Below are 107,160 nucleotides of genomic sequence, written 5' to 3'. Positions count from 1 at the left end.
GGGGGCGCTGGGCCCGGGGCCGGGAGGGCTCCCGTGGTGCGGGGCGAGGAGGGGGCCGCCGGTCCCCGCGGTGCCAGGAGGGTCTGGGGCCTCTGAGCGGCGGGGAGGGAAACGGCCGGCACCCCGGGGCCCTGAGGAGGGGGGTTCCCCCCCCCCCCCGGGCTCGACCCTTGGCTCCGTTGCAGAGGGCGGCGCGGCGCCGGCGGCAGCGCGGCCCGTGGTGGTTCTGCTGGGCTGGGCCGGCTGTCGGGACCGGCACCTGGCCAAGTACAGCGCGATCTACAGCCACACGGTGAGCGGCGCCCGGCCTGCCCGGGCCCTGCCGGAGCCGGAGCCGGAGCCCGCGCGCGGGGCAGGCCGCGCGGGCCGAGCCCTCGGTGCCAGCCGGGGCTCCTGGCGCCGGGAGCTCGCGGTATCTCAGCCCGCGCTGAGCTCCTCTCCGCTCGTGCAGCGCAGCTGGGAGACCAGAATAGCTCAGAGTGCCCCGGTGTGAATCGCTGGAGTATTTTAAGACTTTTAAAACCGAGATTCTTAATGTGATCCTCAAACTATAGGTTCCTTTTGTCCCCCAAACCCATGGATTTACTGCTTGCTAATGTGCCCCAGACCTGGCAAGGCCACTTTGGAGACTGAGAGCGCTCGTCAGCACCTGTCATTCCCTTGGCTTTTCCTTTGTGCTGAGCTAGTTCATCTGTATGTCGTATTCCAATTCTTTCATCCTTTTTGAGGAGCAGGTGTCCGGTGATACTGATGTCTGCCCATCAGCAGCCCTCGGTGTTTGGAATAAAGAGCTCGTCCAGCTGCTCGTCCCTTAAGCTGCAGCCTGTTCCTTTTTAATCCTGGAATTTACTGGAATGTCCTCTGCTTGTGGTGCTGGGACACATCTAAACACTGATTGTTTTATTTTTGTGGAAGTACCAGAATTTTGTTTTTATGAAGTCCATTTCAGCCTTGTAAATTAACAAGTGTGTTGTTAATATTTAATCGAGCTCATTGGCTTGTTCTAGTGAAAAATTAATTGTTAAGTGATTATTATGGTTAAGAGATGCTGCTGATCAGATGAGCTTATTACATGCCAACTCCCGTGGAATACTTTTCTATCAGGATAATGGGAATGGAAAAGGAGAGAAGAGGGTCTCTTAGGTCCTCCTGATGAGGAAGTGGCTGTGGCTTTGGCAAGACGACGTACAGACCTTTGATTTGAGAACTGAAACTTGACCTCGCTGTTCAGGCGACTCGGGGAGGGAGGGTGGCTGTGGTGCCTTTGCCTTGCAGTGGTCAGCGCATAGAGACGGGGGCTCAGGGGTTATGAAGCTCAGGTAGAAACTTCTTTGAGATCGTTTCCCAATTTGTGAGAGCCCAAGTGTAATGGCAAGTTGCATTGGCCTTCTTGTGCTTGGAACCAGCTCTTTTCACTTGCACAACTCGAGTTTCGGAGAGGATTGCAGAATCACAGCGGTGCTTATCGGGGTGAGTCCTAGAGACACCTGCACATGGGCAGTGCCAAAGGACTGCAGGCAGTTGCTTTTATTTGTTTCACTTTTGGAAATAGTTGTTTTGCCCATTGCTGGAGATTTGTAAGTTAGTTTGTCTACCTATTTATTTATTGTTCTTGGTTGAAGATTAACACTCGTAGCAGCGTCGGTGGCAGTGTCCTTAGGGCCTGTGCTAATTAGCACAAGACTTGGACGGATCTTAAGTGCCAGCAAATCCAGGTGCTCTGCTATTGCAAAACCTTTCACAGTGCAGAGTGCTCCAGTGATTGCTGCAGTCCCGTCCCTATTGTGCCTTGCTGTTGAAGAGCTTCTTGCGGGGCCTCTGTTGGAAACCTGACCCAAAACTTTGTATTCTCTATCCTAATGTTTGTCTACTCTGTGTAGCTCACATCACAGCCCAAAGCGGGGGTCTCTAGCTGTGTTTTGTGTGCTTGTTTTCTGTTTTAGGGGTGCGCCACCATCCGCTACACAGCTCCATGGAGGATGGTGTTCTTCTCAGAGTCTTTTGGCATCAAATCCCTCCAGACTCCAGCTAAGAGACTCCTGGAGCTTCTCTTCGACTACAGCATGGAAAACAGACCCATTCTGTTCCACGTTTTCAGCAACGGTGGGGTTATGCTCTACCGCTATATCCTCGAGGCTCTCCACACGCAGCAGCCCTTCAAGAGCCTCCGAGTAGTGGGCACCATTTTTGACAGTGCCCCTGGCAGGAGAAACCTGAGGGGAGGCCTCCGTGCCTTGGAGACGGTCTTGATGTCCACTAACGTGCTGCTCAAGTACTTGCTGCTGTTCAGCTTCGCCGCCACGGCTGTCGTGCTGCGGATCGTGCTGTACCCGCTGACCCGCCTCGTCCACGAGACCCACTACGATGCCCTGCTGCGGGCGCCCTCGCGCTGGCCCGAGCTGTACCTGTACTCCCACGCTGACGCCATCATCCAGGCCAGCGATGTGGAGCAAATGTCGGAGGCCCGGCAGCGGCTCGGGCTCTCCGTAAAAGCCGTGGACTTTTCCGACTCCGCTCACGTGAGCCACTTGCGGGCCTATCCCGCCGCCTACACCAACCTCTGTAGGACGTTCCTGTCGGACTGTGTCCAGGGCTCGCCTCGCTAGCCCCGTGACAGCCGCCTCGGGGTGTCTCTGCTCAGCTCGGCGTGTGTGGGAGGTGTCACCCCCTTGCCTCTGTGTTCCTCAAGTGAGCAAAGCAGAGATTTTTCCCTCATCTTAGCACTTTTTTTTTTTTTTTTTACCACCAGATAAGTGTCTGCAAGCCTCCAGGCTGGCCACAGGAGGCCAGCAGCATAGCACAAATAGGTCTGGGTGATTTTAAGTCCCGAAGGTGAAATCCTCGCTTTACCTGTTTTACTGAAGTGTCTTAGACCAGAATTTCACCTGGAGTGTTGTCTGTTTCTTCCTGTGCTGTGTTCTCTGCTTTCCATGCTATGTTCTTGTTCCTGATGTGTAATGTGCATGATCTCTTGCTTGTGCCGGTCCTAACATTACAGTTCAATGTATTTGTTTTTTCGCTCTGCTTTTTCTTTCGTCTCGTAGTGAGCAAACAGAAGCAGCTCTGCAGGACTTCCCTCTTCTCTCAGCACATTGCAGCTCTGGTGCAGTTGGTGCTGGAGAGCAAGAGGCCACTGTAAGATCTGGGAAAGGTTTGTGCATGGAAATATGACCCAGCTGCCACCCGGTCTCATTAAAGGGCGTAGATGCATTGATAGCACAGCCAAAGCACTGATTCCCTTGCCCTGTGGCGGGGCTCAGATGTTTGTGATAACTTTTGTGTTCTTCAATTAAAACATCAGGTTCATCTCATTGGTTTTCTGCCTTTTTGTCTTTTCCGGGTTCTCCCGAGTGGTTTTACGTTCCTGGAGAAATGCTCATTTATTACTGCATGTCATGGAGCAGCCTGGATTGTACATCTGGAAATGCAGGGAAACTGGCATAGCCGTAACCCAAAAGACCTCCGAAATAGAATGGTGGAATTGGAGAGAAAAATGGAACTGTCTCTCAGAGCTATGATTTATACTATGTGTTTCTTAAATCGCTTCCACTGAGCTAGCCCACAAACGACCATGAAATTCAATGTTTTTCCCCATAGTGTTCTCCTCAGAGGATCCATCTTTGCTGTCTGTGCAGTGTGTTCTCATAATGCAAAGAAATGATTTCATTCTACACAGTGAAACGATAGCTTGTTGCGCTGCCTTTCAGCTTTGTTTGCTCTCGGGCCTTGTGATTTGTTCTGGGGAGGGATGGGGATGAAGTGAGAGGCAGAGCCTGCTACTCCTGTGTTTCCTCTGTGCCTCAGCACCACAAGCTCACTGCAACTGTGTGCATTTTTAGTCAGCTTTAGGTGCTTATTCTCAGATTGACAACAACAGCCCTGGGAGAGACACCTCTGAAAAACAGGAGACTGCCCTTGCAAGGTGGGAGCATGAAAATGTCCCAAAAAGTTTGTTTGGGGCTCCCAAAGTTTATGGGTGTTCTCTGCCGGTGCTCGACTCGCCGCTGCCTTGCTGTGCTGCCATGCACCGCTACCGGGCACTCGCTCTTCTGAAGGGAAGCACGGAGACACCTCCTTGGGAACCACTAGCATTAGTTCCAAGCTTAAAACATGAACCTTAACCCCTCACACAAGACACTACACAGGGTGAGTTGTGGCCCGTGGCTGTTTTTAGCATCTGTTTTTAGCACATTAACATGGCAACACTTACTTAAAACTCAGAATAACCCCACGTTAGGTTCTTTTAAAGGGTTGGCCTGTATGGGATAGGTGAGGATTGGCTGAAAAGGGGCTGACTGCTTGGCTTGTTTTTTGATTATTTAAGTCTCTAAATGAAACTGTCTCTAAGCAGGGGGCCCTTGCTGCCTGGGGCAAGGCTTGTGTAGGCTTAATCCTTGAATTTCGACTTCCACCTTGAAGATCAGCTGTGCGAGCTGCCCTGTGGTAGGAGATCCTTCAATATACATTTTTCTTAAAAAAAAAAAAATCTGTTTCTAAAACTTAGATCTATGAAATCCAGTGGCGATCCCTTATCCCAGAAAGTCCATCAGAGATTTATTATTATTATTTATTATTATTATTATTACCTAAATCTGGCAGGTGCTGTCGGTGCCGTAACTGCTAAGCTGTAGTCAGTGCTCCTGCCTTCCTGCAGAGCTCTGCTCTACCTGTCTGGAGCATCCAGCCGTTAGTGGGGCTGGCAATTCTTAGGGAGCAGAGGTGATAAAGGTCATTGAACTTGCACTTGCTGGTTCCTACGGGTTTGCTGTTCACAGAACACCTAAACACTTCATAATAAGCGCCTCTGGATTAATACGGCTGTGCAGGGCTGGGAATGTGCCTTTGCTGTTCATTGCCCTGGGTGTCGAGCCTCTCCCTGTGCCGACTTGGGCACTGCGGAGCGGATGGGAGCTAAACCCTCTGTCCCCGTGGCACAGGAAGGTCGGATCCCTCCGGGAAGAGCCAGGCAGGCATTCCAGCACCTTCAGCCTCCCCTTTCGTGTCTGATCCCGGGGCGGCAGCACCGGCCCTGGTTTCCAGGACCCATCACGTGTTTCCAGGCCCCACGAGCAAGGAAGGCTGCCCTTCCCTGCCCATCCAGTGCCCCGCCACCCGGGATTTGCTCACGGGCATTCCCACCCTTCCGAAAGCTGCTCCAGGTTCAGGATTCATTCATGTATCCACCTTTCTCAAAGAGCAGCGGAGGCGTCTCCAGCAGGCTGGTGATTTACAGAGGAAGTCGCCAGCACCGATCTCCGCGGTGGGTTTAGTTCTCCATATCCCAGCAAGTTTTAATCATGATCATGAGCGTTGTGTTAAATGTATTGTTGATATATTGTCTTTTCTTCCCTGTACAGCATGTATGTTCGCCCCTCTTTCCTGCCCTCTGTATTTCTGTTGCGTGTTATTTGAAACAGAAAGTTAATAACTTGGAGCCGGAGGGCGCGCAGCCAGGAACTGGTCCAAGCTCTACTGGATTTTTTAAAAAAGCAACCTCTAATCCTTGCTAAACTGTCACAGTTTGGTGCAGCCAGCGTTCCTGGAGAGCTTCAGCCTCGAGGGGCAAAGCCAGACACGGGGATATCTCGGTAAATCCCAGTAATCTCTGCGGCTACAGGAGGGCTCCTGCCCAGCGGCGCTTGGGGAGGCAGCGCGGCTGCCGACGTGCTTGGGGAGCAGGGGGCAGCGTGTGGCCGCCCCCGCTGTCCTGGGAGCCCCGCGATCGTTTCCCGTGGTCAGATGCTCGCATCGGGCCGGGTTGTGCAGGTGACATCCCTGTTGCAGCGGAGCCGATGCCCGGCGTTCCCGGCAAGGCAGCTTCCTGGTGAGGCTGGTTTTGCAAGAGCATCCATGGGCCTCTCCTTGGGGACGAGGACCTGGGATGAGCGTTCCAGGTGCCAGAGCTGCCATGCGCTCAGGCCACGTGCAGTCCTTCCTGCACAGGCCCTAGCAGGGCTGAGAGGTGCTGGTGGAAGGAACAAGGGCGCCTGATGCAAGGCCAGGGTGGCTGGGGAGGGCACTGAGCCTCTGATGAAGGGACAGGGTGACGGTTTGGGGAGCTGGGAGGCTGCAGAGGTGCCCTGGGGGCTCCAGCCCAGCCTGGAGCCGGGTTTTGGAGCAGGGGAAGGCCTGGGCAGAGGGAGGAATTCAAACCAGGCTGCAGGATAGGGACTGGTCTGTGCATGTACCTAATAAAGGCTTTGAAAGATCTTGTTGCCGATTGCACGTGCAGACAGGAGCTTGTGAAGAGGGTGCCCCTTTCTGTGTGCGCGGCGGCCCACGTGCAGAGCTGCAGCCGCCTGCGCGACACGGAAAAGGAGTCGTGGACAAAATATCCCCAAACCAGGAAGGGAAAGAAGCTCTTCCTCGAGCAGGAGGCAGCGGGGAGCCCGTGCAGGGTGTGCAGCGGTGCCGGCGGGACGCGGGATGCTCCGGACGCGGGATGCACGGCACGGCGGGATGCAGCGCGGAGGCCGGGAAGCAGACGCTGTTCCACGAGGTGGCAGCAGGTCCCCTCTTTCCTCGTGTCCCCGTCCACAGTTTTAGCCAGTTTTCCTGCAGGCTCCATCTGGGAAGAGGAGCCCCTCTCGTGCCGAGGCTGCGGGTGCTGCCGCTCAGCCCTGCGCCCGCTGCGCGGCCCTGGGCGCCTCGTGTCCTTGCAGGGGCCGCGGAGCCCTCGTCCCGCTGCGGGTGCCGGGGACCGCGCTGCAGGGCGCCAGGGAGCTGCTCCGCCTGGGGACACCGACCCGGCACACGGGGAGAGCGCAAGGGGTGTGTGGGAAGCAGCTTGGAAAGGGCGGCATTGAAATAACCTGTCGGCTGGGAAGTGCTTGGGCCTCAACCCGCGTCCCAGGCCTGGCCTGGGGCCGGGCGGAGGCGGCAGGACCCCCGTGTCCCCAGGGACATGGTTCAGCGCCAGCTTTGCAAGGAGCCCGGCTGTGCTCCGTGCCCGGCTGCGTCCCCGGGGCCCTGGGGCAGAGCGTGGGCAGCCCCTGCCCTCCGGGGTGATTAATGAGCTGACAATAGGGTATTGATAAGGAATTAACCTTGAGCCCGGCTTGCTTCAGTGTCAATAGAGCAGGAGCCAAGTACACACGTGTGACTGGGAGGCCTTGTCGGGCCTCGGCGCGCATCGACGGGCGGCCGCGCCGCGCTGTGCTCTGCATGCCGAGCGGGACGCGGCCGGGGGGGTCCCGGCGCTCCCCACGGCTGCCAGCCCCTCACCCGGGGCAGCCCCGGTGCCGTGGGGCTGGCCCTGACCCACAGCAAGGGGTCTGAGAGGGGCTTCGTGGTGCCACGGGGCAAGAGCCGCTCCGGTGCCACCCGGTACTGGTGTAGCGGGGAACCGGGATGGACCCCATCCTGGCCAGGCCTCCAGTTTGCTTAATTAAGTGTTTTGCCTAATGGGATTGCCTCATTTCCATAACAAACTGGCTGGCTGTCATTAGGTGGGCTCCCTCATTCATTACTGTTAATTAGATATGGATCCCCCAGAAGGCGGCGCGGGGTGATGAACGAGGCCCCTGACACACGCTATTACACATTAGCATTTTCTCAATACATTCGATATATCACGGCCCTCCGCTTCCTAAAGATATTCTAAATAAAATATTAGTGGCCTGCTGCAAGGGAGCCTCTCCGGCCCCTCATCCCGGCCTCAGGCCCGGGCCCCTTCCCAGGCCGGCTGGCCTGAAGGCACCGGGTCCTGGAGCCTGGTGATGGGGTGAGAGGCTCCGAGGAGCCCACGGGAGGCGGGTTTGTGCAAAAAAAGGAAAAAAAAAAACAAAAACAAAAGAAGACAAGAGAAGAGAAGGAAGAAGGACAAGAAAACAAAAGAAAGAAGAGGAGAAGCAGCAAGTTATTTTGCTCCTCTGGCTGCTGCAAAAGTTGTACCTGGACAGAGAAGAATCCCACGAAGCGGCCAAGCTGCTGCTGTCCCGCACGGAGCCCGGTCACCCCGGCTGCCCCAGGCCAGGACCCCGTTGCCCGTCCCCAGGGGCACCCGTCCCGCGGGGCAGCGCTGGGTGCAGGGCAGCTCCCCACGGGCCCCGTGCCGCGTGTCTGTAACCCGAACGCGGCGCCGGTGCCGCCTGCCCCCAGCGCCGCTCCCCGTGGCGGGTAACCCAACCCGGCGTCGGCGGCCCCTAATGCAGCCGTATGGATCTGTTGGGGCTGCCGGCCGCCCGCCCCGCGCCGCCGCGCGGCCCTGACGCGGCTGCGACTTCATTAGCGGGGCCTGGGCCCCCGCGGCGCCCTGACCCGCTGCCCCCCGGACAGGCACCCTCTGTCCCTGGGGCCCCCTGCCCCACCGGCCCAGCCCCCGGCCCCTCTGCCCTCTCCTCTTCCCCTTCCTCCCTTTTCTTTTCCCCTTCCTCTTGCCCTTCTTCCTTTTCCCATCCCCTTTCCCCTTCTCTTTCCCCTTCCTCTTTCCTTTTCTTTTCTCCTTCCTCTTGCCCTTCTTCCTTTTCCCATCCCCTTTCCCCTTCTCTTTCCCCTTCCTCTTTCCTTTTCTTTTCTCCTTCCTCTTGCCCTTCTTCCTTTTCCCATCCCCTTTCCCCTTCTCTTTCCCCTTCCTCTTTCCTTTTCTTTTCTCCTTCCTCTTGCCCTTCTTCCTTTTCCCATCCCCTTTCCCCTTCTCTTTCCCCTTCCTCTTTCCTTTTCTTTTCTCCTTCCTCTTGCCCTTCTTCCTTTTCCCATCCCCTTTCCCCTTCTCTTTCCCCTTCCTCTTTCCTTTTCTTTTCTCCTTTCCTCTTACTTTTCCCCTTCCCCTCCTTCCCTTTTCCTTTTCCCTTCCCTTCCCCTTCCCTTTCCCCTTTTCTCTTGTTCCCTTCCCCCCCCCCCTTTTTTTTCCTCTTCCCCTTTTCCCTCCCATTCCCCCTCTCCCACCCCAGTAGTTTCCAACGCAGGGGGGCAGCTCCCGGAGCGGTGCTGGGGGCTGAGGGCAGTGCCTGCCCCACGGCCGCAGCCTGAGCTCTGCGGTGGCCCCAGGGTCCCCTCACATTGTCCCCAGTGTCCCCCAGCCCTGTCCCAGGCCCTGCTTCCCATCCCGCCGCCGGGAGCCATCCCGGCTCCGGAGCCGCTCGGCACCCTGCGCACGCACAAGGAGACACGGAGACGGCGGGAGGGCCCGACAAGATTTATACTTGTTTAATTAATGTCAAATGTAGTTTACAAACGGGAGTGACAAGTACCTCTTTGTATAATATACACTGACACACAATCATTGACACACCGGAATATCGCTTTGTGCAACGGGGGCTCTTTGGGCAAAGGTAGGTAACTCCGATTCCTTTTTTTTTTTTTTCCTTTTTTCCCCAATGTTTTCACCTTGTTACAGCAGAGGGGCCGGGGCCGGTGCCTGCTCCTGGTGCAGCTCTCGCCCTCCAGAACAGGGGCCGGCTTTACACTTCAAACGGGAACAGAAAACCCAGCAGTGACTGTTACAAATGGTTTTACACGTACGTACACAGGGCACACGGCTGCCCACATGCGCCAGGAATCCCGGCTCCAGGGGCCTGTTCCCAAAGCAGGGCCGGGCGGGGGACCTGCCCTCTCCCCCTTCCCGGCTGCCGCTGGGAAGTGCCCCGGGAGCTCCGCGGTCCTGCCCGGGTTGCCCTCGGCTCCACGGTGCCTCCCCACAAGCTGAGACCCCTCAGAACTCCAGGCCCTGCTTCTCGCGCCTGCCTCTCCCCGTTGGATCCAGGGATGAACCAGCCGGGAGAACAGGGCGGGTGCAGCCCTTGTCCTGCTCACGGGCTCGCCGGGATGAGCCGGACCCTCCTGCCAGGGCTCGGCAGCCTCTGGTGCCCGGGGAGCTCCCGTGGCTGCAGCCACCTCCTGCTCCGAGGCCCGGGACACAGCTCCGCACTGCACACTGCTGCAAGATCGTGACAAAACGGCTCCCGCCTCGGGGTGCATTTTCCTTTCAGGGTGCGGTTGGGATCCCTCTGAAATCGCTCAGGACACTGAGGAAAGGGGCTGCTCTCCGGGGCAAGCAGCAGGCACGCGGCAGGGCTGGCCTGGGGACACGCTGCCCCCTGAGCTGCCACCTCCTCAAACATCCCACGGGAGCCGGTGGCTCTGCTCCCATCCCACCCGGGACCTGCCCTGCGCTGGCTGCTCTGTGCCTGAGCAAACCCGGCAAACACACACACCGCCCTCCCCAAGCGTCCAGCAGCTTCCCCGCGCCTGCCGTGCCGCGCTCCCAGCGGGAATGTGCTCCCAGCGACCCTGCCGGAGCAAGGGGAGATGCAGTTCCCCATTCCCGACTTCCTGCGGCGGCCCGGCCCCCAACCTGCACACGGGCTGCGCGTTCACCTCGGGAAGCCGCCGACGTCTCTGTGTCTTAGGTCCTGGAACTAAAAGAAAAAGAAACAAAGAGGCCAGATGGCAGCTTTGGTTAAGGCTGAGGATACGGGGGACACGGAGCGGCGCTGCTGGGGACCAAGGGAGGACACGGGGCCCTGCAGCTGCGCCGGGAAGGCTCCGGCCGGGGCGGGATGTGGGGGGCAGCAGAGGGGCCGGCTCTGTGCCTGGGTGCCAACCTGCTCTTCTGCTCCGAGGCAGGAGCCGGGAGAGCGGAGCTGCAGGAAGGCGGGAAGGGCTCCGGCCTCGTGCGGCTCCGGAGCATCTCCGGCCGCTGCCCGCGGGAAGGGGCACGGAGCCGCCACAGGAGCAGCGGGCGCCTCCACCGGGATCGCAGCGGGTTCCAGTCGCCCCTGGGAGCAGGGAGTCCCCGCCGGGGCCGGGCAGCGCTGGCCAGGCCGCCGCCTTCCTCCTCCTCCCCGTTTGCCCCTTCCCACCTGGAAAAGGCAAAGGCGGCTGAGCCAGAGCTCCCCTGGCCCCGGCGCGGAGCTAAAAGCCGTGTCTTCCCGGGGATAACGATTCTATTATAAATAGCCCCATTAGCTACAACTAATGACAAAAATCCACCTCCTCTACTCCCCATAAGTTCTGTAAGTTATGGGCAATGCTACAGCCATTACTAAAAGCTGTTAACTTCATATCTGAATGAGGAAATATACACCACAGAACATTAAACCATTTATATTATATATATGTATATATATACTTTTTTAAACTAATGACTTTAATGCCAAAACTTTGCCGAACCAAGAAAAATATGGGTTTAATGTTCTCTGCTCATTTTTTTTTCTTCTTTAAAAAAAATACAACCCAAAAAAAAAGAAAGGGAAACTTATTAGTATGTAATGTTTGAGTCTATCCCATTTATACACAACATTGTAAACATATATAATCTATATTACATGTGCTTCATTTCTGCCTGGGTGTGGGTTTTTTTTTTTCTTTAAACCTTTTTTTTTATCACTAGAACACCACAAAACAAAACCAAACCAAAATAAAACAAACAAACAAACAAAAAAAACCAACAGAAAACTGAACAAAGAACACAAGTTACAGGTTATTTAACATCTTTTCTGTCAAGGGTCCCTTCCCCAGCCTCCTGGGGTCAGAGTGGTCAACAACAGAGTCCACGGGGGTGCTCGCGAGCCATCCGCGATGCAAAGCCAGCGCCAGGGAAGGGGGCGATGGGGAACACTGGTTTAAAAAAGGGGGCTTCACAACGAAGGGTTGGGTTTTTTTGCCCGCTGCAGATGCTCACGGAGGTCTCAACACGCAGGACCTGGGAGCCGGGGCTCCCTGCTGCTCCTGTATCCTCAAGTCCACATCTGGAGTCTCTGGGTCTTTTTTTTTTTTTTTTTTCTCCACTTTTTAAATTTTAAAACGTCTCTTTTTGCTGCTGCTGCTCTCTTCCCCCTGGTGTGACGAGCGGAGCCGAGTCCCGCCCTCCCGCTGGGTCCTTTCATAAGTAGATGCGCCGAAGGTCTCCGGGGGACGTGATGGTGTTGCACTGGGGACAGAGCTTCTTGGCACCCTGCGGAGGAGAGCAACAGCGTGAGAACAAGGAACGGGGACGGGGACGACCGCCCTGCACCCACCCTTGGCCTGGGAGCCCCCCGAGGGCAGCACAGGAGCCAGGTAACCCCGTCCCCTCCACGCAGGGCCCAGCGCGGGAGGGCTCCACACATCTGTGCCTCTCCTTCCTCAACAGGTACAGCTTGGTGGGCAGGGGCAGCAAAGTGTTCCTGGAGCTTCCACCTCTCTGCACAGCACACTGGAGAGAGGTATCTTCTGCAGCACCGGTCTGCTAACACATGAGATGCCTCAGCCTGCCCTCAGTCTAGCAGGAAGCATGACAGAAAGTCTGCTGATGCTCAAAACCATGTCCTTCTCTCCCCCAGGGCTGCTCTGCAGTGCTGAAAGGCCACCTTCCTGTAGCTCTGCTGGAGTTAGCAGAGATGGCTGGCAGGAGATGGCTGGGGAGCAGCAGCACCGAACCTCTCCCTTAGCTCACTGTGCCAAAAGCAGAGCTCAGCTGCTGCCTCTGCACTCGCCTGCACCGCGAAGCCCGTTCCGGGATCTGGAGATGGCCTGGAACAGCTGTAAGCAAACGTGTGTGCTCCCCTTTCCCAGGGCAGCCTCATGAACGTGGGGCAGAGAGCTCAGCAGGGGAACCTGGCACACAGGGGCTTTCTGCAGGGCCACCCTGATCCCAGGCAGCACGACTGCCCGCGGAGCACCGAGGCCCAGGGCTCCGAGTGTCCCCAGGGCTCCGGGTGTCCCCAGGGCTCCGGGTGTCCCCAGGGCTCCGGGTGTCCCCAGCGCTCACGTTTGCTTCAAGCAACGACTTTGGATCCTCGGGGAAGCCTTTGCTCTTTTAAAAAATAAAACTGCCACCCTAGGCAAATATCAGCATGTGTGTCAAACTCGGAACTAACCCCTGATTTTTTCTCTTTAGATTGGAATTGCTCAGGAGCTAGTTCCTTGCATGCAACCTTTCTGCGAGGTGCACAACATTTACTGGCATTCCAGCTCTCCTCTCTCGTGGGGAGGCACATAAGCATGTACACACACACGTGCTGGCACAGGTACAATGAAAAAGCCCTTGCTCCCCCACTGCTCACCTGCCAGCTGGGGTTACTAAACTTTTCCCTTGAAATAAAAATGCTGGGGAATAATAAGTCCCACCTGTCGGCCATTTCTTTCTTTTTCTCTTTCTTTTTTTCCAGGTCCTTCTGCTCCTTTCATCATGGCTTCATGGAAAAGCCTTGATGTGTTATAGCTGTGTGTGCTAGAGTAAAGGCCACCTCAGCTTTTCCATTATAAACCCCAGTTTTGAGGGGTTTATAAAACTCTGCTGCAAGAAGCTAGCTCGGGGGCTGTTAGAAAGCACAGAAAACGGACTGGAACCAGGATAAGTTTATTTTTTTTCTCCTCTTTTCTTAATTAAAATTTGGCAAGTGATTGATCCACAATACAGGCTAATCACTTGGGGTAGCAGTTTGAAAAATACATTAATGAGGGCTGAGATGTTGAGGAGTCGTTAGGGCTCACATGGTGCCAGGAAGGGTTAGAGTATTCTGTCTTAAATCTGCCTCTTAAAAGAAAAATTGTGTGATGTCTGCCATAAATTGGTTAAAGGAAGAAAACTCTAAAGGAAGGGTTTGGGCACTTCTTGCTGTCCCGTGGGCCTCCCAATGGGCAATTTCCAAGTGGAATACAGTACCAGGCAAAGAGAAAAGAAGCACACAGAGCAACTTCACCTACAAAGTACCACTGCCACGCGGAGCTCAACGCTTGCCTGTTTTCCAGGAAGGAAAACCAAGGCAAAGGGGTGACAGGAAGGTCCAAACCAACAGCCGGTTTCTGCCACACGAGGCTGGGGACTCCAAGATCCGGTTCTCAGACACGACGACAGCCCCATTCCTGCACACAAAGTGCCAGGAAACGGTAATTCCCAGCGCAGCAGCTGTTCATCACTGCCAGCAATTACCTCGAGCTTCAGCTAACAGGGTTAAGGCATCCGGGAGAGCATCCTTTTTCACGGAGCCTCCTTGCTGCATCCTCGCTGGCTGCTGGAGGCCTGAACTGCAGCGTGTTGAGAGACCCCTGGACAAGCTGGCAGCAGATGGGAACACTGTGATGGACCGAGCACAGAGGTCTCCATGTGGCTGTGGACTCAGGAAGACCTCATATGGAATAATAAGATATCTCGGCCTAGAAAAAGCTACAGGGCTCTGAATGCAGCAGCATAATCTACCAAAGGTATAAATGTGTCAACTGCAGAGAAGATGTACATATGGATGGATCCCCTGAAAGCATCTTCCGTGATGCCTTTTAAAAGTTGTTTTCTGCTGGGCTTGCAGTTGCCATTTTCAAATAAGCCCAAGACAAGCACAAGGCTCAGGTCAGCAAACGCAGGCAGGAAATGCAGGACGTGGCCCAGGGGGAACTCAGCAACCTGCACCCCTCCACGGCTCCATCCGCTGGCCAGCAACAGCGCGACTTCACTTCTAATTCCACCTCCTTAGCAAGGGAGGGCCCCAGGATTTGGGAGATGACGGAATCACCGCCCAGAGGGACTTCAAGAAGCCACCAAACCCACCCCTGTGGCAAGGCCACCTCAACCTGAACTACTCCCGGCAGACACACATCCATCCTGTCCTCACAAACCTCCGGAGACGGATGCTCCACGATTCCCCTGGCAAAGCACTGCAGCAGATCCCTGATATTTACTGTTGGAGCATTCTTCCCGGAAAGAGGGAAACAGCAGTCCCATCCACAGGGAACTGCACGGGCTCTCTCAGCTAACAGCGAGGGACAGAAACAAACCTCTTCCAGAGGGTGATTCATCCCCCACGTCCCAGCGACCGCAGTCCAACAAGCAGCTCGGCTCAGACGCCGCCCCGAGGACAGGCTCAGCTCAGGAAAACGAGCCCTCCCGCCTAAGTGTCCCTTGCTGCAGGGCTGTTTCCCTCTCCCGTCTTTGAAGAACCTTAATGTGTTTTCAGAGGCTTCCAAAAGGAATTCCAGGAAGGCCCTCCAGGCTTGTGTCCTAGTTGGTGTTTAACTTGAAGCTACAGCGAGCTCTGCCTCCGCTTGGCATGGTGCGGATGAATGAAACGAGTCAGTGTGGAGCGCCAGAGACAACCAGCACACGGGAGCCAACGCATCCGTCTGGTTGGAAACAGCAGTGCAAAAACAGCAGTCAAACCTAGCTGGAAATGGCCAATCCCATTTGCTAGGGACCCAGGCAAGAAGTGGGGTTTAGCCACGCTTCTTGCACGCCGCTGCAAGGGGAAGGAGACAAAACCACCTATTTGCAGCGTCCCGATGCTGGATTAAGGGCTGCTTCCTCCTTTCCTCCAAGGCCACCCTGAAGATGACCGCCTAACGGAGCAGCTTTGCTGGTGCTGAAGTGCTGGCTACCCCAACCGGCAGCACAACCTCTGTTCTCTTAACCCATCCCTAGGGGCTCCCTTTGCTGCGCAGACCCGCTCCCTGCTGCGACCCGGCTTTGCCTTCACGTTAATCCCACACAGCGAGAGGAGCGGGATGAAGTTTGCTCTGGTGGACGTTCCACCCCCACTACCAGCAGTCAGTTAGACGCATTGAGCTCTAGTGTAACAGCACCCAAGACTGAGACCAGCAGCCACTGGTAGGATCTACAAACATTTCCATTTCTCCTTTAAAAAGAGACCTGAGAGCCAAAAGTCAGAAAACTGTGTTTTCAGAGAGCCTAAACACTACAAAAGTCTTGTCAACGGCCTAACACCAGAGGACATTAGTGATACTCTGCTCCCTTCTAGCTCCTAGAAAACATTTCAACTTTAAGCCTCTTAAACACCATTGCACCTCCTCTGCTCTGCAGACAGACAAGGGCACTGAATTCCACCTCGTCCTCAAGGCCCCGTGTGGGTTTAGAAGTGTTCGTCCAGCTCCAGGGCCCTGCTAAGGTGCAGACCCCCCTCTCTCACACACATTCCCACTCCAATATCACGTCTCGCTGCGCACGCACGACACGGGCGCATGGGAGAATCCCGACTTTTCCCAGCACGTCCAAAAGCATCCGGAAGCCCAACAAAAGCCGCCCGCCCCAGCTCCCATTAACTCCAACAAATTGTTTATTGCACAACAGAAGAAACACGTCGCCCTCTCCCCCGACCAAGTCTTTCCATGTGTGCCGCATGCGCGGGCTCCCGCCTCTCGCCCCCGCCGGGGAGCCGGCTTTATATCCCGGGCAAGGTAACAGCGGCGATTATTGCCCACACTATCCCACAGCTCCTCGCTTGTTAAAGGCAAACAAGAGTCCCTTTTGTGCCCGAAATAAAAGGAGATACCTTAATTAGAACAATGCAGGTTGGTGAGCATTAAACACTGAGCCCAGCTGCTGTATGCCATTAAATTCATAAAAAAAAAAAAAAAAAAAAGGAGGGGGGGAAGGAGGGCAGTCTTAACGAGATTACACACATTGACTTTGATCAAGACACAAAAGCACCAAGGCGTTCCAGGGTTTTTATTGCTGTCTTCGGGCTACATTTTAATGGTTACATTAGAAACATGCGAACACAGGCTGGGAGATTTTTTTTTTTTTTTTTTTTTTTTGAGCCGGGAATGAGAGCGCAAGCAGGCCTTGTGAAAAGGCCTGGCTTAATAAATTGGGGGCTGCAGGGAGAGGCTAGGACTGGGGAACAGATGAGGAGCCACTTATTAATTGCTTCCCCTATGCAAGTGCCAAGTCCTACCGCGATGCCTGCTGGACCATTCCCATCCCGCCCGCCTGGTGGGCAGAAGAGCCCCGTGCGGAGAGCGCGGAGCCAACTCCGACCCCATGTCCCTCGGGGGGATCTGGAGAGGAGGCAGCTTCCCTGCTGCAAGGGCACATGCTAAACCCCGGTGCCTGCAGTGAGGCTTTCAGGCGCTCCTAAGTCGCTGCGAGGAGCTCAGCTGTTGCTGCTGAGCCTAAGAGCAGTTTGCAATAGGCGTGACAAACTTAACAGGTCACTTAGCTGGGACAAGGAGGGGACGAAGACTCCAGAATAAAGAAAAAGAAGAAAGTCAGTGCTTCACCCTGCTCGTGGTGCCACGGAAGAGTAAGACTTCCCTCCACCTAGCAGAGATGGCAGAGCGCACGTAGCCACATATGTGTCTTTTATAACATGCTGCTAAAATGTTTACAAAAGCTTGTATAACCTAAATAGTGACGGGGTGTAGCTGAAGGGCTATAAAATGTAGCCCAGGGGATAGCCAAGTTATTGAGTTGCTATTAGTACTCAAGCCCACAGGCACTTCATCGTCCTGGTAACTTTTTTTGGACAAGACTTTTAAAAGGCAGGATTTAAAGGAGCACGAACAGCTTAATCGTAATTCCAAGCGCACAACGTGTTCTATAAAGTGGATTTTGTAATGCCTTACAGGAATAGTTTTTTTAGGAGTGGCATTCTCTTACATTTTTTGCAACTCAACACTGTATCATCTTGCGAAGAGGAGAACTAGAAAGCACAGCTGGGTATTTTCCACTGCCCAACTTGACTGAAATGAAAGTTTGATTTAAAAGCCCACAGTTTTAACAAAGGAGAGGAAAACACTTTGCTTAATAACATCTTAAATTTTAACCTGATGTCCTCTACTACATGTACAAATTCCTCTTGCATTGGGTCATCAATTCAATATTCAAGGTAACCCCCAATTTTCTGAACAGCATGGAATACACTCGAAAGCTGCACAACGCTATTTCAAATAACCTCAAAAATATAGATCGAGATGCATAAAATCTCTCTTCTATATTATTTATCCTGAACATGATTCCGTTTGCTTTGGGTGAATATTAGCTTTCAGACCAGGAGATCTCAGTGATTTGGCCTCCATGCCCACAGCCTTACCTCTGCATGGATGCACCACAGGAAATTACAGCAACGCGGGGCTGTCCCAGCACCGAGCTCCGGCGGGAGCCGTGGCCGTCGCCACCGCGCTGCAACGCGCAGCACTGCCCTTCGCTTACAACAACACGACCACAATGCTGGGAGCCAACGCCAGAGCGGGGTGCTGCTTAAAATAAAGCAAAATCATCCCTCCCCATGCTGGTTTCAAATAAAGTACCCAGGAGAGAGGGAAAAATCTATGAGTGAACAAGAAAGGAGCCAAGTGCCTCACCAGAGTCCGCAGCCAGCATTCTTCACAGTGCACGTGCCAGCACTGAATGGAAGTCAGGGGCATTGTGTACGAATCCTGAGGAGAAGAAGCAAAGAGGTTATTCCCACATAAAGGATCCAGTGTTTTTTCACTCTCAATCCCATCACAAGACCCTTCTGTGTCCGTATGGTGTAACACACTAACTGCAGATAAGCTAACTGCACAGCAAGGGAGCCCAGGTCTGATCTCGATCTAGCACATAAGGTGTGAAGCAAAGGAGAAACAAAGCAGAATTAAAGTCATCTTCCATCAGCGACTTCCATTGACTTTGCATCTGCAAACTCTGCAGAGATAGCAGTGTTCATGTAGCTGAGGCAAGAAGTCTCCTGCAGTCCATTTTCCCGACTTCCAAGAACTCCTGCTGGAAGCTCATAATCCACTGAAGTGGTGACCTGGCTGAGCTCAGTTATCTCAAGAGCATCTAAAGCTGCTGTGGTCACCTGCCATTATTCCCATCAGAAAGGTCACCAGATTATACAAAATCAAACCAAACCAAAACAAATAAACAAAAACAAACCCAACCAGAATAAAATAAACAAATAAATAATAATAAAACCCAGCAAAAGTATAAGATTTACCCTTATCACAGCTATCTGCTCTGCAGGAACAGCTTAACTACATCCCAAGAACACTGCCATTATTTTATCAGGCAAACATTCTTCTGAGTAATTCCTATTATTGCTAATAAATCTATGAAAACCAGCAGCAGGCTGTGGTGGTGACCAGGGATGGGGGCTGCATCCCCACACCTCCAGCCACAAACCGAGGCGGGGCACCATTCGTCAAGCTGAAGTTGCACAGAGAACCCTTTGGAAAGCAGAATTTCCTCCCACTCTCAGGAGCTCACAAACCTTACAGGAGGTGAGAAGCTCTGCAAGCTCTGACCATCAGAGGGAGCTCCTGTCCTTCTTTGGGGAGGTCACATCACCACCGCACAGAGCAAGCAAGATGCCAGCAACTTTTAAATACTCGGCGAACATTCCTGTTCTTGAAGCACCCAGGGCACTTCAGAGGTTCTGCTCTCTTATGTGCAGGCAACTTCACACACGCAGGAGAACCCAGCCAATGCCTGGGCGTTTTTCACAGTTAGACTGAAAGGAGAGCACTGACTAGTGAGGTCAGGGCTTTCCTGCCTCTGATAGAGATGAGCAGCAACAAACACAAGTGGAACTACCTAACATATACAGAAATATCAACAGCTCAAAACATCCAGCACCTTCCTTCAAAGACAAAGAGAGTGGCCCTTCTTGACATACAGTTCTCCTACCCTACCCCAAAATAACAACAAAAAAGGCTTCTCTGCGCCAGCAAATATAAGGCAAAGGTACCAAGACATTTCTGATTCATGACCACAACTGGAGTGCTACTCACCATGCAAATGAGACATTTATAGCGGTCCCCACGGGAAAGCTGCCTTTCTAACTCACGGACACGAGCCTTTAACGCTTCAAATGTTGTCACTGCAGAGTCTTCTGTAATTCTACAAAAGATGATGGAGAGTCAGCATCACTGGGCATACAAGAATGTTAAGAGTTCAGGCAAAAAAAAAAGGTCTTAAGAGTAGGTATTACGGCACAGGCAACAGGAGCAAACTACAACATTTAACTTACGCTGAAGAGGAGTTCCTGAAAAGAGCAGTGTTAATTCTGTGAGCCCTGCTACTGAACACTTTTGGAGTTGTCACTATCATACAGAGCAAGTATTTGCAACACATGGTAACTGAAAAAAAATTTTTTTTTTTTTTTTTGTTTTCTGCCTCTTTTTCTGTCTCTCCCAGGGATTCTTTGGAAACAAATGCTTTACACAAAATTCGGTGTGCTGCTCTAGGGCTGGCGAGCTACCTTCTTGTAGGCAGCAGCAGTTGCTCTTGCCCTTAAGGAACCGATGTCTTTCCTGGCCATGAACCATGTAGGACACAAAAGCAGCTCATTACACAGAATCAACACAATGCAGTGCTTCTACACTGAGTGAGACCTAGCTTATTGCCTCTAATACTGAAAAGGAGGTAAAACCAAAAGCAATGGGCACTACCAATCGGGTCGCTATAAAAGCAGCTTTACAATCTCTGCTTTCCCATTTCCTAGGGTCATTTTTGATGGGCAGCATTATCTCTTTTGTCATCCAGGCACTGTGCTGAGGGCAGGTGAGTATATTTTCATGGTTCTGCAAAGCTAATGAAAAGAGCAGCTTGCCAACTTAAAAGCAAGGGCAGACAGCAATGCTGAGATGAGGCACGGGGAGCATTATGGACAAAGATGTGGCACTTCAGCGTGCTCCAAAATCAGACTTCTGCACTGTGCTGAGATAGGCAGGGACCCTAAACATTCCCAGAAGGGGGTTACAGAACATCATATGGATTTAATGCTTTCACTCTTGCGGACAAGAAACTAGAAGGCAATCTTCATTTACTTCAGTGAATTTTTGTGTATCACTTCATTTACTTCAGTGAATTTTCAATTATTTCAGTGAATACTTTTCAGGCCCATCCATGTACACCCCCCTTTAGAAGAACCTGAGCATTACCTGACCACCAGAAACTCCATTAATTGTGACACAAATCACAGTAGTACCAACAGGCTTCACCATTTAAGAGGATGAACCATCAACAGGTGGAACCACCACAACGGATAAAACGAGCTGCAACCCCAGCACTTCCCCAACACACACACACACTTGCTCCTTTATTCACCAGTCACTGTCACCAGCACCAGGCAGGGACCTGGAGCATCTCCAACATGGTGATTCTGCTGCCTGACCCCAGTGTGAAATGCAATCCTGAGCATCTCTTCTTTGCCACACAGATGAGGCTCGGCACACAGGATCAAACTCTAGTCTATGAGTAAAGCAAATAGTTATAAACTCTATTGGAAATGGAGCTAGCTGTGAAGAAATCTTGAGAGAACTTTCTGATTGTGACATTATAGAAGAAACTGGAGATGCAGGAGGCACGTTGGTTCAAGTAGCAGTGGCATAAAGCTCCTACAGCTTTGTACAGATCAGACACTGACTGCAAGACTGCCCAGGGACTGCTCCCTACAAGACCTGACAGGGGGTTTTCAGGAGAGATCTTCCTCAGAAAGAGATTCATTGAAAATGACAGTTCCTGGGAAACAGAGCCCATTTAAGGACTGCAGAAGAGGCAAAGAAATTCATGTGTCCCATGATAGCCTGGTAGGAAGGAACTCCCTGGGGAGCAGGGCACTGTGGATGCAAGCCTTGCTGTGAATAAACACTCTTTGGAGAAAGATTAAAGAGTTCAACAGGAGACAGAGCTCCCCACTGTGAAACACCTGCTTGCTCCTACTCGTTGGTATAAATTATTGTCACTCATGCCGTAGTTTTGCTTTCAGCTGCAGGGAATGGTTTGATAGTATTTTTCTGAAAAAAAAAATCTAGGAAGGTCTTGTCTGAGGGAGAAACATGTTTTTTTATTTATTACTTGAAGACAACTATGGGACAAGAAAATAATTTCCCTTTCAGCCTGGCCCATCAGCAAGCTCAGGCTGGACAGAAGCTGCAGCTGAATTCAATTTTCTGGAATTCCCTTCTCCCTCCTGCATGCGGAGGGCCCTGGAGCTTTACAGGGAATGAGCACAGCTCTCACCCAAAGTGGGCAGCAAGCAGAACACCAACCCTTGCTGAACAATCCTCCTGCTATCCATGTGGTATCCTTCCTCCTCTGAAGGACAGCTGACTCGGTGAGGAAAGGAAAAAGTGGGATCCTTGAGCAGATCCAAGCAAAGGCCACTTCATCCCAGTCCTAGCCCAATACAGTCGAAGCTTGAAGAAGAAAAATTTGCCATGCACCAAGTAGAGGAGATAGAAAATGGCTTGTTTATAGAAGTCTAACTGGCTGACCCGCACCGGCCAATTTCGGAAAGTCTCTGAGATAATCGCACCTGTCCAGTAATAAACGAATGAATCAGAAAAGGAGGCTGAATAGAGGTATAAGCAATAATGCTCAGAGGCCGCCTGATACAATGGCCAATCAATAGGAGGGCTGTAGATCAGGGTGCTAGTTAGCTGGAAAATTACCGCACCACTGCGTGCGTCACGCTGTAGGGATCCTGGACAATCAATGTGGGAGGTATTGATTTAGTTATTATCACTTCATACGCTCCAGACATTGTTAAATATACATTTATTAACAAGACTGGGGTGCCTTGGTAAGAGGGAGCTTTAGCCACTGCAATATCTCCCAGCACTGATCAAAGCTCAGCCCGGCCGGACTCTCAACCCCATGTTCCTCTCTGCCAAGGGCGCTCTTGGGACAAATCCTGACGCACAGCAGAGTGCATGAGATGCAGCTCCTGTCTCACAAGAGGGCCTGTTTTTGGCCACAAGTGAGTTTTTTTTGCACTTGAGATTTCAGGAAAGCCTCCTGGAGCAGCAGAAACCAGGGACGTGAAGGCCAAGGGTCAACCCAAAGTGAGCGATAATTACAGGGTTGCTTCCGAAAAGCCGGAGGAAATGAGGTCAAGGGAAATACGGAGAACATTAGTAAATAAAGGAAACTGGAACGACCTCCTGGGATAGAATAAAGACAAGAGTCACTTCCCATGTGTCTGGCTGCTGTGGTGGCCAGCACACTTGGGACACATGCCATTCCACTTAGTGACATTTTACCGTCAACCTGCTGTTTGTATCCTAAAGATAAGCATCACTTAGGAGCAACTCTTCCTGCAGCCCCGATCTTGGGAGCTCCGCTAGGCTTCCCTGTTGACTGCACAGCTCTCATGTCTTATTGGGAGAGGGACAGTTCAGTGTGGGTTATGCTGGATTTTTACATGGTAATGCCAGGGTGGAGTGAGGGTCAGACTCGATGGAAGGAGTACGATGCTCCCCCAGCTCCCCTGCCAAGGGAGGGAGGGGAATTACAGAAAAGAGGGAATCAGACTGCACACCCTACTCCCTGCTTTTCCTTGACCTGATGCTGGATGTGGAAAGACTACTTTGCATCTCAGTGCTCTAATGTGACACGTATGGGTAACATCATTTATCAGCCTCAGCAGAAATCTGCTGACCACAAGTGCTGCAAAGGGCTAAGCCTTGAGCTCCAGGTACTAGGACTTCTCCTACCACCTAAGTACGAGCGGCTTTCTCACACAAGGCTTGTCTTCTCTGGCAAAGACTTCTCAAGAGGAACACGTCATTGCTTAACTAACCTGGCAGGGGAGCTGCATCTGCACCACAGGTTGGGGAGCATGAGCAGGAGCCTTTATAGAGGAGCAGAGATATGAAAGAAGGGCCCTTCACAGAGGAAGTTTGATCTGTTTTTCTCTCCAGACTTTGTGGTCAACTCTTCAGCAACTTGGTGATCACACTTGAGGATGCCGCATACCAGGCAGCAAATTATGAGATCGGGAAAACAGCACTTGATAGTTTCCAGTCTCCGTGACCAAAGCATTCTTCTGCTGTTCATAGTAGGGTTTTGGCCAGCACTAAAAATAAGAGGAAAACTTTCTTCCTTTATCTCTCCCCTGTTGAATAAATCCATGTTTTGTTCAGATAAAGGGCCAGGAAAAGGGCATAAATACGCTATGCAAGAGAAAGAGGCTGTATCTGTACCTCAGCGCTATTACTTAGCTATCACTTCCTGGGAAATCTCCCCCAGGAATTGGCTGCCCCCCTTCACAAAAAAACTTTAACCCAAACGCTGGCTATTTGTCAAACATTAGCATGCATGTGATCTTTGTTTCTCCAAATTAAATCGAGCAATTCCTACCCGCTCTCCCAGTGGGCAATCACAAGCAATTCCGTTAATTAAATTATCTCTGATTCTGCAGCTCTGGAATCTCTCAATTGACTAAGTCTGTGCTTTATCATCAACAAAATACTGGACCAAAAAGGAAACAAAAAAATGCTGATGCCAAAGTGACTGGTTTCAGTTAACCCTTCCCAGCTGGATAACAAGAGGCTGCTCGAGACACTATTGGACTGGAATGGGCCCAAGAGGCTGATATCAGAGACACCAGTAACAGTTGTCCACCCAGGATTCACTTCATTATACAGGGAAAAAAAAAAAGAATAAAAAAGAAAAACACAAACACTGCATTCAACATCCTGCCTACTTGAAAAGCTTTAAAACATTCAAATTATTCGCTACTGAAGAGGCAGAAAAACATCTCAAAAATCATTAAGTTTCTGTGAATACCCCCCTCCGTCCTCCAGATCTCATTTGGAGTTCCCAGATGTTGGGACCTCTCCATACAACCTGCCCATTTGGTTTATTTCAACTGGGTATAAACTTCCCTTCTTCATAAATGGCCACACTTTCCATAGCATTCCATAGCTTTTTACAATTCCACTGTTTGTATGTACCTTGTAAAACACGCTTAGCGCTGATTAAATACACCACCAATAAAATTTCATGGGCTACTTCTGACACTTGATATTCTGACCTTCCTCTCTCTTCCTCATACATTTATTTGTTTCCATATGCCTGTAAACACAGAATGGCAGAGGGGAAAATTTACTGTACTCGCCGCCAAACCTGAGGGCGCTGTCTTTACTTTTAAACAAAGACTTTATCTTCGTTGTCCAAGGCAGAGACCGTGAGCCCTCCACAACATACAAGGCACTTGCCTGCACTGAGGGCAGGGGTCAGGTCGCCAGCAGCTTACATATCATAAATATTAGAAACAGACTGGTCGATGCTTTGATGGCAGACTCAGGCTAAAATAGGGTTCCAGGAGCAAAGAAATTGCTCTCGGCTATATCCAATGACAGCCAGAAATGACAATTATCAAAACCACTGCTACACTGCAGACAAGACATTCTACCATCTAGAACTCATTTTCTGGAGCACAAATCTCGAAAATTCAATAAAATGATGCAAAAAAGCCTACCCACAATGGCAATACATAATCATTTATTTATAATCTTCTCTCATAGCCAGCTTATGTTTGAAGAAAAGGCAACTTCTTCAGAGCAGAGACTATATTCTATTAACATGCTATATGTAGGATCATTCAGCACAGCATGATGAGGCAGCCTGACCTCACTTACGTGTTTTCCTCAACACATCTTCCTCACTGAGTTTCACACAGGCTAAAACTGCAAGTTTTCTGCAATGAGAATTGTTTTTGTTTTTGATCTGGGGAAAGAATTTCAATCTCCTACCCGCCATCAACTCAGCAAGTGTTCACGGCAGCACGTGCTACTGCTGATATTACAGGGAGTTCCCTTTGGCAGAGGCGAGGGAAGATTACTGAGGTTCCTGGGAGAGACACAGGGATACAAAGGCCTTCTGCACTTACCAGTGTGCAACACAAAGCTGGAAAAAAAAGAGTTGGCTACTAACAAGCAAAACACCCACTCTGACAAGTAAGATTTTTTAAAAGGGAAGTCACAGGTGGCTTTTAAAGAAAGAGGAATAGCTCAAATATTTTCAGTATTTTAAGACTCTGAAAGAAGCCTGTGGCAGGCACTGGTGGCAGAGTGACTGTGAACCAGTGCAGAAGGTGCAGGCTACTGCCTTGGCGTGAAGCATTGATGTTTTATTTCACTAGATGAGCTGGCTAAGGCAGAAAAGGCCAGATCCTCAGCAGCAGAAAGATACCCTGCAAAGCTGCAGTGAGTGGAGCCACGCTGAATTACACCAGCTGAAGCCTGCACCTTTAGTCTATGAGAATGCTCGTGCTAAAAGCAAATCTTTTGGCAGGTTTTCAACAGCTTAGGAGCTGGCTTCCCCTTTATTTAGCTAAAAATCTCATTTATTGGGTCTATTTGTTTTTAGACTAACCTCCTTTAAAAAGGCTGACTTATAATCCTGTAAAACACTGTCACAGGCATTGAGGAAATTGGCAAGGATACTAATTTATTGTCCTCTAGGAAGAAAAAAAACCACTCTTTCTTGATTAATGTATGTTTTTGTATTGTAAGATATTAAAGAATGTTGCTTCACCTGTAATTATAGAGAATAGTTTATTTTGGCCAAGTGCCCTGGCTTCTAGTTGCCAAGTTATGAATAATGCAATGTTCCACATTCTAATTTCCGTGTTCCAAGTTGTGAATTTGGAGCGGGGTGCATGCAAGGGCACACACAGGCGAGGCCGAGGCTCTCCGCGGCACGAGCGCCTCTATTTTATACTTGCTTGCACAACTTGTTAACGCTGGCGCCTGCCTGCCAAATTCACAGTTTGCTTCTGACTAATTTCATCTTGATGCAAACCAAAAACGTCGTCTCTTTTCTCCCCGCAGAAGAATTACTTTGCTTACAGTTGCATGCACCGTCGCAATACCTCTCAGGCTGCACGAAGGCGTTGTAAGTCGCATTTAGTTGGGACTTGGGTAAAGATTCCCTAAAGAATTGAATGGCAGAAGAATTCATTACGCTTTCCTATCTCCTCCGCCTCTACAACACAGAACCCAACAACGTCTGCACAGAGGAGGAAGTAAATTCAGACCCTGTCTCTCTCAGTCTCTTTTTTGGCCCGTGTTTCATGGGGACACATGTGCCCAGCCCCAATCAAAACAGAGACAGATGGCACTGCTGATCATTCGGAATGGAAGGAGCCTCAGAGTCAGCGTGTTTGGATGCATTTGTAGGGCTACGCAGCATCCACCGGCCATTGGGACTGATTTAAAAAGGAGGCTAGTGAAAGGCTGACCTTGCGCCAAAATTTAAATGTGCCATTTGAGCAATTATGGTTCTACATGAAAGCTGGGAGAAAGAATGCATGGTCATTCTGATTTCGATTTAGAGACTTTGTCCTCTGCTCCAAAGAGAAAATAAATGCAATCCTATTGCTTTACTGAAGCAGCTTTGGTGATAAAGGAAACCATGCTTTAGAGGCTGTTCTGCTGCAGCAAGGCTTTGTGGAAGCTGCATTTGTTGAGTAAAAAAATAATAATTCTCCTACACAAAGCTCCTTAATATAAATAACTGTACGTCTAATGTGTCAATATATCAGTTCACCTTTCAAATGCATCCTGCATCCCGGTGACCAGAAGTGCATTCCTAACAGATGTGTGAACCTGCATCACGTTTTCTATCTTAATAAAGGTCAGGGCCACAAAAGGCAGCAGGTGGCAATGGAAAAACCTAGCCCCTCTCCTCAGCAAGGTGCACAGGTTAGAGGTTCCAGCCTCCTCAGACTTGCTTTGATTCACCAGTAAACATGTTTGGATTACGACCAAGCTCCGCTATGGTGAGGCAAGTATTTTTACCCATTGGAAGACTTGCGGTAGCTGTAACCTATGAAGTTATTGCAGCCTGGAGGTAGCTTGGGGTTTTTGGAGGCTTTGGCTGGACAACCAGGGCATAAAACTATAAAAAAGAATTACTGCAAACTCCTAGGACTGAAAGGACCTCAAAGTTGCCTAAGTTTGTGCCCAGCCTCTGTGCACAACGACATGCCTTCTACTCCCATGGCCTGAATCCAAACGGCTGAAATAAACAGGAAATATCTATGCTACTACAGCAGCTCTTAGATTCCTTTGCAGCCCTTTAAGGGCTTTACCGTATAGGTGATACGCTTTCCAGAACTCCCATTCATGACCACTGATTGGAGGTACACCAGGGCAGCACGATAACATCCTCAAGACAATTTCCTACAGCTCCTGCAGTCCGGCCTAGAACTTTTACACTGTTACTGTTTCCTTTAATGGGAAGCGAAAGATTCAGAATTAGCATCATTTAAGGTAATCGTGCCTTCAAAAAGAAACATGAGACCATTTAAAGCATCTGCAGCGCATTAATATTGTATAACCGACTGTGGTCCCAGAGCTGGAAAAGGAAACCAGCAATGAAAAGGAAGGCGAGGTCATGAGCTGGCTATCTGAGCCAAAAGCAAGAATGCTTATGGAATTTTTGAGCAAAAAAAGAGCAGTTTTGGGGGACACAAATAGAGTCAAAGAAGAAGAAAAGTGGAGAAGTGAATGGAGAAATAGAAGTAGCAGATGCAGCGCACAGAGTGGTGGGGAGTGAGTAAGGCTAGGACAAGCATTGGTGCTCGGGCGAGGGACAAAAAGTATTTAACGTATTAGACAATGTTTATTACATTACTTGCTATTATACTGCTCTGCAAAGGCACTTTTGGGTTCTGTGTTGTGGAGGAGGAAGAGCATGAAAGCAAATTTTTCTGTCACGAAATTTTGGAGGAATCTTTACCCAAGTCCCAGTTAAATGCAGCTCAGAACGTCTTCGTGCAGCTATAAGCTCCCCTCAGCGGTACTGTGACCATGCATGCAAGTGCAAGAAATAATTACAGCTATTACAGCTTCTACAGCTATCCCAGACACAGTTTAGTTAAGAAGTAACACAACCCTTCTTTTTTTTTTTTTTTTTTTTTTAGTAATTACTTCATATTTGTATTTATTAACTACAGTCTAAGAAATGCATAAACTACCCAGGGCCATAATTAGGATCCTCCTGTTGTCGCACAGCAGCTGGCACTGCACAAACACTTGCTGAATGCTGCTGTAATAGCCAGTAAATGCCAAGGAGAGCAGCAGCTCTGCCCGAGCAGCCCGAGGCAGATGCACGAGCTAACTGGCAACAGCAGGGCCACGACACGACCCGGCGCAGGAGCTTCTGCTCTTCAAAGGAGCATCCCCGTCCAAATTGGTACACAGGCTGCGTTAAAAATAATGGTTGTTTTTCTCCTGAGAGCATCTGGGCACTATACAAACACTTACTGAAAAAAAAAAGAAAAATACCCCCACACAAAAAAAGCAGTTCCTGTCCCTTAGTTTTTACAAAGTAGGTAAGGTATGTAAAGAAATAATTCAGTCGCATCCTCAAAGTATTTTCGGAAAGAACACAGTAAGGCCGAGAACGCTCCATTGGAGACACTGTTAAACAGAAAGGGCTAATTTTAGGGACAAGTCCTCTCTCTGACAAGCTGCTCGGACATCTGAGGGCAAAATCCGTCTGCTAGAAGGCAGCTGTTTGTGTTTTATAAGCTAAAGTTTCTCTTACCTATGGAATAACTCCAATATTTCACAAGGAATCATCATCCATCTAACTGAAGTACCCTCTAACGGACCATCAGCCTCATATCCCCTTTGAAATAGCACAGCTGAGCACTTGCTGGGCCACGATTTATTTTTTACCTTCTAAGACATCTTGCTAACTCTATAGCTCAATAGTGACAGTCGAATTTCACACTGCGATAGCCCCCCATCGATTTTTCACTCCCAGGAAGCAACTCCACAAATTAAAGTTAACAGCATTTCTGAAACTTAAAGGAAAAAAAAAAAAAAAAAGGAAAAAAAAAGAGAAGGGAAAAAAAAAGGAAAAAAAAAAGGGAAAAAAGGTGGGGGGAAAGACATGAAGGGCAAGGCTGCTTAAACTGCACTTCTACCACAGGAAGGAAACTGCTTTTCAGGTTTTGGTGAGTGGTGGGACAGGGAAGCTAGTGCCTCCAAGCCAGCAGCTGCTCCCTGCTCCTTGCAGATACTTCAGCTCGGAGGTATCACAGGTACAGTGGGATGCAGGGCCCCTGCTACAGGAGGATGCTGAATAAGGAGATAACCCCTCCGATTTAGACCACAACTCTGCATGCAGCTGTGTGAGGCCAAAGTACCCCAGACGTGAGCCCCTCTGGTCAGGCTGCCCCACTGGGCTTTATTAGCCTGTGATAAACCATGACACTGCTTGGCACAGTGATAAATATCTTTGAGACTACTACTACCGGGACGTGCACTTTCTACCAAGCAGTTAAGAGTGAGCAGGATTAGAAAACGCAGCCCAGCACTTTGCTCTCCACTAATGTAATCTGAACACCCAACCTACATAATGAACTAATGTGCATGTCTCATTTCTTAAGCTTCCAACATTTTTTCACGCAACCTTCCAACATAAAAACATCATATACATTATATTATATATTATAGTATAGTATAGTAGTAGTATACATTAGTATACATTATATTATATGCCCATATTGCATACTACTGAGCTACTGAAAGAAAGAACTAAAACTTCAAAAAAATCTAGAGAGAAGCCCCTAGACACAAGCAGGAGCCAGCCCAGGGACATGGCATTTTCTCAGCTTGGCCCCAACAATCCCACTCCCCAATTCAGCCTCCTGGGTCCTGTCTCTGGTTTCCACGGGCAGAGCCGGGGCTGCACACTGCACCTGTAGATGCTCCCCAGAAGCACCACACTCTGGCTTTGCAGAGTGCAAAGAGTTCATTTATGCCTCGGGTTGTTTTTATCAGTTTTATCTTTGCTCTACCATCTTGTCTACCCCCAAAGGCTATTAATGGTACAACATGGAGAAAGGCCAAGGAGTGCTTATCCTCTGGTGTGAATTCACAGCAGCTTCTCTCCGTTTCCCTCCGACATCCCGACTTAAGCTCTCCCCCTCGCTCCTAGGCTCGCGCTAATCCTCTCGCTTCACACCCATTCTGCTCCAATCTTGACGTGTCTGCCTGGGCGCAGGGACCTGGGTGTGAGACGCTGCCACCTCCTCTACTGCTCCTGCACGCCAGGCTCTGCACAAGGGGAGCACCAGAAGCTTTGTCTAAATTTTAAGTGATGCTCCTTTGCTTAACCCCTATGGAACAGGTGCTTTGTTTTGGAAACAGGTGAGGTTGGGGGTAAGGTGGTGAAAGAAGGCACAAGGAAAATAAAACAAATGCAATCGCTTTTTGTCTCAAAAATCATCCTTTTAACTCAACAAGCATCTCATCTGATGAAACACAATGAGCATGAAGTATTATATAAAGATGATTATACGGGGATTTAATGCTCGGCAGGCTAATACCGCAAGGGTAACCGCAGTGGTAACGCACTCACTTAACCAGCCTTGTGCCCGTGTCTGCAGCTACGCGGGCAGCGCCACTGGGGCCAGGCGGAATCAGAAACAAGATCTGTTTTAAGGGGGGAAAAAAAAAAAAAAAACCACAGCCCCCTTCCCACCAAGGATGGCAGCTCCAGTCCCACCTCCTTCCAGTCCTGCTCCATCCCTGATTAATGATGTTGTCTGCCTGATTTATGACCCACCCCAACAGATTAGAGTTTCCCTCCTCAACCTCCCCTCCCTCCAGCCCAGCTCGGAAGGCACAGCCACACTCCGCTGGAAATATTAGAGAATTATTAAATAAACATTCATACGTCATGTCTCTTCCCATACTGAGCTCATCGCAGTCACCACTCGGCGGCCGGGCCCTGTTTGCTTTCAGGCTGACACGGAGCAGCTGGAGTGATTCATGGAGAGGCTGGCTACAATGTTTCGTGTCATATATCATGCTAGCAGCGCTCCCTGCCCCGGCGGAGATAAACTGATCAACCACAACGGGCTGGAATGAATTTATGACAACACAAAATTGAGGAAAACAAATGGGAGGTGACCCAGTGGGCCACTAACCCAGACTCTCTCGCTGGCCTGCAATCTCGTTTGGTGGCAGGAAGCAAAATTGAACATTGGCACTCTGAATTAAGATGCTGGCTTTTAACCCCGGCGAGCCTGGGCTTCCAAATGGCACCGGTGTGTGGGAGGCAGGGAGGTGTCCGCGGGAAGGCGCGCGGGTGGCTCCGGCTGCTCTCCGTGCGGAGCGGCGCTCGCTCCGCGGCTCCTGCAGGAGCTGGGAGCAGGTGTGAGTGTATAGAGAGTGGCCCRACTCCCCGAGGATGCTGCAAGGCTGCTCCAGAGCCCATCCGGGAAGCCGGAGCTCTGCCCGTCTGCAGAAGAGCTCGGCCACCACCACCCAGGAGACACCCTCTCTCTCCCGGGAAAGAGAGCCGGGACCAAACCCAATCCCTCATTGCCTGCGGCTGCTACCTGGACATCACTCATAACACAGATGACCTGCGATATCACGGACCTGCTGTGGCACGAAGAGCAAGGGAACTGGCACAGACATCCCCCAAATCCTGTCCAGTCATTCCGCACAGAGGAGCCTCTTCCAGGAAAAGCCGAGCCCGGACTCCGTTAACTTGCAAGCAAAGAACTTGGGCTGCATGCCAAAACAAGAACCCTTTGACATACTATATTAAAATAATAATAATAATAAATAAAAATTGTTAAACACACCCATCTCCTTGCCTAGACTTATTTTTGGAAGAGAGGAGGGGGGAAGGAATGTCATTCTTCTGGAAGCAGGATCGATACACGGAATCRCTGCTAACTCTATTACCCCTTGTTCTAAATGGAGAGCACGGCTGACACAGGTGGTAAGCCATGTGCTTCTGAGCACTTTTAAAAATGCTAATCAGATGCAACACAGGGTTTAACATGCCAATCAATAACGTTCAGATTTAAAAGCAAAAATTAAAGCTACAAACAATAAAGTGATGCTGCCAAAAACTTCCTGCAAGCATCACCCCAAACAAGAAAAATGAAACCAATTTAGCTCCAGATTAAGAAACAGGAACTGGAGATGAATCAATTTAGCCTGTTGGGCTGGGTCACCATATATCATGGCTCAGCAGTGGAGAGGGAAGCAGCCAGACAGTATGAAACCCTTCTCCCCCCACCCCTTTTCTGTAAGATCCTAGCTCTGATCCCTGTTATCAATTAATTTAACAGAACCTGTCTACACAGACAAGCACACAGAGCATTCAGACTCCTTCAGTGGCAGGACAGAAACTATTTATCACACACKTATCTCAAAGGAAAGATGGGGGGGAGACAAGGCAGCTTGGAATCCTCCACCTGAAACACCATCTCGCCTTCTGAAYGTCAGGGAAATCAAGACCCTTAAATAAAAAGCTCTCCCTGCTACTTTCAAAATCAACACTCCTGGAAAGACTCAGCAAGACGCTAAGGCTTTCCCTGTAATTTCTATTGGGTTTTGCTGACCTCTGGCACCTTTTGCAGAACTGAAGCTTTAGCAGGATGAGGTTATTGCGGAGCAAGGAGCGCGCATGCCGGCACCTGCGCCCGCGTTCCCTCCGCTTCGCAGTGGAGTTAGCAYGAGCCTTGTTTGGAAAGCATTCTGGGATCCTTCAAAAGGTGCTAGCTAAAGCCTCTTTGATCAGATTATTAAAGCTACGTCAATTTTACCACTTGAGCTCAAGTGTTCTGGAAAATGTCAAATCCTTTCAGCTCCCGTAGTTTAAAGATTTTCAATAGGAGTGGATCTGGGAGGGTGGAAGGCTGCTGGGCTGACAGGCAGGAGGCTCGAAGGGAAGCCAGGCAGTGCCTGAGAGAGGCTGGCAGATCAGGGCAGAAGGGATAAAACGTGTGCCCTTGAGTCCCTCTGCCACCAAGACAACGTGCTGGCTCACCCTAAGGACAACCCTTCTGCGCTGAGCTGCCAGCTCCCAAACTCACTCGTCTTTGGCCAGGCTCTGCCCACTGAGAAGCAGCAAACAGCAGGAAACCTGTGTCTGGGATATGTCAAGGAAGGCTCGGCAGAAAGAAAGTGCCAGGACCACGAGGCAGCACTAATGGTTCCCACGTGGCAGGGAGTTTCCTCTGTTACCATCTGAAAATAAACATAGCTTTGCGAGGCTTCCCAGGCTGTTGGATACCCCAAAACGCTCAAGGGATGCAATACCCGGAGTCAGGATGAGAACAAACTATATTACAACTGGTTTACACAAAGTTAGTCATTAATTTCTACACCAGATTTTCCCCATTCCCAGTTGACAGTGGGCTCACCCCCAAAATATAAACACTATCTCTACTTAAATCCCATGCTGTTTCTTTGCTTGTATCTCATTTGAACTGTTTTGCTTCTTGCTTATTGCATAGGCAACATTTATTTCAGGCAATAATCATCTCTCTCTCTCTCTCTCAAAAAAAAATGTGGTCTACAGTAAGCCTAAGAGTCTGTAGTTTTCAGTTTGGATTGGCAGAAGGGCCTAGCAGCTTATGGGAGAAGGCTGTTATATAGTACAGAAAACAACAGTTGTTTCTATCCTACACTGGCTTGCAGGATATCCAGCTAGCAAAAAGGGAAAGGTAAAGATATAACCAGGAGCATTTGTGCTATCCTATCATCAAACATCAGGACTCAAATTCCTAAATCATTCACTGAACAGCTGCAGCTACAACACAGTCAGTACTGTAGGAGACATTTCTGTTAGTAACCATACAAAGAGGTCATTTGGACTCAAAAGAAAGACAAATTCCCTCAGTGAGCCCCCTGGCAAGTTACGGGACTGCCAGAATCCCCCCTGGTTGCAGAAATGAAGGCTGGAACATGCAGCCTTCATGGAACATACAAGGGAAAAACAGAATAGAGGTAATGTGGGAAACTGCTCTCCAGAGCCAAGGCACACTGATGAAGTCACTTCTCCAGTAAAAAGACAATCTCATGGATACATTTACAGCTTATGTTCTGCAGGAAGAATGAAGAATTGCAAGCACAGCTCTACAAGTCATTTTTTTTTCTCCTCAGGATAACCTCAGAACAGCACTGCTTCTTGGAGCTCCAGATAGGCCACTAAGATCCCTAAAATAAGAAAAGCTATCCAATTCACACTCACTTTTCAATGTCACTGTTCTTACAGGTCTTCTGCATGGTCTCCTGTTTACTGCTCTCACCATTACTCGTTGAGGGCATTTCTGTTGAGGGGAGAACAATAAAATCAGTAAAAGAACATTGAGCATTTAGATTATATAGTCTGAGCAAGTTACAGGTCTGTAAGCAGAGAACTCTGGTGAGTCAGGGTCCTTTATGTCAGAAAGAATGAGAAGAGACTGACAGAATGTGTCCCTGCTTGGCAGAAACCCTTCTCTCTGGACAGGACACTTCTATGACTCAGGGCTGAAGATGCAATCCCCAACATCTCCTTACTTCAGACTGACTGAAGATCGTAGATTTGCCAGTTAAGCTAGGATTTAACTCAGAAAGGTTTGATGCAGCTGCCATGACAGGATGTATTTCTGGAAAGGTGAACCTGGAGCAAATCCATCAGCCAACAGCCTGCTCTTGGCTGTCCTCTTTTTCTGAGATCCCTCAGACACAGGCAGGGAGAAACATGCATGCAGTACCGATAGGAACAGTCTGCTCAGAGCTTTTGTCTCCATCAGCATTCCCATAACTCTCCCCAGTGCTGGAGGGGATGCGAGCCTGCAGGAAAGGTGACAGGAAGAAATGAGCCAGATGAACTGGCCTGCAGGTCAGCCCCTGGGCTATAGGTTCAGCGCTGCCGCTTTAGGTAACAGACACAAAGCGAAGGCAGGCTTACAGGAGGTGCCATGAGGGCTGCTGCTTCATCACCTCTGTGACTGTAGCTACTGAGGCAGAACACACCTACGAGCGAGGGATTCTACATCACAGGCAATAAACGTGATCGCCTGCCCCATAGAAAAAAACGGCTGTGATAGACATCTTATGCTCTTCATTTAATGATCATGCCCCTGGCAAAACTGCTCCTACCCCGTGTCCCTCCCCCGCTTCTCACTGGCAAGCAGTTATGTTTCATAGGTACTTCCAAGGCTGGAAATCAAATGCCGAAAGCATTACAGTAACAGAACAGGGAGCAGAATCATTGGGACAAGGCTCTTCAGGTCGCTGAGCTTCACTTCCCTTCCTAGGGGAGCTGGAAGTGCACTGCCCAGCTCTGGAAATAGATTTGGCATCTACAGCTGGCAAGTGCCAKTTTTTATTATTCTCATATTTCCACAGCGTTGCTGCTTACACTTCCAGTGCTACTGGCATTAAATAAAACAAAGCAGCACTTACATCAGTTTAAAAAATACCAGTGATTTCTATGCGCTTTCAAATAAGGTAAGTGAAGGTGTAAATTCACACCTACTCACTAGCTCTGTCATCTCCACTATGGATCTCTAGTGGGATTGATCCCAGAGTTCTGTCCTAAACGTGCAGGCTTTAGAGCTATAGGCTTCTCAACATACAGATGGTAGTAAGGACAAGACCTATATATCAGATTGTGGCAAGCCTCTACAACTTCCTGTTAAAGAAGGGATGATTTTAAGAAAATGCCTGGAAAAAAAAACAACTGGTGCCTACGTATTTCCAACTCCCAGCAGCTGARTAGTTCCACTGAGCTCTGTGGAACAGCAGTTTGTCTTACAGTGACAAGGCAGCAGGTCAATGCAATCCCTACCTCTTATTGTTGCACCWGGTACTGCTCAGAGGCATTTTCAGTGTGTCTGGCTACAGCTCAGAGAGCTCCTCTCCAGAGATGAGCTGCACTGYTACCCTAATTCCCAGCTGGAGCACAAACAGGCTGGGCCAAGTAGTCATCAGCACTTTTTGAATGAAGATTATTACACAGGTAATGCTATTCACAAAACATATGTAAGTTCTTGGGCCAAATACTGGACTGCAAGCCAGGTGACCAGAGGGTTCATCTTGACACTAGCTTTGTATGCATCTTAAATCCTATCTCACTGTGTCTATCTAATAAGAGAGGATTAGGTATTTGCATCAAGGTGTGCAGAATTCTGTYGGATTTCTGGGATGTCTCCCAGATTCTACTGCATTCGGTTGGCTGCACTGTAAAGGTTCTGTAAAAGGATATTGGGATGTACAAGTCTGTAAATATACATTTGCGGGTGCTGCGCAAGCACATTTGCAACTACCATTTTCAACCACTGTATGGGCAGTCAGAAGATACGGAATGTCTCCCTGCCATCCTGTGGCACAGGATGAATAATTCACACGTGTAACACTCACCGTCACTGGCCCATTTCGAAAACTCCGGCGTTATTCGAGTACTAGGTGTGCCACCACTAAAAGAGAAAAGAGCAGAATGCTAAAAGTTTGATATGGAAAACTTTGCTGCTTGAACGAAGTCTACACACCACATCTTTCTCAATACCTCTGTCCCTCAGTCAAGGTACCAAATGTGAGCAACTGGTTGACTGCAGAAGGTGTTTCTGTGCTGTGTCCACCAATGTACTTGCAACCTACTATTCTAGCTGTGACCCCTGCTAAATTCTGAGGGATGTCATGCTGCATGAAGGCTTGGGATTCAAATGGTGCCTGTCTGTGACTTACGGCTCATTTGAAAGCCCGATTTCAAAAATGAAAACCTTACTGGTGAACAGAATGTCTTGTTTCACAGAATGTCTTGTTTTCTTTTACTGCTTCCCATTGAAGAACAGCACTGAAGTGCAGAGAACTTAAGGTCCTGTCCATTCACTTACAAGTCTGTWATGGAGCTGGGAAAATAAACTTCTGAACAAACTGGGTACTTGTGAATATGAAACACTTTAGCTCTGAGATCTAAGAGTTACACTCACATGATAATCCAGGCTCRTGCTTCAGGCTGTCAGCTAAACCTACTGTTTTTTTAATAGAAGCTTGACAGAATTTCAAATACTTTACAAACAACAACACAACTCCTGTTTTAGAGACGGGCAAATGAGTTCAAGCTACATGCAAGGATTTTGTCCAGACAGCAAAACATTTTAGTGTGAGTTATATAAAAGSACCAGGTCTCCCAGCCTCCAGTCCTCAGTCATCTCACTAGTGTCCATTGCCACTAACAAGGGATGACTGGACATCCTCCTGCTATAGTCCTGTTTTCCTGAATGTGAAGCAGCTTCAGCATTTTTGAGACCCTGCCTGTGGACTAGCAATATTAGCAAAGTATCTAATGGATCTGTGGTTCGGATCCAGTGCGGCAAATCTCATATTTCTGTGGAGTGGCACTTAACTTTGAGCTAGTGTTTGTGACAGGCTAAGTAGTAAGAAAACTTTATTTCACTGCTCTATCAATCACTTCAACCTTGACCTCACAGGATCACTCAATCCAAGAGACAGGGAGGTAATTTGAATCCTGTTTTATGCAGGGCAGAGGGTTCGGAACGCAATCCTACCTCTCTGTAAAGACTCCCTTTATTTGCCTGAAATGCCTCGCCAACTGCCCTGAGCATGACTGCCTGCATTCTGCATTTAGGTATGTGGGCAGCACACACATCTTGCCCAGCTCCAGCTCTGCCTGTGCCCTGGAGCTGAGTACACAGGGATTCATTTGTCCCTCAGAACGTAATGGGATGTGGTCAAGTCACACCAAGGAGCCAGACTCTTAAAAGACTGAACAAGATTCAGATGGCATCACGTTATATGTGCTTTTATTAAGAGGCCACACTTCATCTGGGGACAGTTTCTCCTTGGCCAGAATACAGCTTCTGTCCAGCACTGCTCTGGGAGAAGAGTGCTGGCTGGCCACCAGAGTGGTCACGGTGATGGAGAACGTGCAGGGACACTTTTACAAAGAGGCTGCACAAGCAGAAATTCAGTCCTGTTACACACTGCTTCTTGGTAAGTCTTCCTTGTTGTCACTCTTGTAGTTAAAAATGAGCAGACATTTTTCACAAATTCAGATCCTCCAAGTATAATGAAAGCAAATCAGAAAGGCAGAGCACTTACTTTAAAACAGCACCGCGGAGCGCCTCCCTCTCTTTGGCTTCACCTGGCTCTTCCCCAGTGCAAGGGATAACGTCTGCCTCAGTGTACCTGAGACAAGGGTTAAGGAACACACAGCCTTGCAGCAGACGGTGGGCAGGCACTCTGCTTCTCATGTGCRTGGGACCCGAGCTGGCATACAGAGCAAATTCATTCCAACAGGGAACACCACAAAAGAAGAGAGGCTGGTATGCAGAGGGACACATCTCTAAATACTGAACAAAATTTTGTTCTAGATTAAAGGATATAGACAGGCATAGCTCTTAGAAGCAGAGAGAATTCTGCAGCCTCTGCAAGGGGTACTCACACAAGCCCGCTATTTCTGAGCTACACACACCTTTTACCAGAGAATGATTGGGTCTTCGCCCTGAAAACAGGGTACAAATTTCAATAAAATTCCATTCAAGAGCTATACATTCTTCCACATCACAGCTAAGGAATCTATGTCTGCCTAATACCATTATAGGATTCCTTCCTTGTTGGCTGCACAGCTGCTATGGGGCAGAGAAAGTTTGTCACAGCTCTCCTAGAGCTCTGTCCAAATGGTCTGGCACTTGGATGAGGAATTCCAGTAAAGTGCCTTTTATGATGGTTCTGCCCATGCTCTGACCAATGAAAGGAACAAAAATGCAGGCTCACAGTAACAGTGACGGATGAACAGTGCTTGAAACTCTGCAAAAAAAGCTCTGAAAATAAAAGAGTCAGAAAACAGCATGGCTTGCAGAATAGAGACTAAATTCTTACCAGTGAAGCAGAAAATAATAAAAAAAAWAAAACTATGTGAAGGAAATAAGGGATGGAGACATCACTGGTAATGAGGATAGCTTATGAATTACTCAGTAGAGAAACACTGTAACTTCATCTCATGCAGCAACTCCCACACCTTTCGCCACCTGAGTCTGAAGATGCATTGTGTGAGCAGGAGGATCTCAAAGGGAGCAGCCGAGAACCCCTCCTAGTTCCTATAACAGGGTGACGGTGGAAGGTGCTGCCRTTTGCAGCAGGGCTGGGTACAGAGCAGCCAACATTACCCCGTGCTGTACCAGGGCTAGCTGAAGCACGAGATGCTCCTCTAAGTTCCCTCTCAGCAAGAGCCTTTCAAAAACGATACTGTGGTTTCCCATATTCCAGTGTGTCGTCCCCATCCACATCCAGGTCAGCGTCACTGTCTGGATTCTCCTTGCCGCTGCACATGATAAACCCAGAACCTGGAAGAGATTAAAACATGTAGAGAAGTTATTAAATCGGAGTCTCTACGGGAAGGAGATCTTCTGAGGACAACGKGCAGCACAGGTCTGCAGGCTGCCCTTTACTCGTAACAGACTAATGAAAGATATTGCTCCAAAGATGGCAAAAGGATCGGTTTCTAAAGACCGGACAGCAAATGCTCACAGAAATGCTCCACCTTCCTAGATTTTGTGTTCTCAAATGCCCCATAACACTGAAAAYGAAACCTTCTTGTCCTCTTCCTGTCCATACAAATTATAGGAAAGCAGAAGCATCTCAGAGACAGAAAACAGTAAAGTAAAACAGAGAAGACAATTATGATTTTTCATAGAAATGAGTAACACAAACCCCCCCAACTACTGGCACTAAGAAAAGGTCACAGGAATATGCTGAATTAGTCCTATAAGCAGAGTGCAAGTGCAAACTGAATACAATTAATGATGATCCTTTTAAAATGCTTAAGAATGTTGGTTCTCAGAAATCATCAGTATCCACAGTTAAGTGCCACAAACATTTCTCATTGGAGCAAACTGCAGTGCAAGTCTGCAAGAGTCCTGTTAGAGTGTCTTATCACTTGTAAGCCAGATACAAACCCAGTTCTAACTCCAGCAGGAAGCAGGAGCACACAGTTCCACTCAGGACTAACTGATGTGACAGTCAACACTTTCTAGCAATACATGCATTTATTTTGGTTCTCAAGCATTTTGTTAACTGTTTCATTGCTAATTATAACCAGGTCTACTTTACCCCAGTCTGYGTACAAATAGCTAGCAAGATGAACCTCCACTTGTCACATACTGCCTAATGTTTATTAAGAGAAAAGAAACTAAGTAAACATACGTTTATTCTTTATGTGACTTGGCATGGGACACACTTTCTTGGTGAGGTTAGAAACGAATCTAGATCTCCAGGGTCTCAGGATGATGCAAGGTCCCCACTTGCATTCAGTTTTGCAGCACATTAAGCTGCCTGGGGATACCCTCTGTGTGCATATCAACTTGCTCACTCTGGGGGCCTCCACTAGGCCTCTTTGCTCAGCACCCCATTGCCCAGGGGATGCGGATTACCTGCCTCTCACCAGAGATCATCTGTTGGAACATAAAAGACCCAGTCCATCCAGACAGCTGGTGACCTAAGTGTGTGCCAGGCAGACCCATGAGCAGACCCTACCTGCAACCACACAGAGTAAGGTAGAGATAGGCTCAGCTTTGCACAAATGCCTCAGAGGTGGTAGATTTCTGCACTGTGAACCCAGTCCTAAATGCAGGATACAGGCTAACATAATGCAAGGACACCGGATAAGAGGTATATCCAAAAACAGAGGATATTCCCTGGCTTTAGGCTTATTCTGCTCAGCCTACTGGCCTCTCACCAACATGTCCATGGGCTTGTGCTGTGAAAAGCAGACTTGTGCTTTTCCAGCACAAAAGTGAGCTGTATTTCTAGCAGTCTGCATCTGTGCTGAGAGCAGGGCAGGCTGAAGGTCTCTTCTCCAAGGACAATAGAGGGAAACAGCTCTTTACTGCCACTCTCTAGGAACRGAGGCGCTCCCTGATTCATTAAGTCCCCAATAAAATTTGTTTATATGGATCTGATATTTCTCTTCTCTGAATACAAAGAAGATCCTTAACGAGCRATAACCGCAGCATGACAATGATTTTAAGGCTAACCTTTCCCTAGAAGCATAAACTACCTTTTACTTCGATGTAACTGCCAGCCTTAATTCCTACTGGAGCTAACAAAACTAGCACTGACAATGCAGCATCTACCTTCCGCTTCAGGTAGAACAGGAGTCATACTCATAGGTCAACTCAGCAGTATCTTCAGGGCAACCTTCCTCTATCAGACCCCATATAAAGTGTTTCATGTACTGGCTGCATGCTGCCAGCCAACATATGTCACGAGCTGCCTTCTCTTGCTGCAATGCCTTATCTAGTAAATCTTGAACCCTTCAGTTCATCACAATGTTTGGGAGAAGATTTAGAGTACTAAGAGAGACCTGTCAGAGAAGCTGGGTAGTCTTTCAAAGCTGCTTGAGAAGTCACAGTGGGCAATGGAGCAGTAATTTACAGGCATGGCGTTTAACCTGCAGTAACACCATCCTCTGAACCTGGCATTACTTTAGCCCATCACTTCTCAAAGGCCATAAACTTTGGACACCCGGGTCTTCATTTTTCTTTTGAAGATGTGGGAAACACAAATCATGCAAAGCTGGAGCTGTGCCTTGGCCGGTCCCATAGGTGATCTGAATGTGAGCCAGATAATGAATACTTGGAACAAGCGCCTGCAGGGAGCAAGGGGTCAAAAGAGTGAATGTAAATGGGATCACTCCCTGCGTCCCTCTGTCTGCAAGGATGCCAAGCACACAGAAAACATGCACCTTTCCATCAATTTTGTTTYTAAGACACTCAAGCCAACTAGTGGTTTATGGTCAGAGCTTAAGAACAGAAAATCTGCTTACTACGATACAATTCACAAATATCAAGGCACTTTGRCTTCAGAATCCTCACGTCCTTGCTCTCAAGATCGTTGTACTTAAGAAAATCCCCTTTAAATCTATAACGATAATACTACTGCAGCCCTTTTGCAGAACTTAACTCAGCAGTAGGAATGACTGCACTCCAAAAACAGCATCATCTCTAATACAGAGGAACAGTTTGGACAGTCAGTATATGTTATCATGTCAGATAYACACTAGAATGACCTGATACAGTAGCTTTCCAAACAGAGAGGAGGGAATATGGAATTTATCACAGAATCACAGAATCTTTAAGGTTGGAATAGGCTGAGATATGCTGCAGGAGAAGGGCAAATTCCTAATCAAACAGGTGGACCCCTAGAGCACAAATATGTCCCCAATGTGAATCAAAGATTCATAAATCGCCGTAGTTGCTGGCTTAAAGAGAACATGGAARAATAGGACACCAAGCTCAGACAAGAGCCAGTCTGTAGAATGAGGCCTGTCTGCCACGGCCACCTCTAACACTGCTTCATCTGGAGCAGGGATGGGGTTTAAGGCCAGTTCTGATGGGCTGGGGTTTGGTGCCACAGTTTCAACCTGACTCTCCTTGCCCTGGTGCTGCTTCCCTGCACAAAGCCAGTGAAAACACCCATGCAGCTGTTCAAATATTTGACATCTGAACTGCTTGACATTATTCATTCATCTCAGGCTCATTCAAACCAGATTTCTGGACAAGTGCTCTTATAAATGGATTAAGAGGGCCACTAAATGCAAGGAAGGCCTGACAGGATCACACCTGCTTCTCACTAACTTAGCCCAAGTGCAAAGAGGGCTCCGAACTTCCACCTCCTGCCTATGGCATATGCTGCCATCCAGAAGCAAAGTGTAAAATGCAGCATAGAAGGTGCTGTATGGATAAAAGGTGTCTCACAGTGGCACCACTGTTTCAGAACTGTTAGAGGAGAATGGGAGTCTCCAGAAGATGCTGCTACGACTCCCAAGTGATCTGCAATTCAGTCGAGTGCTCTGGGAGCAGCAGACAGGTTTCTCTGGCAGGTTCAGCACTCTGAAGGCCACGCAGTAATTCACTGTCAGCAGCGGTGCTGCCCAGAGCAGACCACTAAAACCAATGCCGCTCTCCAGAGGTCAACACTCGGGTCTAGAACTTTATCCCAACGCGTTAATAAAGTCAGACCCAACAACTGAATGTTAAGTTGAAAGTTCGACCTGGGAATTCACCAGAGACATGATCCTGAAGCTGTGATTCACAGATGCAGCGGCAAATCTTACAAGGAGAGTCACCTAAGGCCTAAAGAGCATAATTCCACATCTGTATTTGAAAATGCCACTTTCAGATTAAACTTTGAGAAAATGCACACTCTCCCATACCTCTCTCTTTGCTTGCTGAAGCATTTTTCATTTCGTTCCTATTGTGCATTTGGTTGGAGGCAACTGCAACCGTCACATGTTGCCAGTCCCAATAAAATTAGCCCTCCCAACACTAAAGCAGCACAATTCTCTGACAGTCTTAATCCCAGCTGCCTCCTTCAGGTCTGGGCAAACAGGAGTGAGCAGGCAGGTCAGGCGCAGGGGCCATTAAGCAGAGAAAAAACAAAGTTACAGCTCTGTCTCCAATCCCCATTGCTCTTGCAGCCAGGTGCTCTGACAAGCAATTCCAGCACTGGTATTGAGTGGCACCTCTATAAACCCTGTGACAGTTTGGGAGACAAACTCCCCCATCAATCAGAATGTACCTATCAAGATCACTTACCTAGAGCGCCCGCGACCCTCCAGTGCTGTGTACACAGCTCTGCTGGGGCTGGCCTCGGAGCAGGCTGCCTGGGCACCAATTCAAGTTAGTTCCTGGATATTTTGGTACTCTACACAAGCAACAGTTCTGAAATATGGATGCAGGGGTTTGAAAAAGGAAAAGGGCAAAAAAATGCCTCTCAGCTACCACCAGGCTGCACTGACAGGTTACAAGAATCAGCTGAGCTTGAAGGAGACTGGATAACACTTCCCATTTTCTTCCATGTAGAGATTAATAATGGCTGGAGATAAATCTCATCAGAAATCCTTTTCTTCCCCTTTGTGCAAGTTCTCACAGCACTTTGCTTTCTCCTAAGCTGTCCCCTATGYCTAAGCACCCTCTCTGACCTCTGTACTGCTTCTCAAATCTCACTTCCTTGTGCAATCCCCCAGATGACAGGTCATCTCCACATATCTTAAGTGAATGGCAGCTCAAGCAAAGATCTGGAGTCATTAACATGATATATAAGCAGATTCACAGAACAGATAAAAGGGCCTCACATTCAAGTCCCTCCCTTTCTCCATCACGCTCGGTGGCAGATGGTCAAAGCGACAACATGTGCAGCTTCAGGTGTTGGCAGCGCTGTTAGCTCTTGCACAGACAGGAGCTCACGTGGAGATCATAGAATGCTTMAGGTTGGAAGGGCCCTCCGGAGGTCATCTAGTCCAATCCCCCTGGCTCTAAACTGGGGTTATTTCATCAGCTGCTAAAGGATCCCAAACTACGTACCAAGAGGACATGATGGCACAGGCGCTGCTTTACTTTAAAAGGAGATTTGGGAAGAAGACAAAGCCATTAGGGATCCTTGAAAATAAGAGGCAAGCTGAGAACGAGGCCATCCCAAATGATGGTCTTCCTCCAGATTCTGACCATCTCTGAAGCCATATTCCTGGAGAATCAAACTGTTCCCCCTTCTTCTCTAACACATATACTGATATAGAAGAATTCTTACAGTGACTTTCACAGCCTCTTACAGGAAAAATTTACAATCAGCCCCTATTAAAAGCTGCTTGAGGGACAAGGGTTTTGTTTCTCTGGAGCTGGATCTATTTCAAGTGAAACAGTGATTTACCTGGAAAACTGACACCCAACTGTGTCATTACACAGAACACCTGAAACAGCAGATGCATCAATCTGACGTCGTCTATTAGCTCCCACAGAGGCACAAAGAAGCTGCCAGCAACCCGCCTGCTCACCAACATCTTGGATGCTTGCAGGGATCTTCGCTAACAGAGCGGAGGAACAGCTGCCTTTAAAGAAAAGGCCGTATAATTTTATGACCATTACCATCATTTTGCAGCCACATGCTGAACAAAGGGCAGGCAAGCTCCGTGGACTAGGACAAAAGCGAGCAGCAAGGCTCAGGGAAGAGGCTTCCCCACCCCTCAAGGCAGCAAGCAACTGGCTAGGAGTATTCCTGGGGTATCTCTCACAACACACAACGTGCGGATCATGGCTGGAGAGAGGAAAATGCCCTTGGACCCAAAGGGTTGATCCAGTTTGGCCATTCAGACACAGTTGCCTCCTCGAGCTTCACAGGCACGAGGCGCAGGAAGGCGAGAGCAGCCTCACATCTGCCTCAAAGGCTGCAGTACAAACGTGGCAGCCCAGCCACGGCCTTTGCGGCTACGGCTCCTTTTCCACACTCGGAGGAGGGTGGATCTGAAAGCTTTTGTTCCCCTGGGGAGAGGGTGGCAACAAACAAAAAAGGAAGAGGGAGAATTAAAGTAATCTTGAATCGCTAAGCAGATTCACATCGCCGGATCAATAAGCGCCACTGACAGGGATCACAGGAATGTCGCAACTTTGCCAATAATAAAGCAGCACAGCAGAGCTCGGAGGACGACTTTTCTAAGGCGGCCAAGCATGAAGCAGCGGGGCTGGAGAAGAGCTGAAAGCGACACTCGGGCTTACAGCGGGCCGCTGCCCGCGCCGGCCTCGGAGCCGCTGGGCTCTAAATAATCATGAGCGCAGAGACTGTGTCTGTGGGGGAAAGAGGCGGCCATGGAAAAGAAACCCAAAGCCTAAATTTCACAGGCCAAACCCATAAGCTCTTCCCAAACTAATTCTTTGCTAGGCTGGAAAGAAGAAAGAAAAATCAGTGTTAATTTAATCAATTGATCAGCCTATCGATTGCAAAACTGGAGCTGCTAGTTAGCCATGTGCTGCAATGCCCTCGACTCGGAGCCCACAAGACACACCATTGATTTCYGCACTTGCAGCTCCAAAACAAGAAATAGAGCCGCGCTTGCAGCAGGGAAGCAACTTTGGAGCCCAGGGAAAGGATGCGAGCGAGCACGGGCGCAAACCGGGAAGCGGAGGCAGCCGCATCCAGCGCGTTTCAAACTGAAATTAGTTACAGATGCAGTCACGGTGCCTTGTGTAAACTCTATCGATCGGGGAGCTGACAGTCTTCGGAGCCTCCATCCGAGGCCAATCAATCCGGCTGCGGTGTCACCTGCCACTTTGCTGAACAGTTGACAATGCAATTATCCAGTGTGGAGGCAGGGAGTTGGCGTGTGTCAAACGCAGTTAGCCCCGTGCTGGGCACTACTCGATAACGCGTTCCAGCGCCGAGCGCAGGAGGCGACACGTGGAGACAGGAGCTGTTTAAAGCCATCGAGCCCCGCGCTGCCTTTTCCTTTAGAAAGGATCTCGCTGTCCCTGACTTAACAACTGTATTCTAAAATGCTATTAAAATCACGTCAATCAAGCGCCTGGTGCTTGAGGCTGAAGGTTGACCTGAGTCGCCAAGAGCTGCGTTGCAGTTCGAGCAAAACTGCAGATGCTTGGAGAAAAAAAGAAAAAAAAAAAAAAAGAAATAATGTCAAATGACTGTCTTGAAGCCCGGGACTTGCAAAACCAAAGGGGAAAGAGCACTAGAAAAATGGATTGGAGAGAGCAACTCGGCACGTGCAGCAGATGGGACTGGAAGATCTCATCCTGCACGTCTGAGATCTCGGAAAACTGAAGTTTAAAAGGATGCTGTCAACTTCAAATCCAGTCAATTTCAAAAAAAAAACTGAGCAGTTTTGGGTGCTCTATCTGCTCCCTTACTCCCCCTGCAAATTTTCATGGGTTTACAACTGCATTTTATGTTTTTAATTAATTTTTTTCTTTGTTGCTGGAYGTCAGACCCTTCTAACTCCCCAAGAACTATACACAATACTGTCAAATTGAGAGAATCCCCCTTCTTCCTATACAAAATGTTTTCCTGGTTAGAGTGACTGTCTGTTACATAAACCAAGATGCAGGTCACTACGCTCCTTTCAGCTAAATCTTTCTGGTACTTGGAGTATAAAAATCTATGCGTTTAGATTTTTAAATGTGTTAAATCAGAATGCCTCCAAAATAATATATTAACATTCTTGATTTTTAATGTCCATAAGTACTGAGTTATTGAGGGATTCCATTTTTTTTAAGTTAGTGCTTTAAATTTGATGGAGTCCCAATAATTATTCTCTGTGTTACGAAAAGAAAACACTACTGTTGCTTGAAGTGTTAAGTAAATATTAAACGARTGTTTTGGGACTTGGAGGTCCTCTAAAGAAGGGACAAGCCATAAAATAAACATCTGAAAAATACACTTATACAATTTAATCCAATTATTTATTTTATATTTAAATATATAAACTTCTATAATTTAGATTTAAAATGCTGTAATTTATTGTTACTGCAATTTACACATTTTATGCCAGTGAAAACTTCCATGTCCTGTACAGTCTCCTAGAAGTCACACCTGCAGCTCAGTGGAAATGCTTCTGCCAAATTTCAGTGGATCACTTTATCTCCACTTTCCAGTGGAAACTAAAATGCTACTTTAACCTTCTGCCACAAGAATACGTCAAGTCTCACTGTCTTCAGAAGCTTTCCTGCTCCCCCAGTTATACTCATCTGGAAGAGGACAGTCGACTACAACGTGGGCTTCTAGAACAAGAAYTTTAGGCTCTACCCCAGCTTTCCTACCAACTTTACAACGCTGGAAAGTTGCTTTTGTGTGCTTCGCTTTCCCCACGTATGGACCAAACAAGCCTTTCGTGAGGTTTTGCTATACAGTTTAATGTTTATAAAAGACACCAAGAGGTATAACTGAAAATCTTCTATTTGAGCTTCCGGTTGGCTTCTGTAAGCGTGCCAAGGTAACCACCAGAGTAGGTGCCAATCCCAAATGAAAAGTCACTGTGCTGCTGAGGCAGGAAACTGAAAAGCACTTACTGGGTTTTAGAGGATAGGATCTCATACTTGCGAGCACGCTTCCACTATGAAGGGTATTTAGAAGGAGAACAGAGGAAGACTCTATAGCTTGGCSAAGTGGACCTAGGCTGGAAAAAGGCTGGTCTAGAACATTTCCTGCTCAAACTGAACCACATCTTGCTTCTGCAGAGACAGAAAGCTGGCAGCGAGACTGCAGCCATCTGCTAGAAACTTCCAGACATTTTAATAAAGTCCCCCTTTCCAGACAGCTGCCCTAATTGCACATGACATGAGATCCAATGCGAATGRGCAACTTGGGATGCCTCAGTTTGTTACAGCTTATAAGGCTTTACMAAGCTCCTCTTCGTACACGGCTAACTGGTGCTGTTCCCTTCCTGTGCTAAGGGCACGGATGCATACGAGCCCTCTGCTATCTTAGGAGGGGAGCAGCCTGGAAAATAGAGAGAAACTTGAGGTTAAGTAATCCCCATGTGTTGCTTCTCCAAGAGTCTCACAATCCATCTCAGCCAGACCCCTGTCATCGCGATCTTTCCTAGAAAGCCTCCGCGCCTGGCAGTGCCCTGCTTGGCATGTTAACGCGCTCAAAGCCTTCCCCTCGTSTAGGCTGGTCTCAAGGCAGCTGACTTGTTGAAGGAAAAGCAGCCCACGGGAGCAGCAGCGGAGCTTGCTCCTGTGCCCAGAGGAAGGCTTTTTGGTGGGGGAGATGGGGAAGGGGATGGCCATGGAGGTGGAGAACTTAGCAACAACCCTGCAGTGCTTTCAGAGCTGAAGGGGCAGCAATCCCTGCTCCGTCAGGCTGTGCGGCTCGCCGCCTAAATGGTACTTGCTGCTGGCTCGCTTCCCGCCGCTCCGTGTCTCCCCCTTTGAAGCAGACTGGACAGCTTCCTCAAGCTGGCGTTATCACTCCCTCTAACCACTCTTGGCAGGCAATCTAATTCCCCCTGAAAAGGTCACCGCCATTTTAACTGCCTTTCAATCACATTAAGCACGCGGCCGCTCGTGCTCCGAGCGCTGCGCCCGCGGCTTCTCCTGACTGAGGTGCGATCGATAAACTGACATCCCGGCCCCCCGTGTCCCCCATCCGCTCCCCTCCTTCCCCGCTGCCGGCCAGGCAGTTTTCCCACAAGGAACAGCAAGGGACTCGCCAGCAGAAACCCCTCCTCACAGGCGAGGCGGCAGAAGGGAGCGGCTAACCTGACATTTACTCATCGGCTTCGTCCCATCTGCGAGGACAGGGAAGGGTGCAAGGATCCCCCCACCTTCTCCCTGCCTAGACCCGCCGAGGCAGCGACTTCAGAGCAGAGTTTGCTTAGGCGGCGGCCCAGACGCCTTTGAAGCTGTGTTCCAAAGAACAAGCCTCCCTCAAGCTTCCTTCAATGCAATCATCACCGTTATCTCTCCCCCTGCCTTTTTTTTTTTTTTTTGCAGTTCCCAGTTACGTGTTCCACCCATCGATCCCTGTGTAAGACACTGTTTTAAGTCTTCTTGCCTTTTGACTGTGCTAAGCYGTTTAAGAGATGACAGCAGCTTCTATCAGCGCGAAGCTGATGCGATTCTTTTCAGATAAAGCACTTTTTTTTTCCACTCCCCCCCTCCCTTTCCCTTCTTTCAAGTAAGAGACATACACACAAAAAGAGACACTGAACCTTTCAAAGGAGGAAGAAAAAGAAAAAAAACCYTTTTGAACTTCCCTCAGGAATTCTTTAAAGGGATAACCTTACAGTGTAAACACTGAGGGTAATGTGCATCCATTCTGGGGAGAAACACAAGAATCGCTACAAATATGTTGAGTGTTAAAAAAACAGAAAGGAGACACTTGATGCTTTCCCTTGCAAAGCCTTGTAGGCTTCCTAAACAGAGACTGGCGTGAGGCTCATTAGACAAAGATTGCATGAAAAATTCCCCTGCAACAAAGAGCATCAGAGAGGGAAGAAGCCTTTCACTAGAACCGTACCTCACTGCCTTGAGACATGGGGAGAGATGGTTATTGAATGCTCAGGTAATTCGAGAGAAATTCTAGTCTTGTCACACAGTTCTGAGACAGGGAAACAATTTAGACTTCTGCGTGGTTTTCCACTTAGAAGCAAGAGCATGATTAAAACAAGACWGGGCAGGTTTCATGCTGGTGGCCTTCTGCTTGCATCCCAAACAAAAATGGAATAAAAGAAAACAAAACTCTTACAAAGGAGGGGAAATTCCTACTTTTAGCAAAATCTGCTCTGAAATTAAATAGCTCCAAATTCACTATAATTGTCGATATCTTCACTGCCCAGTTTGGGACAATCGAGTTAAGCAATAGAAAAGGACAATCTATGAAATCAGAAGGACAGCTAAAAGTACCAAATAATTTCTGAACGACAGCCTACACCAAACCCAACAGCCTAAGAGCTAACATACTGATATCAGCACTACCTAGTCATGTCATACACCTTCCTACCTCCATCTCCTGTTCCTTCTACCTGGTGTCTCAAGTGCACCAAGCCACAGCAGGGTGGGCTTTGATCTGCTGCTGGGGGATCTGCAGCTGCAAGGCCAGGGCAAATTCTAGCTTCTAAAACAGCCACTCAGGTCAGAGGGGTGAGTATTTGCTAGGATAGTTTTGAAAGCATGAAAGCTTCATCCTAGGAACCACATAAGTAACACTTTTATGTTAAGTATTAGACCTCCTCTAGGGAAAAAATATTATTCATTTCCCTGACCTTCCTTCCCCCGCCCCAAAAATAATACAATAAACAAAAAAGCCCACAATCTCCCAATACTCCATTACACCTGAGAATCTAACATGATCTTTCATGTATTAGTGAAGAGCTTTCATCACCCCGAGAGTGACATGAAATGTATCCATTAGCCAAAAATGATTATTAAAAAAGCCAGAATCTGTGTTCAGTTTGAGTTGCTTCCAAAATGCTGCCCAATAGTCTAAACTGATTCATGCCATAAATGCTGCCTAGTATCCTGCTCCCCTCAAAACGTCCTTATAGCAACACTCCATTAAAACAGAAATTGAGGAGACACATGAACATCTACTCTCCCCTCCAGGTTTAAGTATTTCCCCCCATGTCATCTCTTCAAACACTGACGACATCCATGAAACCTGGCAAGTACTGTCTGGCATTAAAAGAGACTTTTGATTTCCACATTGCTACTACTACTCAGCAAAGGGATGAGAGCCTCAGATGAGAAGAGTTAAYGAGGGTCTTGCCAACTTCAGATACAGCAGTTTTAAGTGTTAGAGGGTATCTCCAAAATGCTGTGCTTCAGCATTTGTGCAAATTAAATGTGTAAATTCAAATGTGTAAATTAGAAGCAGTTTGTGTAATTCAGCAATGTGTAAATTAAAAACTCTGCCCCCCAAACAAGGAAAGAGCAGAGAAAAGAAAAAGACTGTCATCTTCAGGTTATCTGAGAGTGCACAGAACAGGTCTGACTGAGGATATCCGAGTGCTAGCAGCTAGGGAAAAGATGAAAACTGCCAAAGGGGGCATAAAAAGGTATAACTTGCTTAAAAAGAAACATAACCAGCTAGTGTAGCTCATGCCAGCTTTGCTCTGGTTCTCCAAATTTCACAAAAGCKTCTGGCACAGAGTAGCCAGGCATGCTGCAGATAGCATCTCCTTATCTCACAACATTGGGCAAAAACTTGGTGATAAAAACTTATTCTTCTTAGGAAAGTGCTGGGAATTTGAGGGCTGCTGAGTCTCCTTGTCAGCACAGGCATGTTCCAGAGAAGGAAGCAAAAACACAGGCACTAGAGACATCCCAGCCACGCTGGTGGAGCCATGCTTTGAGCAGGGGCCTCTGCCACCCAAAGTGAGGGAATGGATGACGCTCAACACGAACATCACCAGGAGGCTCTTGTGCATTCCAGCTGATCTACAAGTAGCTCCCCTCTTGCACCAAGGAAGGAGGAGSCTAATCCAAAAGACCTTGTCACCACAGATAATTACCAAGAGGTTCTCAACATACCTGGCTGCACTCTTCTCCAAGTCCTCTTGGAGAGATTCTCTTCTAGCTGCCTATGTAACCACTCCTGAAGGTAGCATAGGGGTCTTAAACGAAGACCCTGTAGCTTCCTGAACATAGCAAGGCTTTTTGAGGCATTAAACACAGAAGTAAGTGTCAATGCATGTGATGCAGCCCTCTAGCAGAAAAGGTTATAGCATCGATGTTGCCATAATCTGACTAACCTCTGAGGGAGGAGAGCAGCCCACTTACTTAGTGCAAACTTCAACAAATTTGAAAATTCCAATTAAACACAGAAAAAAAAGCATCAAGAAGCAAGCACCATATATTTACACAGCCTCATCACATCAATTACACACACTTTGCCAGCCTTTGAAAGTCCCATTTGAAAGACACTGCCCAAGTGACTGGTGTTGAATGAAAGAGTCAAATCATAATCCAGAGAGTAAATTTTTTAAAAAGGAAATATTAATCAAGGGAGGACAGCMCAATGCTGAGAGCAGAGGGGGTTGGAGACCATGCTCAAAGACCATGCCTCAAAAACTCAGGTATTTTGGGGGGGGCAAAGGAAGAAACTGCATGTGCACATGAAGGGACAGGAATGGACTGAGTAGTTTTTGTTTATCAGGATGAAGAGGAGGATCTAATAGTAGTATTGACCATGATAGAGGTACATAGGCATCCAATGCTTATGACAATAATTACACAGCTAAACAAAAAGTTTAAAGCACTGCACAGTCCAACCATAACCACATATAGACATGATTCTATGTGAGCACAGAAACAGTGAGGAAAATAAAGGCTAAAGATACAGGAAGCGAACATCACGAGCTAGCCTTAAAACACACAGAGAAGCTGCTCCACCTCTGTGATCCTGATCATCTGCTCTGCTACTCCCTGGCTACAATTTAATTTTAGAGGAAGGTAAGGGGAGATGGGCAGTGCTAGGCTGTCACTGAGCACACAATGGCTTGCAAGTCCAACTCCCTGACTTAGTAGCCTTTCCCCTCGAGATATTTTAAATTAAAATCCAAGCTGATATAGGAAGAGATCGCATCCCATCCTCTTTATTGAACGGAGGGAGCCAGCATTCCTGCTCTCATTAGGCATGTGCTACGTGGATTGCTTGCGAGAGACTCTCAGTGCCAGAGGTCCCTGCCAAAGCAGTTTAGTAAATCCTCCTCTTCGAGGCCAAAGGGCTGAGTGTAAGAAAGGGGCCAGGTTTCTAGCTAAAATTACATTCACCGATAAAGCTCACGAGAGGTCAAATTTTGCCATAACTCACTCTCTCTTCAGTAACCGATTTCCCCGTCACTGGGGAAGGAGCAAAAGAAGGAGGAAAAATAAAATGTGTTTGTCTGGGAGCCCTAAGGGCTTGCAGCGCTGGAGGTGCAGAGCAGGTTCCTGGATTCTCATTTATCAACCTTAAAAGGGATGGAGTGATAAATGCACAACTGGCCCTTTAATATTTTATGCAGGTGCTAAAGCGACTTAGCTGTCACCTTCAATACATCACCAGGGGCTGATACACCAGCTTTCGTCACTCCAGGCTGGGAATTTTTACAATTTCATTTCTATTTCCCTCTTCTCAAATATTTCCACGTATTTCTTACTATGTGTAACACATAACAAGCTATTTCCCCAAATGATCTCCCCATTCTATCCATTCCTACTCATTCCCCTTTTAGTCACATTTCTCGAGCAAGAAATAAAGCCTTGCTTTTGTTCMAAATTTGTGCAGATCTTCACGCTCATTGTTCTGGAGAGGCAGAAAACCAGAATCACTTTAAAATCCCACCCATCATGAAAGGGAAAACCCCAGGYGCTGAGGCAGCCCAAGCCTGTCCCTCCCTCTAAGGACACACAATTATCAAATTTCACAGAAGAACTTCTCACAACGGATCAGAGGGGTCCCCAAAACACTGGCGCACCTCGAAATCCTCCCTCCAGGAGAGTAGTGGCCCGTATCCTCTTCTGCCCACACCACTCGTACTCTTCAAAGCGGTTGCCATTCTCATTCTCGATGTCCACAGAGTCATCCTCAGTCATGCACGAGCCTTCTCTCTGCACAGGGTAGAGCAGGGGCAGAGCATTGAGATGCAGGAATCAGTGCTTTGGGGTTAACAACCGATGGAGAAAGAAAGTTGGATTGTTCCTAGGGCAGCTAAGTGTAGATTGGACTAGAGTGTCTCCTTCCCGCCCCCAACCCGTGTGATTTGAACACTTAAATTTCTCTCTCTCTCTCTATATATATATATTTTTTTTAAGTTCTGCTTCCTACAACAATTCTGGTGTGCATTTAAGCACACATTTCCCCTATTTCGCATGCACAATTCTCCTGTCTATCATGGAAACAACAAATTCCTTTAATCCACAGCATGGAGAAACTCCCACCTACAGAAATTAAGGAAGTATCTCCCTTACACCAAGACACCTTTACACCATGCATCTCTTGAGTAAAAAGTTTATTCTTGTTTCCTATCTTCACTGCGGACTTTTCATGAAGAACAAGCACAGAAAGCCCAATGCCACAGCGCTCCCTCCTAGGGCTTGTTCTTCCTTTCATGCTGTCTGCAGGAAGACGGCTGAGGGACTGGCCCTGCTCAGCAACGAGACCTCTCTCGCACACCTTCTGGGGCGAGGTGGTCATGCAACATTTACAAATGCCAAGCTGCTACCAGGGGGAGAAAAAATAAAACCACCAACTAAAGATAATCTCTTCCTTTGAAGACATCAAATTTAAGAAGAACTCTTTTTTTTGCTGCACTATATAGGAAGCATAAAGTCCTGCAAAGGGCTTTGCAAACCTCTATACAACCTTCAGAGACAACAATTTGAACTTCTTCAACAGAAAGAGCGCATGAAAAGGAGAAGTTACCAGAACAACACAGGAGAAAATCCCGAATAATCCATCTTTCAAGACAAAGGAAAGTGGCTACAGATCTCGGGCAGACAGTTAGCATTGCCTTCAAGCTCAGCAATGTTAGTTTTTGCCCCAGGTTAGGTGGGCTGCAGACCAAGCTGGGAGTAGGGGGAAGGGAATGGCAGCTGGCGATCCTGCTGCGCCTCTACCTTTGCAAGGCATTGTTCCACATGCCTACTCATCTCCTCCTCGGATCCTGACAGAGGCCGGCTGCAGAGGGGACATACCTGCCCTTCGTCTTGCTTCCGCCGTTTCATTTTCCCAATCCGAGCTGCGTGGAGAAACCAGGGAAAGAAAACAAAAAAGGAAAAACATGTCAAGTTTGGAGATCAACTCTTCTCTATGTACTCAGCTCTGCCTGCTCTGAACAGTAAGGCCTTGGCAGAAACGCAGGATTTTGGACCAGAAGATCCCACAGCCATTCCCCATTCYGACATTCTAAGAGACACAGAGAATTCCACTTTGTACTTTCTACATCAAGCTGGGGTTTAGTTCATTCTGATTTCAGAAAGGCGCCTACTCTTGGTTTGAGAGCTGGGAGATGGACTAGCTGCTGCACAACTCCAGGCACGTTATTCAAATGGTTAAACACTTTGTTGTGAAAGTCTGCATTTTTTTTCCCAAATCTGAGTGATCAAGCCACTGAACCCTGCTCTGGATTTGCCTTCTAACTCTCAAACCCACCCCTTAACACAACTATTCCCTATAGAGGAATTTCTCCAGGCCTTAGAAAGCTGAAATACCGCCTGCAAAGCCTTGGTCACATTTCATAACCGCTGCTTCCAGAATCCCACCACCTCTTGCACACCTTGAACAATACGTTCCCAAAATGTCACCAACAAGTCAGGGTAGCATCTTAGTAAGGGTACCATTTCGGCAGAGGAAGGATCCTTACTGAGGAAAACGCAGTACCTACATTCTGACATTTTTATCTCATAATTTTCCAGCCATATAGAAGAGAACTGGGGGCTACCCTGCCTTCAAGAATGTATATTCTGGGAAACAGACATGTTGGGAATCACGATGATTAGAAAAAGTAGCCTGTTGCTTAATCTAATCTCTGCTTAATTTGAGTCATGGTCTAATGTGATCAAAACATCTGGAACCAAATCATTTGCATTAAAAAGAACTTCTGTCCTTTATTATTATGGCTTTAGGCAGGTATTACCGAATAACTCAATCACTGGCTGGAGGAAAGTTGTTGTTTAATTAATAAGGAAGGTCAAAATTCTGAATGAGAGACAAGGAAAAGCCCAAGGAAAGCCCATGTGATAATGAGAGATGACACCACCGAAAAGCGGCATTAGCAGGAGATCGTTATTGACGTTGTGAGCACTGCAGCATGCTCTGAAAGCCTTCACGCTCGAAGACGGCGAGATCAACAGCTCCCTGCAGCCAGCAAGTCAGGGAAAGGTGCCGGAGCAGCAGGAAAAGCAGACCCAGGTACAGGAAGGTGTCTGTCAGGGCCTGCTGAAGCACATCCACATCACCCAGCGAGCTGCAAAGCTTTAGCTGAACACACCAACAGAAACATCAATCCTTTCCAGGGCTTCCTCTTGAGGAGAAACTTGAAACTTCCCAGGTTGGGTACAACGTGCCACAGAGGAAACCCAGCAGTGCTCACCAATCCCTACACCCTGGGGCACAGGATTAAAGTGGCTTCAAATTGACTCCTGGGCATTGCTTTTCCTTGGCAAAGGACAGGTGGACAAACTCCCTTCAAAACATAAGCCTTCATCCTTGGCATGATAGAAAGGATTCTGCAAACACGACATTCTTAAAAAAAAAAAAAAAAAAAAAAAAAAAAAAAAAGAGCAAAAAAAACCCCAAAAAAGACAAAAGCATTTTTCAAGGCCTGGTAACTGAGAGCCCTTCCTCACCGGGTACATTCTGCTCTCAGCCATTCTCTAAACCTCACCTGCTCCTGCCAGCTCTGCAGTCCTCTCGTGTTGGGTTCAGCAAACCAACAACCCCACAGGGCACCTGTTTTTTCTACATATTTCAGGTACTACAGTGTTTCTAGGAAGAAATTGTCTAGTTTCCCTCTCGTCTGCTTAAGACTAATATTTTACTTGTACTGTCAGCTTCTACTTCAGAAGGTAAACTGCTCGACTTCCACTCAAAATAGAAGCAAACATTAATTGTGAAGGGTTATTGCCGATTTCTGTGTGGCCAAATGAATTATGCTACATTTTTAAATAGAACAATGYCCCCCACAAGGTGTCTGCCAAGCTTTCTCTCTCCTTCCCACCCTCCATGAAGCTCCAAAGCCTACCCCTGCTCAAGGATCATGCAGCCCTGTTACCAAATGCAGTTAGCAGAATTGAACCGTGCTCCCTCGTTTGTACCTCAGCACATGAGGGACTTTGGAGGCTCTGGTTTAGCAAATACTCATATCCTCTAGCTCGACTCTTTCAGATAAGTTCAGCAAGCTGCTTCCTTGCCTCAGTAACTCTGCAGAGCTAGCACAAAARAAAAAAAGGAGATGAAGCTGGCATCTGACATCAAGATTCTCCAGTAAACACCTCTCTGAGCAGAAAAAAATGCAGAAAGATAGAATAAAAGCTTTCTCCATCCTCATTACAACTCCCTCTTTCCCTCCTCTCATCTGCTTTTGAACAGGGAAATGGAAGGAAGGACCCATTGAAGTATTCAGGTAGGATGCCATGTGGCCAAACAACCCAGGTAAACAAGTTTATTGCGCAAATCTGTTAATATCATTAATTTTTTACTGCCATTCTTATCCAATCTATGCACTATAACAGCAAYTGAAAGAAGACAACTAGTTTTAGGCCTTGTCTGGATGAATTCTTGGGACTGCTCTTGCAGAACAAATACCTGATCTGCTGTTGAAACGTTACCGCAGGGCTGGTGACAGAACCCAGGTCTCTTCCAGCTCCGTGCAAGATCCCAGCAGACAGCACCTATCTTGGTTCACTCAGCTCCTTGGAGGAGCAGCCCTGTAAATCCGAGTGCCACAAGTGAAAAAGCCACGGGAGGAAAGAGGTGTTGGAAACAAATCCCCCTGCCATTTTCATTCGCGGGTCATTAGGAGCAGCAGCCTCGTGCCCACGGAGGCCCCGGGTGCCCCTGGTGACAGCAGGGAACGAGACGGGAGGCGGCAGCCCAGAAAGCACATCCCGAGCAGCCCTTTCCATCCCGGCTATCACTTCCAATCAGCGCGGAAGGGACAGAGCGGCCCCAAAGGCAGGGGGTGATTGTGGTGCTGTCCCGAAGGGGAACGGCTCCAAAGAACACGCGCGCGAGACCCCTGGATTCTTAATTAGTGTTGATAGATGCGATCATTTCTAATTAGCTCACTAATCCCTCTCCCCGGCACTCCTGTCGCAGGAGCATGGGAGAGGAAAAAAAGCCATTCCCTCCTGTAAATCAGGGAGATAAAAACACGGGCAGCAGGGGACTGGATGCGAGAAGAGGACCTCGCTCAAGGAGACCCTGCACAAAAGTGCCCCTTTTGATCTCTGACTGTACAAAGGCTCTCTAGTTATTATCCCAGCCTTTTGCTAGGACATGAGGAGTTCACTAATTCTTATGAGCATTAATAATTATTGTTAGGTCATCGAGAGCTTTTCAGCACCTTTGAGGCCTCACTTTTAACAGAAATACTTTACCAAAAGCCTGGCTGCAAATGTGACCCCCAAACATGGAGCTCTTGTCCCTCAAGTGGGACACAGGGACCTGCCYTCACGCAGCTACTCCAGCAACAGGACTAGCGGATTCCTCAAGCAGGTGCTTGRGACATGGTCCCTTTTTCCGCAGCTAATGGGCTCCTAGCAGCACCTGGAAGCGCCCAGGAAGAAGCTGGCCTCTAACCCATGAAGCAGCCCAGAGTTCAAGTGGTCACAGCCCCRTAATGAGACCTGAGAAAGAATCAGGATGAGGAACCCTCTGGCAGGACTGGGATCTAAATTCAGGTCTCTGATCTGCTCCCAGAAACACTGCTGGTTAGGGAAGCTGCTCTTCCATTTCCTAAGGAAAAATAAACATATAAATAAAGGAGCCAAGGGKTTTTTTTCTGCTGGACTTTCAAAGTCTCTAGTGCCTTTCTCCTTTCATCTGGGTCCCCTTCCCCAGACGTTGCTGCCTTACAGGCAGAAGAAACAGAATCTTTTCTCCACAGCGGGCCTCCCCATCTAGGCTGAACTTTATTAATGCCTAATGATCCTGTTACTCTCAAGCCCAGCAACTTCATGATAAAAACACTGATGGTTTTCAATTTCCACTGATTTTAAGTAAGTAAAACTTCACCTTCAGGACAAGGCACTAATCACCTCAGAAGGACTTTTACACAGCACCCAGCAGTAGCTACTGTGCAACCCTCCGTAAGAGCATCAAAGGAGATGATTAAGTTCCTAGCAATATCTCTTATGATTCCCTCCACCAGTTTGAGTGGTCCCCTGAGTCCCATGCAGACATCATTAGAAGCTCCTGCAATGACAGGCCAATCAAATTAAATGGAAACATTTTTGTCTCCTTTCCAGTGAAAATAATCCGGTTTTATTCCTCCTCCCTGTCTCTGCTACAAAAGCAAACGAACGGCAAGCTGGTGCTGATCTGAGTCCAAGAACAATCCCTGCAGTGACCACCTCCATGGAGATGTGTGCCCTGAGAGGCGGTTTTAGGGTCAGCAACAACACTAGAACCTGTTTCTCAGGCACGTGCAAAAGCAGGATCTATCTGCAAAGATCTATTTTGTAGCTCTACCGAGAATGCAAACTTTACAAACGCCCCTAAATTCAAGCATGTAAATACACACTTGCTCCCTACAAATCTCCCAGAAGAGGAGGGCCCAGAAGGGAGTTTTGAGGACTGGTTAGTCAGGCCTATCAAAAGCTTCTGTGGCCKATCAACTTACCCAGGAGCATTTGATTTGAGGGAACACAGGCAGCAATAGCAGAAAACAAAAAGCTATCTCAGGAAAAGCTAAAGCAAGAAAACAGATGGTCAAGAATGAAGCCGTTTCAAACTTTATGTACAATTTGCCATTCATCTGCCTAAGAGAGACCATTTAGGGCCAAATTCACACAAGGGCCTCACTGGGCTTTCAAATTTGCATGGCCAAGCRTCCACACGGATGATTTCAGCAGCCTTCAATCTGACCCCACTCTCTGATGTTGGCATATCCTTAGCCAACTGAATACATTTTCCTATAGGCTAATGCACAAATCTGTGCTTTTAATTTTGAGTGACTACCTAGGCAGATCTGCCCTGCTAAACTCCATAAGCATAAATTTACAAGGTGGATTAAAGCTTCTTTGAGTATGGCAACACTGAAAGTGAAGCAAATGGGAGAAACGCCTCTTTTTCGCCTGGGTTTATTGGGAATCTGCACCTCAAACTCTGGGGTTCATCAGGACACAACCTCTGCAGAGCAGGTTTAGCCCAGCTGAAGGGTGACGATTAACTCACCAAGACTGACAGGGACGTTCAGATACAAACACAGAACCAAGAGACTTACAGGCAGAACGCTAATCTGCTGCTCCACAGCTTGCACACATACTCAGCTTCCTTACGGTTCAATTTAAGCAAAAGAGCTGGATTTAAGGAATTAAAATACTGGATTGCTAGGTACTTATGAATCATACGACTATCAGGACCTAATCGTACTGCAGTCAGGCCAACAGCAGCTCAAAGAAGCCTTTCTTCACAGCACAAGGAAACTTATCTAGGGATTCTGGTAGCATTTGGGCATCAAACACTGAGCAGATGAGACTTCAGCAAAGAATGATTTGGAGAACGGCAAATGCTGTGGGTCCCTTTTTATGGGGGAGAGCTTCTAGAAGGGGTCCTGAAACTCAGCTGGGAAAAAGCTTTACAGAGATACCAAGATAAACCATCTGCAACACTGAAAAGCACCTTGGAAATAACACAAACGAATGAAATGTTACGTAAGAAGTGCAGGATGTCTTTCAAAACCAAAAAACTAGGGTTCCTTAGTGCATCGATAAGACAATGCAAAATGAGAAGGCAGATATCTTTGGACAAGCCCTACACAATTTCTGTCAGTGTAAACTAACAAGGGTGAGGAAACCATTCTCATGGAGCAAGCTCTAAAATCGTGAGATTGATTAGAAGCTCATTAAGACACAAGATATAAACAAATAAGCGTTTTCTTCCAATGCACTCAAGTGTTCTCCATCTGGAGCAATCCTGCTTAAATAGCTGTTCAACAATAATGCAAAAATGCTTATGAATACTGCAAAGTTACTTTAGTGTGAACAATTGGGGAAGGAAACAAGAAAGCAGGCAGAGCTCAGTGCTCACAAATACCAAGGCACACGCACAGAAAGAAGCTGTGAATTTTATCCAGCTGCCTGGCTGGATACTAATCTAACAGCATAGAGGGAAACCAGGCATCACTGTGGGTTATGTTCTGGGAACAGCAATAGTCAGTCACAGAAAGCCAAGGTCGAAAGAAACCGGTTCTGATCTAGATTGACGTCTGTAACCCTAAGCACTTCAGCTAGTTCTATATCCAATGCCCTAACTTTTGGGCCTACTATTGTTAGGGGGCATAAAAGAGTGCACAAGAAATATCACGCTACAATATTGTTATAAAAACCAACCTAATGCCCCCACCGAAGAGATGGCTGGCACTTTTGCTCACCCTACCACAAAGGTACTGAAAAAAAAGTTACAAAAACAAACGTGAAAATGCTGTACAGAACTGCCAGGTTCACAAAAATATCCAATGACAGGGCCCAAGCTCCGAGCCTGCAGTTTGCACACACCCTGGTGCAAMCCTCCTTGGGTCCAGGTGAGACACAGGGGCAGTGCAGAGCCGGGTCAGCAGGGGATGCTGCCATCAAGAGCTGCATCTACCCTCAAAGACTCCACAACACCAGGAACCTCATGGGCCGGGCTGGTTTTGTTGACAAAGAGCAGTTGTGCACTGAGAAAAGGTGGAAGGTGTAAGCTCAACCCGAGCTACACACCAGTGATGAGGAAACACTTCATCACTGACACCATAGAGCACTGAGATGAGCACTCTTCCTTGTATAACTAAACCCTCAGGAATTTAAGCATTTTTGCCCTCAAAATCTATAYATAAAAATCTCCAGGGTAGTTCTGAGTTCAGTTATATATTACTCGGCAAAGACATTGGGCCAGTAACTCAGAAATATTTCTGTTTGCTTAAGACCATGTTAACCATGCAATACTGCCAACAAACTGTTTCAGCATCAGTACGACTCAAACCCGTTTGCTGTTTCGTTCAAAACATCGTTATCTTTCTCTAAACAAACTGCATCTGCAGAACGCCACTGATATTATCACAAACTACCTAGGCAGGAAGTTCAAAACTGACAAACCTCCTGATACCCTGAACAAATGAATATTGACTGAATGGTATTACAACAACTACAAGCAACATAAAATGAGATAAACTATTACTGTTTAAATGATAAGCTCTGGTTTCTTCACACTTTGAGAAAACAGCCTCAATTTCTTTTAAGTAAACAAAAGGGAAATATTTTAAGCTTTTTTTTTTTTTTGAGGTASGTGCATTTACAAACACAAAGATGGGAATTCCTCACATTGAAATAAAGGGAATTGAGGTTTGATTTTTTTTTTTAAGTGTCAGAACACTTCTTAGTGGATTTATTTGTTCCAAACACCTAGAAAGAAGAGAATGGGAGCAACGCGGCTGCACCTGTGGGCTGGGGCAGGGAAACCCAGCCTGACGTCAGACACGGGTGTGCTCAGACTGCTGGCTTATAAAGTTCACTACAAGACCTGGCTTCTGCCCTGCAATCCTTGGGAACAGGGCAGCAGGGCCTGGAGCGCAACCGAGAGGCCTCGGGGCCCTTCCGAGGGTCCCAGCCGGGGAAACCGCTTCCTGTGGGAAGCGCAAAGCAACTCGCGGGATTTTATCTCAACGTGACGTGACCAAAACAACCGCTCGTGACGTGACCAAAACAACCGCTCGTGACGCGACCAAAACAACCGCTCGCGCCGCGGCGGCGGCGGCAGCAGCAGTGCAGGGGGGTCGCGGTGGTGGCTGCTGCCGCCCGCCGCGGGGCCCGGCGGCCGCTCGGTGCCGCCCCGCGGGGCCGGGCCGGTGCCGGTGCCGGTGCCGCACTCACCATTCAGCCGGGTCTGCCTGTTCGCTCGCACCCGCAGGAAGGTCTGCAGAGGGGAGACAAGAGCGGACAAGTGTCAGGGCCCCCGGGAGGCCGCCCCCTCCGGACGGCCCCAAACCGCCCCCCCCCCCCCGGTAAACAAGGCCCGGCCCGGTCCGCCCCGCTCATCACCGGCCCCGGGCCTGCCCCGCACCCACCTCTTCCCGGCCCCCGCCGCCGGGCCCCCTCCTGCCGCTCTGCATCTCGGCGGGCGGCTCGCGGGGCGGCGGCCCCGGCGCGGCCCCCCCCGCGCGGCCGGCGATGCGGGCGGATGCGGCGCGGCCCGGCAGGCGCCGCCGATCAGCCCCCAGCGGCCGCCGCCATGTTGCCCCGGTCATGTGACCCGCCGCCGCGCGGGTGAAAGTTCACCAGGAAACCGACGGGGAGAGGCGCACGGGAGGAAGTTCCCATGGCAACCGACAGGCGGCAGCAGGGCCCGGGAGCGCCGGCCAATCAGCGCCCAGGGGCTTTAGCACCCAAGGGCACTCGGCCAATCAGCGCCCGCGGGCACTAGAGCGCGAGGCACTTAGCCAGTCAGGGCACTAGGGCAAGTGCACCCCAAGATTCTCCTGCCAATGAGGGACCCAAAGGCACTGGCCAATCAGGGCCCAGAGGTGCTTGCGTCACCAAGACTGCTTGACCAATCCAGGCCCAGGGGCTGAGTGCACCCCAAGATTTCCAGCCCAATGGGGGATCAGGGTGTGTKGGCCCAAGGGCTCCTGGCCAATCAGGGAAGGCCACCAGCACCACAGGGCCAAAACAATGTGATTTTGCCTAAAAAAGATGCACATTTTTTAAAGCCCTGTTGCCTGTGCACGGCTGCGGCCTGCTTGAGGCACCAGGAACCTTCCCGTTTGCTCTAGGGCTCTTGTTCTTTCTGCGTTTCATCAAAACCAGTCAAAAATGGGCAATCAAAAACGGCCAGTGAATTTCTTCCCCATGTCTRCCTGCAGATGTGGGGGGCTCTGAGGAACGAGCCGGGGTAGGACCAGCTGCCAGACTAACAAAACCCTCTTCTTCGCCCAGGCTGTCCTTGTTGGAATCAAATGTACCGCTTGGGTCTCCAGACAACCCGCCTCCCACAGAGAGAATATTTGGTCTGTGAGAAGATGTGGGGACATCAGCAAGTCCAGGGGCTGGCTGGTAGCCTTGTGCACTGTGCACTGACTTGCACAGCACATCCCAGCTCTCACCACATGTCAAAATGCGAACGTATTTTCATGCATGTACTTTCTTAAAAGCTGATGAATTATGATCATTTTTACTAATTAAGCTGTGTCTCAGGATGTTTGCTTGCCCTTGTGGCGGGAATGGAGGGAGCTTAGGCTTTCCTGGACAAGGTTTTAGGCTTTCGCTTATGCTTACTCCACACCTATTCAGCCACAAATGCTCTGTAGGCTCAGCTTGGTCTCCATCCTAGCAGAGGAGCCCGAAATGTCATCATTGGGGTAYATGAATGACAACTTGCTGTTGCTTTTCAACTGGTGAATATAGCTAGAAAAGGCACTAGCAGGGCTTTATTTTCACTTGGAGAGCAGGAAAAGCCACTGTACGTAGGAGGAGCACCCTCATTTAGCCCATACCATGATGTCCTGCACTGTTGGAGCTTCCATTGAGYGTTGGTGTCCACACGTTGAATTCCTCAACCTAGGCATGGGACAGGCAGGGCAGAGCCGGCTCCCCACGTCTTGGAGCTGCCCCATTGCCAATGCTGTGGCTCTCTCTCAACCCAGGTGCAAGCGATGGGCAATCCAGCAGTCCCTCAGCTCCCATTTGCAAATCTCCTCTCTTTTCATGTATATTCACCGCATGGGGACTAAGAAAACCAAGCCATAGGAACTGCAACAACCTACGCACCGATGACTCACATTCCACCATTTTACTAATGCGGTGTGTATTTGTTATTGGATCACAAAGAACATAAGGAGCATTCACAGTTTCAGCAGCTCTCTGCAGATGAAAAGCTAAATTTTGCAGCCCTTGAAGTCCCAGTGAGAGTCTTCCGCTCTGCTTCCCGAGCATTTTGCTTGCTAAGCCAGGAGGACTAAATTCTCATTCATCCTGTGGCTTTATGCAGGCTGCACCGAGGCTTTACACAGCCCTGGCACCCACCCTAAGGTCCCTTTACATTGCCAGAGCAGCATAAAGCAGCATAAGGGTAAATGAAAATCAGGCCCCAGAGGTCTTTTCTCCCTGCAGTGCAGACTTACAACTCCCATTACACATTTGCATTAAGGGCTACAACCCTCCATAAAATACACCCACAAACTTAAAAGACATTACAGTCTAGCTAGACTCAGCACATAGAGGGAGCTTCTGCTGCGAATATTTGTCCTCAAGTATGACATAATAAAAATTTATAGGACCGGAGGACTGCAAGGGACCACCAATTTCACAAAGACTGAAGTCAGGAGACACAAGAAGGGAGGAGGGGTGTTCTCAAATGAATGGGGTCACCCCAAAAATCTCTTCCACATCCTTTTGGGAAGAATATTATTTGTTTATCAGCCTTCATACAGAGGCAAAAAAGAGACTAGAATTACCTGAATCACACATTCCTGTGTCTTCTGCATGGTTTGCTGCTGTTTCTTTGCACTAGGTTTCACCATTGCATTTACATAGAAGGGTAAAGTGTGTGTGATGTGCCACCAAATTGTAAATGAAGGCTCTTAGCCTCACTCTATGCTGGACTACGTAGCAGACAGGAGGATCTGGCCCATATTTGGTAGAATAACCAATAAAGAGGACGGGGGGGTGGAACAATGGGCAACAAATGTACAAACTTGCTACTAATAGGAACCATCTTTAAGAACATTTACTTTAATTGCGGTTGMTTGGCTGAACCCCTAGTGCTGGTCATCGGCCTCTGCAGATCCAAACACAGCCTTGGGGCACATGTGACAGTGCCCAATGTGGGAAAGCCTGAGCTGTCTACTTCGCCTTAGGCATAGGATATCATGTCAAAGCAGAGGAGGACTTAGGGTGATGGGCATATGTCGAACCACTGCCTGTCCAACCCATCCATACRGCGGGTGGAAGCATGCGTGGGTCCCTGCTAAAGACTTCACCTATTCCATCTGCTGCCTTCTGAAGTTTACTTGAAAAAAGTCATTGGGCACAGACCTGAGGGCAAACAGTTTGGAGGTGTGATGAGCTGGAGTTGAGCCGGTCTGCCCCCCAAAACGCAGACAGACATCCTAGCAGATCTGTACTCCTAGGGCTAGAGCTGTGGCGAACATAATGCAACAGAAGCCACCACAAAGATTTAAAGTAGTTTTGTGGGGAGGAAAATCTGCAAACRAGAGCATGGCTCCCAGCCATATAAGCCCACCAAGGGCTGATGTCCTGCTGTGTAGGCAGACGAATGGGGCACCGCTGTGGAGCAGAGAGCCGGGGCGCTGGCTCATGGCGAGCTGCACGCGCTGCTTCCCCGTAAAGCCCGACCGCTGTCTGCTCGCTTACCTGGTATCTGTCCGAGTGATGGATGTCATCTGAAGAGTGGGGCGATGCTGTCGGAGAATCTCCTTCCCGCTTGATTGAGGCTGACAACAAAATTGACTGCAAGAGAAAGGAGAAATTCATGCTGTGAGCGCTGCCAAGCTCTCTGCCCGGCGAGGGCGCGCGTGCCGCACTCGGAGCGCCGCACGCATCCGGGCGGCCTCGGCGCTTCCCGCAGGACCGTATCCCATCTCCTGCCCCACGGCAGAGCGGGAGGCCGGGAGACACCTCCTTTTCCTGCCTCGGGCACTCCATAGCACGTTTTGTCCTGCAAGCAGGGCTTTAACCGTGCTCGGGAGAGCACCCCGTGGGCCTGGCTTCCCCGCGAGCCGCAGCAACCGGATCCCACGTGGGCAGTGCCAGAGCATCCGCGGGCACACGCTGTCCTGCGGATACCACCCGGACCTGTGAGATCCCCTGACATAAACACCACGCCATAAACACACACTGGCGATACAGGAACGCGGGCGAGCGCTCGTGTCGAAGTCCCACTGAATCTCTCGAGGGCTTCGGGAGCTGCACTGGAGCTCTCAGCACCTCTGCAGCAAAACGGCCCCTTCGCTCCATAATGACACTGTTTATTTTAATAAGTAGCAGCGAAAAAAAGGGCCTTTTAAAAGATTGAAAAGATCAGTGATGTTTGAGAAGGAAGAAATCTCTGATAAACTCCAAGTCAATAGTGGGTAAGTCTAAATTCTACACACAATGAACTCCAGTGGGAAAATTACTCCAAGAGTTTGACAATATTAAAAAAAATGTCTACTGGGTTGTAAGTGATATTTATTATTAGAAGAACTTCAGAGAAAAATCCATTTAAAAATGCTAATTTAAAATAAAGATTAGCTGAAGTGGATGAAATTTAGTAAGACACTATACTGTAAAAAATATACACTGTAAATGCAACTCTCCAGATGTTTGTTTCGAGGAATCAGCTGGCAAGATTCAACAATAAATGACTGCTCAGAGCTGTGTCTGTTTGCAAAGGGAAGTGCAGATATCATCTGAATTGGACAGGTCAAGTGTGGTGACAACGTTATTAAAAAACAGAATACCTTGGAGAAAGGCAAGCATTCCAGAAACATTTGCCTCTGGGCTGAAATGAAACATGAAAAAAAAGGTGCATTTTTGGGAAAGATATGAGCAAGTGAAAAAATGACTCAGCATACACGTATGTTTGGACAGCAGGGAGCCCCGGGGCTGGTGGTACCCCAGGGGACTGTGCTCAGCACCCAGAGGCATTTAGTTTCTTTATTTCCTACAAGGAGAAGGAGGGAAAAGCAGTTTTGGGGAAAAAAAAAAAGCAGGATTGCAAATGTCCTGTGCAACAAAGCCTGACAGAACTCAAGTCCCGACTGCAGCGCTGCCGATGGCCTTTCCCTCCTGGAACGAGCTGAGCATCCCGGAGCTGGGAGGGTTAAATGCATTTGCTCTTCCAATGAATTCTAGAGAAGGGGAAAAAAAACCCATCTGCCCATTCTTTGGCGACAGACAGACAAACCCTCCCTGCCTCCAGCTCCCCCCTCAGCTTCTGGTAGCTCTAATCCAATATTATTATGTGAAAAATGGTCGGGCTAGCTATGGAGACAGTAAATTAAACGTTATGTATTAGTTTTTAGCGTGTGGTCCCGGGAAGAACGCCGGCCCCATTTATTCCACAAACCTCCTGAGCACCATGGCGATGACCTCTGGAAAAACGCAGGGCTAAACTAATCCCAAAGATGTCAATCTCGAGGCCTCTTCTACATACACTCGCAGTTTAGATTAATAAACTGTCTATTTTTAAATTGTGTGCAAGCACTTCAATTCTAAATACCTCGCCGGCATGTTAAGCACAGCGTTAGAGATGCCAAGTCACACTTCCCCTGCGCTCTCCGGCAACTTGACTTCATTTGTTTTCCYCGTTTCCCCGGGATGTGGCTCACTTGGCCCTCCAGCCCGGGCACGCAGGACCTGCGTGGTGGGGGAGGACTTGCATTTTKGTGTTAATTTGGGCCTAATTTGGGCCTCTTTCTTTTCCCCCTGCTGCAAACCATGGTGTTGGGACTGCCTCCCCACGGCTAAGTGGTTGGGGTGCCCTCAGCACAGACACATCCCTTGACACGTTCCCCATCTCCTTGAGCTGCCAGCTCGCTCATCCCTGCTGAGGGAACATCTAAGCCCATCTCTGCTTCAGGAAGCATCTTGAGTGGGGCTAAATCCAGGGAAACAACCTCCTTCCCAGGCCAGGACCCCCCCCACAGCAAGCCGCGGCTCCAGGACAGCAGTTGGGGCCTCGTGCGAGTGGCCCTGCAGCCTCATATTTCTCCCTCCCCTTTAAATCATCCCTCCACTGGGAAAGGCACTCTCTGCGGAGGTTATAAACCCTGAGAGGATCAGCCTGAGCATTACACCTGGGGCAAGCTAAATAAAAAAAGGTCACCGGCGCTTTTTAAACATGGACAAAAAAGCAGTAAAATGTGTTTGGGAAAAAAAAAATCCGGCATTAAATCATGACTTTTTGCCTGGCTTGCCTCATTAAAAGTGGCCTTTCGGAAGGTAAAATTATCATTGTAAGTGATAAGATCTTTAAGAAAATAATTCACGGCTTCTTCACCCTTTAATATGATAGCCGCCACCGGCTAATTTTTTTCTTAATGGCAACGAGGCCATCAATCTTGCCCGGGCTGTGTGAGCCTGCGCTGCCAGCAGCACCCGTGCATGCACATGCCACCGTGTCCCCAGCCAGGCCAAGGTTTCCTTCATTCCCAAGGGACAGGACCTGCCCGCACACGCGGTCCCCAGCCCTGTCTGATACCTCTGACATTCCCCTTCYTCTCAAGGCCGGTGGTTTGAGGGTATTAAAGCGCTGGACTCTGGCTTTCTGCTAGCCCTGGAAAAACACAGCGAGTCTATTTTTCTTAAACAATCCATCACAGCTGCTGTCAGCAGAACAAATACCCTAACCCCGCTTTTTATGTATCTGTATGGCCTCTTTTTTTTTTTTTTTTATATACATATATATTTTTGGCACAAAGTGTTCCCTGCTTGATGCATTCAGCTTTAACTCTGCCGTCTAAATAGGTACTTATCACTTAACATGGAGGTGATGGCTTGACATGTTTTCTGTCTCCTGCCCTCCCCTCCACGGTAGGGAAGCCGTCAAAGTGTTGCTAATAGCTGTTATCACTTGGGAACTGTAACCCGAAAGCCATGAGTGATACCAGACCTTGCTCTGATTTCCCCCCCTTACTCTGCTAACCRTTCTTCTTTTCACGTTACCGTTTGAGGATCCCTGACACAAAGATGCTGGTGGCAGAGCTGAGTTTCGCAGACACTTTCAGAAGGTCCAAATTTGCTCCAAATGAGAGGCAAAATCCCCCGGTGGCTTTTAGCTGGCGGAGGTGGGCTGGAGCTGAGGGTGCAACGCTTGAATGCTAGAAGGGTGTTAACAGTGCATGGAAATACCGGCATCAGCAGCCTGCTGGCCTCCCCTGAAGGCTTCCAGGGCTTGCAGCTGTGCTAAGCTTACACAAACGTGAGCTACTGGTCTATTTTTGTTCATGCTTTGCCACACTTGGGACTGCGATGGAGCTCAGGGCCCTCCTGGAGAAGGCACCAGCTATGCAGAGGGGAAAGGAGCCCTTCTGGGAGAAAGGGCAGAGGATGAAGAGGGAGAGACCTGGGCAAGGTGTCCTGGTCCGTCTGTGGTGGAGCTGGGGCAGAAATGCAGACCCTCGTTCTGGAGCGTGGCACTGAACTGCCCCTGTCTCTGCTCTGGTGCCCTCATCCCCAGCCTAAAGAGAGGGCACAGCTGCTTGGCCCAAGGGCAGCGCAGGGCTCTGCTTGTTCACAGTTTGTTTTATGGAAAAAAAAAAAACTGGCAGAGATTTTTTTGGAGTAGCCCCMGTTTCCTTACCCTGCACAGACAGGGCACATGGATGGCTGACCCTCATCCCAGGCACTCCCCTCCTCTGTAAACCTGTGCACCGCTCTCATGTCCCCTGTTTAGCTGCAGCTTTGCCACAAGGTTTAGCTTTAGCTTTTTAGGTCTTTCCTCATAAATCTCAGTTGCAGAAGGAGGGGGAGGAAGGAACAGGCACAGATATCTGCAGTGCCTTTCCCATAGTCGCCCAGTAAATCCATGACATAAGAGAAGGAGTTAAAACCCCAGGGCCCTGACACCAGTCCCTGGCTCCTACCACCAGACACGATGTGGAGAAGTTAAATGACCGTGCTAGAAATTTCATCTCGAGCAASGAAGCTGGGAAAGGCTTAATACAGACATTCTGTCAAGGTTTAAGGCTCCAAATCTCACTTGCTTCAAAGCTCTTTCTCCTTGGAGGGCTTTAGTGGTCAGATTTCCCTCCAGGTGCTGTAATTCTCTCTCAAACGGTTCTACGAAGCCGTAAAACCAGGGGAGCAGGTGGGGGAATCCGAGGGCTCCGGCAGCGCGGCTCGCTTCCCGGCTCAGCCGGAGGTCTCCGTGCCACCCGCTTGTCCCTGGCACCRCTCGCGCCCGAGCACGTTTGCAGCGAGAGCAAAAGCAAGAGCAAAGCAAGAGGCCGTGCACAGCGGGCTGGTCAGCGGCGAAGGCAGCTTGCAGCCGTGTTAGGAGGCATCCGTGGCGGATGGATGCTGGGCTTGCAGCAGGCGCTGGGATGCTCTGGGAGCCCAGGTGCCCGCTGTGGTGGTCAGTCCCTGACGCTTCGCAGGGGCTATGAGGAAGTTCAGGGGACGCTGTTAGGGATGGGACGCTGTTAGGGATGTTTCTTCGTGACCTCAGTGGGTGACAAGGGGTTGAGGTCTCTCCTCTCTGGGAATAGGCCACATTGCACCCATGTGATTCTCTGTGGAGGATTCCCCATGGAGCCTCCTACAGGATGCTGGACAGGCTGTGGCTAAGCAGTGCTTTTAGGTGGYTACAAGGACTCGGGAATACTGATTCGAGGTTACAGCTGGATGCTCAAATAAGAGTAGGAACAGCCCAATTAGCATCTCTCATATTCTTAACCAACCCTGGTCAGATCTGGGGTGCAACAACATGCTTTCCTCTCCCAAACACCTCCACCAGCGAGGAAAGGCAAGGAGGGAACGTGAGACCTGGGAATTACACTGAGAACTGAGCTCTGCTGACGGCCACATACAGGCTTCGGGGCAGCCAAGAGCCTGCTCAGACACCAGCGTGGTGTCGCCTGCTTTCCTAGCTAGGAGGCACGAGGCTTGGATAGAAATCACATCCCAAGTTTGTCAGCTGCCTGTCCAAGCTGATAGCCCAGCCTGGCACCCGATGATGGGCAGGATTTGGTCTCTGGCAGAAAGCACATGGGGACGCAGAGCAACGCGGTGCCCTTGGGGCTGCCCTCGCCGAGCGGCGCAGAGGGAGCGCGGGCACCAAAAACGTGTTGGCCAGAACTCACAGCCTCGCCGCGCTGCCACGGCCGGCTCCCGTAACAGAAGAACCTGGTACAATAATCCTGCATTCCTCACCTCCTCTGTCGAGTGATTGGATTTTCTTTGACATATTGCCATGAAAATTGACCCGCTGCCGTGAGTGACAGCTCTTCGGGGGGCAGGCAAGCAGCGAGCGAGGAACCTCTGCCTCCGGGCTTATCTGCTGCCAGGAGAGGCTTTTGCAGGGGTAGCAGCAGGGAAGAGGTGGGAGCAGAGCCCAGGAGAAGGGTGGGTGGGAGTCAAACACCACCCCAAGCTGTGTCGGCCCCTGCTCCCCAGGAAGAGCCAGCGCAGGAGGAGTGAGACTTGAGCCTAAAGTCATCCTAAAGCCACTGGGGCAGAGTGGTGATGGTGGAGGCACCAGAGCCAGCCTGCGCCCGTGCCAGCTCCCCSATCCCTGCGCTGGGACCCCTGTTTTGCCCTCAGGGTGTCCGKCGGGATGTTAGAGAGGGACTTGGTACCGCGACAGGCTGCTCCCAGCCCGCGCTGCAAACGCTCGGCGGGCACAAAGGAAAAGAAGGGCCTCGTCTCCCCGCCGCCCTCCTCCTAAATCCCGCCTAATTACAAAGAAGCCCTTAATACCAAGCGAACACGAAGGTGGAAGTGTTGTGCCACACAGGACTTGTCTCCCAGCAAAAGCCACCTAAAAATAATGAATCCTCCTGGGCTGAGAGGCTTTCAAGCTCTCTGAGACGGGAATGAAAGATTTCCTGATTTCACCCTCTCCCTCCCTACTCTCATGGCTTCTTGAAGTTAATGTTCTTAGGCCTAGACGTGACGGGCAAAGGGAAAAGATCCATGTGTTGACAGGGGACGATTGATCTCTTTTACATAGAACGACTCTCCAGTCCCAGTTTAATCCCCTCGCTCAAGGCAAATGGGATTCTTTGTCAATGGAAACTTCAAAAGCCCAGCCCTGCCGAGAGATGGACCTTCTTCTTTATCTGGTGTCTGTCAGTCACTTGGTGTATTTCCCTCCAAACAGCTAATCTGTCTTCCTAACCTCCCTTCTCCCTCTCAGGCGGTGTGTTTGGGACCGTTGAGTTATCTACGCTCAGACCTGACAACAAGTGAAAGGGAAGCATACAAAATCTGGGTGCTTTTATTCTGCAGGTGCCCTTTCCAGCTCCTTCAAGATATCTAAAGAGAGCTTCATGGGCCGTGGCTTTTCAGTGATAGTTGGGGACTGTTTCTGCACGGCTTGTTTTTYACGACAGAAGAGCAGTGCCCAATTTACCTCGGAGATACCAGGACCRCAGCCCATTGCTCCCAACATGCAAGCCAGGAGCCTGGGGCTGCCAGCTTGGGGCCACCAGCAGCTCCCTTCTGTCCCAGCAAAGCCAGGTCTCTGCTCGCTGATCAGCGTCCCTGGGCTGTGTCATGMGGGAGAGGGACAGTCACACAGGAGAGCGCTGTGCCAAAGCTGTGAAGCATGAGCTGGCATCACCGTGAAATTCACTTTTCTCTTTGGTGGTGGCTTGGGAAATTGTTGGATTTTCTCAGTAGGCAGCTGGGACCCCAAGACTGCACTGCGAGTGCCCTGCTCCTCACCTAAGGGGCCAGACAAGATGTTTGGTGGTTGCGGGAGTCACCGAACCCCAGYGGGCAAACCTAGAGCTGAAAATTCAACCTCTTTTTAACACCACATTCCACATTCGCCCAAAACTTTCAGAAGAAAAAAAAAGGCAACCAAGACCTGCAGTTTATACTCTTAAAACTAGCAGAAAGACGGTTCCCATGAGAGCTTCCCTGTCCCTCCAGGGCTGTGCGAGCTCCGGGGTGCCAGTGCTCTCCCTGGACAGGGGACCYGCTGGCTCAGACAGTGCTGCTCTCCAAAGCAGCGGGTAGGAGAGCCTGGCCCCCCGGCCTGTGCCCAGCACCGCTTGGCACTCGCTGTCTCAAGCGGTCCAGTACCACCTCTCTGCTCCTTCCCTGCCATGCCCAGCGAACAGCAATGCTAATTAGCAAACGAGGCTCTTTGCAACGACCCTGTGATGTGTTATATATGCTGTACACGGCCAAYAGGACTTGGAGACACAAGGTAGGAGGTGGCTGTTGGAAGCAGGACATGATCAAGACAGGGTCTTTTTGCTATCTGGGCGCACACAGAGGGTGCTTAGCCCTGCCACAGGTCTGCACCCCTTTYCCAGAGCTGCCATACGGCTTTGGCCCTGGAAACTGCTGCACATGATGCGGATGTTACAGTCTGAGCTCTGTGTGTGTGTGTGCGCGCAATCAACACTCATCAGCTGTCATTAAACACAATCTGGAGTCGTGGAGACTTACGGATCCTGCAGCCCATGATCCCTCCACCATGTGGGGAAGGGCAGACCCCGCTGCAGCCCTATGGGGAACAGGGGCAGCTTTCCCTATGCTGGGCAGACCCCAAAGCGTGGCGGCGAGGGCAAGRGGGTGCAAGTGCATCCCCTGGGAAAGGTGTGCGAGCTGTGCTCACTTACCTTGGGGGTACCCGCTGCCATGGCATCCTTCAGGATGGAGTTCTTGCTGCCAAGAGAGAAGAGAAGAGGGTCAGGGGCGTAAAAGCTGTGCTGGGCAGGGAGCAGGGAGAAGTGATGGAGGTTGAAGAGCAGCRAGGACAGCTCCTCTTGCCCTGCTCAGTGGGCACACGAGGATGGCAGGGCAGCCTAGACTGGAATAAGAATGTCCTAAAAGTGCAACCACCCCAACCCAGGCACTGCAATTGGCACCAGCCATATCCCAGCACTTCTCCCCAGGGAAAGCAAGGAAGAAAGGCAAGGAGAGGGAACGGTGACTGCTGAGCCCTAGGACCAGGCACCACAAAAAAAGGGAAGAAAAAAAAAAAAAGAAAAAAAAAAGGGGAGAAGGACGAGGAGGAAAAATTATCCCCTGTAAGGAGCATGGGAAGGAGGATCCCTCCTGCTCCCGGCGCGCTGTGGAGGCTCTGCCGGCGTTGGAGTGATTTGTTAACCCAGCTTGCTCCCCGCTTAGCGGGAAGGAGGTCCCCGCCGCGCTCCTCCTCGCCTGCCCCCGCCAGCGGGACACGCCGCAGATTTAATAACACCTTCCCCCTCCAGACAGGTTAAACTTGAAACAATTACACATCAAAGCCGACATGGAGGGGAGGCCTGCACTGTAATTTTTTGGTTATTAAAGTAATCTCTCTCATGTAAATTCTCCCGCTAACATGCTGCAAACAGCATTAGGAAATAAATTATTTCCCCCTGATTYGATTTGCCGATGCAAAGCACCTGCAGCGGGTTAAAAAAAAAGGAAAAAAGGGGAAAAAAATAAAAAAAGGAAGGTTGAAATATGCTGGCAAGGCCGGTGCTGGCGCTTGCTTGGGCGCGCGCGGCCGCTGGCGCCCGCTCCCCAGCGCCCCGGGGACGTGATGGATGGGTGGGCGGAGGGGGAGGTGGGCGGTGGAATTGTGTTTAATAACAAAATTTGTATGCAAGCCTGCATCCCAGGCTAAGGATGAGTGATCGGCAGCCAGAAAGTATTAAAAAGCCTCGCTAAACAGATGCTGACAATAGAACAAGACATATCAAATCAGATCTACTTCAGAAACATTAATACAGAGGCGCCCCCCCCGCCCCGCGCGCGCACGCGGCTCCGCGCACACAGGCTCCTTTCTTCTCAATCACAGCAATATGGGAGACATCAATAAATTTTTATGAGACTTTTAGAAGATCAACACGGTACTAGATGTGACAAAAAAGCAATGTGCCTGTCATGTTCGCTTTGTCGGGGACACTTTAGCCCCAGATGCCGAGCCGCGGTGGCAGCGGGGAGAAATTGAATTTGGCTGGCTTTAATCTGCCTTGATTTGGCAGATGGCTGGGTGTTATGAAATGAGAAGGGATGGAGGAAGGTGTTTTCTCCAGGGGATACAGCCCCCCTCTGCACTCGCTCCCACTGCCCTTGTCCCCCCTGCCCCCAAATGGGGGGACACAAGTGGGATCTGTCACTGGGTCACCCCAAACTGGCYGCCGAGGCTTGCTCGGAGCTGTGATGCTCAGCCAAGTGGCTGCAGGTCCTGGCATCTCGGATCCACATGTGGGTGCCAATGCTCTCCTTGCCCAGCGGCTCCCGCTCAGCCACTGCAGGGACACACTGGCCGCTGCCTCGGTCCCCAGCCGGGGACYGTAGTCCATCCAGGGGGCACCAGGGTCCCCAGCCGCAATCCCCAGCCCTCTCTGGACTTTGAGTCATCCAAACTGTGAAGCATCTTTATTTCACTTAGAATTCAGGTTTAAAAAAGAAATAAAAATCCACAAACAAACAAAAAAACTCCACACAACTCATTTCCTCCCTCTTCTCCTTAAAAATGTTTAATATTCTTCCTCTTTCCCGTGAAAAGGAATAATCTCATTAACTCCTCCCAGAAACCATCCTGGTGCCAGGAAACGGGTGTTTTCACTAGGGGAGTTTCTCCCACCAGCCAAAAGGCAAAAATCCTGGGCCAGTGGGAGCGCGGGACATTGACGGGCAGCAATTTAAGTGATTTGGGAGCATCCCGGGCACCCAGGCCACACATCACTGGGTCACCTGGGTGCTCGCCCTCGAGCACAGTCCTCTGCCCATCTCGCTGCCTTTCTCGGACCTTCCTCCCAAGCATCTGGCCCAGAACGCTGCAAAGAGCGGGTCCTGGGCTGCAGAGCCCCTGGACTAATCCAGCCTGGCCGCTTTTCCCCCGGGGCACCAAATAACCCCCCAACTAGAGAGGCTGCAGCCCCTGCTGCTCTCAGCTCCACTCCCGGGCACCGGCCTCCCACCCCAAAGCCCACGGGCGAGGAGAAACSCTCCATTCCATAAACACCGCAGACAAATTAAAAATGGTAAAAGGGAAATMAAGACCTTTAAAGTTCAAACACTTTTCGGTGCCTTTTAAAGTTTCTCGCTCTAGGCCCTCACAGCGAGCACAATCTTTGGAGACCTTGGAATTCTCTTTAATCACCGAGCCAGGCTGCAGTGGTCTGAAATGATTACACATTTACATAGTAATAACCCCAACCCTCCCCACATTATTTCATGGCTAGCATATTTCCACTCAGCGAGTGATCCATGTGTTTTAAATTATAACCTGTACATAGGAAATTAGTTACTAAGTACGATATTCACAGGCTCGTCTGACACTTCTAATTAAGGTGATTTACACAGAATTATCCTTCGAAATAAAAAAATGGTGTTTTGCTAGCTAATAAAATATAATTACTACCCGCTTTTATAAGTTACAGTTAGTTTTAATCTATTTGGGGAATTGTTTATCTAGTTCATTACAGCAAAACAACTTCTTGCCCTTTTAGGCAACATGCCCCCGAACTACCAAATGAGCAGGGAAACGTCCTGGAAAGGCTCAGGGGGCTGGGGAGCCTCCTTCTCTTCCCGAATGGATTTGCATTTCCAAGAGAGGAGCAGAAGCTTCCTGGTTAATCTGTTTCCTCAGGGCTGTGGCCGCAGCGGTGGCAGTGGGGACACGTCCCCATGCGTGTGCATGCTCACACGTGTGYGGGTGTCAGTGGGGGACATGGGATGCACGGCCTGGTCCCCAGGGGCCCTCGCAGCTCCCCCGTGAGCCATCGTTCCTGCTCACAGGGCCATTCACCCCCAGCAAGGCCCTCCCATGCATTACAGCATAGCCAGACATGCGCACGGACATGCGGATGCCAGGCAGGGACCTGCTTGGGAGCATCCCCTGGGGCAAGGAGGAATCCTCCAGGATCCCCACGGGATCCCCCAGCAGCTGTGCAGACCCAACACGTCATTTGTTATGTCCAAGGAGGCAAAGGGCACCTCACCACACCACCTATGTGCTCCTTCCCCGCTGCGTTGGGGTTTCTCCATCCTGCCAGGGATGCTGCTACACACTGTGACCTTTAGATTTTTATTTATTTTTTTTATGGCCTTTGCTTTTCAGGGTGTTTTTATCATTAAAAAAAAAAATATGTTGGAGTAGCCCTCTTGTCCTCCAAGAAAACAACCTGCTGGAGTAGCAGCTCTGTCCTTGGACACTTGTCACTGGACGTAGCACCTTGCTATGATCAGGATACTGGGGTGTGATAACCCTAAAGGAAGGGACTTCACTTCTAGGGTTTTATTGGTTGTACCCTCAAAATGGAAAAAAAAAAAAGCAAAATTGGGGTCTCAAGAAGTGCTAGAAACTACTCCCAGGCAGGGTGGCAGCAAACAAGACCCCAGCAACACCTGCAAGAGCCTCCCAGGCACTGCCTGGGAAGAAGGCACAGAAAACTCTGCTGCAATTGCAACTACTGCCTGTTTGCTAACATAAAGTAACAGAGCAAGACACATTCACGTGGGTAAACGAAGGCCCAGTGAAGTGCAAGAACCTACCTGAAGCCTCAGAGAAGCAGCAGCATGGCCAGAAGTTGCCCCCAGAGCCCACAGCTGCTGGTCCTCCCCAAACACATGCAGACAAGCACTCCAAAGACCCTCACCCAAGCCAGGTTGGGGCTTATGAAGAGGAYCTGCCACACATGGGCCAAGCTCCGGAGCTGGGCAAGCCCCTAGCACCCCTCCCTACATGTAATTAATATCTGCTGTAAGAGAAGTGCATTGGGCCGGGGTGGTTACACTTGTTTGTGCTCATCCCTTAACAACACTGCAGCGAGATGAGGTTTAAAGAGGTGCTAAAGAGGTGCTAAGCTGTGGGTGCTGCTGACACCACTGCTGGAGCTTTGCAGCTCCTTCCTAGAGCAAGCCTTGCCCGTTTTTCCAACTGAAATTTTCCACATCCAGTGGAAACGCTTTGTTTGGAGCTGCAGGACATGTGGGGCATCTGTGGGGCAGAGCCAGCAGCGGGACAGAGCGGGCACCCTGCAGAGCAGAGTGGAAGGAAGCGCCAGGAGTAAATAAGCAGTATGCAGGGTGGAGAGGGAACCGGATAATCAGTGGAAGCATCACTTGAAACCTAAATAAGGAAAATAGAGTTTGATTTAAAAAAAAAAAAAAAAAACCTTATACAAGGCCAAACCCTCACCTAGCYGTGGGTGACTGCTCCCAGGAGGTGCCGAACAGGATCTAGGCTGTCAGGGGAAACATACTGTGATTTTTGTGATTTTTAACCTCTTCTCGTGACACCCGCCCCCCACGCCAGTTAAGAGACCTCCTGCAGCACACAGGGAAGGGGACCTGTGGCAGTGGGAATGGCCTGGCGCCAGGCCTATATCTGCCCCCACATCCCGGGGAGACCCGGGCTGAGCAGGAGGTTGGACCCTTGTCTCCGTGCGGACCCTGTGCCGGRGCAGCCACGGGCTGGGGCAGGGTCTGCCCGAGGACATGATGGTCCCTGTGTGGGCGCAAAGCAGGAGGCTTGGTGGGAGGGACATCTCCTTTCTTTCCCACTGTTTGCAAAGGAAGAGGCTTCAAAATAAATAAAAAAAAAAGTGGGAGGGAAAGTCATGCATTAGGTTGGTCTGGGGGCGTCGTTGCTACTGCGGCTGTAAAGACCCTTTAAGCACTCGCAGCCCCCGTGGCAGTTCAGAAGAAGCTCCACGGATGGCACGTGTCACTCAAGGGAAATGACTGCCTGGGATGTATTTCTCATCCCCATTTTTTTTTTTCCKTTCATCCCTTCCAAACGCCCCACGCGGCAGCTCCAAACCCCTGCCCCGGCGAGAGGGCAGGGTGCTGGGGTGTGGGGCAGGCACGCTGGGGTGCACTCACGGCATGCACATGGCAGAGGCCACAYGCTGCCCGCACACCTCCCTGCCCGCTGCGCTGCCTAAACCCGGCCCTGGAGCAAGGAGAGCAGCAGACAGGGCTGGGGCTGCTGCCACTGCCCCGCTCCGTGTCCGYGGGGCAGCCCGAGGCAGCTCCCTTCCCCTTCTCTCCGCGATTAATCTGCCATGGCAAGGGGCAGCGACACAAATCGGAGGGGGAGGAACGAGGATAAATCCCCGGTCTCAGCAGCACCACGTTTGCTAGGTAACAAACACACTCCTCTCCCCACAAATTACCTGCTTTCCCCCACTGCGCCCCACTGGTGACAGGGGCCCGCGCGGCCCTGGCCAGCCGGGGAAGCCGCGGCCTCCGCACGTGCCCGTGCGTGGTGGGGACACGTGGCACGTCCCGGGCGGCCGCTGGCACAGCAAAGCCCTGTCCAAAGCGGGGCGGAGGGAAAGGGACGAGCAGAGCRCGCCGCATTTCAGCAAACGATGCCCCTGTGCCCCGTCCACGGGTCACCAAGAAGCGGGTGCTTCCAGGTGGGTTTCTCCAGCTCTAGGTTCAATTTACACCCGCTGGGTGTCAGGCCGAGCCCGGAGGTGCCCCCGTGTCCCGGCACCCAGGACGGGACCTGGCAGCTCCCGGCACAGAGGCACCACCACGTGCGGGATGGATGGGTGCGGATGGACATGGGATGGCAGGAGGACACAGACACACGTGTCACGAGCTGCTCGGGCCAGCGGCGGCTCTGCCAGCGCCCTGGGAGCTGCAAAAACCTGTCACTGGGAGCGAAGGATGCRCACGGAGAGGGTGCCCGGTCCCGCTGGCGCAAAGTACTGTCAGGCACTTAATAGTCCCTGTCCCCAGCRTCTCCCGGCGCGGATTTATGCCCGGAGGGGTCACCTCTGGCGAGGCTCTAATAACACGACTTTATTAGCTCCCTTGTTCCTTCTTTAAGACGCAGCCGCCGGGGGGAGAAGGGCAGCGGCACCTGGGGAAGGAGCCGGGGGGGACACGGGCAGGAAGCGGCTGCCCCCGCGATCCCCCTGCGCGCTGACAAGGGGGAGAGGGAGAAAAATGATGCGCCCTCGGAATTTATCATGCACCCAATTACAATGTTAATTGGCAAGTCCCAGAAATCAATTAATTCGCAAATTTTTTTCAATTAAAAATTAAGATAAATCATAAAATGTTATTAAGCAAAGGCCAAACTCTGTGAACTTTTTTTTTTCCCTTTTTTTTTTGTAGGCATCTGGGTTTTTTAATTTAAATAAAAAAAAAAAAAGAGCTGTGTTGCCAAAGCCTGATGCCCTTGAGTGCCTTTGCTGAAGCGCGGGGGGCTGTCATCAGCAGGACTGGGCTGAAGACAGATAAAAAAATATCGACCAGTCGGACACACTGCTTCTGCTTTATTGATCAGGCGGGAATTTAACTTGCTGTGCATATCCACCGTGTCAGCAAGGGCCACGGGTGAAATTAAAAGTACTTGGCTTGGAGATGTCGCCTTGATACCGGGGGGGAGTGGGGAGAGAGGGAGGGGGAAGAAGAGGGAGAGAAAGGGAAGAAATCATGAAAAAGAAGGGGGTGGAAAAGAAGCGGGAGGAAGGAGAGAAGGAAGTTGAGGAGCAGGAGGGAGCTGCCATGTGGTTGTTCTCCCTGGTTGCAAACTCACTTGTTGGTGCTCTYGGCTAGTGCTGGCTTGGAGGAAGGGAATTAGCAGGCACTTCAGTGCAGCTTTGAGGAAAGAGCCCTCTCGCTCGCCCGGGTCTCTCATCTCCCGCACTCGGAGGCTCCGGACCTACAGCGCTCCCGGCACAGAGGCCTGCAGAGCGGCTGGCTGTCGGGTTGAAGTCTCCAGGCATAAATCGAGGAGACCTGAGGCGAGAGCCGTGACCCCGGYGTGACACCTGACAACACAGCTAATTTGGGCTTTACACACTCTATTTATCCTGCCGGGTGGCAGCACGGCCACCTCACCCTCTCCAGCCCAGCCGCCCGCTCTGGCCCTGAGCAGGTCTTTTCCAAGGGCTTTTTGGGGTAACATGATACTTAGCAGACCCCTTGGAGATGAAGTGATTCCCGAACTGTRTTGCTGAACATCTGCTTGCTCCTTATGCCACTGGAGAGTCTGGAGCTCTCCGGACAGGATGAGGATGCACAACACAGTGTGGAAGCACTTCCATTTGCCAGTGAAGGATGATGATGAAGAACRTGGAGAGGAGAGCACCCGTGCACATGAGGGACAGGGGGAGCTCCAGGAGGATGACRAGAGAAGATTCAAGCCTGGGCAGAGATGCACTGGGAGCTGCTGCAGGAGCTAGAGCCACCACAGGCTCTTGGCTGGCTCTTCTCCTCCGACATGGATCAAGGCTGGCTCCAACCGCCACGCTCAACCCCTGCATGGACACGTCACCTGCTTTGAGACAGGCATCCCCACTGTGTCCTGCTCTGCCCTCCTTTCCCTGACAGCACTTGGCTCCCTCTTCCYCATGGCATCTCTGAGGTCACCAGAAAGCAGCATTTTCCATTTGCTCCAAGGCAAATGGAGACTCTGGTGCCCTCTCTGTTGGAGGAAGTGCTTCATCATCRAGGAATCAAGGGATAATTTATTCCCTGATGCCCCTCCAGGTGTAACTCGTGGTGCTGGGCACACATTGGCATCTCTCTGCTCTTGGCATCGTGTCAGGGAGCAACGAGACTCACTTACCCAGGTGGGGAACRGCCAAGGGGGAGGAGGAGGTGGACACGGGCTTCAAACACTGGAATGGTCAGATAGGGCTGGGATTCAGGGAGGAGGATAGGCAGGAAGGAAAGGGGAGAAGGGGAGGGTTTGCACAGCCACAGAGCACAGCAAGGACAGTGTTGTCTCCCCTCTGCTCACCTGGGCACGTCCATCAGACGTGTCTGCTCAGCTATAATGCCAAACTCCACAATGCCCTCATGCAGGCAAACAAAAACACCCCCTGCCAAACATATTTTAAAAAAAGCCCACTGCATTTGCAGGAACAACATTTTCACGTTGTCAGACAAACTGCATCCAAAACCCCATATCCCTTCAAATGCTTGATTCAGCAATTGCAATATTTGTAATTTCCTATGATTTTTTAAATGGCCAATAAATTGCACCATGGGCAGACTGACAACCATCAGCACAGGCAGTCTCCACAGAGCGCCCCGCGCCTCCTGAGCTACCTCTTTGGGACCCTTTGGAGAGGCACACGCGCTGGCAAGTCATTTCACTGCTCTTCTGACAGCCGAGGACCCTGGTGCCTCTGAAACCCCAGCATTTGGCAGGCAGATCCTGCTGTTCCCTCCCAGCAGAGCCCTGCCACTTCCAGAACCTTCTTTTAAACATCTCCCTCAATCTGCTGGGTTTCTCTTGCGCTTCGCTCCTAGCACATCCCCTGGCTCCTTTCCTCGTCCTGCTTCTGCTCTGCCCTCGTTTCTTCCTCTGTTCACCTTCATCAGCTCCTACTGCCTTCGTTTCTGCTCCTGGAAAAAAAAACTGGCCCAGATATCAGGCACATATTCCAGGGAACCCCAAAAGCATGTGCTCCTCAACAGCCTGCATGTAGCTTCTGGGTGCCTGGGGCCACTGACCCAGCTGGGGAAAGCCTTACACATCAGCGTGCTTTTCTGCAAGCCTCCAATATGGGTAAGGTATAAAGTGGGTAAATAKAAATCCCCTGAGCACAGGAGACCTGCACCTCGTGCACAGGTGAGCTGAATGTGCACGAGCTGGGGAATATTCATGTATTCTGCAGGGCCCAGGCTGGCTGTGGGCACAGGGCATAAGTACAGAGAGGGTGGCTATTATTATTTCTTATTTTCACCTGGATGGCACTTGGTGATTCAGCAGGACCTTGGCACCTTTGCAGGGGGGCTGCCCAGGCCCTGCTCTCTGCCCTGTTGTGCAAGGAGAGCCGCAAGGGAATTCCTCCCTGGAGCGGGAGCAGCGACAGTGCCGCCCTGYAAGAGTTAAACCCCATAAAACCAAGGCTTGTAGGTTTGTTTTCTTTCAATTTATACCGTTCACTTAAAGAGGGGTGAAAAAAAAGAATGGAAGGAGGGGGAGAAAAAAGAAAGCCAGGTGACATATTCTAAGAGGGAGCACCGAAAACGTGTTAAGCACTTCAAAATCTCATATATTCAATCGGCCTCTGGCAAGACATCTGCCTAATGTTAGCGCTTAAATATCCTTTTCCATTTTACATGCATTCAAGTCTCATTTGAGCGAAATGAAACGGTATTATTAAAGGGAGATTTTGCACAAATGGCCTGAATTTGACATGTCAAGTTCAATGAGGCTGTTACATATGTAACACCGAGAAGGGCTCGGAGGCTGGCGGCTCTTGAAACGGCGCCAGTGGCTCAGAAATGAAATTTGCATTCAGAGAGGCCTGCCTGGCCGCGCGGAGCCGYGCGGGGCTYGGCCGGCCCACGGAGCAGCCGCTAACACTGGATGAGGATGAGGGGAAGGGATGCACCGGGATGGGGATGGAGCAAGGGCAGGACCTGGTCCATCACCCACCTTTTCCAAGGAGAAGTCTTGGTGGCCCTCGCAGCCCTGGGAGCAGCCCTGTTCCCTCCCAGTGATGCCCAGCTCCTCGCTGGGGCGATGCTGCAAATGCCCAGTGAGCATCTCCCCTGCTGCCCACCCGGCCCCACGGCTCAGCCCTCTGTGGCATCGGTGCCCCCCAAGCCACTGTCGCTGCAGGCTCAAGGGGCACGAAGAGATATGCCTTCCTCACCCTGAGCGCTGGGAATTTATGATTGCGTTGCAAATCGTTAAGGTTTATTAAAACTTAACAGCGCAAGCTATGATTGGCTGCATCCTCTTTAAATTTAAAATAAAATAAAATAAAATAAAATAAAATAAAATAAAATAAAATAAAATAAAATAAAAGGGTGGGGGAGGAGAAGGGCCGTTGGAAGGCAGCCCCCCGGTTCGCTCCTGCCCATCAGACTGATAAGGAACAGCTGCTCGGCCATTTCGGTAACGAGCCCGTATTGGCAGGGAGCGGCCGGGGCTGCCGGTGCCCGTCACGTTTATAGGCCTACATTTTATTTTTATGTTTATTGGGTTATTTGAGATCATTATTAGTTTCTCTCTCTCCCCTCGTCGACGTGCTCTTGCTCCCGGCTCTTCCAGGCGGCCAAGGTGGGGGAATGGGAGAAGGCGCTGCGCCGCTCCCCGGGACCGGAGCCGCCTGCATCCCGCGCCTGGTGCCACAGGGATGCTCGTGCCCATTCCCAAACCAGTGCAGAGCAGCCTCTATGGCCCAAGCCCATGGGCTGGACCCAATGTTATCTATCACRGCGCGGAGCAGGTCGTTATTTAATAATTAATAACGACCTCCGGTGCTTCTTGGCCGCCTGCGCGGGCGTGCGGAGCGGGCGGGAAGCGCGGGCGAGCCGCAGCGAGCTGTCTCCTCTCTAACTGCCGCGGTTATTTAAAGGAATAATGCCATTCTTTTTCATTTGTCAGCTGGCCCACAATGGCCCTTGTCACGCTTTATGATTTAGGGTTTCCTCTCCTTTCCCATTAAACGCCACCTTCCCATCACCGCCTCGCGCCAGCCACCCTCCGCTGCTGGCTCGCGCTCCCAGCTCCGCTCCGATATTGGCCCAACTTCTTTGATGGGCTCCTCCGAGCACTAATTGCTTCTGTTCATTTAAACCTGTTCGCTAATTTGCTGTGGCCCTTTATTAAGTTGGATGCGGCCCAAATTACGCCATAAATTACGCTCGCGAGGGGAGCGGGTGTCGCGGGGGATAAATGGGCTGGCTGCTCCCTCCTTCCCCCCAGCTCTTCCTCTGCATCCCTGCTGGGGGGGCGATGGATGGGAGCTCCCCCATCCTGCTGCGCTTGGGGCATCTCAGACCCACTTTTGGGGGGGCTTGGCTTCATYTCTCTCCTCGATTGGTTATTGCTCATTTTATAGGAAAAAGACCCTGTGCTGAGCACAGGCTGGGCTGCATCCTGCTTCCTCTGCCAGAGCTACGCAAGCCCCGGTGCCCCGACCCACATGTACACACGTGCACACACGTTCTGCCTCCCTTTCCTACCACCTGGTGACGTAACTTAGCTCCTAGTCGGCAGTTTGATTTCTTTTCTCACCTTTTAATGACCGGGGAATTCATTAATAATTGAAATAAACACGCTCTTTTCCAAGACTGCTGAGTTTTATTAAGGCAGGGATCTGCCAACCCTTGGCCATAGCCATTTCCTAAATAACTGCTAGCAGTTAAAACGCAATTATTATTATTATTTTTTTTTAACAGAGGACTTAGCTGTGCTGGGGAAAGCAGAAGACAGTGCGGGACAGTGGAGGAGCACTGCAATACTTGGCTAAGGACCTGCTCCAACATGGGAYAGCACTAAATGTCCCCAAATTGGACAACTGAGAGGAACTGAACTAACTGATGGGGTAGGAGAAAAGTGGATTTGGGGCTTATTAACCCCCCTGCAGAGCGGGAGTTTTCAAAGCCCATCAGAGTGGTGTGGAGCTGGGAGGCTCGGACTGCCCAAGTGCCTGGCCGGGTGCCGGTGGCTCCTTACCTGATGTTGAGCTGCGTGAGCTTCTCCAGCTCCTGCTCCATGTGCTCCTGCAGCTCGCCGGGGCGGAGCAGCACCTGGCAGATGGGGCAGATGGGAGCCTGGCTGTCGAASAGCGTCGCCTTCTTTTTGCCTGCAGGGAGGACAAGAGGGGAGGAAGCTTCAGCTTCAGGCAYGGCACCCTGAGCAGGGACCTGTGGATGGAGCCCACGCTCCCAGCCCGAGGAACCGCAGAGCCCCTGGGCCTGGGGGTCCCCCAAGGCAGCTGCTCACCTGCCTCGAGCCCCAACACAGATGGGYGAGCGCTGGGTCCCAAGAGGACCCCCCACCTCAGCAGGAGGGACGTGTGGGGCCTCCTCGGCCCCCRAAACGCTGCCCTTGCGCTTGGCCAGCACAGCCAGATTTCCCCGTTTCGGTCCCTGCTCCTCAGCCAATTTCCTCCAGCTTGGAAACTTTATTGCCCCCTCTATAAGGAATATACGGCGTCTATTTAACATAAAATAAAACTCTAAGCAAACAATGAAGTTTCCATAAAACAGGAAAGCCCATGGGGCCCCCGGCCCCTCTCGCCCGGCTGTATTAGCAGCTCTGCTCATGAGAGGGCGTGCGGAGCCCGGCTCACAYGGCTCCAGCGGGGAGAAACAACCTTTACAGCCGCCTGTTGTCAGCTCGGGCGAACCCTCCTGCTGGATTATTTATTTATGCGTTAGACATGGATCAAATTGGTTAAATCTGAGGGAGAGGCAGTAATGCACAATAAAGCAGCCGGCGCTGGATACGAGGGGGCTACGTGCAACGYGGCCTCCCAATCAGAAGCCAAAAGGTGCCATTTTATGGCTCCTAATGACGGTAGAGCCCAGTTAAATGAATCCCCATTAAAGGAATAGACCTTCTCAAAGGATAAAACAYTGGTGCGAGCAGCTTTACCGGGTCCCCGCGGCTCGCGGCGCGGGCGTTTAACGAGAGAAGGGTCTGGCACAGGCTTGGAGTGACCTTGGCTCATCCTTGCGGGCGCGCGGGCAGAGCCGACGTGCCCGGCTGCACGGGGCGGCCCGCGGGGCACTCGCAGGCCTCCCCTTCCACCCACCGTGGGGGAAACTGAGGCACGGGGGTGGCAAGTCAGAGCAAGGCTATGGAGGTGGCTTCCGAGTTGGCCACTGATGAGGAGCGCTCCTGCTTGCGGATGGTGGCGAAGGCTCCATCCCTCCTTGGGGCTTCCCCACCATTCACACGCAGAGCCACGGATGGATCCTCACGGACCCCCTCTCCCAGGCACAGGCTCTGCCCTCGCCCCGCTCCGTGCTCAAATAATGCTCAGAAACCAGCCCGAACCCAAACCTGCCGCTCCCGCTGACCTTGCGGGAAAGGTCGGCATTCCAGCAATTCCTGCTGGAACTTTTCCACTTTTGTGTCGCCGGGGCCCAGAATAGCCCGGCAGCGTCCCCGAGCACCTGCTATTTATAAGCGCGGCTTGTGCACGGAACAATGCTGCCGTCTGCGCCTCCCTCCCAAACAAACCGGCAGCCTCCGGGGGACGGGAAATCCTGCTGCATCCCGCTGCGGGGCCGGCAAAGGCGCTGCCGCYGCCACGAGCCCTCCGCATCCGCACTGCGAGATGCCAGGGGCAGCATCCCGTGGATTTGGCTCTCCAGGGAGCCGGGGGTGTTTGCTGCAGGAGACGCAGGGTGGCCCTGGATGCCGGGACTCCGCTGGATCCCAGTGGCTCTGCTGGGATGGGTGGCCTGGGAGCAGAGCTCGCTCCTCGCCGGCTCTTTGGACGTGTGCTGGGGAACAAGGAGGGATCTCGGGCCATGCGAAAGCCTCTTGCTGCCTTCCCCGGCCATTGCGAGCCCCAGAAATGAGCAGCAGCGGCCTCAGCCAGCGGCGACGCTAACGATATTGTAATGAATTCAAGCGCAGGGAGGCTGTGACAGCTGTCACGCCGCATCCGCACGGAGCGGCCCTGACAGCGGGGACAGATGCGCCCGCTCCGGCGAGCACGAGCGGCCGGTGCCCGCGCAGCCACGTCCCTGCCGCGCGCTGCCAGCTCCAGCGCAGCGCCACGGGCAGCCCGGCCCGCGGCCCCGGGCGGACAGCCCCGTGTGGGGCAATGGCCGTGCCAGGCAGCGCGGAGGGGACAGCAAGTGCCTGTCACGGCCGGGAGAGCCGCTCCCGGGACACCCTCCCCGGCCCTTTCCAGGCTTTGGGGTCTGGGCAGCTGTGTTTTTGTTTGCCCGGCCCCTCTCTCTCGCCTTGGCTCTCCAGGCTGAGCTGCAGTGTTTACCCTGGGCCGCCGGCCCCGCGCTCGCTGGGGCCAGGGAGATGAAAGGGCAGCGCCGGGCGCTCCCGCTGCTCCCCGCTCTGCCCGCCCCGAGGAAATGTTTAACTTCAAGTGCCGAAACCCAATATTTCCTGCTCTGAAAGCCGAGACGCAAACGCACCCYGCGCCGAGGAGTTTTTCTGCTGGTTCCTTTGGAGGGAGCCTGCAAGTGGATCCCGGCCCTGGCGGGGATCAAACTGAACCCTCCTGTTCCCTGTAGCGATCCTGGTCCTTCTTACAGYGGTCAGAAAGCAGCATAATCCTGCTGATTCCCGCAGTCCTCCTGATTCACTGCAAAGTGACTGGAAAGAGGAGCAGGGCTCCAGGCTTGGAGCTGGGCTGCGGGTCACAGCATTGCAGCATCAGCAGGGCCCCCCCTGCACCCCCATCACATATCCCACACCAAATGCTCGATGTCCTGAGCCAAAGGAAGGGTCCAGCAACAGCCTCACTACCCCAGGCACTGCCTCAGAGACCAGGAGCAGACATCATGAGGTCCCACCMCAAGATCCACCATGAGATCCCACCACAAGATCCAGCACAAGATCCACCACGAGATTCCAGCACGAGATCTACCACAAGATCCAGCATGAGATCCCATCATGAGCTCGACAGCAAGGTCGKAGCCTGCAAGGACTCGGGAGGGGAGCAGCATCTCCACTGGGGACCCTCATTAGCTCCCATAACAATTTCCCTCTGTCCGGCTTCATCCCCTTAAGTTCCTGAGACAGCCAATGCAGAGATGCACCAGGAACCCATCTACGTACTACTGAAGGCCTCGCTGAGGCGAATCCCTTRCATGCCTGCTGCACACAAGCTGGGAGATCCCGCCTTGCGGAGCATTTAAGCGGAAACCGGGGAGCGAGCCAGCACTGCGGGCCCGGGCAGCCCCTGGGCACTGTGCAGCACGGGGCGGGCAGCGCGCCCACGCCGCTCCCCACGTGCCAAGCTCGCGGGACGCGAGGGCTCGGCAAGCTGCCAAAGGAATGCAATGAGTGGGGTTTGATCCCACGTGCTCAGCGCAGCGGGCGAGGGCTGCCCCGCGGGCACATGCGAGRGGACATCGGGAGGGACACGCGCTCGGCAGGGATGTTCCCTGCTGCACATGGAGCAAGGACCTGCTCGCTCCGGCCTAAGGGCCGTCCCGGGCTGTAACTGGAGGGCACCTGCTCAGCATCCGGTCCTTCCTCGTGGCCATCTGAAACTCTCCCCTGCTTCACCTTGTCCCTAGGAGGACGAGCGCTTCTCCCAATTTTCCAGCCTCTCAAGCAGTTTTCCACTTGTCTGAGTACAGAACTCCCATTCCCCTGTGATGCCTCCCCCCATTTCATCCTCCTATTTCCCCCTCGTTCTCTTTTAAACACTCCATCATTTAAACCCAATCAAAGCCAGTGGATCTGAAACTCTTTTGAATAGAAATGACCCCATTCTGCGGCCCTGCGGCCCCGGGTTGTGCTTCCTGGGCTGCTCCGAACCAGGTGGGTGGTAATGGAAGTGCTGACACAGGCTCCTTGACAGCATCACCGCTGCCAGCGCCTGTAATAACCCCTCCCGGCTCCCCCTCGCCTCAGCCTCCACGGCGATTATTTCCCACTCGATGATGGGCCGGCTGTTATTTGTGTACTGATAGCAGATATCTCATGTGACAGCCTCCTTCCCTTCCAGCTCAAAAAACGGTAATTCAAAGGAAGCCCCATATTAGCTTGGGAATAGCCGAATGCCAGCTCTTCTCCCCACCAGCCGCGGGTGGCTGAAGGGGAGACGGCATCTGGGRCGACTTCCAGGAGCAAAAACTGATCAGTAATAAAGTTAGAGGGGGTGAACAGCGTTGCTCTTTGCTGTTCGGTCCCCCTGACCATGGGGCTGGACCATGCATGTTATTACTGGGCTGATTCCAGTGCCATGCCCCGACTGTGCCCTTTTCCGCAGGGACCGAGCTGCACTTTGGAGGTCTGCGTGGGCGAGGAGGGGAGATGGGGTCCTGAGAAGCGGCTTTTCCTGATCAAAAAGGCTTCTGAGGAGGCACCTCTCCGCGCTTTGCAGAGCATGGAGCGCTCCATGTCCACAGCTGGACACAGGTCGTGTTTGACACGGCGCAAGCAGGAGCCCGGCACGGGGCGGTTCCACACAGGGCTGAAATGAGTTGGGTACAGGACGGGGAGGCACAGAAGGACCCAACAACTTCCTACAACTGCACGAGCAAACTGGGGTGCAGCAAAGAGCCAAGCTCAGCCCCGGGCACCCCGGCGCAGAGCGTGTCCGGAGCCCGGCTCCCGCGGCAAAGGCTGGGGCTGCCAACCCACACCGCAAATGTACCCATATCTCCCAGGGCAAAAGAACTACAGATGGATGCAAGGCGGAAAAGCTGGCTAAAATATTGATTTTCTTCCAAAGGAATGAGCTGCTCCTGCAGCTGCCTCTGCAGGTGAGCTGGGTACCGGGGTCCCAGCTTTTCCGCAGCTGTACGTCACGCGGCGACACGCAGTCACACCGGCTGGGGACGCAGCCCACAGCCGCCCCGTGGGCACAAAATGCGCGTTCGAGTAGGGGCCTGGGCCCCTCGGAGGCTGTTTTGAGGGCTGGTCCTTGGAAGAGAGGCAGGGCCCATCCTGGCTCATCCAGCAGCACGTTCCCAACGGGAGCCAGCGGCGGGGGAGATGCCCAAAGCCACCTCCCGCGTGTGCCGGCCCGCAATCCGCGCACCTCGCGGCTGCCCATCGCCGGGTGGAAGAAGATGGATTGAGCCGGGCAATAATTTAAGAAACTGAGTGAGTCTGTACATCCAATCACTTTACAAATCAGGGGAAAAGGAGAGAGGAGGAAAGGGAAAGGGGGGGGGGAAGAAGTGAAAAGGCCGCGCAGGGAAATGCATCACAATTACTGTCTCGGCTCTAATGAGGAGCCTGTCATGAGGCTGTCATCCTGCGGAAAGCCACCTACTCAGAAAGATTCAATAAAAAAGTAGCAGAGAGATAAAAAAGAGATATATTTCAGCCCTTGCTAATATTCTTTTCATTTGTCCCAGCACAAAATAAGATACTGCACTTAACCGGCTCCGTTAAAATGAAAAGGGGGGGGGCGGGAAGGGAGCAGCATTGATCAATACCACTAAAAGCCGGGAGACACGGTGATGGAGTGCAATTTTTTTGTCTGTGCTGAAGCAGAGCAGCGGCCCGGGCGGGGTAATTTATGATCCGCACGCACGCCGGCTAACTCCAGGCTGACAAGACAATGAATTCCCGATGAGAGGGCCGCGGGCGGCCGGGAGGGCTGCGGAGGGAGYGCCCGGCGGCAGCCGATGTGGACACGGACACCATGGACATGGACATGGACACGGGCCCTGGCCTGGCTCCCGTCGTGCTGCATCCAGCCCGGTGCGAGATGCGGCTCGGGGCGGCCCGACGCCGGCCCCGGCCCGGAGCTCCTCTCCTGCAGCCGGGACAGGCCTGTGACCTGCCGGGAGCCTGCGCGGTGCTGGGATGGAGCAACCCAAAGCACWGCGGGGAACGCGGACAGGGACAGATAAGAACAGGTTCTTCCCACCGCAGATTCCCTGTTGCTGTCGGGGTAAGTCCCTGGACAAGCTCAGGGACACGGYGGGGAAAGCCGGGGCTCCTCGGCCCCCCTGCCCCTTCCCAAAGCACAGTCCCAGGGGACGGCTGGCCCTCCCGCAGCARCGGGTGCTTGGCAGCGGTGGCAGCGCAGGGATGATCCAGGTCCACCCTGCAGCTCTCACCCTCAGCCTGGGCACCCAACATCCCCCATCAGCCGCCTCCTTGGCCGCCCTCGTCCTGTGGGGCTTGTCCTGCCATGCGGCTAAGCRGCCACCGGGCTCTGAGCAGGGGGCTGCAGGGCCCCCACCCGGAGCTGGGGGGACCGAGGGGCCCTGCAGGCAATTTGTGGCCCTCGGGCTCGCAGCACGGGCAGGACGGCCRGGGCCGTTTGCTCCCAGGGCAATCGCAGGACCACAACGCACGTCTGAAATGGGGTGCCCGGCTGGCGGGACTGAGCAGATGAGGAACAGCATTTCCTCCGTGTCTCTGAAAAGGTCCTTCCTCACAGGAGCTTGTGCAGTGAGGCATTTCCAGCAGCTCCCCCACCTTCCAACCTCTCGCACTTGCTGCAACACGGGGCACAGCCACGGCGGGCCCAGGGTGTGGAGAGCAGCTCTGCGTCCTCTCCTGCTCCTCAGCCGTCTCGAGCAGCCAGTGCCGCTGGCCTCGCTTGCTGCTACAAGGTCACTTTCTGTCCCCTGCTCTGCTGGCCACCGAGCTGGGACAGCTGCTGGTCCTGAGCAGCGAGCTGGAGGAGAGGAGCAGCCTGGAAACGGGGACAGCACCGTGCACTTCTGGGCGGTGCAACAAGAGCCTGGGTCGCGCGGCCAGGGAGCCGCCGGGCACACGGCTCCCGCCCCATGAAGGGCAGTGAAACAGCCAAATTTCCACGCAGCCCCACGGCTCCCGTGCCCTTGACTCGGAGGGCGGCCTGTTGCGTTGGAGATAGACTGGGGCGCCTGTAATTTGAAGGGGGTGATGGGGCCGAGTCCTTCCCTGCCTCCCACCCACTGCCTCCCCCCGACTTTCCTCTCTTCTCCTCTCCTCCCTCGGGGGTGTGTGGGGCACATATCGAAAACACAGATATTGAACTGTCAAAACTATTTCCTACAAGAAAATAGATTCATCAGCTTGCAGCACGCAGGGTCATTGCCACATTTTCCCCTCGCGCCAGCACCTGCACATGCCGGCGCATACCCAATGCCTCTTCGCAGCACCGGCACTTTAGCTTGTAGCTCAGGGCCCTTAAGTGACTTTGAGAAATGGATAATCGATTATAATTCCATGGGCCTCTCTGCAGATTTATCCGGAGAATGTATAAAAGCCAGGGCTTGGGAGAAGCGGCTCCTTCTGGCCAACACGTCGATTGCCTGCGCTCTCCGTGCCCGGCTCGGAAAATCGCATCCCGAGCACGACTCTGTTTAATCCATCAGTACACAATCAATGCACTCTGTAATCAACTCTTGATCACTTAATTTTACACATGTTGGCTGAATCCCTTTGTTTAATCACTAGATCAGGCCGTGTGGCTGGGCTGCCCCCTCCCCACTTCACCYTCCCTGACCCCCGGCACCACCAAACGCTGCCCGGAGCCTTCATTTCACCTTGAGGAAGAGCTCCCGTGAGCCGCGAGCCGGCAGTGAAAGGGCAGAAAGGAAAACACAGAGAGAGAAAAAAATAACTCCGGAAAGAAAGAAAATATTTTCCCTCCTGTGTCTTCCTAGAACTTGGCCCGGCCGTTTTCTTTTTTTTTACCCACATAAAAGAAATCTCCACTGGAATTTAAGAGCCAGATGTTGGGCTGCATGAACGAAAGACCTGAGCCTTGGGGGATAAGAGGGACCGGCAGGTCTGGGGTCCCTGGGGGATTCACAGCACCCATCGCGTGGCATCACTGGCTCGGCCCAGCCTGCCCAGCTCCTCCTCACCCCGTTATGATTCTGCCAAGGCCGTTACGAGCAGCGCGTCTTGTCCCTTCCCTCCCRGCGGCATCCTTGGGAACGTTGCTCCCACCTCGCCAGGGGCCATCCTCCTCTGCATGGGAGCCTGGGGTGGCGGATGCACCCAACGCGGTTCCTTGGCATTCCGGGGTGATTCACATCTCCGACCTGAGCCCACGTCACCCTGCACTCGTGCTCCGCCAGCAACCRGGGCCAGCGCCCACAGGGACAGTCGTTGTGCACTGAAATTCGCTGGGATTTTACCTGTGCTCCTCTCATCCTGCTGTCAAATAACCCTTTCCAAGAAGAGTTTGTTGCRTTTTAATTCCCCATGAGCACCTGCAGGCTGAGGGAAAGGGGACCAGGTACTTGCAGTTCAGATTTGGGCCTGTTTTAACCAGCCATATGGGTCACACACAGCATGCCTCATACCTGAGCAGAGCAGTGGGAATTCATCACCCGCTCTTGCAGGGCAAATCTTCCTTTTCTGAAGAGGCTTTGAGGCTGCTGCTCGAATGTGGCACGTGGAGCAACCACCRCTCCTGCTTCCTTGCAGGAATAAATGATGGGCCACGCTTGAGCAAGTGGGATCTTTAAGCACCATTGCCAGGGGAGTGTGCAAATGTTAGCTTTGCACAGGAAACCCACACAAAACTGCATGTTGACACCGAGAGGCCGCTTGTAGGACAAAGCAGGCGCGGATGTTTAAAGAGAATTCCAGTTGCTATCCTACAGCAAATAGTCTTCAAAGAGCCCCTGGAGCTCTCGGCTTCTCAGCATGGAAAGAGGAGCTTGTACAAGATGAAACACAAATAAATAGTTTACCGTATAAAAGATATCCAGGGCAAAGAGTTAGATGCAAGTTTTAGATCTCACATTAGCCAGCTGGGGTTTTATTGGTCCCCAAGTCAAAACTGTAAATAAAGCACAAACCTAAGCCGCATACTGTCAAACTGTATATATTTTTTTAAATGCTTAATTGCACTCAAGAGCACCAAGTGGGGAACCGGTGCATAGAGCATCACAAGGCAGCCTGCTGGGCTCTTAGAGAGTGTAAATCCAAGAGCTGGACAAGTGCAGGGTTTTACCCTGGGATCTGCTGGCAGGTGGAGACTGCCCTGGCTTGGCTCATCTGGCCACAGCATCCAAGGCTCCTCCCRCCTCAGATCTAGCACTGAACTAGGCTGGAAAAAGATGACGACGGATTGAAAAAGTCCTGGCGCAGCTGCATTGAACCCCTCTGAAGACGAGCAGGGAGAGGGGGACTGGCCAAAGGGGAGCCTCCCGCTGTCACCCACAGGCCAACACGGCCGGTGACAGTGTCACAGCCCTCCTAGGTTTATCCAGGTGGAGGGAGGGAAATGAGAAAAAAAAAAAAAGAAAAAAATAAAAAGCACAACAACCTGCCAAGGACTAATTAATATTTAATTTACTGCAAAATGTACTTATTATTCCCAAGTAATTGGCCAACCGCACAGCTGTGACCACTAATGAATAGAGGGGGGACAAGATGCAGGGACAGGAGGTGGCTGGGGGAGCGCAGGGTTGGTGTTGCCTTTGATCAGACCACGCTGCCTGCCTTTAATGTGCATAATAAGAAAACTTAAACAGCTTTTTCCTTTTTTTTTTTAAGGATCTGAATGCAGCCGTGACGCCGCTAATGGATTGCGCTTAGCTTATTGCACTGTAATCGCCCCTATTATCGCTGCAACTTTAACGAGGGGGAAGGAAAGGACTTTGGAGGATGGCATTTGCAAATAGCTTGTTGAGTAACATTGGTGCTAAACGCAGCGAAAACAGTTGAGCCCGGCTTACTGCGACGCCCTGCCTGGCCTGCGGTACCTGAGGCACTCACCATCCCTGTCTCCATTGCTGCTTCCCGCTCCCTCATTGAGCTCTGGCCTCATTTAACGCTACGGATGGGAAATATTTTTTGAGTGGCTAACAGCAGCGGCTCGGCTGCAGGCCCGGGGAACATTTCAGAGCAGTTTCTCTCCATGGCTTGTTCTGTGGAGAGGTAATTTCGCCCTGGCGGGGTTGCTGCCGGGGGATGTGGGTGGCATGGGTGCCACCGCGAGTCCTACTTTGCTCCCTCGCTCTCGAGTGCCCTTGGCTGGGTCCCCACCTGCCCACCCTGGCTCGCTGTTCACTTCCATGGCAGCGGCTGTCCCTGGAGCTGAGGAGCAGGACAAGGCCAGGGCCACTGTCCCCCCGCCTTGAGCATCACTTGCGCCCTCTGCCACCACTTCCCTGCATCCATGACCACAAATAAAGGCCTGGCCATGGATCCAAGGACTCCTTCGGCAGCATGAAGACCTCGGGCCACATTCCCACCTGGGTGTAAATCCAAGGCAGCTCCGTGTACCACGGCGGCGCGAGAGCCAGGTCAGCACTTGGCACCCGGGCGCCGCTCGGCRTCCAAGCCGGCGGAGCGCTCGGCTCAGAGACGCTCCGTCCCGGCCGCCCGCGGCTCCCGCTCGCGGGCCCTCGCCGCCTCCTTCCTCCCCCGGCCTAAAGCAAACAGCGGAGCAGACGCCGGGGCAGCCGGGGGGGACGGCGGCGCCGCCRGGAGGCCCCGAGGCTGGAGGCAGTTCAGAGGCGAGCGGCGGGACGGAGCCGCGGGCGCCTGTGTCGCTTGGCAGGGCTGTGTCGCTGGCGCAGGCGTCGGGCCGTGCTCGGGTGCTGCAAACACGTGCTTGGGGCTAGAAGGGGGAAAAAACGGGAGCCCAGGGCAAGCTGGAGCCACGCTTCAGCCCCGTCCCGCAAGCGCTCGGCCACGGCGGCCTCTCCGTGCCGCTGCATGGAGGTTCCTCTGGCAGGCAGAGCTGGCACCCGCCTCGGCTCTGCGCCGCCTCCCCGCTGCCACGCTGGGACCGCGACAGGGCTGGCTGTCACCCGCAGTTTGCTTTTGTGTTTTATTAAACCCGATCAGAGAGGAGCCTTTTTTTTTTTGGTTCTACCTCAAGGCGGCACTAAGTCGTCCTCGGCATGTGCCAAAATAATAATTAATGCGGATTTGATTAGCGCCTGGTGCATGGGGAGGTTGGCGTGCTTTGCAAGCAGGAGCCCCAGCTGCCTGCTGCCCTGGGGTGCAACTTGTCCCCGTTCCCAAGTTCTGTGCCGCGGGGAATGGAGTCTTGGGGCTTGGATAGAAGCGGGGGACACCGGACACCCCCCTTCCCGCTGCCTGAGCTCCCTCATCGTCCCACGCTTGCAGCCCTCCTTTCTAAAAGGAACACAATTCCTGCTCTTTCCCGCATTTTGGCTCCCTTCTCCGTTCAGACCTCAAGCCCTTGAGGACCAGGGCTGTGTTTGAACAGCACCTCGTGCTACAGGGCGCCGATCCTAAGAAGTCAGAGTATTAAACAATATCCTCAAAATGGCAGGATATCCAGATGTTAGGAGCCTGACAATATAGGATAGTAAATAATAAAGACAAGTGATGCTCTTTCTGGCTCCCAGCCCTCTGCTTGCCCGRGCACAGGCGAGTTGGGGGGAGTCTTTTTGTCAACACCCCTCGATCCTCCTCCGCCAGCCCTCCCGGAATAAAAACCCTACGCAGGCAGAAACGCCGCCCCGGGGAATTTCGAGAGCTGACGAGATAGGCACTATTGATGTACAAATATAAACGCCTCTATTTCGGCGGCGGCTTCGCGGGCCCTAAACCTGAGCTGCAAAGTGGATTGTTGGGTTCGATTTGTCAAACTGGGAGGCTGGCAAGTTTGGGCAGCTTCGCAGACTGTGTTTTATGGAACCTTTCAGGAACCCTCAATAAAAAATGTATTAGATTAGTAATTTGAGTCCCAAATGACCAATTTGAAACGATTGCTTTCTTATGATTTTTCTGAAAGTGCCTGTTTCGTGAGAAATTGCTTGAAAAATCAGGCAGAGTTTTTAGAGACAGCTGTAACAGCACACACGAGGGCTGGGCRTGATGGGTTAGGAGAACATTCATTTAATTGAGAAAGGGAAAAAATCTTATTTCTCGCCTCCTCCGTCTTCCCCTGGCTTCAGTATTATCATAATAAGGAGCTATTCTGAAACACTTCTCTAGGAAGCAAAGCGTCTGATTAAGCCCTGATCAAGCTGTGTCCCATGGAGCAGCTATGACCAGAACCCTGCTCTTCATCCCAATAGGTCCCAGCTCAGGTGATCCCAGCAGATCCCTGGGATCCCTTCCCACCAAAACTACCCCTTGACTCCACTGCTCTGCAAACTCTGTTGTTTCTTCCTTCTGATTTCCACTCTTTAAGGGCTCTGCTTGCATCATATATTCAAGCTTTCCGCCTTGACCATGTGGCTAAAAGCCCACCTTACTATTTACTGAAGTGTAAACTGAGATTGCTGTATCACCACATGACTGCATAGGCTGAAAGTTTAAGGAGGAAAAATCCTGAGAGTCTTAGGATAAACTTGTGAAAACTGGCAATCCTGAGAGCTCTGGGCTCCTGTTACCTGGAAGGTATTAAGGAATGGCAGCATAGAGCCTAATTAGGATTATTAGTCCGGGCTGGGCTGGTTAGAAAACATTCAGAATTTGCAGGAGAAATAGGCAGAGYTACCAAATTTAGCTAATCTCTCTTCCCTAACACTCCTTTCATATTCCCTGTACGATAAATCTTCCCTTCTCATCTRCTACTCCTCTTCTTTGCTGTTGCTGTCGTGCTGCCACTGTGGCACCAACTCCCCTCAGCTTCCCACGACTTTTTGAAAGGAGATGGGACTCATTTTCCTGGGAAATGCACTCAAAGAGCGAAGCAGCCGGCCTTTGGTGCCCAGCATCTCCAATAACCCCTGCGGGGATCAACACAAATGCAAAAACTTGGGCATGACTGYGAGAAGAAGAAAAGGGACTGAGGTCCCTACTATAGTGCAGAACTTTTGCAGTCCAGGGAACCTGTTGATGTTGCAGTCGGGATTCCCAGTCCAGTAGACACTTAGGCCAGTGCTGGAGGGTGCAGATACAACTGCTGGAAGCCAAACCTCATCCCGTGGGACTGGGGCTGTTTTAGCCACTACCTGGCTGCAGTGATGSGACCTGCTGCCTGGTATTTCTATTGCTTGGTTTATCACCTAGGTTAGTCGTGAAAGTGCAAAAATAACAGATCACTGCGATATCTTTGCTCTTACTCCCATTAATTGCTCCTGTTAAAGCAGCATTTTTAAACAGACCTTTTTTTTTAAAGAAGGAAAATACAAAGTCAGTAGGTTTTGCATAAACGGCAATTTGCAACACCGAAAAGGTGACATTTTTGACATGGACATTTAACAAAAAATTAATATTTTGTCTCCTTAATAAATGGGTATTTGCAAAAGGGAATCCATTATAAAAAGGGAGCTAACGCAAGGTTCTTGAAGGCATTTCCATCAACTGCGATCAGATTTATATGTAAATATGTTAATGGCACTATTAATAATTTAATGGGGGGCATGGCAAGCGGTGTTTACATAATAAATATGATTAAGTGTTTCCCTCGGATGAAGTTGCTGAACTGTCACGCTACCCCAGGTTATTATCAACATGGCTTTAAAATGTTAATCAGACCATCAGAAGGAAAGGCMCCATCCCCGTTGGTCTGTACATGCTGCTTTAAACACAGCTTGCCAGAAAGTGATCCCGGGAAAACTCCAAAGGCTGCTGCCGCATTAAGGGCAGGGGCGCAGATCTTTGCTTAAATAGGTATGTGGGTGGTATTTTATCTTATTTTTCACAAGGGTGGACTAATGCCACCTGCTTGCGTGGGATCCCTTAAGATTTACTTGAGTGTAATTGAGAATAAAATCTTGCCGGAGCTAATTAGGCCACTGAATATGCTGCCTGCTCCTTAAATCCACTGCTCACACAGCCGGACTGGGAGAATTAAGGAGTCTTTGGGCAGTGGGAACCGAGCAATTTAWGGCACACGCAGAGTGCTCCGAGTGAGCCCTGCAGTCCTGATCCAGCAAATTCCCAATTCCTGGCGTGGCTTTATCCACTGGGAGTTCAGTGGGGTCCCTTCCACACTCTGCCTTAACCAGGTAATTAAATGCCTACAGGACTAGGGTGAGCTGTGGCAGCAACAAGGGGAAAAAACGCTGATTTTCACAGCCTAGGCAATAAACCCCCCTGCTCAGCACCTTGGTCTCCCCACCTACAACATCTGAGACCCTCTGTGAACCCCCCAGCACCTCCAGCAAGGGCTGCTGGCCCGAGCAGCGAGGCAAGCAAGGGGTTAATTTAAGTGCACTGCAAGGCCAATCGCGCTGAGGTGTCAAACTATAATTTTATATTAGGGCCTGTAATAGTTACTAGAGTTTTACTACAATAACTACATGTCCAAGCAGAGTTTAATGAGAAAATCTATAGTTTTGCTATGGTATTTTCTCTTAGTTTGCATAATTCCCTGAATGCAACCCAGTAAAGCTTTTGACCCAAGATAATAAAAAGGTGATAAAAATGGGCTGTAAAATCCACCATATACATACCTATATATATATTAAACAGCCACTACAATATAGGTAATTTCCACCAGAGAAGACGAAAGAGAACCCTCTTCGGATGCAATTAATTCAAGGGGGGGGAAAGAAAAAGTAAAAATGTTATATTTAAACCAAAAGTGCCCTGGGAATGGCGGGTCATGGGACTGGCTCCCGCCTGAGCTCAGCGGGGTGTCGCAGGGAGGACGGGAGCAGGACGAGCAGCAGCCCCGGGAGCAGCAAACGCCGGGCAGGGCTGCTCCCCGTCACACGGGGCTCCTTGCACACATCCACTTTATTGACCTGCTTTTTTTCTTTTTCTCCCCAAAGTTTTATTTCAAGCAGGAAGAGTGCTGGGAGGCTCAGGCACTAGCAGCCTTTACGGCCCTGCAGTCATTTCCAGCAGGCCACGGCAATGAAAGACCCGTAATYAGCCTTGGTAAAACGCTGCCGGGACGGAGCAGGGTGAGGGGGCAGACGCAGCACGCAGGTAGCTCCAGAGGTAGGACCAGCTGCCAGTTTCCATGCAGATGGAAACGAGAAAGGCGGCTGCGGGTTTTGTTCCCTGCGGATTTCACCAGTCTCGGGCATTTCTGACTTGGAAAATGCCACGGGGAGGGTTATCTGTGATGGAGGATGAGGAGGGCAGTGGGGACACGGGTGACCAGGTTGCTGCTCCCGCTCCCCGCGCTCCGGGGCCTTGCGGCAGCGGGAAGAGGTGCCCGGCTGAGCAGCTCCAGTGGGAAGGAGGCCCCTGGGCCGCAAGGCGCTGCAGAAGGACGCGTTAAATCACCGCACACTCTGCGCATTTCCTTCTCCACCCCGCAGCTGCTTACGAGGGTGTTTGGATTGTAAATACAGCAGTAACTTGCTCCATAAAAGCCAGCCTCGTCTCTGCGCTGCAGCCAGCCAGGGATGGCACAACCCAGGAACGGCAGCATCTCTCCTTCCTGCGGCATTTCCTGCCCCGAAGGCTCCCGGAGGGCTTCACAGGAGCCCCTGGCACTTTTGGGTCTCGTGCTGAAAGGTCCAACGGTGGCGCGAGGGCCAACGGCAGCGCCTTTAGGTGGGCAAAGTTATTTCGGAACCAGAGAGTACGAGGGGGAACTGGGAGAAGCCAAGGCAGAGAGAGGGGGACACTGACCYGTTTTGGTGTAAAACGCACCGGGGCAGTTTTAACACCCAGAAGCTCCTTTGCTTTAGGCTCTGCATTGCCCTCAAGGCGGGACACCCGCCCTGGCTCTGCTGCAGTGGCCAATGCCCTTGGGAAGCTCCTGCCCTGGAACGGGAGCCGTCCTGCAGCTCCCATCCCGCCTGTCCCACCGGAATCTCCACGGCCTCCAGGAGCGCATCCAGCGCCTTGCAGGGCAGCTCCAAGAGACCTGGGTGCGCGGGCCTGGCCGGGGGTCCCCGAGGGCCCATCCGCACTGGGTCCGTGTCCCCGGCGAGCTCCTGGCTCGCTGTCACCCTGCCAGCTCCGGGCTGTCCCTCCGCCGCTCCCCCATCAATCACCCGCAACGGGGATGATGTGTTAATGTTTTTCCTATAGACAGACACATTATGTTTCCACACTGCCTCTGCGCGCGCTGTGTTTACGCCCCTTCTCCCTCCGGGGAGTAAATCAAGCAAATTGATGCGAGCCATGATTAATTGTGTATCTCGGACCAATCTTTTCCCGAGTCCCTCACACGGGCAGCTTTCCCCCCCACCTCCCTGCCTGGCAAACAGGGGAGAGCAGAGCGCGCTCCGCTCGCTCCCGCTCGCGCGGTTTGACGGATAGAGCCTGCCCGGGACGCGGCGAGATAAATTTGAAAGGCCTGCGCCGGGCTGTCAGCGTTAAAGATGATGAATGGAGGAGGTGAGGCGGGAGGGACCCGCCGCGCGCGCCGTAATGGATAAGGTTCCTCGGGAATGGATGCTCGCCCGGCGCTTTGGCGTTAATCTCCGGGCTCCGCCGAGGTGCCGCCGACTGATAACAAGGAAATAGGAATGACAACAATTTTTAGCCGAGAGATTCTTCACAAAAATGCCAGCCTGCTGGAGGGCTGACAGGGCCTGATTGAACGGGAGCGGGGCGGGGGGCGCCCGCCGGCACCTCCCGGCTCACGTGCAAAAAGATGGATCATTTCATTCCCCTGCCTGACCATCTACATTTATTATCATTTCCCTTAATTCYGCCTTCCTTGGGTACCTGTCAGCCCCGTTTCTCTTTGGAGGGTCGGCTGCCGGGCTGCGAGCCGGGCCGGGGCCCCGTGGCTTCCCGGACCGCAGGAGCTTCCCGGCGAGGCCACGCGCGACACGAGCGGCACGAGGGCTCTGCGCTCGCTCGGCCCGCGGGCGCTCGGCCTCTGTGCAGGCTCCGCTGCGCTCAGAGCGGCCGCGCTCGCCTCGCGGGCTGTGCCCGCGCTCACCGATTGCCTCTCTCCATTGCTCTTCCTGCAGGAAAACCAGAGAGCGGGAGGACAGCTGAGGCCTTGCGTGGCCAGAAAACGCTGGGATAGGCTAGAGTGTCCCTGGAGGAGAAGCCTCAAGTCCTAGAGGGGCTGGTTAGTCCTGGCGGGAGATTTCTGATGTCGCTTTTCCAAAGCTCCTTGCAAGAGCTGCCACTGGGCACAGCGTGGGTGTTGGCACTGCCCGCTCCGCTCGGTGCCAGGGCTCGGCCAGGAGCCGGCGCAGGAGCAGCGAGGATGCGCAGGAGCAGCGGGCACGACCCCGCTCCAGGAGGAGGGAACAGAGGCTCCCCAACTGCAGGGACACCAGGATCCACCACGAACCCCTGATGGGGAAGTGCCTAAAGCCCCAGGGGCTCCATGGAGGAGTCTGGACGGCTCTGCCGTGCGCCGCATGGAAGGAGGGCATCCCTACAGAGGGAGACGGCACAGGCGTAGGGAAGGGGGCAATGGYGAGTGTCAGCAGACGGGCAAATCCCTACGTGCACCTGCAAGCACGAATTCCCTCCTTGCACCCGGGTGGGACGCGGGACCTCCTCAAATCCTCATCCAGCCCCACTCGGCACCGCGGCTCCCGCTCGCGTGGGATCCACTCCCGGGCTTGGCCAGCGCCCTCCTGGCAGCCTCCTCCTCTCCTCCTTGTGCCGCCTTCCCTCAGCACCGGCTCCTTAACGACCCTGATCAGACAACTCTTTTCTGGCCACACATAAACGCTTTCGCTCCCCCCCTGCTTCTCACCCCTGCCTGCCGTCGCTGTATTAAAAAGCAACCCGCTGCTGGGAATACATTAGTGACTCGCAGCAGATCCTTCTTTGCAAGGATAATTACAAAAAATAGAGGGACAATAACTATTAATATTTTATTGCGGTATTTAATGAGCTAAAGCAAATCGTCTCGCACTCCGCTGGAACGACATGCTTTGTCATTCTTACGTTCCCTCCATCATTTTCCCCAGCTCCCCATTTGAGGAGCCCTCCCTGCTTTCAAGTTCTGCTCACTCAGTGCAATTGATATTTCCTCTAAGCTGCTTTTCTCCAGCTTGAAAAATGATCTTGCCGCTTTCTGGGGCTTGGTCACTTGCCCCATGGCCAGCTGGACCTCGGGATCGGTTCCCCCTTGCACAAGGAGTCCTGCGGAAAGAGCAAACCCCTTTATGCGGGCAGGGAAAAGCTGCCCCTTCCTCTCAGGTGTCTCCAYGGTCCATGCAGGGCAATGGGGGCTGCGGAGGTGACAGGAGGAGTGTGAAGGTGCTCCAGGCCTCATGTCCTCGTGTCTGTCCTGCTCCTGGCCGGCCGCACTGCCATCCTCGGGCTCCTGGCCACTCCAAGCACAGGCTCAGGCTGTCGCTGGCCTGAACCCCAAGCTCGGGCTGTTGCTGGCCTGAACCCCAGCAAACGGTGCCCGGGCTGCTCAAGCTCTTCCCGGCGCACAAACATCCCTCTCCGCTCGCTGCAGTTTTATTACTTTGGAAGTCGGCTGCCCTGAGCTAACGCGCCTCCCAGGCAAGGATGATTTATGTCTGAACCATCTCCTTGTCGCTGCCCTGTCACTACTGCAAGCTCCCGGGGCAGGGCCTGCAAACACAGAGCTCAGCCCCTGCGCCAGGATGGGGATGGCCCTGCACAGAGTCAGGGTGAAGCTCAGTCACCCCCCAGCACCTCCAGTACGAGATCTGCAAAGACATCAGTTCACACATTCGTGTATTATCTGGTGCGTGCAATGGCTACTGCCTATGGACACCTTGTAGCACCCAAGCCAAAGTCAATCGGGTTTTAGGAATACAAGGAATAACCCTAAAGAAACATCCAACCCAAACAAACTTTAAACAAACAAACAAGAAACTGTTTAAAAAAGGGAGTCCACGGGGCAAAAYAAGCTCAAAGTTGAAGTTATTATTGGCACAACGACCTTTCCCATGAAAGCAAGAGTAACAGAAGACATTCCCTTGCAAAATGCTAAAAATATCACAGCATATATACATAMATATATGTGTGTGCGTGCATGTAYGTATGCATTTAATACTCCAGTCCCCTGCAGYGTTTACGCGGATCACTCAGGACGGGTTTGCAAGACGAAGCACAACAGGGCAAGGGGGCTGAGCACCATCCSTGCCCCAAGGAGCCGAGCGGCAGCGCGGCAGCAGAGCCAAGCAGCTTCTTTTGGCCACTTCCACCGCTGGCTCCGAGCCGGGGCCGATCGCGCGCTCAGGCTTCGCAGTCCTGGAGTGAGCAGAGAGCAGGGGGCGAAGCCGCTTCCCACGCGGGCGGCTGCGCCAAGGGGATGGAGGAGCAGGGAGCAGTTTCCCCCACGCTCCAGATATAAATAATCGCCCGCCCGGCCTCTGCGAGCCGAGCAGAGATTTAATGTGCTGACAGGCTGCATTTTTTACCTCTAGTCAATACAAGCAAGGCCCCAAGACTATGACTCCAAACATCTGGATTCCATCAATATGTGATCTGTCATGATGTATCGGCATGCCGGCCCCCGCTCCCCGCTCCACGTTGAGCAACGTGGCCYGTTTTATTAATACGTCAAATACATTATCCGTGTAATACACTTGTCTGCGCCTGCCCTCCCGCTGCTCCGGCACAGCAGATTTGAATGTATGATGAATCAGTTTGCATTACACGTCTGTACGTCATAATTTGTCAGGATTAATAGAACGGCGGGCGGGCGGGGGACGCCGCGGAGGGAGCGCGTCGCGTGTGTTTAGCGCGGAGACGTCTGTATCACTTATTTATCTCTGCCCGGGCCTCTCGGTTCCCGGAAAACAGCGAGTGCGGCGTGTCTGGGAAGCGCTGAGCAACCCCGATGGCTCCGGCACCCGCAGCGCTGCCCGCCGGCGACTCCAGCTGCGGAGCCCTGGGAAAAGAGGTGACAGGGGCACTATGGGTGCCGGTCACAGCGTGGTATCCCCACATGCAGTCTCAAGCACTGCAGAAGGGCCAAGGGTTAACGCAGCTCTCTGGCCTTATGGGTGAGAYGTTTCACCTGGTCAAAGAGACACGGGGTTCTCAGGGTTCCTGTCGGCTTTGTCAGAACCCTGCTACACCCTTAGGCCAAGGTGCCTCAGTTTCCCCATACACATCCCCCACACATCCCGCTTTCCCTACGTGATATGTGGGAAGCCACCTCCCCTTTCACCCCCCGTGCTCGTTTGCGGCTCTGCAGCTGGACTTTCGCTTGCCCCTGTAAAACACCGATTTGGCTATAAACTTTATTTACAGTATATTACACAGCATTTAGTGGCAACCATAAAGAGCACGGAACAGAACTAATCGCGCTGTTGTTTGCCCGCGGTTACCGCGCGCCTGCTCCCCCAGCTCCCCCCGGGCGCACGAGGAGCCCACGTGGATGAGCCGCGCGGGCCCAGGGGCACCCACAGCACTCCGGTGGYGATAACGCGTCCCGGAGAGAAGGACACCAGCCCCATGCCCTACGTGTCCCCAGGGCTTCCTGTCCCTGCCACTGTCCCGCTGTCACTCGGCGGCGGGGAACGTGACGGACCCTTAAGGGGCAGCTTTAATAAGGGCGCCCAGAAACAGCCGCGCATTTAGCGGCGCGCGCGGGCTTGGCACGCTCAGCCCGCTCCCCTTCCAAGCCTTAATTTCATTTTGACATATTGGCTTGAGATTAAAGGGCTCTCGTAAAAAGAAAAAAAAAAGAAAAGAAAAAAAAGGAAAGAAAAGTAAAAGAAAAAACACCCAAACACACACAGCCAGCCCCCCCACTGCCCCTTTTGCAGGGCTCAAGCAAAAGTGCTAACATTGTAATATTTTAAGCAGAGAAAATCCAAGTGTGCTTTACCCCCTGCCAGCTCTTATGCTGGGCTTATAAAAATTAAGTGGAAACCTACACAGCTGTAGGCTGTAAATCCTTTGTCGCTAACTCAGCCAGGCCTGGTACCTGCCTCCAAAAAACRAGTCACCGCAAACGTGGAGCCGCCAGCGGCCGAGCGCGACGCGCGGGGCCGGGCGCCCGGCGAGAGGGGCACCGGCGGCGGCACGAGGGCCCTCGCGGCTCGAGATCAATTAGTATCAATTACCGACTTCATCTAATTGTCGTAGAAGATGAATTTGTCATTTTTAGTYGGGAATTAATGGGAGACCTTCAACTTTTCCCTTGGCAGCCCCAGCGGGTCATCGCGTATCCGTCCTCCTCCTGTCCGGGGAGGAAGGCGCACGGAGGGCGAGAGCTGCCCTGTCCCCACA

General features: G+C 51.1%; 2 protein-coding genes across 3 annotated transcripts; one reads left to right on the top strand and one right to left on the bottom strand.

Moving 5' to 3' along the window:
* Window positions 1–226: 226 nt before the first annotated feature.
* On the top strand, window positions 227–2,684 carry TMEM53 (transmembrane protein 53). The gene is made up of 2 exons (XM_026046650.1): window positions 227–292; window positions 1,944–2,684. The coding sequence occupies exon 2, from the start codon at window positions 1,980–1,982 to the stop codon at window positions 2,604–2,606; it is 627 nt and encodes a 208-aa protein (XP_025902435.1). The 5' UTR covers window positions 227–292; window positions 1,944–1,979; the 3' UTR covers window positions 2,607–2,684.
* A 9,066-nt stretch (window positions 2,685–11,750) lies between these two features.
* LOC112942448 (E3 ubiquitin-protein ligase RNF220-like) lies at window positions 11,751–86,356 on the bottom strand. 2 transcript variants are annotated; one of them, XM_026033392.1, is made up of 13 exons: window positions 86,233–86,356; window positions 74,465–74,510; window positions 66,540–66,635; window positions 63,042–63,084; window positions 55,086–55,207; window positions 53,945–54,077; window positions 39,449–39,545; window positions 38,302–38,388; window positions 36,601–36,656; window positions 34,442–34,520; window positions 19,426–19,534; window positions 18,016–18,090; window positions 11,751–11,896 (listed from the first exon to the last, which is right to left on the bottom strand). In XM_026033392.1, exons 1-13 carry the CDS (start codon window positions 86,271–86,273, stop codon window positions 11,825–11,827), a joined length of 1,056 nt encoding a protein of 351 aa, XP_025889177.1. In that variant the 5' UTR covers window positions 86,274–86,356; the 3' UTR covers window positions 11,751–11,824. The 2 variants fall into 2 exon arrangements, with proteins under 2 accessions (XP_025889177.1, XP_025889185.1); XM_026033400.1 differs by lacking the exons at window positions 66,540–66,635; window positions 74,465–74,510; window positions 86,233–86,356 and adding an exon at window positions 63,236–63,419.
* Between the last annotated feature and the right edge of the window lie 20,804 nt (window positions 86,357–107,160).

This window comes from Nothoprocta perdicaria, unplaced genomic scaffold (genome assembly GCF_003342845.1).
Source record: "Nothoprocta perdicaria isolate Ctin4 unplaced genomic scaffold, notPer1 scaffold_0, whole genome shotgun sequence".
NCBI lineage: Eukaryota > Metazoa > Chordata > Aves > Tinamiformes > Tinamidae > Nothoprocta > Nothoprocta perdicaria.
This window is presented reverse-complemented; position numbering and strand designations above follow the sequence as displayed.

Bases quoted from the DNA above. Each gene is read 5' to 3' on its own strand.
- LOC112942448 (XM_026033392.1), bottom strand. From the start codon at position 86,273: ATGGAGCAGGAGCTGGAGAAGCTCACGCAGCTCAACATCAG. The intron at 19,535-34,441 runs GTGAGTGTGAAT...CATCTTTTGTAG, and splicing joins AAGAACAGTGACATTGAAAA to AATTACAGAAGACTCTGCAG. The intron at 11,897-18,015 runs GTGAGGCACTTG...TCTCCTCCGCAG, and splicing joins AATGCTGGCTGCGGACTCTG to GGTGCCAAGAAGCTCTGTCC.
- TMEM53 (XM_026046650.1), top strand. From the start codon at position 1,980: ATGGTGTTCTTCTCAGAGTCTTTTGGCATCAAATCCCTCCAGACTCCA.